Here is a 144,179-nt window from a genome sequence, read left to right as displayed (position 1 = left end):
TAATTCACAAAAGCCCATTCATTGTGCCACGACCTAGGTTCCAGACATCTGGCACAGAGACAATAAAGAAACAGTGTTTTCGAGGAAAGAGGTCCATAAGACTGCTGAATGTGCTTTCCAGATTGGAATGTACAAGAGAGACAACATAATAGCAAGTCACGCATCCTGCGGACTGTTTATTTTGAAAAGAATAATCTGCTTCTCCATCTAGAATCTATGTTTAAGCAGTGACCATGGAAACATCAGGCCAGAGGTAATTAATTTTCCATACAACGTAGACAATACTAATAAGTACATTTGGTTTAATGCATCTTTTTTTAAATGCATTTTCTCCCCATTTTCCTCCCGATTGTCCGTCTTCCGCTGCTGAGAGATACCAGACTGCATCCGAGGAGAGCGCGTCGCTGTACACGCCTCTTCCGACACGCGCACAGCCTTCCTCTCCTCTTCCGCCAATCAGGGTCCTTACACAGCGTATGAAGACCCACCCACCCACACATAGTCCGGTCCCCACCCTGCAGATACGGCGGCAATTTGTATCTGCTGCAGGCACTGCCAATTATGAGCCCTAGACGGCGCACAGCCGACCGGTGGTGCTGGTGTGCAAGCGGAATATCCCGCTGCTCCACCTGAGCACCCGGTATAATGCATCCGGTGTAATGGGTGGCATTGTGCAAAGCTATGCTAAAAAAAAAAAAAAAAGCGTAACGTCATCTAATGCCATCTAATGCAATGCATTGCAGGACCTTAGCCACCCCCCCCACCCAATCATGTCTGTACGTAGACGTCAGACTGGCCGGTAGACTGGCTCTGGGGATTCGAATCATGGATCCCAGTGGTTTTGGGCTAGCATGATTTATCTCTGTGGAGCCTACATACATACACACACACACACACACACACACACACACACGTTCTCCTATAGGGCAACTCAGTGTCTCCATTTAACCGGACTGAATGTTTTTGGACTGTAGGAGGAAACCGGAGCTCCTGGAGGAAACCCACGCAGACCTGGGGAGAACATGCAAACTCCACACAGAAAGGACCCAGACCGCCCTGCCTGGGGATCGAACCCAGGACCTTGTTGCTGTGAGGCGACAGTGCTACCCATTTAGCCACTGGCCGGAAGCACTGCTGGGGATTCGAACCCTGGATCACAGTGTTAGAGGGCTAGAGTGATTTATCGCTGTGCCATGTGTTTGTCATTATTATTATTATTATTATTATTATTATTATTAATTGAATTTATTTCCATGTGTTTTACAGCTTTATCCTGGACTGGGATGGGCCCGGCTTCCCTAGAATCATTAAGTGCAATGCAGTAACACAACCAGAACAGGATACCAAACCATTGCGAGACCTTGGCCATCCCGCCACCCAATCATGTCTGTATGTAGACGTCAGACTGAAAGGTAGAACCGCTGGGGATTCGAACCCTGGATCCCAGTGGTAGAGGGCTAGAGTGATTTATCACTGTGCCATATGTTTGTCATTATTATTATTATTATTATTAATTGAATTTATTTCCATGTTTTCCACAGCTTTATCCTGGACTGGGATGGGCCCGGCTTCCCTAGAATCATTGAACGCAATGTAGTAACACATCCAGGACAGGATACCAATCCATTGCCAGACCTTGGCCATCCCGCCACCCAATCATGTCTGTACTGCTGGGGATTCGAACCCTGGATCCCAGTGGTAGAGGGCTAGAGTGATTTATCATTATTTGTCATTATTATTATAATTAGGAGAAGAGATGTGGTATTGTATAAGGAAATCAAGAGTGTCAGAGAAATGTGTAAGGGCGGTGCAAGATATGAACGATGACATTGTGACAGCAGTGAGATGTGCAGTAGGAATGATGGACGGATTTAACTGGAAGTAGGACTGCATCAAGGATCAGCTCCGAGCCCTTTCTTGTTTGCAATCGTCATGGACAGGCGGATGAACATCCACGACATGATAAACACGAGTTTAGGCAGGAGTCTCCACGGAATATGATGTTCACGGATGACGTTGTGATTTGTAGCGAGACGAGGCAGCAGGTTGAGTTTAGCCTCGAGAGATAGTGAGAACCGGAGAGAGAAGGAATGAAAGTCAGCGGGGGTAAACCGAGGTCACATGTGCGTGAACGAATGGAAAGGTTAAGTTGCAAAGAGTTGAGGTGATGAAAGTGGACAAGTTTAAATACTCGGGGTCGGGTGTACACAGAAATAGAGAGTGTGGTGGAGAGGTGAAGCGGAGAGTGCATGGCATAGTGTGGCAGGAGTGATTTGTTATGGAAGGGTATCTGCCAGAGTAAAAGGGAACGTTTACAAGACAGTAGTGAGACCTGCTACGTTGTATGGCTTGGAGGGATGTCGTGACACTGACTTAAAGACAGGAGGGGGTAGAAGCTGGAGGTGGCAGAGATGAGGAAGCTTCCAAATTCTAATTGGGAATGAAACAATGAACAGGATTATGAAAGAGTTTGTTAAAGGTACAGTGAGATTGAGATGGTTTTGGCATGTGCAGAGGAGAGATGAGAGTTATATTGGGAGAAGGGTTCTGAGGACGAAGCCGACAGGCAGAAGAAGGAGAGCACGGCAAAAGAGGACATTTATAAATGCAGTGAGGAAGGACACACAGGTCGTTGTGGTGACAGAGGAGAACGCTCAGGACATGGAGACAAATGATCCGCTGTGACGACCCCTAATGGGAACAGTCGAAGGAAGAAGGTGAGAGCTAGGGTTTCATTTCTGGACAGCAGCTTAATTTACTGTGAACTGTTCAGTCATGTCCCTCATGTTCTCCCAATCGCACAAGCCAGCAGAGGATTTTAACAAAAAGCCATATATATATATTCCACACTCACTGTCCATTTTATCAGCTCCACTTACCATATAGAAGCACTTTGTAGTTCTACAATTACTGACTGTAGTCCATCTGTTTCTCTGCATGCTTTGTTAGCCCCCTTTCATGCTGTTCTTCAATGGTCAGGACCTCCACAGGACCACCACAGAGCAGGTATTATTTGGGTGGTGGATCATTCTGAGCACTGCAGTGACACTGACATGGTGGTGGTGTGTTAGTGTGTGTTGTGCTGGTATGAGTGGTTCAGACACAGCAGCGCTGCTGGAGTTTTTACACACCTGTCACTGCTGGACTGAGAATAGTCCACCAACCAAAAACATCCAGCCAACAGCGTCCCGTAGGCATCGTCCTGTGACCACTGATGAAGGTCTAAAAGATGACCGACTCAAACAGCAGCAATAGATGAGCGATCGTCTCTGACTTTACATCTACAAGGTGGACCAACTAGGTAGGAGTGTCTAATAGAGTGGACAGTGAGTGGACACGGTATTTAAAAACTCCAGCAGCGCTGCTGTGTGATCCACTCATACCAGCACAACACACACTAACACACCACCACCATGTCAGTGTCACTGCAGTGCTGATAATGATCCACCTCCTAAATAATACCTGCTATGTGGTGGTCCTGTGGGGGGTCCTGACCATTGAAGAACAAGGTGAAAGCAGGCTAAAAAGTATGTAGAGAAACAGATGGACTACATTCAGCAATTGTAGAAATTGCTTCTATATGGTAAGTGGAGCTGATAAAATGGACAGTGAGTGTAGAAACAAGGAGGTGGTTTTAATGTTATAGCTGATCAGTGTATATATATATATACTCTACCAGATGTGCCACTGTGCAACCAGTTACTTTGATGTGTTTATTTAATTATTTAGTTATTATAATTCATAATATTAATGCACATTGATTTTTTGAGTAATTAAAACAATTTTTTGTCAAACAAATAATATAAATATATAATTAAAATATAAAAAGCTAATTAAGAAGTAATTAATTAATTAAAAGAAAAATGTTTCAATCACTCAAAAAAATCAATGTGCATTAAAAGGACTTCTACATAAATAATAATAATTAAATAAAAAAATTACTGATAAAATAAGCACTACAAAAAAAATTATAAAAAAATAAATAAATAATAAAAAACTACACCTCAAATAGCGAGTGTTCTGCAGTGAGTAAATAAACACATTAAAGCAGGAGGTCGCACAGTGGCACATCTGGTAGAGTTGGTGCTGCACAACCACAGGGGTTGTTGACCTGGATTCATGAATTTTTGTTCTTCCCCACCACCAATATTTTTACCTTGTAACTACATTAAGAAAATGCTGTGTGTATCGTGTCTAGATGAGAATACTGTATATGGAGCACATCAATGGGTGTGCCAGCTGTTTTAAGCCCCACATGTATTGCGCTATATAAGGAGTATGAAGCTAAACCGATTTAATTTATTATTTACATTTAAAGCATTTGACACATTTAACCCCACATTTACTACACTGCACTTGTGTATAGTATGTGAGTGTAAAACTATACTTATTTACTTTTAATATTTACAGTTCAAGCATTTATCAGACACTTGTATCCAAAGTGACTTATAGTTTAGACTGAATACAATGCAATACCTAACAATGGGCAACCCGGACACATGTGGCCACTTTTGGATGCAAGTGCTATTAGATACAATTCATACCTGTCTAATTCAGACATATTTTGAACTCAGGGTCAATCCACACAATACATTTCTTAGTGTAAGGAGCACAAAAACAAGACACCTGACTAATAAAGATAGTGCTACCCACCGAGACTTTATAGTTGGCACAATGCAGTCAGAAAGGTAACATTCTCCTGGCATTGGCCAACCCCACACTAGGCCATTAGGGGCGGCACGGTGGCTCGGTGGGTAGCACTGTCGCCTCACAGCAAGAAGGTCCTGGCTTCGATCCCCAGACGGGGCGGTCCGGGTCCTTTCGGTGTGGAGTTTGCATGTTCTCCCCGCGTCTGCGTGGGTTCCCCCCGGGAGCTCCGGTTTCCTCCCACAGTCCAAAAACATGCAGTCAGGTTAATGGGAGACACTGAATTGCCCTATAGGTGAATGGGTGTGTGCCTTGTGCCCATTGAAAAGCTGGGATAGGCTCCAGCACCTGGTTGATTGGATGAGCGGTTAGGAGAGTGAGTGAGTGAGAAAGTAGGTGTACTGTACTAATTATGTCATCAATATTAAAACCTGGTGATTAAGCAAAAATAGAAGCCACTCAACTTGATCTCGATTCTCATTAAAAAGCTCATTAATTATTTAAGCAGTGGAGAAATATGTGGAGAATATATCTTTACATGTTCTGTAAAATGTCTTTATTTTTGCTGTATAACCAAGCAAAACTGTTTATTTAATTCCACCCCAGCCAGAGTCTCAGTAGATTCTGTGCCGCCCAGGAAAAACTAGATACACCCTGGACACAGAACCAATCCACTGCAGTGCATGCAAAGCAATCTTTGAACCTCATGAATTTTACATGGCTGTCCATACTATTATAGATTCCCACCTTGCTGTACAGTTATCAGGGGAAATCTGGTTGCAGCCATCATTCGGCTTATTTCATACATACTGTATGAAATGGGGGCAGTTGCAGCCTAGTGGTTAAGGTACTGGACTAATAATCAAATGGTTGCTGGTTCAATCCCCACCTCTGCCAGGTTGCTGTTGGGCCCTTGAGAAAGACCCTTAACCCTCAATTGCTCAGACTGTATACTGTCACACTACTGTACGTCGCTTTGGATAAAGGCATCTCCTAAATGCTGAAAATGTAAATGTAAGTCCTAGATCGTATTACATGTTCTCTTTCGTAGGGGTCTAGTTTGTCCTTTTTAACAGTTAAGCATCTTTGCATGTTAAACCTGAGCTAAGCTTAGGACACGCCTCCTAATCATTAAATTCAGATGTTTTAATCAGTGCCATTGCCACAGGTGTGAAACATCAAGCACCCAGCCATGCAAGTCTGCCTACATTTGTGAGAGAATTGGTTGTTCTGAAGAGCTCTGTGAATTTGCGTGTGCTATTGTAACAAGCAACAAGTCAGTTTGTGAAATTTCTTCCTTTCTTGATATTCCACGTTCAACTGTGAGGGGTATTATTGAAAAGTGGAGGCATTTAGGAACCACAGCAAGTCAGCCACAAAGTGGCAGACGACATAAAGTGGCATCTAGTGCTGTGGGGCATGAAGCACAGTCACTAACGCTCTGCTGATTCATTACGAGTTCCAAACCCACTGTGGCGTTAACATGTGCAAGGGGCTTCATGGCATGGGATTCCCAACCACAATGCCAAGAGTAGGATGGAGTGGTCTAAAGCACGTGGCAGTCTAATGGCCAGATAGATTGTTTGTTGTTTATTAGGATTTTAACGTCACGTCTTACACTTTGGTTACATTCATGACAGAAACGATAGTTACTCATCATTACATCGAACACAGTCATGGACAATTTAGCGTCTCCAATTCACCTCACTTGCATGTCTTCGGGCTGTATGAGGCAACCGGAGCACCCGGAGGAAACCCATGCAGACACGGGGAGAACATGCAAACTCAATACAGAAAGGACCCGGACCGCCCCGCCTGGGGATCGAACCCAGGACCTTCTTGCTGTGAGGCGACAGTGCTACCCACCAAGCCACCGTGCCGCCCCCTAATGGCCTAGTCTGGTGTTGGGGGTTGGCCAATGCCAGGAGAATGTTACCTTTCTGATTGCATTTGGTGAAGGAGGGATAATGCAATATTTTGGACAATTGTGTGCTTTTAACTTCATGAGAACAGTTCAGGGAAGGCCATTTTCCGTTCCAGCTGTGCCCCAGTGCATAAAGCAATGTCCATTGGGTGAGTTTGGTGTGGAAGACCTCGACAGGCCTACTCAGAACCCTGACCTTAACCCCCTGCTGAACTCTTTGGGAAATGTCTGCCCTGCAAAGTCATGTAGAAAGACTGGAAGCTGTTATAGCTGCAAATGGCGAACCAACTCCAACTCCATATAAATGCCTATGGATTTAGAATTCCATGTCATAATAGCTCCTGTAGGTGTAATATATAGGTGTCCCAATACTTTCGTCCATATATTTTGTCTAAAAATGTACGGAACCTTGGTCTCTCACAGCTCATGTTTCTGACCTGACCTGATCACATCGATTCTTCCTCTACAACAGCACATTCAGATTCAGCGCTGTGAAAGCCAATCAGATATTTGTCCAGTCTCCGGTCTCTTCGAGGCCGGACTACTGCAACTCCCCGCCGGCATGTCCTCCCATGTCTGCAATCAGAGCTCTGCAGCTAATTTAAAATGCAGCCGCATGCCTGGTGTTCAGTCAACCCAAGCACTGCCACATCATCCCACTGCTGCGCTCTCTTCACTGGCTTTCTGTAGCAGCCTGGGTTCAATTTAAAACAATAACGCTCGCCTACAAAAGCAAAAACAGACCAGTCTCAACTTACTTTAGAGCACTTATTAAACACTCTTTGTGTGTCATGCTTTCTTTAAGCGACAATTTTGGCTTGTCTAGATCTTGACAAGCCAAAATTGTAACTCAAATCTTAAAAAAATTAATGCTATGAATGAGTACATGAATGAGTCCTTCTGTTCTGACTATACAACTTTGTATTCAAACAGGGTCTCCAGTAGATCTGCTAGAGTGAGGTAAATGTAGATCTGCTACACTAAAATGTTTACTGAGTATCAGATTAGTAATCAGTATCAGATTTGCTTGGGTGGCGCTACAGTAAACTATGCTAGCCTATTATCTCTGAACAATTCCAAGGGCCTTAAAGCAAACAAGGGCTCCAAACTTGTTGCATGTTATTCTCATAATGATATTCTACTGTACAATTACTGACTGTAGTCCATCTGTTTCTCTGCATGCTTTGTTACCCCCTTTCATTCTGTTCTTCAATGGTCAGGACCAGAGCCGTAGATAGAGAGAGTTGCGACACTCCTTGATCTCGCCGCTACGCGGTCACGTGGTTCATGTCACCCTCCAATAGTTCCAAACAAACCCGGCGCTGTCATGTTCTCATATCGGACCGGCAGCAGTGAATGAAATATTAAACGCTAAATAATAAACATTTGTACAATTTCTGGGTATTTTCACCTGCCTTTACATTTACTGCATCTGCATTAATGTCGGTTTGGTATATAAAGTGGAAGATTGATGTTTATAATGACTTGTTAATAGGTCGTTCTTGTTAACACACAGTACATTATATTAGCATACATATACATTACATCATGCCATATCATTAAGTAGTAGAGACAATATACAGTACAGAGATTAAAGAGTTTTTTATGTTTAGTTTTTTTACATAAACTCTCTTCAGGATTCATAATAATAATAATCATTTTGGTTAAACACTGAGCCATGTGGCTGGATTCATAAGGTTTACCTGCACTGAATGAACAGATTCATAAACACACAAGCGTACCTTTATAGTGCTGGTACATGAAATAGCTTCATTCAGCTATTAATCATTAATTCCTTCATGTAATACATTAATGAATTCATTATGAATATGCACAAGTAAATTTTGTCTAATGTAAGTGGTGAAGGTACACAAACCATGCAGCTGAGTTAAAGTAGAGATATCCAAGGTAAAATATTACTCCAGTAAAAGTAGTAGTAAAAGTAAAAATACTCTTTACCTCCACTAAAGTACTAAACTAAATTTACCTTCAAATGTAAAAAAAAAAAAAGTATGAAAGTAAAAGTAGCACGATTTATTATGGTTCTAATGTTTTTTGATCATTTCTGTAACAAGACTCTTGATTAATCAACTCATTTTAGGTGAAAAGACTCTAGTGGCATTAATTTAGCTTAACTGACTGAGCTAAATTGGGTTATAACTATTAATTAGGATAAACATGTATCATTTAGTGCTGAGCAAATGCTAAACAATAACAGTATTAAGTATATTAATGACATCAAATTCATTATTTTTTTAAAACAAAGCAACATACAGCTAGAAATGCTTGATAAGTAGTGGAAATGAATGGGGCTCTATGGGATGTTTGGAACTATACAGAGCTCCACAACCCGAAAGCTGCGCAGAAAAATGTCCCACCCCCATTACAGCGGTTCCCTATGGGAGTGTCGCCACTGTGTTCTCTCTACCGCTCTGGTCAGGACCACCACAGAGCAGGTATTATTTAGGTGGTGGATCATTCTCAGCACTGCAGTGACACTGACATGGTGGCGGTGTGTTAGTGTGTGTTGTGCTGGTATGACACAGACACAGCAGCGCTGCTGGAGTTTTTAAATACCGTGTCCACTCACTGTCCACTCTATTAGACACCCCTACCTAGTTGGTCCACCTCGTAGATGTAAAGTCGGAGACGATCGCTCATCTATTGCTGCCGTTTGAGTCGGTCGTCTTCTAGACCTTCATCAGTGGTCACAGGACGCTGCCCACGGAGCACTGTCGGCTGGATGTTTTCGGTTGGTGGACTATTCTCAGTCCAGCAGGGACAGCACTGCTGTGTCTTATCCACTCATACCAGCACAACACACACTAACACACCACCACCATGTCAGTGTCACTGCAGTGCAGGTTTAATGTCAAACACAGTCACAGACAATTTTGTATCTCCAGTTCACCTCACTTGCATGCAGTTGGACTTTGGGAAGAAACTGGAGCACAGACACGGGGAGAACATGCAAACTCCAGACAGAAATGGGCGGACCCGGACCTCTCCATCTGGGAACTGAACCCAGGACCTTCTTGCTGGGAGGCATCAGTGCTAAATTAAATGTACATTTAGAATCACAGACATTAACATGGAGTTGCCAAACTTTTCAGCTATAACAGTCTTCACCATGCTGGTAAGACCACAACATTGTTGGATGTGTTTGTGAAAATTCAGTCTAAAGAGTATTTTAGAGGCCAGGCAGTAATGTTCTATTCTTTTCAATGCAGAGTAAACATCTTTGGTGTGTGTAATGATAGACTACTTTTGACTATTTTATTTCATTTATGTTTATTTTTTGTCCCTTGTAACCTGCAAACTCTATTTTACAGTGAACAGTAAATGTACCCAGGGTTTACCCCAGTATTTCTAGCCTTACAATACACTACATAAAGTGAAAAGGTTTCTTCTCAGTAATGATGAAACATTTTGCAAGAATACTATTGCCAGAGTAAAAAGTCATGGTGAATCTTACCAGCTATGCTTTCCCCCCAGAAAATAATTATAATGTTGACTTGGATAAAGTCAAGAGTCTTCTAGGCCTCCGTGGTTACCAGATTTAAACATCAATCAGCCTGACTTCTTTGAAGTAGATCTACAAATTCTTTCTTCCTCTAAGAACTGGAAGATTTTGCTTTGTACCCAGGAGCACAGTCATGCAGTTTATATTGTCGATAAATGTTATTATTTCATCCAAACCCTGTGTTAGACAAGTAATAGTTTTGAGACCACTGACCAGTCAACATTACAAATTCACTAAAACCTTTTGTGCATTTTCTATTTCCCACTTGCTTATGAAAGCCATTTATTTATTTATTTATAAATTTGACTTAAAATATAGCAGGGCGGCATGGTGGCTCAGTGGGTAGCATTATCGCCTCACAGCAAGAAGTTCCTGGGTTCCTTTCTGTGTGGAGTTTGATAGTTCGATCATTTTGTGTATTTTAAACAAAAAGTAACATTCCTGTATCATGCCCACCTGCGATGCCATTATGCGTCTGGAACGTGCATGTCTTAAATGGCTGCCAGTTCCTTTAATCAGCACTTCACAGGCAGTTTCTGTGCCTTATTTAGACTTAATACCAATATTCTATCAACTATCACCAATCGAAATATTAATCTTCTGTAGCTGCTTGGGTTCGATCCCCAGGTGGGGCGGTCCGGGTCCTTTCTGTGTGGAGTTTGCATGTTCTCCTTGTGTCTGCGTGCGTTACTTCCAGGAGCTCCGGTTTCCTTTCCACGGTCCAAAGACATGCAAGTGAGGTGAATTGGAGATACTAAATCATCTGTGACTGTGTTTGACATTAAAAAACTTGTGTAACTACCTGTTCTGTCTTGAATCTAACTAAGATGAAAAAAAAAGGAAAAAAAAAAAAACCTTGATCTAGAAAAAAAGTTGGAAGAGACCCCTGATTTAAAAACTAAAAAAAGAAGTTGAAAATAAAAGCAAAACCCTAATCTAGAAAAAGAAATGGGGGGGGGGGGGGGGGGAGCTGATCTAGCAAACAAATTGGAAGGAAAAAAACCCTGATTTACAAAAAAAGAAAAGCGTGTGTGGGGTGTGGGGTGTGGGGTGTGGGGGGGGGGGGGGGGGGGGGGGGGGGGGTTTACCTGCTCTACAAAAAAAGTTAGGGGGAAATCCGATCTAGAAAAACTGACCTAGAAAATAAAGTGTGTGTGTGTGTGGGGGGTTGATCTAGAAAAAAATTGGATCTAGAAAATGTTTGTGGGGGAGGAACCTTGATCTAGAAAATAAAGTTGGGGGAACCCCGATTCAGAAAAAAAAAAAACCTTGATCTACAAAAAATTGTGGGAGGGACCTTAATTTAGAAAAAAGTGTGGGGGGGGATCCTGATCAAGAAAAAAGGTGGGGGGGGGGGCCTAATCTAGAAAAATGTTTGTGGGGGGGCCCTAATCTAGAAAAATGTTTGGGGGGGGGGGGGGGAAACAAAACCTGATTTAGAAAAAAAAAGTTCTAAAAGAAGTTGGGGGGCTGATCCAAGGAAGACCTGCTCTAGAAAATAGCGGGGGGATCTGATCTAAAGGGAAAATACAATCTAGAAAAAGACCCGATCTAGAAAAAGAAAAAAAGTGAAAAACTATTGGGGGGAAAAAAAACTGATCTAGAAAAAAAAAAAAAGGTTTGGGTTCTGTGTCTTTACCAAATCCATATGCTGAGTAACTGTAACAAGCTGCCTTTAAAATACTGTAGTTTAGTCCATTGCTAGTGATTGGTGATGAGTTTATTTCACAACTGAATACTGACATGCTGGGGGGGTTGTTGGTGCTTTTGTTGCATAAATGTGGCGTGATTAGTTAAATATTGGTAGACTGTTTGTAATTAATGGCATATGTTTAGACATGTAAGCCATCTACACAGATGATCTTATTTGCTGTGTTTTCTTACCCCTACCATCTGCTGCTAATTCATTCATATGGAAGAAGAAATAATGTACAAGGAATCTGAGCTGCATCCAACAAAGCCAACCAGCAAAATAAACTAGTCCGTCTCACAAAAAAGCTGAGATATCTGTGTGATAACACGTAGTCGGACCTAGTGTCGTTAAATTGGTGAAAAATGCAGGAGTGTCCAGAACGGAAGGAAGAGGGTGTACCAGTGCAGTCTGGAATATACATCAGGCACATCAGTCACCACCGGTAGTCACAATTCCTGCAGGAATTGTATTTTACAAAAACACTGTGTGTTACTGGTGGATTTTAAACACTGTGTGTGTGTTCCACTTTGCATTGTACAAGTCTCTGTACTTTTGTACCTTTGTGAGGGCCTGTCATAAATCTCAATGCATAGGCGTGTGCAGATGGTCAACAGATTACCCTTGTTTATTGATGTAAGCCCAAGTCCAAGCCTACAAGGAAGTGTCCACATCAACATCCATTTTATCAGCTCCACTTACCATATACTGTAGAAGCACTTTGTAGTTCTACAATTATTGACTGTAGTCCATCTGTTTCTCTACATACCTTTTTAACCTGCTTTCATGCTGTTCTTCAATGGTCAGGACCCCTACAGGACCACCACAGAGCAGGTATTATTTAGGTGGTGGATCATTCTCAGCACTGCAGTGACAATGACATGGTGGTGGTGGTGTGTTAGTGTGTGTAGTGCTGGTTTTTAAATACCGTGTCCACTCACTGTCCACTCTACTAGACACTCCTACCTAGTTGGTCCACCTTGTAGATGTAAAGTCAGAGACGATCGCTCATCTATTGCTGCTGTTCGAGTTGGTCATCTTCTAACCTTTCATCAGTGGTCACAGGACGCTGCCCACGGGGCGCTGTTGGCTGGATATATTTTTGGTTGGTGGACTATTCTCAGTCCAGCAGTGACAGTGAAATGTTTTAAAACTCCAGCAGCGCTGCTGTGTCTGATCCACTCATACCAGCACAACACACACTAACACACCACCACTATGTCAGTGTCACTGCAGTGCTGAGAATGACCCACCACCCAAATAATACCTGCTCTGTAGTGGTCCTGGCCAATTAATCATTAATTCATTTAGAATAGGTTATACTCTACAGAAATGCAATAAAATGTGTAATAACTACACTTATTATTTGTTATTTGTTTGCTATCAGCACCTACTGGTAAGCACTTAAATAGATCGATATGTATTGGTTGGTTCATTAGGAAGTATTGCAAAACTTACATAAATAGAGACTGGTAGTTTGGCGTGTAGAGCTGGGTTCGATTCCTAGGTGGAACGTTGTTCTCCCCGTGTCTGTGGTTTTCCTCCAGGAGCTCCGGTTCCCTCACCACAGTCCAAAGATGTGCAAGTGAGGCGACCTGGAGATACAAAATTGTCCATGACCGTGTTAGACATTAAACTTGAACTGATAAATCTTGGGTGATGAGTAACTACAGTACTGTCATGAATGTAACCAAAGTGTAAAACATGACATTACAATCCTAATAAATAAAATATAGCATTTTGCATTAAATAAACGCATTTTAACAGACATTCGTTATGAAAAAGAACTTGTACACGAACACCCCCTTGTGGAGGCTTTACTTTACACCTCGTAAACCACAGTGAGGCCAGATTACCAGCATTTTTATTAATTAAGGATAAAGCAGCTACAGTTTGTAGTTTAATAGGATTTTAACATCATGTTTTACACTCTTTGGTCACATTCATGACAGAAACGGTAAATGCTTTACTGTCCCAACTTTTTTTGGAACGTGTTGCAGGCCTGAAATGCAGGAATGGATGTTTATTAATAAATGAAATGATGTCAAGCAGACAAAACATGAAATATCTCAATACATGGTTCATCCTGTCTGCAATGAAATAAAAGTCAAAGTAAGTGTAAGAAACTGTGTGTTTGTATTATGTATTGTTTGCATTTTCCATACTGTCCCAATTTTTTCTGATCTGGGGTTGTATTATTGTATTATTTGTGTTATTATTAGTGTATAAGTGTCAAAAACAACCCCATTCTTTTACATAAGTCTAAAATATATACAGTTCTACGGGACCATGGAACACATTAACATGTTTTCAATACATCCTCATGGGAAAAAATACCTTCAATACCTTTTAAACTCAACGCCACTCCAAGAACCGACTAACATCCTGTTTTAAGGTACCGCCGAGAGCCGCTCAGGTGGCGTGGCGGTAAAGACACACGCTGCAACCCGAGCTGGGATCTCGAATACATCGTATCGAATCTCAGCTCTGCTTTGCCGGCTGAGGCTGAGCGGTCACATGAACAACGATTGGCCTGTTGTTCAGATGGAAGGGACTAAGCCGGATGGGGTCTCTCTCTGTCAGAATGGTGAAATTACGACCTCTGCTGGCTGATATGAGGAAAGAGTGCTCCTAGGGTGTGTCTCTCCGTACACAACGCTAGGTGGCACAACACTCGTGGGTGATAAGATGCATACGGCCTGCCGCCCACGTGTCGGAGGGGGCGTGGGTTAGCTTCGATCTCCTCGGTCAGAGCAGGGATCGGCATAGGCGGAGAGGAAGCGCGATGCAATCGGGCAATTGGACGCGCTAAAGGGGGAGAAAAAGGAAAGTTTCTCACACTCATGACAATACCAGTTAAATAAAACTTGACCTTTCACATTGATGTTGTGATGGTTGTGGTGAAACATTCAAGTCCTTAAAGCTCAGATTAAAAACCTGAGACGTAGTGCACCTACAGATTCCAGCTTAGCCTCCCTCTCAACTATAATGATCCAAACAGGAGAAGCTATTTTTGCTCACCCTGTATTTATGGGAAACCTGCTTGCCAAAAACTCAATCTTTCCTAGTCATTCAATTACCACTAATGAGCACAATCAGGCTGATTAAATCAGTTTGAAATTATACTGAGTATTTCAGCTGACTTATGTCATATGTCATACATGCAAAGTGACAACGTTGTTTTATTTCAAAGCAGTTCTTTCCATCTCCAGGCTATGATTTGGTTCTCTATTTGAAATTACATCATAGAGACGTTTCTTATTTTAGCTCAAAGGACACAAAGCAGCCCTACAGAAATTCAAATCCAGATCCCTAATGAGCTCGGAAAGAGCAACAGTAGCACTGGAACAGTTTCTGAGGTGGCATGAAAAGGACCATGATTCGAAAGGGGAAGCTGTTCTCTAGTCGCCAACCGCCATGGAATTAAAATTATATATTAAAACCACCTCCTGGTTTCTACACACTTGCTCCACTTACCATATAAAAGCACTTTGTAGTTCTACAATTACTGACTGTAGTCCATCTGTTTCTCTACATACCTTTTTAGCCTGCTTTCACCTTGTTCTTCAATGGTCAGGACCACCACAGAGCAGGTATTATTTAGGTAATGGATCATTCTCAGCACTGCAGTGACACTGACATGGTGCTGGTATGAGTGGATCAGTTTTTAAATATCGTGTCCACTCACCGTCCACTCTACTGGACACTCCTACCTAGTTGGTCCATCTATTGCTGCTGTTTGAGTTGGTCATCTGCTAGACCTTCATCAGTGGTCACAGGACGCTGCCTACAGAGCGCTGTTGGCCGGATGTTTTTGGTTGGTGGACTATTCTCAGTCCAGCAGTGACAGTGAGGTGTTTAAAAACTCCAGCAGCGCTGCTATGTCTGAACCACTCATACCAGCACAACACACACTAACACACCACCACCGTGTCAGTGTCACTGCAGTGCTGAGAATGATCCACCACCTAAATAATACCTGCTCTGTAGTGGTCCTGGGAGAGTCCTGACCATTGAAGAACAGCATGAAAGGGGGCTAACACAAAAGCATGCAGAGAAACAGATGGACTACAGTCAGTAATTGTAGAACTACAAAGTTCTTCTATATGGTAAGTGGAGCTGATCAAATGGACAATGAAAATACCTCGAAACTCAACGCCACTTCCAGAAACAATTGACGTCGAGTCTCAAGGTACCACTGTATATGAAATTTACATTTATCCAAAGGTTATCCAATTATGACCGAAGACTATTTAAACAGTGACAACTTGGTGGTGGTGAGACTTGAACCTTCTGATTACTAGTGCAGAACTTTAACCACTGAGACACCACTGCCCTAAGTGCTATCTCAGCGGATCTCAGCCATTCCAATAATAAACACAGTCAGTCCAAACCAATAACACACACAGTCGTACTTTTCAAGCTGTGTTGAATTATTCAATGTCCAGTCTGAGTCATTTTTTGCTTGTGGCTACCGGTCAGACTTGAGAAATATATATAGATACACACTGATCAGCCATAACATTAAAACCACCTCCTTGTTTCTACACTCACTGTCCATTTTATCAGCTCCACTTAACATATGGAAGCACTTTGTAGTTCTACAATTGCTAACTGAATTTGCCATTTGAATAATGCCATCTGTTTCTCTGCATACTTTGTTAGCCCTCTTTCATGCTGTTCTTCAATGGTCAGGACCACCACAGAGCAGGTATTATTTAGGTGGTGGGTCATTCTCAGCACTGCAATGACACTGACATGGTGGTGGTGTGTTAGTGTGTGTTGTGCTGGTTTGAGTGGATAACACACAGCGGCGCTGATGGAGTTTGGCGGAGTGTGGTGGTCCTGTGGGGTCCTGACCATTGAAGAACAGAGTGAAAGCAGGCTAAAAAAAGAATGAAGAGAAACAAATGGACTACAGTCAGTAATTGCAGAACTACAAAGTGCTTCCATATGTTAAGTGGAGCTGATAAAACGGACAGAAGAAACAAGGAGGTGGTTTTAATTTTATAGCTGATCGGTGTGTATACAGTGGGGGAAATAAGTATTTGATCCCCTACCAACCAGCAAGAATTCTGACCCCCACAGACCATTGACATTGAGATCATTGACAAGCTCCTCCCGTGTAATTCTGGACTGACCTCACCTTTCTCAGAATCATTCTTACCCCACCAGGTGAGATCTTGCATGGAGCTCCAGAGCGAGGGTGATTGATTGTGATCTTGTATTTCTTCCATTTTCGAATGATCGCACTAACAGTGGTCTCTTTCTCACCAAGCTTCTTGCTGATGGTCTTGTAGCCCATTCCAGCCTTGTGCAGGTCTACAATCTTGTCCCTGACGTCCTTTGATAGCTCTTTGGTCTTGCCCATGGTGGTCGAGAGATTTGAACGGAAGAAACTGATTCTGTGACAGGAGTCTTTTATACAGGGACAGGACTAATTTGTGTGCCTCATGGGCACATAACCAGTCTGTGGGGGTCAGAATTCTTGCTGGTTGGTAGGGGATCAAATACTTATTTCCCTTAATTAAATACAAATTAATTTATAACTTTTATTTAATGTTTTTTTCTGGATTTTTTGTTGATATTCTGTCTCTCTCTGTTAAAATAAACCTTCCATAAAAATTATAGACTGTTCAAGTCTTTGTAAGGGGGTAAACTTACAAAATCAGCAGGGGATCAAATACTTATTTCCCCCACTGTATATGATGTGTGTATATTTCACCTTGTAGTAAGGCTATGAATTTTTCACCAGAGCTGCCGTGGCCGGTACACTTTGGGTTTCATAAAATATGTATCCTTCACCGGCGCTTATTGGCACGCTGTGTGAGATTCACACAGTGTGTTCAGAAAATGTTGTTATCCTTTCTCTGGCTTTCTGAGAACTGCTTGATAGAGTAGGTGGTGGCCATGATTCATTGTGTTTCTACTGATGTATCTGTGCTTTGAATTTAGAGACAAATTTGCTGTGTTTTACACTTCGGCTGCCTGTTCACCAGGCAACGTGATAAATGTAATGCAGGTTTATTGCTGAGTCAGACTACTGAACGCTGAATATAACCAGAGAATGAAAGTGTTGAGTGCATGAAAAATGCAAGGTGCTTTACTCCATTAGTGCAGTGATAGTGAATTTGTAGTCAGGTCATGAACTCAAGGAGTCTGTATATTTATTAGTCTCTGTTTGATCTTGTTTTCAGGTCATCTTGGATCTTTACTGGGGCTGAGATCAGGGCTCTGTGCAGACCACTGTGGCAGCAGTTTGGGAAAGGCCTATTCCTGTTTCAGTATGCACAAAGTGAGTTCTGAAAAGACATAGTCTGACCTACACAGAGCCTGAGCTCAACCGCACTGACCACCTTTGGGATTAATTGGGATTCTAGTCCAAGATTAGTGCCTGGCCTCAAATGCTCTTTGACTTCCCGATCACAAATTTCCAGTGACACCCAAAATCTTTTGGAAAACTTCTTAAAAGAGAGTATATATATATATATACACTGATCAGCCATAACATTAAAACCACATTCTTGTTTCTACACTCACTGTCCATGTTATCAGCTCCACTTACCATATAGAAGCACTTTGTAGTTCTACAATTACCGACTCTCCCAGGACCACCACAGCAGCATTGCTGTGTCTGATCCACTCATACTAGCACAACACACACTAACACACCACCACAATGTCAGTGTCACTGCAGTGCTGAGAATGATCCACCACCTAAATAATACCTGCTTTATTGAATAACAGCATGAAAGGGGGTTAACAAAGCATGCAGAGAAACAGATGGACTACATTCAGTAATTGTAGAACTACAAAGTACTTCTATATGGTAAGTGGAGCTGATGAATGCACAAATGCCACTTAAAACTTTACTGTGCAAAAAAGGAAGCCTTATGTTAATCACGTCCAGAAGCGGCATCGACTTGTCTGGGCTCGGAGGCATCTATGATGGACCATCACACAGTGGAAACGTGTATTCTGATGTCAGATGAATCAGCATTCCAGGTCTTTTTTTGGAAAAAATGGACGCCGTGTGCTCTGGACCAAAGACGAAAAGGACCATCCAGACTGTTATCATGAACAAGTCCAAAAGCCAGGGTCTGTCATGGTATGGGGTGTGTCAGTGCCCTTGGCAAAGGTCATTAAGACTTCTGTGATGGCAGCATTAATGCAGAAAAGTACATTGAGATCTTAGAGCAACATGTGCTGCCTTCAAGGCGTCATCTTTTCCAGGGACGTCCATGCATTTTTCAATAAGACGATGCAAAACCACATGCTGCACACTTTACAAAGGCATGGCTGTGGAAGAAGAGGGTACGGGTACTGGACTGGCCTACCTGCAGTCCTGACCTGTCCCCAATAGAGAATGTGTGGAGAATTTTGAAACGAAAAAGATGAATAACGACTCCGTACTGTTGCACATGTTAAGACGTGTTTGCAGGTAGAATGGGACAAAATAAAAGCTGAAACACTAAATCACTTGGTCTCCTCGGTGCCAAAACGTCTTTTAAGTGTGGTGAAAAGGAATGGCAACATTACAAAGTGGTAAATGCTTTACTGTCCCAACTTTTTTGGAATGTATTACAGGCCTGAAATGCAGGAATGAATGTTTATTAACAAATGAAATGAAGTTGACCAGATAAAACATGGAATATCTCAGGTTCATCCTGTCTGCAATCAAATGAAATTATAGAATGAGTCTAAAAGGGTGTGTGCAGACTTTCTCGGCTTGACTGTAAAAAGAAAAGCCTATTTTCCTTGCATCTTGCTTTCTTGCTATTTTCCCTGAAAGCAAAGCTTTGTGGGTAAGAAAGTATAAACTAATCTTTAACCGTATAGACACAGCAGAAAGTGACTGTAGCGAAGAAACCTCTTTTTATTATATATTTTGTCTATTTATCTCCGATGCTGTAACTGAAGAGGCAGCAGTTCTTAGATTATGCTCTTCTGGAACAGATAGCTTGTGCTCTCTAATATCGATCTTATGATGTTGTGATTATGGAGCCATTTGGAATCCTTTCTTCCTGCCTTTCTGAGCTTTTACTGTTAAAGAAAACGAGGTGGTAATAAATTAAAAAGCTCAGGATGAGACCTGAAGTCTGAGACCTGAAGTCTGAGATCTGAGCCCTCGTTGTTTTTATGGCGCTTCAACCTGACAAGACAAGTCATCAGTTTTCATCACTACGGGGGGCCCACATCTATGATGTCATTCACATCACCGTATTATTATGGATTGTTTTTGCAGGTTTTGCTTTTTTTCCCTCAGAGGAAGCAGTAGGAGGCTAATGTGCATGTCCATTAGCATGGCTTTGTTGTTTCTTCAGACTAAAAGGAAAACATCTCTAGATGAAAAGTTGAAGCCAGGGATGTCATACTTCACTCATAACATGCATTACTTGCTATTAAATTATTCATGGAACAGCAGACTTGTGCTTTCATCCTCATCTGAAAAACGTTTGTGAAAAGTGTCCTTGCAGTTTTGAAGTTCCAGAGGACTTGTGGTGTTATACTAGGCTGGATTGGTATGATATAAAGATATGCCCGTAGGGCCTTAGTAAATTTCACGGACCTTGTTTTTCAAAAATTCCTGTGTGATTGTAAATTCCACATTTTATGGCAGTTATTAAATAACACTCATAAATTAAATGACCGAATAAATTGAAGAATTTTGAATGTGAACATTCAACAACGGTGTGAGGCTCAATCTCAAAGATGTTCAAAGAATCGGTTGGGAGTTTTCCGAGTCATGTTTTGAGCTGCTTTAGACTTCCACATCTTGGACATTTTGACTAACCGATTACTAACTGAATTGCCGTAGGATTGCTATTGTAACAGATTTTTCTGTGGTCTAGTGTGCTGACAGTGTTTGATGTATGTGTTTACACATTGAGTACTCCATAATCAATGGGAAAGTGTGCTTCTCTACACACGTGATCATCTCTGTTTAGTGCACCTCAAAAGAACAAGCCAGTAAAGTGTTATGCTCCCGATAGTTTGTCTATGTACAGAGTATTTCTTTCGCCATAAACTCAGCAAACTCTAAAGACGCTTACACAAAGTAACCAGTAAACGTGAGAAACTTGAATGCTATACGAATGAAAATGTTACATTGCTAAGCACAAACCGTAAGGTTTGAATTAAACAGCAAATTGCATATTACACAGGAAAAGGCTCATTTCACGGTCCATGAATTAGGTAGGACTGTTGTGGAGAAACTTAATGTAACGGGCCTATGGATCACAGAATCATGCCCATCTGCCCTGCCACTAATATTTAATGCAGATGACTGACTGTGGCTTCGTCTCTGATCCGACAGTCTATGTGACACATTAGCGATACTGTGCTGCAGCTGGGAGAGCCGGTTCAAATACCTGTATCGTTGGGCTTGGGGCGTGTTGCTAATGTCTTTGTGTGGTGAGCACATGGCCACCTGAGTTTTTCAAAATTTTCTGGGAACAGCATAGGTTTATTTCCCTGTAAGGCAAATGCCCCCTTTCTTTGCTGGAAAGATGTATAGATGTATGAAAATTTGCTGCAACAAGATGCTCCCACCATCTAGTAATGGACAATTTTGTATCTCCAATTCACCTCATTTGTATGTCTTTGGTCTGTGGGAGGAAACCAAAGCCCCTGGAGGAAAGCCGTGCATACACGGGGAGAACATGCAAACCCCACACAGAAAGGACCCGGGCTGCCCCACCTAGGAATCGAACTCGGGACCTTCTTGCTGTGAGGCGATAGTGCTAGCAACTTAGCCACTGTGCCACCTGATTGGGTTTAAAAAGGAGTATTAACAAATGGCTCGGTTGTTTATGAGCGAGGGTGGGCCTGAGTCGATTCCAACAGTTTAAGAACAATGTTTTTAAACCCGAGATGACAGGGAATTTTGGGATAATACCTTTTATCTACAGCTTTCATAGCATCATTAAAAGATTTAGAAAAGTAAGTCAAACCTCAATTTTTCAGACGGGACTGCATTCAGATCTGACATGCTTCTGTAATTAATGTAAGCGTGTGGATTCATGTGGTTTTGGGAAACCCTCCTCAGTACACACAGTTTGTTGCTGCATAAACAAATGCAAGTTAAGACTCCGCTATACAAAGCCATACATCAACAACATCCAGAAATGCAGCGGAATTCTCTGCGTTTATTCATTAGCTCACAAGTTTAATGTCGAACACAGTCATGGACAATTTCGTGGCTCCAATTCACCTCAGTGGCATGTCTTGGACTGTGGGAGGAAACCAAAGGTCCTGGAGAAAACTCATGCAAACTCTACACAGTAAGGACCCGGACCGATCCACCTGAGGATCGAACCCAGGACCATCTTGCTGTGAGGCGACAGTGCTACCCACAGAGCCACCGTGCCGCCCCCAAACTGTTATAAAGAGTTGACTTTTTTCACTTCAAGTTTTATCATCTAACAAAATGCATTAAAAATTATAGATTTCTCTGGCGCAACGGCACCAGTGCAGAGATTCTGAACTCCTCGGTTCAAAACTCGACATTGCCACCGGTCGGCTGGGCGCCACACATAAGAAGGTGTGTTAATGCCAATAGCATGGGTGTGAAGGCACCAGTAATGCTAAGGGGTACATACACATTTTGGAGGGCATCCTTGCTTCTTCAAGCAGGACAATGCCAAGTCACAGTTTGCATGTTTTAAAGGAGTGCAGATGCTAAACTGGCCTCCCTACAGTCCAGACCCATCTCCCAGTGAAAGCTTGTGGAGCATTATGAAGTGCAATATACAGCACTATGGATCCTGGACTGTTTAGGACCTAAATTGTTATATAACTCTGTTACTTTAATATTCTATAAACTTTTTAGTCTTATTTTGCCTGTCTCAACATTTTTGGAGTGTGTTGCAGGCTTCAAATTCTAAATGTATCAGGTATCAGGTAAACAAAGATTCAAGTGAATTAACCAGAGATCAGAGTTTCACTGCGTTTTGCAAAACGTCCCAAGTTGTCTTGAAACTAATGTGAGGAGGAATGCTATGCCTTTTGTGGTCAAATTGAACCTTGATAATAATAGGAATTTCCAACAACTCAGTTAAGAAACCAGTTCTGGAATATTCTGGAATGGGATTCTCAATCTTCAGATGTAAATCCTCATAGAATATCATTGCTGGGACTTAAAGAAAGCAGCAGATGAATCAAACCTGTCCATATGTCTAGTGCAAGTAAGGTGAGGCTTATAACCAGAAGGATACTATCCCCATGGTCAGGCAGGGGTCAAGGTGGGTCAGTAATGATGAGAGATGTTTCTCTGCTACAGGAACAAGTCTGAGGACGAATGCTATGCCTTTTGTGGTCAAACTAAACCTTGGTATAGCTGGATGTCAGTGATTCCAAGAACACTTCCAAGTCAACTAAAGAAATCAGTCCTGGAATTTTCTGGAATGGGTTTCTCAATCTCCAGATGTAAATCCTCATTGAAGATCTTTGCTGGGAAAGCAGTTGCAGCACTAAAGCTGTCACAAAAGCTGAGAGAATAGATAATCTATTTGCATAAAAGAGCAATATGTATAGGAAGAACTTAAACGCTGAACATTCCTAGACACACCATTGGGAGTATTGTCTGGAACTTCCTTGTCTGGAACTTATGGAGCAGGATACCTGACTGGCTGTGAGAGAAAGGACTTGTATTTCTGTATTTCATATATGATGACCTGATGAAAGGTAGAACAAATGTCAATGGCCCTTCAAGATCACTTAATCATGGGAAATTTTGATAGGTTCTGGGACACGGTTTTATAGAGTGATGAATCAAACCCGTCCATATGTCCAGTGCAAGTAAGGTGAGGGTTATCACCAGAAGGATACTATACCCGTGGCCAGGCATGGGTCAAGGTGCTACAGGAACTAGTCTGAGGCAGAGATGTTCACAAGTCACAAAATACGAGTCCGAGTCGAGTCACGAGTCTTTAGGCTAGAGTCCGAGTCAAGTCACGAGTCTTCATACATTGGAAATGTAGCGTAGAAATAAACAAATAATATGTACGTTCAAATAAAAAACAGCAACAAATTAGCAACTGTATTTTGCCGTTTTACTTAGTGCCTTTACTTTCCTAGTTACCAGTTAAAAGCTTAAACTGATACAGCAAAAAACACATCAAAAAAATCATAACCACTGCTTACCTTAGCTTATGTTCTTTCAGATGCTATTAAAGTTATAATCGTGTGTCCCATTAGGAATATAATCCATTATTTTGTAAATGTGCTTAAAATTAAAAACCTCCAAACTTTTCTCGGTTGTGAAGTAAAAAACGAACTTGTTAAAAAGCAAACTGAATAAATGCAAATAACAGCATTTCTTACTTGGTAGCCTAGTGGGTAGAGCTTTGGGCTATCAACCGGAAGATTGGCGGTTCAAATCCAGGCTCTGCTATGCAGCCACTGTTGGGTCCTTGAGCAAGACCCTTAACCCTATGTGCTTCAGGGGCACTGTAAGTTGGCTGACCCCAGCTTCCAAACAAGCTGGGATATGCGAAGAAAGAATTTCATTGTACTGTACAACTGTATAAGTATATATGACAAATAAAGTCTATCTTCTTCTTCTTCTAAAAATTAAAATCAGAAGGTCTGATTGGTTCTGAAAGCGGTTCCTACAATCATTGGCGCCAATTCAGTAGAAGCGTTTCATTCACATTATCTGTTACTACATATTCCACCATTTGAAGTGAGATTCCTATTCAAACGAGGGAGTAGGGAGCAACGCTTCATCACTATGCCGGAAGCTGGCTGAAACATTTAGCCATTGCGTGCATTGCGGGTTAAGACGGCCGGAGCGTTATTAGAGATATGTAATTGTCACACGTAACTAATGTTGCTGACTTGTTTTCCACAAGTCATTTTTTGCGAGTCACGAGTCGAGTCTGAAGTCGCTGTGGTTGCGAGTCCCCATATCTGGTCTGAAAAGGAATGATATGCCTTTGGTGGTCAAACTAAACCTTATTAATAGACTGATCATCGATCCCGAACACACTTCCAAGTCAACTAAAGAAATGAGTCCTGGAATATTCTGGAATGGGTTTCTCAATCTCCAGATGTAAATCCTCATAGAATATCATTGCTGGGACTTAAAAAAAAGTAGTTCCCAGCGAAGCATGGACGCTATTAAACCTCAATAAGCTAGAAGCCTATAAGATTCCACTATAGAGGTGTCAGAAGCTTGTTAGAACTCAGCAAAATTGCTTATTAAAAGCTATTAAAGCTAAAAGGATGTTCCACCAAGTACTGAGGCTGGAGGTTAAATAATAGAACTGGATGCTTTCATCTAAACTCAGAATACTGGCAAGTAATCTATATCTATATCATATTGCAACAGTGGTGTAAAAAGGTAATTGGCTTATTTAAGATTGCCTCTATTCTCACATTTGTCTTAATTTTGGTTCAATTTGGATGCAATACGTCCCTAAAAAACATCTGAAGAACTAATCAAGTCTATACCTTAAGCTAAGGTCGGTAGATAGAACTACACCATATAAACATGTCTAAGCTAAATAGAATTTATGGTAGGGGAGCAATAAAAATCACTGCTGAACATAAACTAAGGGTCTTCACATAGACGCATTTTACATCATCCTACATGCTCCCGAGAAGGACACTGATCAGCCATAACATTAAAACCACCTCCTTGTTTCTACACACACTGTCCATTTTATCAGCTCCACTTACCATATAGAAGCACTTGGTAGTTCTACAATTACTACAATTATGATTGGATCAGACACAGCAGCATTGATGGAGTTTTTAAACACCTCAGTGTCACTGCTGGACTGAGAATAGTCCACCAACCAAAAATTCTAGCCAACAGCACCCTGTGGGCAGCGTCCTGTGACCACTGATGAAGGTCTAGAAGATGACCAACTCAAACAGCAGCAATAGATGAGCGATCGTCTCTGACTTTACATCTACGAGGTGGACCAACTAGGTAGGGGTGTCAGACAGTGAGTGGACACGGTATTTAAAAACTCCAGCAGCGCTGCTGTGTCTGATCCAATCATACCAGCACAACACACACTAACACACTACCACCACCATGTCAGTGTCACTGCAGTGCTGAGAATCATCCACCACCTAAATAATACCTGTTCTGTAGTGGTCCTGTGGGAGAGTCCTGACCACCAAGAGTATCAGGCTGCTCTTGCCGTCTGTGACAAAGACCAGCTCACCTGCTGGGTCCAGGACTGTGCGAGTGGATCCCCTTCCACACCAGTTGGCACTTTCCTGCTCATACCGGTGGTTTTATGGGTGAATCCAACTCGGGAAACAGGGACGTCACAACAAGCTGAGACGCTGTCTACTAAAAATTGGCCAAATACTAAATAAACGTAATAATTTCTAATACAAACATACAAACTGCAGAATCCTGGCCGCACACAAAGCTGTGAGATCAATTTCAATCGGCTACAGATGGTTGGCACCTAGATGTATTTTTATAATCAAGTACAGTCTCCCTCTGTATTACATTTATAATACTTGACATACCTTTACTCCATCGTGCTCAAGGTTGCGGTTTCTTGTCTTGTCCTGCCAAGAATACTTCCTGAGATCTGGAGGACTCCAGACAGACTTGGCGTTTCAGTCTAACTCAACAAAGGGTCTGTCCAACCCGTTCAATCGGAGATACATCTGGACGCATTTGTCTTTCCTATATTTTCCGGTATGGCTAGTCAAATGAGGTGAAGGATGCTCCCAAACATGACTTACAGATTCAGAGTCAGGATTTTTGGCAAGCTTGGGAAATATGGGTAAAAAAAGACAATGAGAATCTTATTGGGGCTTGATCAAAGCTTCAAAGTGGTTTTAAAAACTGCATATATACTGTATACTGATCAGCCATTAAAACCAGTTAGTAGTTCTACAAGTACTGACTGTAGCCCATCTATTTCTCTACATACCTTTTTAGCCTGCTTTTACCCTGTTCTTTAATGGTCAGGACCACTACAGAACAGGTAATATTTAGGTGGTGAATCATTCTCAGCCCTGCAGTGACACTGACATGGTGGTGGTGGTGTATTAGTGTGTGTTGTGCTGGTATGAGTGGATCAGACACAGCAGCGCTGCTGGAGTTTTTAAATACCGTGTCCACTCACTGTCCACTCTATTAGACACCCCTACCTAGTTGGTCCACCTTGTAGATGTAAAGTCAGAGACGATCACTCATCTATTGCTGCTGTCTGTTTGAGTTGGTCATTTTCTAGACCTTCATCAGTGGTCACAGGAGGCTGCCCACGGGGCGCTGTTGGCTGGGTTATTTTTGGTTGGTGGTCTATTCTCAGTCCAGCAGTAACAGTGATGTGTTTAAAAACTCCATCAGCTTTGCTGTGTCTGATCCACTCATACCAGCACAACACACACTAACACACCACCACCATGTCAGTGTCACTGCAGTGCTGAGAATGATCCACCACCTAAATAACACCTGCTCTGTGGTGGTCCTGGGAGAGTCCTGACCATTGAAGAACAGCATGAAAGGGGGCTAACAAAGCATTCAGAGAAACAGATAGACTACAGTCAGTAATTGTAGAACTACAAAGTGCTTCTATATGGTAAGTGGAGCTGATAAAATGGACAATTTGAGTAGAAACAAGAAGGTGGTTTTAATGTTATGGCTGTTTTTCAAAAAGATTTTGGGTGACACAGCAGCACTGCTGGAGTTTTTAAACACCTCACTGTCACTGCTGGACTGAGAATAGTCCACCAACCAAAAACATCCAGCCAACAGCGCCCCGTGGGCAGCGTCCTCTGATGAAGGTCTAGAAGACGACCAACTCAAACAGCAGCAATAGATGAGCGATCGTCTCTGACTTTACATCTACAAGGTGGACCAACTAGGTAGGAGCGTCTAATAGAGTGGACAGTGGACACGGTATTTAAAAACTCCAGCAGCGCTGCTGTGTCTGATCCACTCATACCAGCACAACACACACTAACACACCACCACCATGTCAGTGTCACTGCAGTGCTGAGAATGATCCACCACCTAAATAATACCTGCTCTGTGGGGGTCCCGACCATTAAAGAACAGGGTGAAATCTCCCCTTACCATATTCATTCATTTTCATTTTCAGCATTTAGCAGACGCTTTTATCCAAAGCGACTTACACAAGGAGCGGAACACGATGAGCAATTGAGGGTTAAGGGCCTTGCTCAGGGACCCAACAGTGGCAATTTGGTGGTGGCGGGGCTTGAACCAGCAACCTTCTGTTTACTAGTCTAGTACCTTAACCACTGAGCTATCACTGGCCCTCCATATAGAAGCACTTTGTAGTTCTACAATTACTGACTGTAGTCTATCTGTTTCTCTACATACCTTTTTAGCCTGCTTTCACCCTGTTTTTCAATGGTCAGGACCCCCCACAGGACCACCACAGAGTAGGTATTATTGGCTGGATATTTTTGGTTGGTGGACTATTCTCGGTCCAGCAGTGACAATGAGGTGTTTAAAAACTCCAGCAGCGCTGCTGTGTCTGATCTCTGCAGTGCTGAGAATGATCCACCACCTAAATAATACCTACTCTGTAGTGGTCCTGGGAGAGTCCTGACCATTGAAGAACAGCATGAAAGGGGGCTAACAAAGCATGCAGAGAATCAGATGTACTACAGTCAGTAATTGTAGAACTACAAAGTGCTTCTATATGGTAAGTTGAGCTGATAAAATGGACAAAGTACTGGAGTGCTGCCTTATAACCCTTTTTATTTAACATCTTGACTCTATTGATTCTAGACAATAGAAGTAGACAACAGTGTACAGTTTCAGAACTCTAAGACATGTGGCACAGAACAACAATTTTCTCTTCACAATGTACAACAACTTGGGAAATTTACAGTATATTCTGTATAGAACCTTTCCGAGGCATAAATGCACTCCCGTCTAGCCCCATATTTCATCCCCAAAACATCCTTTGTTGCTGTGGTGCATATGACAGGTTTAACTTCCTCTGCCCGGCTGAGGCCCTTCATCTCCGACGCCGTGATTTCGCCTAGCCGGATTCGGTCTTGGCTGGAATAAAAAAACGATATGACCGACTTCGTAGAACCAGCACAAGCTCCAAACGTAGCCTTTTGTTGTCGTAGACGTCTGCAGCCGGCCGTTCCCTGGAGGAACTTGTTTAATGGGTCAGGTAATTGACCTCCCAACAGTGTGCCAAAACTCATTTTCCCAGTCCTTAATGTTTTCTGTTCAGACTGGCTCACAGTCGAGCGTCCTCTTTCTCCATTTCATTAACCTCAGGGTGAGGGGGGGATGTAAATGAGGTTTTGCGAAACCAGTAAGAGAGCAAAACTTTGCTGGTTCAACTGGATGAACTGAAGAAATGGCTCAAACTTATCATGAACTACTTTTAAAATCCATATTTGAGACCCATTTCTGTAGGCACAATAAAAAATAAATCATCTATTAAAAGTAGAAGTTTTATTAGAAGTTCCCAGCAAACTTAAGAACCCTAAAGTTGGTTCTGCAGGATGTGGATCTTCGGTTCAACTCTGTGTGAGTTAGTCTTGGCTAATCAGCTGTATGGCTGATTACTATTTGGACTGTATCCAGAGACCGGGCCAGCTGCAAGCCTATGATGGACCTGTGATAATAACAGTGCGGCCGTCCACTGTGGCCGCCACAGCTGTGAACATTCCTACTTCTGTTTTAGCAATGTGGACGCTACCTTTATTACTCTGCGTATATGTTTCCATAATCACATTAGTTCTTTAATTAGCCTATGATAGTGAAAGCCACCACCCATGTTGTAGCCGGTAATTATTCATTCATTTATTTACTGGATGTTTTACCACAACTTTATTCTATTCAGGGTCACAGTGGGTACAACTTACTGTCTAATAGAGTGGACAGTGTGTGGACACGGTATTTAAGCTGTGTCTGATCCACTCATACCAGCACAACACACACTAACACACCACCACCATGTCAGTGTCACTGCAGTGCTGAGAATCATCCACCACCTAAATAATACCTGCTCTGTTGTGGTCCTGTGGGGGTCCTGACCACTGAAAAACAGGGTGCAAGCAGGTTAAAAAAGCATGCAGAGAAACAGATGGACTACAGTCAGTAATTGTAGAACTACAAAGTGCTTCTATATGGTAAAGGAAGCTGATAAAATGGACAGTGAGTGTAGAAACAAGGAGGTGGTTTTAATGTCATGGCTCATCAGTGTATACATGTCTATATAGCGTCCAAAAATACAATACCTGCACAGCTTACACAGTGTAAAGTCAAAACGCCTGTGAAATGTCAACCGTACTGTCCTGAGGTTAACAACGAATCTATCAAAACTGACATCTCGCTCTAATAACACCGGTTACACTCCAGTTCCCCTCTGGCAATCTCTTGGAGAAGAGTCAGAAATGCGTCACCCAAGGAGTTGTTGTCTAACTGCAGTAAATTCTCTCTGACAGGATTTTAATAACTTCGAGTCTGACCTCGTGCTGCGAAGGTACCACTTATTGTGGGTCACTGCTCGTCTTCTGAGAATTGATGGATGTGGACCGAGTCCAGGCTGCAGCTCGATAAATTGTTCAGAGGCTTTGAATTGAAATGTTCGAATTAGAGGGTCGGTATGTAAAAATCAATAAATAATAAATAATAGAAGCGTATAAATAGTGTCAAAAGCAAAATGATTGTACTGTAGCTGTAATTAATAATACAGTACAGTATTTTACAGATGTCATCCCCTATTAAATGATTGTTTATTCTCAGAACTATTTAAAAATTATACACACTTTATAAAAAAAATAAATAAGATTCGATCTTGGATAAACTGTATAGCCAGAAGTATGTGGACACTCCTCTTAATTATGGAGTTCAGGTGTTTCCAGCACACTCCTTGCACCAGTTTGATCAGAGGATCTCCAGTTTGTCAACAAATGCATGAGAAAATGATTGAAATGTGTTAAAACAATGTACCTCCAAAAAAAACTGGAAAGGATTTGCATATTTCTCCCTCTACAGTGCATAATATCATTAAACGATTAAAGGAATCAGGAGGAATTTCAGTGTGTAAAGGCCAAGGGTGCAAGCTTAAGCTGATCTTCGATCCCTCCGACGACACTGCATCAAGAACCGCCACTCAACAATAGCTGATATAACCACATGGGTGAGGGATTACTTTGGCAAACCTTTGTCAAGCACTACAATACAGAGTTACATGCACAAATGCCACTTAAATCTCACTTTACTGTGCAAGAAAGAAGCCTTATGTTAACCATGTCCAGAAGTGGCGTTGACTTCTCTGGGCTCGGAGGCATCTAGGATGGACCATCACACAGTGGAAACGTGTATTGTGGTCAAACGAATTAGCATTCCAGGACGCCGTGTGCTCCGGACCAAAGACGAAAAGGACCATCCAGACTGTTATCAGGAACAAGTCCAAAAGACAGGGTCTGTCATGGTATGGGGTGTGTCAGTGCCCTCGGCAAAGGTCATTTACACGTCTGTGATGGCAGCATTAATGCAGAAAAGTACATTGAGATCTTAGAGCAACATGCACTGCCTTCAAGGCGTCATCTTTTCCAAGGACGTCCATGCATTTTTCAACAAGACAATGCAAAACCACATGCTGCACACATTACAAAGTCACGGCTGTGGAAGAAGAGGGTACGGGTACTGGACTGGCCTGCCTGCAGTCCTGACCTGTCCCCAATAGAGAATGTGTGGAGAATTTTGAAACGGAAAATACGACAACGACGACCCCGTACTGTTGCACATGTTAAGACGTGTTTGCAGGAAGAATGGGACAAAATTAAAGCTGAAACACTAAATTGCTCTTTACTGTCATGACTTTTTCTGATTTGGGATTGTAAATAATCTGCCTTATGAACTCGATATCTTATTAAAATCTCTACTTAGGCAGCTGCAGCTCAGTAGGTTTTCAGACAGACCCACTGTATCCACTCTGCCGCCCTTAAATTCTAGCTGATAAGTATTATATTAGTTTATATCATCTTGCACTGTTATGAAACGTACAGAGAACCATTCAGACCCACTTGAGAAACGATCAACCACAGTTTAATCGTTGGGCTTAATTCAAAATAGAGCTATCCATGTTCAAAATGATTCCTATGGGAATGTGCTTACCTGTAACAAGAGACTGAATCTAAACAATAAATGATGCACCTGCTACCTCTTTATCCACTTAAACAGTATAAGAAGCAACAAAGTGCCCGTTGGCGTAGCCTGAACTAGAAAATTGAGGAAACTAATAACATGGTCTAAATCTCATTTCCATCTATATTGCATTGGCATCACGGCGCTATGCAGAGATGCCGAAGGTGTTCACCGCTACACCGGAGGAAGAGCTCAGAGGCAAAATGTGGAAATGAGCCAAGAGGGGGGCTTTTTTATTGAGGTCAGATCAGGGTATGCGCAAAATAGGTGCTTCGCATCCTTTGCTAATGTGTGGATGCAAGGATGGGCGAATGGATGCACCTGTGGCATGCAGTGATTCAATCATATCTAATCCAGAGAACAAAACCACACACAGGATGCGGATAGATTTTCCAAGTGACCCAAGTGATAATTGAGAAAGCCTGGTGGGGCAGTCTTTCTGATGCTGATTCATCTGACCACAATACACGTTTCGACTGTCTGATGGTCCATCCTAGAAGCCTCAGAGCCCAGAGAACTTGACGCCGCTTCTGGACATGGTTAACATGAGGCTTCTTTCATTTGTGGACAAACTGGAGATCCTCTGATCATCTTTGCTCATCAGAGACTCAGCCTTTCCTGGATGCTACTTTTGTACCAAACCATGATTACAATCACCTGTTGACATCACCTGTTTGGAATCACATCATTATTAGGTTTTTCACCTCATTACTAGCCCTAAATTGGCCCTGTCCCAACTTTTTTGGAATGTGTTGCAGGCCTGAAATGCAGGAATGGATGTTTATTAACAAATGAAATGAAGTTGAGCAGACAAAACATAAATATCTTGGGTTCAAACTGTCTGCAATCAAATAAAAGTCAAAGTAAATGTAAGGAACACTGCATTTTATTTTATTTGCATTTTCCATACTGTCCCAACTTTTTCTGATTTGGGGGTGTACAACATAAAACATAGTAATAAGGATAAAAAAATTGTTGTTTATTTATTTGATTAGGATTTTAACGTCATGTTTTATACACTTTTATTACAATCATGGCAGAGCAGGCAGGTAATAACTGGTTACCCAAGATTCATCAGTTCGAGTTTTTAATATCGAACACAGTCATGGACAATTTTGTATCTCCAATTCACCTCACTTGCACGTCTTTGGACTGTGGGAGGAAAGCGGAGCGCCCGGTGGAAACCCACAGACACGAGGAGAACATCCAAACTCCACACAGAAAGGACCGTCCCAGAAAGGGCACCCAGGTGGCGCAGTGGGATATTCCACAAGTGCACCAGCGCTGAGATTCTGAACTCCCGAGTTCGAACCTCAGCTCTGCTACCGGTCGGCTGGGCGCCCTCTAGCGGGCATCATTGACAGTGCCTGCAGCAAACAAAATTGGCCATTTAAAGTCTGCCGGGAGGGATAAAGACTGGACTAATGTGGGTGGGGTCTTCGATGCTGTGTAAGGAATCTGGTTAGCAGCCCGAGGCGCCTGTACAGGAAGTGGAGGAGCGCGGAGATCAGTGCATGCGTATACTGGCCTCTTACATGAAGTAACCCTAAACCAGGGGTGTCAAACTCACGGCCCGCGGACCAGATCCGGCCTGCCACGTCATTTTCTGTGGCCCGCGAGAGCTTAAACGACTATACGATAGTTGTGATGGTTCGAGTCGTTACAGAGACGCACTTATAATTTAATGGGAGTCCTGCGCCTTTAAATTCAACTGTTGACATCGTAGTCATGGCAACTAACTTTGACCTTGCTGAGTAGCCATGTCACTTTTACTGCAAAAGAACGCAGGGTAGCGTAGTCAGTAACGTAAACAATAATAAATAAATACAGATAATTATCTTGCAGCATAATACCCAAGCATTGTCTAAGTAGTGGCGTTTATATTCTCAGTTGTTAGTAAATGTTTAGTGAGTATATCACAGCGCTTTAGTTACAAATTTACCGTAATTAAATACAATTGTTACTGTTACTATAGCAATTAGTATCTTTACACAAAATGCTAACTCGTTAGCCCTATTTTACGTTTGGTTAAATCTCATATTGTACCAGATGTAACACTTGACTACAGCTGTGTGCTTGTACTGTATTAAGTTCTTTATTGTTTTTATTGTTTGTATTTTTACTTCATTCTGGTGCACACAGTGTATCACACAGCTGGGAAGCAAATAAACCGACTGTATTCTTAAGGGAGCTGTCTGTCTGTCTGTCTAGCTGAGAAAGGGGGATAAACTATTAGTGAGGGCAGAATGATTGTCTTAAAAATACACTGTAAAATCCTAAACAAACTGCATCTTTCAAAATGCATGCTGATTTTGTGACCTGAAAAGTGCCAGTAGATGATGTTACACATATTTACACATGATCCTAAAATGTACAAGAAGATAATTAAGAAAATTAAGCAGAAGGAGGAAATTAAATTAAAGTGAAAACAAGTTTGTGCTTCAGGAAGAAAAACCGGTGTGTCTCTTGTGTTATGAGGCCGTGTCTGTGGTAAAGTAGGACAATATAAATGCAGAATTCAGCCTCCAAGAAAAACAGCAGACTGCAATCACAGCAGGATACATTACAATTGGCCTTTGGAGGGCCACAATAATGCTGATGTGGCCCTCGGTGAAAATGAGTTTGACACCCCTGCCCTAAACCCTAACCCTAAACCCTAACCTTAACCTAAACCCTAACCCAAACCCTAACCCTGTACTGCGCACACGTCGGAGGGGGCGTGAGGCAGGTGAATCAAACCCAGGACCTTCTTGCTGTGAGGTGAGTGCTACCCACTGAGCCACTGTACCACTCTAAGAATTTGTTGTGTGTATATGTGTGACATGGTCACCCACTGTGCCTCACCTGGTGGCAGGTGTGTGTGTATATGTGTGTGACATGGTCACCCACTGTCCCTCACCTGGTGGCAGGTGTGTGTGTATGTGTGTGTGAGACATGGTCACCCACTCTCTCACCTGGTGGCAGATGTGTGTGTGTGTGTGACATGGTCACCCACTGTCCCTCACCTGGTGGCAGATGTTTGTTGTGTGTGTGTATGTGTGTGACATGGTCACCCACTGTCCCTCACCTGGTGGCAGGCGTGTGTGTGTGTGTGACATGGTCACCCACTGTCCCTCACCTGGCCTGGTGGCAGGTGTGTGTGCTCCGCCAGTAAGTGGGGCGGTTTGTCGGGGTCTGGGAGGGAGTTCAATCTGGGATAGAATTGCGTGTGTGTGTTTGTGTGACGCAAGTTTCAGACAGAAACACTATTAAGCCGGATTCGCTTTACTGCCATTAATTAGGCCTATAAAAGTGTGCAGGCAGCAGGGAGCACGGTTTAACATGCGTTTAACATCTCTGTGACCTTCAGATCAAACAGCTTTGTTTCCGTAAAGGTCCCTCAGATGCCTGTTCGCTGACTCGCAGACACTTTTCTTAAAATGACCCATGACATCACCTAAAACAAGCTTTTAATATGAATGTTACATTTGTTCTTCCATCCATTCCTGCACCGAGGAGACCAAGTGATTTAGTGTTTCAGCTTTAATGTTGTCTCATTCTTCCTGCAAACGTCTTAAAATGTGCAACAGTATGTACTTTTCTGCATTAATGCTGCCATCACAGAAGTGTAAATGACCTTTGCCAAGGGCACTGACACAGCCCCATACCATGACAGACCCTGGCTTTTGGACTTGTTCCTGATAACAATGAATGGCTGAATGGCCCTGTTTGTCTTTGGTCCGGAGCACACGGCGTCCATTTTTTCCAAAAAAAGACCTGGAATGCTGATTCATCTGACCACAATACACGTTTCCACTGTGTGATGGTCCATCCTAGGTGCCTCCGAGCCCAGAGAAGTCGACGCCGCTTCTGGACATGGTTAACATAAGGCTTCTTTTTTGCACAGTAAAGTTTTAAGTGGCATTTGTGCATGTAACTCTGTATTGTAGTGCTTGACAAAGGTTTGCTAAAGTAATCCCTCACCCATGTGGTTATATCAGCTATTGTTGAGTGGCGTTTCTTGATGCAGTGCCGTCTGAGGGATCGAAGATCACGGGCGTTCAGTTTAAGCTTGCGCCCTTGGCCTTTATGCACTGAAATTCCTCCTGATTCCTTGAATGGTTACATGATATTATGCACTGTAGAGGGAGAAATATGCAAATCCCTTTTAATCTTTCTTTGAGGTTCATTGTTTTTAAACATTTCAATCATTTTCTCACACATTTGTTGACAAACTGGAGATCCTCTGATCATTTTCCACACTGTCCCAACTTTTACTGATCTGAGGTTGTACATGAGAAATAGTTCTGTGTATTTAATGGCCTCCCCAGTCACCGGATCTGAATCAAATACAGAACAGAAGTTATGTGGAATTAAAGTGCATTTGACAACTATTTCCACAAAGAATAAAGACTGTAGCAACAGAACAGAAAGTTCTGTGTGGTGCTTAAGGAAATGATGATGAATAGTGTAGTGGAGCCCGTTCTCTCCTCTTGCACAGAAGTGGAGCGCTCTCGTCATTAATCACATTTTCAAGAGTGGAGAGGCTTTTAAACATTAAAGTGGGACGTGTTTGGGCTAGCCTGCTAATAGAGAAAGAGCTACATAAATCAAATAAACAGCTAACACAAGCTAGGCTATAATCATGCAATTACATTTAATCTGTTTGCCCTGTTCACACAAGTGTCTTCCATTTGGCACTTTCATTATGTACCATAGTATATACAGTTATAGGTAATAATCAACCAGTGAATAAAAAGAAGGATGTATAACTTTATGACTTTCTAATTTCTGCTGTGGCAGATTTAGCTTGAGTTGAATGAAGTTACATGAAGGTTGCTGGTTTTTTTTACCCTACTAGTTAATAGTTTAACCCCTTCGAAAAGGGGTAAAAACGTTAGCTAAACCGTAACTTTGGGCAAAACTTAGAAACTAGCTAATGTTAGCATTCAATTATTTTCAAACTTGTGCAGCTGCAAACTTAATGACGACGCATCTGATAATGGCATACTGAAATGATTGGTATGGATTGGAATGCGGGCTGAGAGTCGAGCGTTTAGACCAAACGTCAGTGTCTGAACCTGTGAATGCTCCTCTGATGGAATGGCCTCTGGATTCATGTGGAAAGCTCTTTAAGAAAAGCGGACACTGTTATAGCTGCAATTTAAGGGGAAAAGTAATCTGATAATCTGATAATAATAATAATAACAGTGATGTAAATAATAATAATAATAACAGTGATGTAAATAATAATAATAACAGTGATGTAAATGATAATAATAATAACAGTGATGTAAATAATAATAATAATAATAATAACAGTGATGTAAATAATAATAACAGTGATGTAAATAATAATAATAATAGTAATAACAGTGATGTAAATAATAATAACAGTGATGTAAATAATAATAATAATAATAATAATAACAGTGATGTAAATAATAATAATAATAATAACTGATGTAAATAATAATAATAACAGATGTAAATAATAATAATAATAACAGTGATGTAAATAATAATAATAATAACAGTAATGTAAATAATAATAATAATAATAATAACTGATGTAAATAATAATAATAATAATAACAGTGATGTAAATAATAATAATAATAATAACAGTGATGTAAATAATAATAACAGTGATGTAAATAATAATAATAATAACAGTGATGTAAATAATAATAATAATAACTGATGTAAATAATAATAATAACAGTGATGTAAATAATAATAATAATAATAACAGTGATGTAAATAATAATAATAATAATAACAGTGATGTAAATAATAATAATAATAACAGTGATGTAAATAATAATAATAATAACAGTGATGTAAATAATAATAAAATTAATAATAATAATAACAGTGATGTACATAATAATAATAATAACTGATGTAAATAATAATAATAATAACAAATGTTAATAACAACAACAATAATAATAATAATAAAAGTAATGTTAATAATAATAATAATAATAATGTCAGAAAGTCTGATTGGTTCAGAAATGGTTTTTCAACCATTAGCACCAATTCTATAAGGGCTAGTAATAAGGTGATTCCAAACAGGTGATGTCAACTGTCACAATGAGCTCCTGTGTGCCACGCCCCCCTCTCCGTGAGCACACACTCACTCCTGCCATGCCTCACTCCTGATTGGTCCCCCTGAGCAATCAGCCTCAGCTGATTTTAATCAGGGACCATTTAAAAGGAGAGCTGAGGAACAGGCTGGCAGAGGTTATTTGGGTTTGGTTTTGTTTGGACAGTTTGTCTGTTTTGGCTTGGCTGGTTCGACTCTGATGGTTCGACTCTGATGGTTCGACTCTGATGGTTCGACTCTGATGGTTCGACTCTGATGGTTCGACTCTGATGGTTCTTGTTCTTGTTCGTTCTTGTTCTTTCACCTTTGTTTAGTTTGTTAATCTTATTAGCCTTAGTAGCTTTGTTTAGTTTATGTTCTTAGTTTGTGTTTAGCTCATGTTCCTAGTCTGTGTGTATCTTATGTTCCTAGTTCTTGTTATAGTTTAGTCTAGATTAGTCTTGTTTATTCTTGTTTAGTTATGTTTAAACCTTGTTTAGCTGTGTTTAGTTGTGTTTAGACCTGTTTTAGCTGTGTTTAGTCTTTGTTTAGTTAGTTTAGCTTTAAGCCTAGTTTAGCCTATTTACGTTTGTCCCATCTTTTTGTTATTAATAAACCTTTAGTTTCGTGTACATCTCTGCGTGTGTGTCCGCCCCCTTTGTCTTGTCTTAATCTCAGCTTTTGCCCCCGCGCGACACAACAGGTAATTGTAATATTTATTAGTTAGGTCATCATCATGCACTTTCAGTTTGAACTAATTTCCAATAATTACGTATAATTATGGAGGGTCTGAGTGGGTCAATCACACACAGTCAAACCAATCAAGTGCTGATTATCTCAGTAGTAGGGACTAAGTGCGGTGGGTCTTATTCACTGCTGTAGCGATTGACTCTGCAGAAAGTTACAATCAGCATCCGCTGACCCCGCTCTGTCATTTTACGTGGCTAACACTTCGTGGCTGAGTTGCTATAGTTCCCAGTCGCTTCCGCTTTGTTATAATAGCACTGACAGTCGACTGTGGAATATTTAGTAGGGAGGAAATTTCACGACTGGACTTGTTGCACAGGTGGCATCCTATCACGGTACCACGCTGGAATTCACTGAGCTCCTGAGAGCGACCCGTTCTTTCACAAATGTTTGTAGAAGCAGTCTGCATGTCTAGGTGCTTGCTTTTATACACCTGTGGCCATGGAAGTGATTGGAACACCTGAAGTCAATGATTTGGATGGGTGAGTGAATACTTTTGCCAATATAGTGTATATACAGTATATAATTGTCACACGTAACTAATGTTAACACATGCTGACGCTAGAGACTCTTGTTGTTCATGAAGAATTTTTTTGCGAGTCATGAGTCGAGTCAGAGTCGTTTGAAATGAGTCCTGTGTGTCGCTGTGTGTGCGACTTACGTGCGAGACCCCATCTCTGCCCTGAGTAGGATAAAGCAGTGGTAAAACCGACAGTAAATGAATGTCTGCATGACAGCTGAAACATATTCATCACAGCAGTAACAATTCATTTAAAGGTGATTAATAATTTGCTCATTCTAATCCAAATCACAGCTTTCTGGCCATATACTGTATGTACAGTTAAGGTCAAAATTATTAGCCCCCCCCTATGAAATCAAATAAAACCCTTATTCTTCCAATGACATGGGCCATAACCTAAAGTGTTTATAGTTTGTGTGCATCCACAAGAACAAAGACAACATCTGCATAAGGTCAAATGAACATTTTTTTTGGTTTGCTGAACTGAAACAAGAAAAAAGCAAAAAATGCAATGGTCAAAATTATTAGCCCTCTGACAACTAATAGTCAATAGTGTAGCCTTTCTGATCCAAAACTGACAACAACCTCTTCTGGTAGTTTCTAACTAAGTTGGCACATGTCTCCTGAGAGATTTTAGCCCATTCTTCCTGGGCAATTATTCAAGATCATGCAAATTGCTTGGTCTCCAAGCATGGACCCGAACCTTGAGCTTCCTCCACAGATTCTAGATAGAATTGAGATCAGGGCTCTGAGAGGGCCACTCCAGAACCTTGTTTTGATGTCTTTCAAAACGTTTTTGACTAACTATGATGTATGCTTCGGATCATTGTCTTGTTGGAAGACCCAGTGATGACCTAACCCTAGACTGGCAGCAGATGTCAGATGATGTTATTCTTCAAAATATCCACATAATTCTCTTTTTCATGGTCCCACGCACCCGAACAAGGTTTCCTGTCCCTGAAGCAGCAAAACAGCCCCACATCATTATGCTTCCACCAGCATGCTTCACTGTGGGGACAGTATTTTTAGGGTTTAAGGCCTCGCCCTTCCTATGCCAAACAAAAGCAGCATCCATATGCCCAGGGGCACACCAAAGCCTGACTAAACTTTGCCAGAGACAATCTGAAACATAAGCGTGAGTTTTGGAAGTCTGTTCTTTGGTCTGATGAAACCAAACTTGAGCTGTTTGGTCATATGGGTGCTGCTTTTGTTTGGCATAGGAAGGGCGAGGCCTTAAACCCTAAAAATACTGTCCCCACAGTGAAGCATGCTGGTGGAAGCATAATGATGTGGGGCTGTTTTGCTGCTTCAGGGACAGGAAACCTTGTTCGGGTTCATGGGACCATGAAAAAGAGAATTATGTGGATATTTTGAAGAATAACATCATCTGACATCTGCTGCCAGTCTAGGGTTAGGTCATCACTGGGTCTTCCAACAAGACAATGATCCGAAGCATACATCATAGTTAGTCAAAAACGTTTTGAAAGACATCAAAACAAGGTTCTGGAGTGGCCCTCTCAGAGCCCTGATCTCAATTCTATCTAGAATCTGTGGAGGAAGCTCAAGGTTCGGGTCCATGCTTGGAGACCAAGCAATTTGCATGATCTTGAATAATTGCCCAGGAAGAATGGGCTAAAATCTCTCAGGAGACATGTGCCAACTTAGTTAGAAACTACCAGAAGAAGGTTGTTGTCAGTTTTGGATCAGAAAGGCTACACTATTGACTATTAGTTGTCAGAGGGCTAATAATTTTGACCATTGCATTTTTTGCTTTTTTCTTGTTTCAGTTCAGCAAACCAAAAAAAATGTTCATTTGACCTTATGCAGATGTTGTCTTTGTTCTTGTGGATGCACACAAACTATAAACACTTTAGGTTATGGCCCCTTTCATTGGAAGGATAAGGGTTTTATTTGATTTCATAGGGGGGGCTAATAATTTTGACCTTAACTGTATATACTGTATATATACCTGTATGTATATATATATATATATATAAATAAAACAAGAAGTCACATACACACACTGTACTTAATTAAAATAGACAGCAATGTTTTTGTTATTTATTATTAATGAATAATAGTTACATTTACATTTGTGAAATATTAGCAGCACCTATTTACACCATTTTTCAAATATTAAATAAAAACAATAACAATGTTACCAGTATCCCTACAGTCAAATTAGTAGGTGTCAAGACACTGATAATTTAAGCTTTGGCTCTGCTGGGTGTAAATAAATTAGAAGGTTATAACTTCCATTCCACAAGTCCATTTCCCTCAAAAAAGACATCCATAATGGCATGACCTCTATCTAGCGAGCCCTGACTTCAAACCTGATGTCTGATATCAGACATCAGCTCCTCTATCTGGTAAACCTGCTTTTCTCAGGAGCCGTGATGCCAGGCTTGCTCTATGCCAGTTTTCTGCTGCTGTATGTCATCAGAACCCTTTACCCAATCTCAGGGAACCCAGTTGGCATTGTAGCAGTGGATGGATGAGCCCAGGAGGAGACTCTCATATAGTGGCACCTAGTTCTCAATTCTGCACTATCCCTTTCCTATCCGCTTTCTCCACTGCGAGCTGCGGATGTTTTTTTTTGTTATTTTGGCCACCAGAGACCTCTCTCTACAGAGCCCCGAGTTCAACCCTGAACTGGAACTTTGATCATGAGCTACAGTAGATCTTACTATCTGACATCAGACATTAGCCAGTTTTCTGCTGCTGTATGTCACCAGAACCCTTTACCCAATTTCAGGGAACCCAGTTGGCATTGTAGCAGTGGATGGATAACCCTGGATGAGCGAACTGCCCCAGAGGTCATGTAAAGACCCATTTTCTGGAGCGGATGGTACTGGGTTTATTGCTCATGTTTCGTCATCCCCGGCTTGCATTTAGGGTTCAGTTGGGTTGTTGCAGACGGCAGGAGGAGACTCTCATATAGTGACACATAGTTCTCAGTTCTGCACTATTCCTTTTCTATCCCCATTCTCTGACGCGGGCTGCAGATGTTTTGTGTTTTATTTGTTACTCTGTTACTGTTATTTTGGCCACCAGTGACCATATTTTAACCTAGTATATTTCTAGAAAAAAAGAAGAAAAACAGAATAAACACAACAAAAATAACAAAAGAAGACAAATGAATAAAATGTTTTTAGAAATTAGTTACGTTCATTTAATCCATTCATTAACAAGGAGGTGTCCAAACTTTTCTTGTTTGGGGGCCATATAGAGTAAAAAAAATATGCAAACACGGGCCACAGACTCTTGTAATAAAACAAATAAAAATATAACAGACTTACCTGATTACTATCAGTTACACTTCCTTTTTTTATATGAGTGCCTTATCTATCATCGACAGTGTAGTGTAAACTAAGATTGCGCCACATTTCACTTACCAGTTTATAATCCTAATGGGAAGATTATTACACTTCTTTAAATTAAACATACCCACTTTCCTCTGAACTCAGTGAAAAATGATTCATTGAAACGTTCTGCATTCGCTGCCTAGTTTTGGTTTCTTTGGAGCCGCATGTTTTTTTTTTTTTTTTTTATTATTTTTTTTTTCCCACTTTCCCCCCCCCAATTTTTATCCCTATTCTAGTCATGTCCAATTACCCTGATTGTGTCCTCTATACTGATTCGACCCTTTTGCCGCTGACTGAGGACGCCCCTCCGGCACGCAATCAGTACAGCCTGCATTTTTCACCTGCACGAGCCGAGTTCATACACTGAGAGACACTGCGCACGGAGGGTCACACCCCGCTCAATGCTATTCCTCAGTCCTGTGCAGGCGCCGTCAGTCAACCAGCAGGGGCCGCAGTCGTACCAGTTATGAGGACCTATGCTCCGACTCTACGCCTAAGCCCCTGAACAACAGCCAGCTCAGTTCATACTGCCGCCCAACCCAGTCGGAAAGGCAGAGCTGAGTTTCGATACGATGTATCTAGAAACCCGACTCTGGTGCGTCTAGCGTACTTTACCGCTGCGCCACCTGAGCGGCGCTTGGAGCCGCCATGTTTATCCACAGGCTCAGGAACTATAATGTAGGTGTTCATTTTTTGAGTTGGGGGAAAGAAGATGGGGAGCGTTTTAGATTTGTTTTATACGAAAGCGACACCCAGAGTTCAAACAGTTTAAGCAGTTTTTTTTAAAACGTTCTGCAAATGGCCCTTGGGCCATAGTTTGGACATCCCTGATGTATATGGTACCCAATAAAGAAAGCAACATGAATATGCCAGTAAGATAAAGACATAAACATAGGAAATGTAATAACCTCTAATACAACCAATGTTACTTGTGTTATTATTAGTGTCATTTTTAACTTGTGCAAATAAGCATTGCATAAAATACAGAATTAAACCACACCCAAGGGGATCATTCATTAAAGTACCACACAACAATTCACCCCAATCTAAGGCAGTTAAAAAAGTGTAAACAAGCCCTAACTAAACCTCTCACCCCACGACACCTTTCAGGCTTAAACAAACTGACCAATCGGAGCTCGTAGGAAAATCAAACGGAACTAATAGTCCCTGCAGCCGACACAGACTTGCTCGTCATGACAGGCACCGTCGACGATCCCGCCCCTTCCAGGACCTCTCCACCGATCAGACCCCGACTGCCCAGGTTAAGGATGGAGTCAGCGATGATACGAGCCGTCTTCTTTTGATAGCCACCCGATGTCACCATGAGAATGGGTATCCCTCTCTTCCGTGCTGCATTGAAGACGATCTCGTCCCGCTTCACGATGCCCTGAGAGCGGAGAGACAACTGGCATAATAACAGGGTAAACAAAACGACTATATGTTTGTGGACACCTGAAACCCATCAAAAATCAATATCAAATAAGCCCCAAATTATTTATCCTTGTTGACTGAATTGTAGAGTTGGCACTTTGGTACTCTACTGCCACATCTTATTGGCAAACCCACATTCGTCCATCAGACTTCCAAAAAATGTCTTAATGAGCCCGTCCCAACTTTTTTGTTCTATTTTATTTATGCATTTTCTCCCTTTTTCTACCAATTTAGTGCAGCCATTTAGTCTTCTGCTTTTTGAGACCCCGATCGTGTCTGAGGAGGGTGTATTCACCCGACACACACTCCATCCACTCAGTCCACCCACATTTGTCGTACACCAATCTCCACGTTCCTCCACGTCTGTACATGTACCGCAGGCTGCTAACCAGGGTCCTTGCACAGCGTCAAAACCCAACTATTTTTTTAATCTGGTCTTTTCCCACCCAGCAGACTAGGGGGAAATTTTGTCTGCTGCAGGCACCCAAGGGACGCCCAGTAGAGATCAGATGCTGTTGCTAGCGGACTATCATGTTACTACCAATATACTGATGTAAAAATTACATATACAACCCCAAATCAGAAAAAGTTGGGACAGTAGGGAAAATGCAAATCAAATAAAAATGCAGTGTTCCTTACATTTACTTACAGTTTGAACCTAAGATATTTCACGTTTTATCTGCTCAACTTCATTTCATTTATTAATAAACATCCATTTCTGCATTTCAGGCCTGCAACACATTCCAAAAAAAGTTAGGACTGGGGCAATTTAGGGCTAGTAATGAGGTGAAAAAACTAAATAATGATGTGATTCCAAACAGGTGAACGGTCTCTGATGAGCAAAGATGATCAGAGGATCTCCAGTTTGTCAACAAATGTGTGAGAAAATTATTGAAATGTTTAAAACAATGAACCTCAAAGAAAGATTGGAAGGGATTTGCATATTTCTCCCTCTACAGTGCATAATATCATTAAAACATTCAAGGATTCGGGAGGAATTTTAGTGCGTAAAGGCCAAGGGTGCAATCTTAACCTGAACGCCCGTGATCTTCCATCCCTCAGATGGCGCTGCATCAAGAACCGTCACTAAACAATAGCTGGTATAACCACATGGGTGAGGGATTACTTTGGCAAACCTTTATCAAGCACTACAATACAGAGTTACATGCACAAATGCCACTTAAATCTTTACTGCACAAAAAAGAAGTCTTGTGTTAACCATGTCCAGAAGCGGAGTCGACTTCTCGGGGCTCTGAGGCATCTACGATGGACCATCACACAGTGGAAACGTGTATTGTGGTCAGATGAATCAGCATGCCAGGGTCTGTCATGGTATGGGGCTGTGTCAGTGCCCTTTGGCAAAGGTCACCTGGACACCTGACCTTGCTTGTCATACTTGTTTTCCCTGCCATTCCATAACAGGATTATTATGATTATTATGAAGTTTCCGCCCATTGTAGCAGAACAGTCACCAATAACAATAATAATTATATGTGCCTATTTAGTTTTAAAGCATACGAGGTTGGGCACTGATGTTAGAAGATAAGGCCTAGCTCACAACCGACATACCAACTGATCCCAGAGGAGCAACTAGAAGGCATATACTTACTTTCTTAGCACTGTCCAAATACTTTTGGCCATAATTCATACATCATCATACATATAAATGCATAGCTGCTAAAGCTTTGTTATTTTCTGTACCTGTGGGGAAATGGCCAGGCCTCCAAGAGGATCCCCATCCAAAATGTCTGTGCCTGCGTTGTAGACGATTATATCAGGTCTGATCTCATTTAACGCACCCTCGCAGTGGAGCTCCACCAGTTGAAGATACTCCATGTCCTCCGTGCCCCAGTCCAGCTCTATTTTTCTTTTAATCGCTCCTATAGACACAATGTTCCGATAATTAATTATATCGTTCATTTATATATTTACCACTGTTTTATATCATTAAGGGTTGCAGTGGGTACTATTCACCAAGTGAAAGGTAGGAAACATCCCAAACGGGTCGCCAGTCCATCACACACACCTAAGGGCAATCCTCCAATACGAGCACCTTCAATAAACCTACCTGCATGTCTTTGGACTGTGGAGCGACAGGGCTAACCAATGAGCATCCATGCCGCCCTTACCATATCGTATCACCCTATTCTTCAATGGTCAGGACCCCCACAGGACCACTACAGAGCAGGTATTATTTTGGTGGTGGATCATTCTCAGCACTGCAGTGACACTGACATGGTGGTGGTGTGTTAGTGTGTTGTGCTGGTATGAGTGGATCAGACACAGCAATGCTGATGGAGTTTTTAAACACCTCACTGTCACTGCTGGACTGAGAATAGTCCACCAAGCAAAAATATCCAGCCAACAGTGCCCCATGGGCAGCGTCCTGTGACCACTGATGAAGGTCTAGAAGATGACCAACTCAAACAGCAGCAATAGATGAGCGATCGTCTCTGACTTTACATCTACAAGGTGGACCAACTAGGTAGGAGTGTCTAATTGAGTGGACAGTGAGTGGACACGGTATTTAAAAACTCCAGGAGCGCTGCTGTGTCTGATCCACTCATACCAGCACAACACACACTAACACACCACCACCATGTCAGTGTCACTGCAGTGCTGAGAATCATCATCCATCATCTAAATAATACCTGCTCTGTAGTGGTCCTGTGAGGATCCTGACCATTGAAGAACAGGGTGAATGCAGGGATCTCGAATACATCGTATCGAATCGCAGCTCTGCCTGCCGGCTAAGGCCTGACATTCTGAGCCTGTTGTTTATATGGGCGGGTTAAGCCAGACTGGGTCTCTCTCATGATTGGTGCAATCACGACCTCTGCTGGCAGATTGTTGGCGCCTGCACAGAGACGAGAAAAGAGTGCTCTCAGGGTGTGTCTCTCTGTACACAACGCTGAGCTGCACTGCACGGCTGCTGCCCACGTGTCAGAGGGGGCATGGGTTAGCTTCGCTCTCCTCAATCAGAGCAAGGATCGGCTTTGGTGGAGAGGAGGCATGACGCAATCGGGCAATTGGATGCGCTAAAGGGGGGAAAGGGGAGAAAATGCATAAAGAAAACAGAGAAACAGATGGACTTAATTAGTAAATTATTAATAACAAACTGGGTAAAATGTCACACAGTCAAATTCTGTCTGATTTTCCTCATTCAAATAATGATTATAAACTCTCTTTAATTGGCAGCCCAAAAAAGACAACGCTCTTCCAGACACTTTAAGACCTAATTAGTCTCTTCTTCCTTCAACTACTGATGAAGACATGAGAGAGAAATGAAACAGTTTCTAAAAATCACTCTGTTTGAACATGGCTAAATGTCAGCGAATACAAATGTCTCAAAGAGAAAGCAGAAGACGAAAAACAAAGAGAAAATTAACCTAGCGCACGTTATCTATAAAACCCAGCTGCACTTTTTAATGAATTCACATGATTGACAGACTTATTAATATAATAGAGCTATTGTTCAGCAACTAAAACTCAGAAGGTTGAAAAAGAAATTAGTTAACGCGCTAGATTTTAATATACACTGACCAGGAATAACATTATGACCACTGACAGGTGAAGTGAATAACACTGATTATCTCTTCATCACGGCACCTGTTAGTAGGTGGGATATATTAGGCAGCAAGTGAACATTTTATCCTCAAAGGATTATCATTATTATTATTGTTATATTATTATTATTGTTATTACCATTATTATTATTATCATTACTATTATTATTGTTATTATTATCATTATTATTATTATCATTATTATTATTATTATTACTATTATTATTATTATCATTTTTATTATTATTGGTATTATTATTCTTATTGTTATTACCATTATTATTATCATTATCATTACTATTATTATTACTATTAATATTATTATCATTATTATTATTGTTATTATTACTATTATTATTATCATTATTATTATTGTTATTATTATTATTATTGTTATTATCATTATTATTATTATCATTACTATTACTATTATTATTATTACTATTATTATTACTATTACTATTATTATTCCTCTGGCATCCTTCCGTCTTCGGGAGACGATGGTGTAGCATCCGTTGCGGGTAAATTTATTTGCACCTTCTAGAGTGGCTGTACAAGCCAACCCTTGAGTGGCAGTCCCGGCTACAGTTGCCGCAGACAAATTGAGTCGCACGCTGTGGTTGAGATTGCCGCGCCTTCCTTCTGGCTTTCTTGTCAGCAAGATGCTTGAACCTACCTGTCCTCCTCTGCTTTCTGAGTACCCTGTCTAACAGCAAGTCGCCAGGCTGTACGGTCTTCAGCGCTGGATTCCCACGAACTAGGGTTGATGCCGCATAATTTCATGTCCCTCTTGCAGACATCTTTAAATCGCAGTCGGGGGGCGTCCAGTCAGCCGTGAACCCTCAGCCAGCTCACCATACAGAAGATCTTTGGGGATTCGACCTGGATCCATTCTTCTAACGTGGCCAAGCCAACGGAGACGCTTCTCACAGAGGATGGCAAACATGCTGCTCGTGTTGGCACGAGCAGCATGTTTACCAAAAAGTGTGGGCGCAAGGACACAACCTTGTTTCACTCTGCTGCTAACTGGAAAAGCGTCAGACGTTGCACCGTTGAAGCAGACTGTGCTGTGCATGTCCTCATGGAATGTAACAGTGTGGTCCGATCCAACAGACGACCTACTGTAGCTCAAATTGCTGATGAAGTTAATGCTGGTTCAAAGGTGAGCAATGGAAGAAGGTGGCCTGGTCTGATGAATCACGTTTTCTTTTACATCACGTGGATGGCCGGGTGCGTGTGCGTCGCTTACCTGGGGAACACATGGCACCAGGATGCATTATGGGAAGAAGGCAAGCCGGCGGAGGCAGTGTGATGCTTTGGGCAACGTTCTTCTTCAGTAGTTTGAAAAGTCCACTCCGGCTAACCAGGTCAAACGCCTTGGTCAAATCTATGAAGGCAATGAAGAGGGGCATCTGCTGCATCTGACATTTCTCCTGAAGCTGGCGTAGTGAGAATATCATGTCTATGGTTGACCGGCCAGCTCGGAAGCCACACTGAGACTCTGGGTAGACTCGGGACGCTAGGACCTGCAGGCGTGTCAGGACAACCCGTGCAAACACCTTTCCAATGACGCTCAGTAGGGATATGCCCCGATAGCTGTTGCAATCGCTGCGGTCCCCTTTGTTTTTATATACTGTGACGATGTTTGCGTCTCGCATGTCATGCGGGATATATCCCTGTTCCCAACACAAGCAGAGGAGTTCGTGCAGGGGCTGTAGTAGTGCAGGTTTCCCGCTTTTCAAGATTTCTGCTGGGATGCCATCGCTCCCTGGAGCCTTCTCGCAGGCGAGGCGGTCTATGGCTGTTCTGAGCTCTTCCATGGTTGGCATTGTGTCTAGCTCCTCCATGGCTGTCAGGTCTGGGATGACATCCAGAGCGGTGTTCGTGACAACATTCTGGGTTGCGTACAACTCGTGGTAATGCTCCACCCAGCGCTGCAGTTTCTTCCCCTGGTCAGTAATGACCTCTCCTGTCTTGGACTTGAGTGGGGCAGTCTTGGTGATACAGGGACTTCTTGCTTTCTTGATGCCTTCGTACATCGCTCTTGCATCCCCAGTATCGGCAGCTGCCTGTATACTGCTGCAGAGGTTCAGCCAGTAGGTGTTTGCGCAGTGGCGGGCAGTCTGCTGGGCGTTTTTTCTAGCAACCCTGAGGGCTTCCAATGTGCTGGGGTTTGGCGCAGCCTTGTATGCCAGGAGAGCTTTCCTCTTCGCATTGGTTACAGGTTCCATATCCTCCCAGTGGGCTTCGTACCAGTCGGCACTTTTCTGCTCCTTCTTACCATAGGTGTTAATCGCTGAGTTGTACACAGCTTCACGGATGTGAGACCATTTGGAGTCAATAGTACCATGCGGTGGCTTCTTTGCGAGGGCTTCTTGCAGCATACTGACGTACCGCTCAGATTTTTCTGGATTGTTTGCACAGCAGGTGTTAATGCGAGGGCGACCTTTCTTCTTGGAATGGTGCAGTTTCTTTGGCGATACACGCACCTGGCTGGCCACAAGGGAGTGGTCGGTGTTGCAATCAGCACTGTGATAACTGTGGGTGAGGAGAACGCTTGCAAGGTCCGCACGCCTGGTGATGACTAAATCTAACTGGTGCCAATTATTATTATTATTATTATTATTACTATTATTATTATTATTATTACTATTATTATTATTATCATTATTAATGTTATTATTATCATTATTATTTTTATAATTACTATTACTATTATACGGGTGGGATATACTAGGCAGCAAGTGAACATTTTATCCTCAAAGCTTTTGTGGGGTGTTCCCGATCTGCAGTGGTCAGTATCTATCAAAAGTGGTCCAAGCAAGAAACAGTGGTAAACCGGCGACAGGGTCATGTGGTCCGTGTGGTCCGATCCAACAGACGACCTACTGTAGCTCAAATTGCTGATGAAGTTAATGCTGGTTCTGATAGAAAGGTGTCAGAATACACAGTGCATCTCAGTTTGTTGCTGCAGACCAGTCAGGGTGCCCATGCTGACCCCTGTCCACTGCCAAAATCACCAACAATGGGCACGTGTGCATCTAAACTGGACCACTGAGCAATGGAAGAAGGTGGCCTGGTCTGATGAATCACGTTTTCTTTTACATCACGTGGATGGCCGGGTGCGTGTGCGTTGCTTACCTGGGGAACACATGGCACCAGGATGCATTATGGGAAGAAGGCAAGCCGGCGGAGGCAGTGTGATGCTTTGGGCAACGTTCTGCTGGGAAACCTTGGGTCCTGCCATCCATGTGGATGTTACTTTGACACGTACCACCTACCTAAGCATTGTTGCAGACCATGTGCATCCTTTCATGGAAACGGTATTTCCTGATGGCTGTGGCCTCTTTCAGCAGGATAATGCGCCCTGCCACAAAGCAGAAATGCTTCAGGAACGGTTTGAGGAGCACAACAACGAGTTTGAGGTGTTGACTTGGCCTCCAAATTCCCCAGATCTCAATCCAATCGAGCGTCTGTGGGATGTGCTGGACAAACAAGTCCAATCCATGGAGGCCCCACCTCACAACTTACAGGAGTTAAAGGATCTGCTGCTGACATCTTGGTGCCAGATACAGTACCACAGCACCTCAGTACCTTCAGGGGTCTAGTGGAGTCCATGCCTTGAGGGATCAGGGCTGTTTTGGGAGCAAAAGGGGGACCAACGCAATATTAGGAGAGTGGTCATTATGTTATGTCTGATCTGTGTATCAAATAAGGTTTTAATTCCTTTTTTAGGTCAGATATCCTCCTTTTCTTTTATAAGAACAAATTATCAGATCATTTGATATTAATTGTAACAGTTCATAAAGGAACTAATTACCACAGTAAAATACATTAGATATAGTCACAACTGCAGTATTTCGATTATGAATGTGAACGTTAAATGAGCTACATCATGCCTCTCCTGCACAACACCGCCCCCTTCAGGAGAGTAAATACTCTGCTTCATTCTTAAATACAGTATAAGGTTTATGATTTCACTCTTAATATGTATGTAAATACAGACAAAAAAAGCCTCAATAATTTGCATAAATGTTATTCTTCCTAACGCAGCAGTACAGTTATAATTAGATAGATCTCTTTGTGTGATGTGATTTCAATATTAAAGCTTTAAACGCTTACTTTTGGCATATCCGTCTCCAGGGTAGATGTGGCGATTATATACATCCATTATGTAAACCCGTCTGTCTTCTAAAAAATCTCTCTCATGGCCGTTTCCCTAAAGAACAACAGAAAAGAACATTTTTTATTCAATTTATTTATACACACTGTACATACCTAACATTAATAAGTTAACATTGATAATATTTTACACTGGGTAATCGTATTGGTAATGGTACTGGATAAAAAAGCATCTGATCATCTGGGATGCCTTCACTCATTGGGAAGGATTTTCACAAGGTTTTGGAGTGTCTGTGGGAATTTGTACTTGTCAAAAAGGGGTCAGGCACTGAGTATTTAGCAGATGCTTTTATTCAAAGCGACTTATAATTATGACTAAACACAATTCAAGCAACTGAGGGTTAAGAGCCTTGCTCAGGGACCCAACAATGGCAACTTGGTGGTGGTGGGGCTCAAACCTGCAATTTAAGATGACTAGTCCAGTACCTTAACCGCTGAGCTACCTCTGCTTCAACATTCCAATTTCTTTAAAACCAGATTGGTTTTTAATTAAGTTGAGGTCAGGACTCAATTGGAATTGCCTTTATATACCATGCTTTGCACACACAAGGACACAGTCATGTTGGAATAGAAGGGGTCCTTTCCCAAACTGTTGGTACAAAGTTACCAGCATAAACGGTTATAAAATAGGCAACAAATCAAGTCAGGTCTAACTGACTACTGCTAAAATGACTCAAGAGTTGTTTGGTAAACACCAGGATGAAGCTATGCACTATTGCGTCTCTTCATTTATTTATTAAAGAGCTGTAAGATTTGTTTACCAAGTTCCCATCTGCCAGATGCTTTAGAAGCATTCAGTCGAGGACAAATAGATTAAGGAATGGATTTTATCTGCAGGCTGGTGGGTTACCTAATGCACAACCGGTCAGTACCTTTCCATTATCGTCAAGACACTTCAGTCACTGATATACCACACTAATTATTATTAATAGCATCTTTTAATTACAGACACACTTAAAATACGCTACCAGTCACATCATTAGTATTCATTTCAGTCCTCTGTATGTGTATCACACTGCATTGACTGTTTGGTACTTATAGTTCCAGAAAAAAAAATAAAGTAGTGGTATTAGTATTATGCTTATTATTATTTTTATTATTATTACTATCATTATCATCATTATTATTATTATTATTAATATTATTATTATTAATTATTATTATTATTATCATCATTATCATCATTATTATTTTTATTATTTATTATATTATTATTATTATTATCATTATTATTTTATCATTATTATTATTATCATTACCATTATTATTATTATTATTGTTATTATTATTATTGTTATTATTATGTTATCATTATTATAATTATTGCTATTACTGTTATCATCATTATTATTATTATTATTACCATTATTATTATTATTATTATTATCATTATTATTATTATCATCATTATTATTATTATCATTATTATTATTATTATCATTATTATTATCATTACTATTATTATCATTATTATTTATTATTACTATTGTTATCATTACTATTCTTATCATTATTATTATCATTACTATTATTATTATTATCATTATTATTATTATTACTATTATTATCATTATTATTTTTATTATTACTATTATTATGATTACTATTATTATTACTATGATTATTATTACTATTATTATTACTATTATTATTATTATCATTATTATTATCATTACTACTATTATTATTATTATTAACATTATTATTATTACTATTATAATTATTATTATTATTATTATTATCATTACTATTATTATTATTATCATTATCATTATTATATAATCATTATTATTACTACTATTATTATTATTATTATTATTATCATTACTATTATCAACCAATTCCAAAAAGTTTTTTTTTGGTTTTTTTACTTTTCATTTTAAATATTTTTTGACATTTAAGTTTGCAGAAAAAAACACCTGTTTTAATACTTGCCAAAGCTAAAAAATAAATAAAAGGAAAATTATAACAGGTGATGCTATCTTGATTGAGCATAAAAAGAGCATTAACAACATTCTCAGACACATGAAGATTTGACTTTAATAAAAACTGTCACTGATTTCTTTGGGCTCAGGCTTATCTGAGATGAACTGAAGCGAAGTGAAAACGTGTGCTGTGTCCCAAATTTTTGGAATGTGTTCCAGCTGTAACATTTTGAAAGAGCATATGTAAACAAACACACAAAAAAGCTGATTAGATATTTAATAGATATTTCATATCCTGTCTTTGCATGGCTAAACAGCTTGAAAAAGGATTTGCAAAGTCAGAGCTGTTTGTTTTAATTAGATTTTCCTCATTGTTCCAACTTTTAACTGTATGAACATTTTCATTTATATAATAACACTCGTCATACACTGACCTGTTCACACTCAGTGTTTATTTCCTATTAATTACATTAAATATAAATAATATAATAATATAAATATTATAACATTAAAACCACCTCCTTGTTTCTACACTCACTGTCCATTTTATCAGCTCCACTTACCATATAGAAGCACTTTGTAGTTCTACAATTACTGAATGTAGTTCATCTGTTTCTCTACATACTTTGTTAGCCCCATTTCACCCTGTTCTTCAATGGTCAGGACCTCCACAGGACCACCACAGAGCAGGTATTATTTAGGTGGTGGATCATTCTCAGCACTGCAGTGACACTGACATGGTGGTGGTGTGTTAGTGTGTGTTGTGCTGGTTTGAGTGGATCAGACACATCAATGCTGAGGGAGTTTTTAAACACCTCACTGTCACTGCTGGACTGAGAATAAACCACTAACCAAAAATATCCAGCCAACAGCGCCCCGTGGGCAGCGCCCTGTGACCACTGATGAAGGTCTAGAAGATGACCAACTCAAACAGTAGCAATAGATGAGCGATCGTCTCTGACTTTACATCTAGGAGTGTCTAATAGAGTGGACAGCGAGTGGACACGATATTTAAAAACTCCAGCAGCGCTGCTGTGTCTGATCCACTCATACCAGCACAACACACACTAACACACCACCACCATGTCAGTGTCACTGCAGTGCTGAGAATGATCCACCACCTAAATAATACCTGCTCTGTAGTGCTCCTGTGGGGGTCCTGACCATTGAAGAACAGGGTGAAAGCAGGCACAAAGTATGTAGAGAAACAGATGGACTACAGTCAGTAATTGTAGAACTACAAAGTGCTTCTATATGGTAAGAAACAAGGACGATTCTAATGTTTTGGCTGATCAGTGTACAATTCAGCCTTTTGTAACGTTTTGTGTCGTATTGTGTTAATTCTGTCGTGTTTTGCATCCAGCCGTCAATATTTAAAGCCCGATAGAGACCGTTGGCTAATTATGCGAACAAAACACACACGGAATCTTATTCTGTACAAGCACTGTCTGTGCGGTGAAGCGGTAAAACCCTATTCAGCTCTCGAAGGCGGGAAAATCCGCTCGTAAAGCACGTCTAATCACCCACATCGACGGCGCAACCGAGTGATCGTCAAACAACCAAAGGTCATCAAGAATAAATGAATGGGACCATGAAGGCAGCCTCGTTACATTTCAATGCACTATTCTGTGATATTTTAATGAGGCACACATGCCCCCTTTCTAATTTTAGCATAGAGTCCTACTGGAATATTGAGCAAGCTGAGAGGAAAAAGTAATTGCCCCCTTAAACCTAATAAATGGTTGTGTCACCCTTGGCGGTAACTACAATCAAACGTCTGCGATAACTCTGGCCCACTCCTCTTTGAAATACTGCTTTCATTTGGGTTTCCAAGCGCATTTAAGGTCTTACCACCCCTTTCACCTTCTCCATGTTTTATTACATTACACACTCATTTTATAATAGATTGAAATTGTTTATTTAGGGGTTACATATCTGTACACACCCTTAGCCTAATACTTGGTTGATGCACCTTTGGCAGCAATTACAGCTTCAAGTCGACTTAGGAAAGAAGCTACGAGCTCGGCACACTTGTTTCTGGACATTGTTGCCCATTCCTCTTGGCATATCCTTGCAAGCTTCGTCAGGTTGGATGGGGAGCATCAATACACAGCCATTCTCAACTCCTTCCACAGATGTTCCATTGGATTCGGGTCTGGGCTCTGGCTGGGCCACTCAAGGACATTCACAGACTTTTTCTGAAGACACTTCTTTGTTCTCTTGGCTGTGTGCTTCGGGTCATTGTCATGTTGGAAGGTAAACCTTCGCCCCAGTCTGAGGTCCAGAGCGCTCTGGAGCAGGACTAGTCACCCCGATCCCACTGCTGAAAAACATCCCCACATCATGATGCTGCCACCACCATGCTTTACTGTAGGGATGGCATTAGCCAGGTGATGAGCGGTGCCTGGTTTCCTCCAGATGTGACGCTTGGTATTCAGGCCAAAGAGTTCAATTTTGGTTTTATCAGACCAGAGAATCTTGTTTCTCATTGTTTGAGAGTCCTCTAGGTGCCTTTTGGCAAACTCCAAGCGTGCTATCGGGTGCCTTTTACTAAGGAGTAGCTTCCATCTGGCCACTCTACCATAAAAGCGTGATTTGTGGAGTGCTGCCTGGATGGTTGATCATCTGATGGGTTCTCCCATCTCCACAAGGATACGCTGGAGCTCTGTCAGAGTGACCCTCGGGTTCCTGCTCACCTCTCTGGCCAAGGAACGTCTTTCCCCGATCGCTCAGTTTGGCCGAGCGGCCAGGTCTAGGAGGATTTTTGGTGGTTCCAAACTTCTTCCATTTATGAATGATGGTGGCCACTGTGCTCTTTGGGACCTGTAAAGCTGCAGCAATTGTTCTGTACCCTTCTCCAGATCTGTGCCTTAACATAATCCTGTTTTTGAGGTCTGCAGATGATTCCTTTGACCCCATGGCTTGGAGTTTGCTCTGATATGCTCTGTCACCTGTGGGACCTCATATAGGCAGGTGTTGGCAATCACCAATCATGTCTAATCAATTGAATTGACCACAGGTGGACTCCAATTAAATTGTAGAAACATCTCAAGCAGTATCAGTGAAAACAAAATGGACCTCAGCTCACTTTTGGGTGTCATATCAAAGGGTGTGCACACTTGTGTACATATGATATTTTACATTTTGATTTTTAATAATCAAAACAGTCTGTAATGTAATAAAACGTGGAGAAGGTGAAAGGGGTGTGCAGACTCTCCCGGCTTGACTGTAATATCCCAAAATCTCAGCAGTCGTCTACACATTTTTGGCAAACGTGAGATGATCTTTTGTGTTCTTTTGGTCAGTAGTGGTTTGTGCCTTGCAACTTTCCCAGGATAAAGGACCATTTTCAGCACATCTCTAAAGTGGTAATGACACAATGCGTTGTACTTGAATAAGTGAGGCAAGTGCACCAGTGTTGCTAATAACTGGGGCAAAATAAGAGTGAAGGGTTTATAGAAGATACACCATTCAAAAAACCCCCACAATAAACAGGAGAACTGGTAACAAGTAAATGTATCACGATTGGGTATAAAAAGAGAATACACCAAGTGTTCCATCTTTGCAAGCTCATATGAATCGTTTTGCACCAACTTCATGAGAGATTTGCCAATCCATTAAAAAAAATTCCCCATATGTGTGTAGGGCAAGGCCAGAAACCACTTTCAAACATGTGTGACCTTCGAACCCACAGGCGGCACTGCATAAAAAAACCATCATAGCCACACATGCTTGGGAGTACTTCGCACTATCGCGGTCGTTTAACACAGTCTACCTCCTCGTCAAGGAATGCAACCTGCCGCACTATAACACATCATGAACCCACATATGGTCAATTTGTTCTTGGCTCTTTTTCCCCCTTTAAATTACTTTTACTCGAAGCAGTCCACATCAAGAAACAATTGTAATGGCAGTGTGATGGCAGATCTATAAAGGGGTCCAATGTGAGGACACACAGATAATAAAAACCATAAGGATAGCGTTTAGGCCAGTAACACTTTCTCCAGACAGAAATAAAGCAATAGTGGGAACAATCCTATCTTTTCCAATAGGTTTTACCTGCAACCAGAGCCGTAGATAGAGAGAGTTGCGACACTCCTTGATCTCGCCGCTACGCGGTCACGTGGTTCATGTAACCCTCAATAGTTCCAAACAAACCCGGCGCTGTCATGTTCTCAAATGGGACAGGCAGCAGTAAATGAAATATTAAACGGCAAATAATAAACATTTGTACAATTTCTGGGTATTTTCAACTGCGTTTACATTTACTGCATCTGCTTTAATGTCAATTTGGTATATAAAGTGGAAGATTGATGTTTATAATGACTTGTTAATAGGTCGTTCTTGTTAACACACAGTACATTATAATAGCATACATTACATAATGCGATATCATTAAGTAGTAGAGACAATATACAGTATAGACATTAAAGTTTTTTATGTTTTGTTTTTTGCATAAACTAATCTCCCTTCACTTTCCTGAGGATTCATAATAATAATCATTTTGGCTAAACACTAAGTCATGTGCTGGATTCATAAGGTTTACCTGCACTGAATGAACAGATTGATAAACACATTACCGTACCAAAAACATTATAGTGCAGGTACATGAAAAAGCATTCATTCATCTCTTATTTCATGAGTGATTAATAATTGATTCCTACATGTAATACATTAATGAATTCATTATGAATATGCACTAGTTCATTTTGTCTAATGTAAGTGGTGGACAAGGTACACAAACCATTTAGTTGAGTTAAAGTAGAGATATCCAAGGTAACATATTACTCCAGTAAAAGTAGTAGTAAAAGTAAAAATACTCTTTACCTCCACTAAAGTACTAAACTAAATTTACCTTCAAATGTACTTAAGTATGAAAGTAAAAGTATAATGATTTATTGTGGTTCTAATGTTTTATGATCATTTCTGTAACAAGACTCTTGATTAATCAACTCATTTTAGGTGAAAAGACTCGTGTGTCATTAATTAAGCTTAACTGACTAAGCTAAATTGGGTTATACCTATTAATTAAGATAAACATGTAACATTTAGTGCTGAGCAAATGCTAAACAATAACAGTATTAAGTATATTAATGACATTAAATTCATAATTTTTTTAAAACAAAGCAACATACAGCTAAAAATGTTTGATAAGTAGTGGAAATGAATGGGGCTCTATGGGTTGTTTGGAACTATACAGAGCTCCACAACCCGGAAGCTGCGCAGAAAAAATGTCCCGCCCCCTTTCCAACGGTTCCCTATGGGAGTGTCGCCACTCTGTTCTCTCTACCGCTCTGCCTGCAACATCATAAAATTTAACAAAGATAAGGAGGGGCAGTGCAAATTTGTGAATTCTGCTACTACTGTCTGCTTTTATTTTGGGTCTGTACCTAATTTAGGGGGAGACTTCTTGTAACAAGGCTCTCATCTGCTTAATGAAGTTGACTGTAAGTCACGTTAAGGTGAAAGATACAGATAATACACTGATCAGCCATAACATTAAAACCACCTCCTTGTTTCTACACTCACTGTCCATTTTATCAGCTCCACTTACCGTTTGGAAGCACTTTCTAGTTCTACAATTACTGACTGTAGTCCATTATTTAGTATTATTTAGGTGGTGGATCATTCTCAGCACTGCAGTGACACTGACATGGTGGTGGTGTGTTAGTGTGTGTTGTGCTGGTATGAGTGGATCAGACACAGCAGCGCTGCTGGAGTTTTTCAACACCTCACTGTCACTGCTGGACTGAGAATAAACCACTAACCAAAAATATCCAGCCAACAGCGCCCCGTGGGCAGCGCCCTGTGACCACTGATGAAGGTCTAGAAGATGACCGACTCAAACAGCAGCAATAGATGAGCGATCGTCTCTGACTTTACGTCTAGGTAGGAGTGTCTGATAGAGTGGACAGTGAGTGGACACGGTATTTTAAAAACTCCATTTATACCAGCACACCATCACCATCTAACACACCATCACCATGTCAGTGTCACTGCTGTGCTGAGAATGATCCACCACCTAAATAATACCTGCTCTGTGGTCCTGTGGGGGTCCTGACCATTGAAGAACAGCATGAAAGCAGTCTAAAAAAGTATGTTGAGAAACAGATGGACTACAGTCAGTAATTGTAGAACTACAAAGTTCTCCTATATGGTAAGTGGAGCTGATAAAATGGACAGTGAATGTAACAATAAGGAGGTGGTTTTCATCCAAGATTCACCAGCTCCTCTGTCTGACAAACCTGCTCTTCTCTTAAACCTTGGTGCCGGGCTGCATGATCTGATCTGGTTTTCTGCTGGTGTGTGATACCAGCATTCTGTATATTTCGGGGAACTCTCGATGGAACCACCCTTGGGAGAGCAGATTGCACCAGAGGCGCCAAGATGTCCCTTTTACGGAGCAGACCCCATCCATAAATGTGCAGGATGCAACAGTTGGTGGGATCGATGTGCCACTCATGCACTGAGGAACCGGCATGTTCTAAAGGTTCCCTGTGTTTCTATTTTTCTAAGAACTGAGTTGACATCTCTTCTCAGTTCTGCACTATCCCTGTTCTATCCACTTTCTCTGTTGCGGGCTGCAGAAGCTTTCATCTCTCAGTATTGATGACCAGCATCTCCTTTCACATGTGTGTACACAACTGCTCTAGTGGTAGCCTAGTTGGAAGAGCATTGGGCTATCAATCGAAAGGTTGAGGGTTCGAATTCTGGCTCTGCCATGCAGCCACTGTTGGGCTCTTGGACAAAGCCCTTAAACCACATGGCTCCAGGGGTGCTGTACAATGGCTGACCCTGCGCTCTGACCCAAGCTTCCAAACTGTACATCCGTATATGTATATATGACAAATAGAGGCATTCTTCCTGGCTCAGTAGGCTCTCACAGCTCCATTAAAAGCGCAGACCACTAATTATCAGTCTGTAATTATTTTAATTAATGAGAATTGCTTTGCATCTAATTACAACCAAACCTAGGTCTGGATCCAGGCCTGATCCACTATTCGGTGACCTAGTGGAATTCTGAAGTGAAGCAGTCACTGTTAGCCGGAATCCTCTTGAGCCATCTGTCAATCATTCTTCAAATGCTTTGCAGGCCCAAGAAAATAGACTGGTTTACCACACACATGTTAGGACTAATCCCATACTAAATCCAACACAATCCAGGACAGGCTGTCAGGATAATAATGCATTTATAAGCCCCGAGCTTGAAGGTTTCATTACAAGGTTGATATATTGCATGTGCAAGAGTAGTTTCCATAGGAACCCACACTACACTGGGTAAAGATGTTCAGGGTCTGTTCTGGCAGCAACACAGAATTCAAATATTCAATCCCTCATATACTGTACAAACCCCATTTCTGGAAAATGGAATATGTTCTAATATATATTGCAATCATTTTATTAGATTAGTTGTATTTAAAGTTTAAGGGTCCCTTTATGCAAACTAAAATTAATACAGTATTTTGTATATGTATATGTCACAATGGATGTCAGCTCCTCATCTAAAACTCAATCTCAGCAAGACACTGTTACTGTAACTGTTACTTATTCCTGGAGATCAATCTCCAACCCTGGACCTAGTCATCTCTCTTGATGACTCCCAGATCAGACCATCTGATAATGTAAGAAGCCTTGGTGGTGTCCTGGATAACCAGCTGGCCTTCTCTTCTCTTCTCCTCCTCTACAACATCTGAAAGATTCGGCCATTGTTCTCCATGGAAGCTACTCAGATTCTGGTCCAGTCACTTGTAATCTCTCGGCTGGACTACTGCAACTCCCTGCTGGCAGGTGCTCCTGTTCCATGTCTACTATTAAACCCTTGCAGCTCATTCAAAATGCAGCTGCCCGTCTGGTTTTTAACCGACCTAAACACTGCCACATCACCCCACTGCTGCGTTCTCTTCACGGGCTTCCTGTAGCTGCACGCATTCAGTTTAAAACACTAATGCTCGCATACAAAGCAAAAAAGGACTAGCCCCAAGCTACCTTCGAGGTCTAATCAAACCCCGCTCTGTACCACGCAACCTCCGAGCCACTAGTCTCACTCGACTTGATCCTCCACCCAGAACTCAAGGAAGACAAGCATCAAGGATCTTCTCTGTACTTGCACCCAAGTGGTGGAACGAACTTCCCCTGTCTGTCCGAACATCTGAGTGTCTTGTTGTCTTTTTATTAGACAATTAAAAACCCACCTCTTTACTAAACACTTAAGCTGACAGATTTGTGTTCTTGGACTGTTGTTACTTAAACAACGATGTTCACTACGGAAGCACTTCTGTAAGTCGCTCTGGATAGGAGCGTCTGCTAAATGCCGAAAATGTAAATATATATTATTCATGGTTGTTTTTCAATTCCATTCATTTACTTGTAGTCTTTTTATCACTCACACAAGTGGAACTAGCTTATAAAATGATACCGTTCTGATGAAAATTCAAATGAAGATTGGATTAACTGTACCATTATAAAAGCCATTTAATTTTTATTTGAATAAAATTAGATGTCACACCACAGGACAACATTTTCATTACAACACTTAATTTACTGTAATTATTATTGTAGGAGTCTTGTGCATTTTAAAACCTTATAAACAGTTCCGGGTGGTAATGATTTATCTTATAAATGATTACATTTTATACTTAATTTTTATTCCTGTTACGCCACAGGAGATTGAGCATGGAAGAAAACACATCTTAATAAATATAATAAATTAATATTGTACAACCCTAAATCATTTACTTTTATTTGATTGCAGACAGTTTGAACCCAAGATATTTCATGTTTTATCTGCTCAACTTTATTTCATTTATTAATGAACATCCATTCCTGCATTTCAGGCCTGCAACACATTCCAAAAAAAGTTGGGACGGGGGCAATTTAGGGCTAGTAATGAGGTGAAAAAACTAAATAATGATGTGATTCCAAACAGGTGATTGAAATCATGGTTTGGTACAAAAGCAGCATCCAGGAAAGGCGTTGAGTAAAGATGATCAGAGGATCTCCAGTTTGTCAACAAAGAAAGATTGGAAGGGATTTGCATATTTCTCCCTCTACAGTGCATAATATCATTAAACCATTCAAGGAATCAGGAGGAATTTCAGTGCGTAAAGGCCAAGGGTGCGAGCTTAAGCTGAACGCCCGTGATCTTCGATCCCTCAGACGGCACTGCATCAAGAACCGCCACTCAACAATAGCTGATATAACCACATGGGTGAGGGATTACTTTGGCAAACCTTTATCAAGGACTACAATACAGAGTTACATGCACAAATACCACTTAAAACTTTACTGTGCAAAAAAGAAGCCTTATGTTAATCATGTCCAGAAACGGCGTTGACTTCTCTGGGCTTGGAGGCATCTAGGTTGGACCATCACACAGTGGAAAAGTGTATTGTGGTCAGATGAATCAGCATTCCAGGACGCCGTGTGCTCCGGACCCAAGGGACTTTGTCCCTTTCGTCTTTTTCAGGGACGTCCATGAAGAAGAGGGTACGGGTACTGGACTGGCTTGCCTGCAGTTCTGACCTGTCCCCAATAGTGTAGATAGAATGTGTGGAGAATTTTGAAACGACGACCCCTTACTGTTGCACATCTTAAGACGTGTTACTACTTCTTGTTTGTTTTTATGCCAGCTTTCCTTTTCTCTGTCTTCATCCCAGCTTCTAATGCGAGCTGAGAAAGCACTTTTAGACCTGTTCATGTGCATAAATGCATATTCGGACGCTTGCGCTCCAAGCACCGCTTCATGAATTATTTACTCAGAGTCTGAATTGATCCACCCTTCGCTGTCGATAAGCAAAGGACCATAATTATAATGAAGCCATGATTCAAACTGCTTATGGCACTTTTGTGTGCAGAGGCCAAAACGAAGAACACTCTGTAACTATTGTTTAGGCTAAATCTTAAGCATGGTATTAAATGTCATGTGACTCATTACAAAGGCAGGGGGCTTAGTAAAACACTTATACTGAGTGTCCAATCGTCGTCTATGGTCTGTATTTACCTGAGCATGTTACAGTGGCTTGCAAAAGTATTCATACCCCTTGAACTTTTCCATATTTTGTCACATTACAACCACAAACATAAATATATTTCACTGGAATTTAATGTGAAAGACCAACACAAAGTGGTATACAATTGTGAAGTGGAACGAAAGTTATACATGATTCAAAACATTTTTTACAAATAAAAAACTGAAAAGTGCGGTGTGCAAAAGTATCCAGCCCCCCTGAGTCAATACTTTGTGGAACCACCTTTTGCTGCAATTACAGCTGCAAGTCTTTTAGGGTATGTCTCCACCAGCTTTGCACATCTAGTGACTGACATTTTTGCCCATTCTTCTTTGCAAAACAGCTCAAGCTCAGTCAGATTAGATGGAAAGCGTTTGTGAACAGCAGTTTTCAGATCTTGCCACAAATTCTCGATTGGGTTTAGGTCTGGACTTTGACTGGGCCATTCTAACACATGAATATGTTTTGTTTTAAACCATTCCATTGTAGCCCTGGCTTTATGTTTAGGGTCGTTGTCCTGCTGGAAGGTGAACCTCCGCCCCAGTCTCAAGTCTTTTGCAGACTCCAACAGGTTTTCTTCCAAGATTGCCCTGTATTTGGCTCCATCCATCTTCCCATCAACTTTGACCAACTTCCCTGTCCCTGCTGAAGAGAAGCAGCCCCAGTGCATGATGCTGCCACCACCATATTTGACAGTGGGGATGGTGTGTTCAGAGTGATGTGCAGTGTTAATTCTCCGCCACACATAGCGTTTTGCATTTAGGCCAAAAAGTTCAATTTTGGTCTCATCTGACCAAAGCACCTTGTTCCACATGTTTGCTGTGTCCCCAACATGGCTTCTGGCAAACTGCAAACGGGACTTTTTATGGTTTTCTTTTAACAATGGCTTTCTTCTTGCCACTCTTCCATAAAGACCACATTTGTGCAGTGCACGACTAATAGTTGTCCTGTGGACAGATTCCCCCACCTGAGCTGTGGATCTCTGCATTTCGTCCAGAGTCACCATGGGCCTCTTGGCTGCATCTCTGATCAGTGCTCTCCTTGTTCGGCCTGTAAGTTTAGGTGGACAGCCTTGTCTTGGTAGGTTTACAGTTGTGCCATACTCTTTCCATTTCCGGATAATGGATTGAACAGTCCGTGAGATGTTCAAAGCTTGGGAAATCTTTTTATAGCCTAAGCCTGCTTTAAACTTCTCCACAACCTTATTCCTGACCTGTCTGGTGTGTTCTTTGGACTTCATAATGCTGTTTACTCCCCAATATTCTCTTAACCAACCTCTGAGGCCGTCACGGAGCAGCTGTATTTGTACTGAGATTAGATTACACACAGGTGGACTCTTTTCAGTCATTAGCAGCCATCAGGCAACTTCTGAATGCAATTGGTTGCACTCAGAGAAAAGGGGGCTGGATACTTTTGCACACCACACTTTTCAGTTTTTTATTTGTAAAAAATGTTTTGAATCATGTATAATTTTCCTTCCACTTCACAATTGTATACCACTTTGTGTTGGTCTTTCACATTAAATTCCAGTGAAATATATTTATGTTTGTGGTTGTAATGTGACAAAATATGGAAAAGTTCAAGGGGTATGAATACTTTTGCAAGCCACTGTATTGTAGCACATAAATAAAGATTACTCGCTCTTTACAACGTGCCATTATTACAAATATTGTGATTACAACTGCTTAGCAATATTCTCCTCTATTAAACCTCTATTCTACAGGTCTAAATATTGCAATTAAATCTATAGTTAACCACAGAATCCGTCTCAACATGTTCTGTTCCCCCTCTGAATGTTAAACAACCCCAACACCCCTAACCATTAACTTGGTTCTGCTTGTTCCCTTTTCTCCCGGCAATTATAAGCTTGGACATAGGCTCACATTCTCAGGTACACATCTCCTCTATAGGTGTCCTCTACAGGACTGTCTGTGTGTGAGTTTCTTTCTGTGTGGACTCTGGTTTTGCAGGGCTCTTTCCCTCAGACACTGGAGTAGAAGATCAGAGCACCAAGATCTCTTTAAGATTTCTTGCTATTCTACACTGCCTGGCCAAAAAAAAAAGGTCACACACTCTAATATTTGGTTGGTGTATTGATGATGGGAGATTTGGACCACTGCGCAAAGTCTTCTCCAGCACATCCCAAAGATTCTCAATGGGGTTGAGGTCTGGACACTGTGGTGGCCAATCCATGTGTGAAAATGATGTCTCATGCTCCCTGAAGCACTCTTTCACAATTTGAGCCCGATGAATCCTGGCATTGTCATCTTGGAATATGCCCGTGCCATCAGGGAAGAAAAAAATCCATTGATGGAATAACCTGGTGGTTCAGTATATTCAGGTAGTCAGCTGACCTCATTCTTTGGGCACATAACGTTGCTGAACCTAGACCTGACCGACTGCAGCAACCCCAGATCATAGCACTGACCTCACTGGCTTGCATGGTAGGCACTAGGCATGATGGGTGCATCACTTCAGCCTCCTCTCTTCTTACCCTGATGCGCCCATCACTCTGGAACAGGGTAAATCTGGACTCATCAGACCACATGACCTTCTTCCATTGTTCCATAGTCCAATCTTTATGCTCCCTAGCAAATTGAAGCAGTTTTTGCCGGTTAGCCTCACTGACAAGTGGTTTTCTTAAGGCTACACAGCTGTTTAGTCCCAATCCCTTGAGTTCCCTTCGCATTGTGCGTGTGGAAATGCTCTTACTTTCACTATTAAACATCCCTGAGTTCTACTGTAGTTTTTCTACCATTTGATTTCACCAAACGTTTAGTGATCGCCGATCCCGATCATTCAAGATTTTTTTCCGACCACATTCCTTCCTCTAAGATGATGTTTCCCCACTGTCCTTCTACTTTTTAATAATGCGTTGGACAGTTCTTAACCCGATTTTAGTAGTTTCAGCTTCTCCTTAGATGTTTTCTCTGCTTGATGCATGCCAATAATTTGACCCTTCTGAAACAGATGAACATCTTTTCCACAACCACAGGATGTGTCCTTTAACATGGTTGTTTAACAAATGAGAAGCTACTCACTGCATCAGTTAGGCTTAAATAACTTGTTGCCAGCTGAAACAATCACCCATGCAGTAATTATCCAATGGGAGGCTCATACCTATTTGCTTAGTTAATTAATGTATTATAAAGTATACTAATATGGCCAAAATGTGTGGACACCTGATATGCATATCCATAACTATTGCGATAATACGGGGTTTGTTAAACCTTTACTATTGTAACAGCATTCAATTCTCCTAAAAGGCTTTTTTTTATTTTGTTGCATTTTCTCCCCTTTTACTCCCTTTTAGTGCGTCCAATTGCCCGCATTATTGCCCTCTCCACCAATGCCGATCCCTGCTCTGATCGAGGAGAACGGAGCTAACACCCACGCCCACTCCGACATGTGGGCAGCAGTCGTATGCATCTCGTCCTACACATTGACGAGTGCAATGCAGATCAGCACTGTGCACGGAGAGACACACCCTGACAGCACTCTTTTCCCATCTCTGTGCATACGCCGTTAATGGGAGAGCTAAGGGTAATTGTACAATACTTATATTCTGTAAAAACCATGAAAGTGTCATAATCTTGGCCGCTCAGGTGGCGCAGCGGTAAAGACACGCGCTGCAACCAGGGATGGATCTCGAAAGTGCGTCGTTTCGAATCCAGCTCTGCCTTCACCGGTCGAGGCTGGGCGGCTATATGAACAGCGATTGGCCTGTTGTTCAGGTGGGGGGGGCGGGATTTGAGACCGGAGGGGATGCTCTCTCAGGACTGGGGCGGTTGCGCCCTCTGCTGGCTGGTTGGTGGCGCCTGCATGGAGACGGGAGGGGGTGCGGCGGAGTGTGTGATCCTCCGTGCACAGTGCTCTGCCACGCTGCACTCGTCAAGTGTGGGTGATAAGACGGTCGATTGGCTGTGCACGTGTCGGAGGTGCACGGTGTCCCAATCAGGAGCAGGGACCGGCATTAGTGAGAGGATGATTGACGGGATTAAATAGGACGCACTAAATTATATAAAAATAAAAAATAAAAAAAAGTGTCATAATCTTAAAATACACCATGATACTTTGGTGGATTTGCGCTTGAGGCCAGTCTTGCACATGGAGAGTCATGCGCAGATCTCTGCGTTCAAACTCATAAAGTGGAATATCCAGGTGCATTACCTGAGCACCAAACAATCATGAATTTTCAGTGGTAACACTCATATCCGTCTCTGCCTCTCTCTCACCTTCATTTGTCCTGGGCTCTAGGGTAAAGCGCTTACATACCAGAAATCCTCAGATAACATACGCAAGTCTCACGAGGGCTTAATTACTCTTCTGTGACTGCAGGTGACTTGTGATATGACAGAATTTAAATTACCAACAAAGCTGAAGGCTGCAAGCCGAGGATTATAATAAATTTACCGAGTTATGACTGAAACAAACACAGTGAAGCTGGGAAATACAATCTGTATGATTCAGGCAAATAACCCAGGAGAGATCACAGTGATTGCTCGGTATGAACATTAATGAATCAGGTGCTGATGCTAAAAAATCTTCTCTAGAGCTGATATTGTGTTCAAGATCTGAGTCAGCAGACACAACAAATTACAAACAGGTGCATAGAATCAAACGTAGAGTCTTGCAATATCTATAGAAGAACACTGGCAGTGGAATGGGTCTTCTGATGAGCATAGTGACATTTACAGTCAAGCCGGAAAGTCTGCACACCCCCTTGACCTTCTCCACGTTTTATTACATTACAGACTCATTCTATAACAGATTGAGTTCTTTTTTTGGCACAAATTCTAAATTAGACATTTGTGCTAAAAAATGTACAATATCATATGTACACAAGTGTACACACCCTTTGATATGACACCCAAAAGTGAGCTGAGGTGCATTTTGTTTGCACTGATACTGCTCGAGATGTTTCTACAATTTAACTGGAGTCCACCTGTGCTAAATTCAATTGATTGGACGTGATTGGGGATTGCCAACACCTGCCTGTATAAGGTCCCAGAGGTGAGGCATATCAGAGCAAACTCCAAGCCATGGGGTCAAAGGAATCCTCTGCAGACCTCAGAAACAGGATTGTGTCAAGGCATAGATCTGGAGAAGGGTACAGAACAATTGAGAGCACAGTGGGCACCATCATTCGTAAATAGAGAAGTCTGGAACCACCAAAAATCTTCCTAGACCTGGCCGCCCGGCCAAACTGAGCGATCAGGGAAGACGAGCAGGAAGCCGAGGGTCACTCTGACAGAGCTCCAGCGTATCCTTGTGGAGATTGAAGAACCGATCAGAAGATCAACCATCCAGGCAGCACTCCACAAATCACGCCTTTATGGTAGAGTGGCCAGACGGAAGCCACTCCTTAGTAAGAGGCACCCGATAGCACGCTTGGATTACTCTCAAACCATGAGCAACAAGATTCTCTGGTCTGATGAAAACAAAATTTAACTTTGCGGCCTGAATACCAAGCGTCAAGTCTGGAGGAAACCAGGCACCGCTCATCACCTGGCTAATGCCATCCCTACAGTGAAGCATGGCGGTGGCAGCATCATGATGTGGGGATGTTTTTCAGAAGCAGGAGCGGGGCGACTAGTCCTGATAAAGGGGAAAGATAAATGCAGCTAAGTACACCCATATCCTTGAAGAAAACCTGCTCCAGAGCGCTCTGGACCTCAGACTGGGGCGAAGGTTTACCTTCCGACATGACAATGACCCAAAGCACACAGCCAAAAGAACAAAAGAGTGGCTTCGGAGAAAGTCTGTGAATGTCCTTGAGTGGCCCAGCCAGAGCCCAGACCCGAATCCAATGGAACATCTGTGGAAGGAGTTGAGAATGGCTGTGTACCGACGCTCCCCATCCAACTTGACGGAGCTTGCAAGGATATGCCAAGAGGAATGGGCAAAAATGTCCAGAAACAAGTGTGCCAAGCTTGTAGCTTCTTTCCCAAGACGCCTTGAAGCTGTAATTGCTGCCAAAGGTGCATCAACCAAGGACTAGGCTAAGGGTGTGTACAGATAACCCCTAAATAAAAAAAATTGTGTGTAGATGATGAGTCTGTAACGTAATAAAACATGGAGAAGGTGAAAGGGGGGTGCAGACTTTCCGGCTTGACTGTAAAGAAATCTTATTATGGGGTTGTCTTGGCCTCTTAGTCTTGGTAAAGGAGATCCGTATTGCTAAAGCCTAACTGTAACATTCATGGAGATTGAGAGCATTCAAATGTGTCAATTGCGTTTATCGTAGCCAATTTGTCTTCCGCTGGAGGGTATATTTGCCTGACACACGCCCCTTCTTATTTGACCATACCCCTCGTCTCTCGCATGTAGAGTCACACACCGATCTCCGCGTTCCTCCACTACTGTACTGTACGGTTGTTTATCACCCAGCAGACTAGTGGGCAATTTTTGTCTGCTGCAATTTTTTTTTGTCTAATATACAGATGCAGACAGAAAATCATAGTCGTCATTATACAGTAATTACCCTGCAATTACCATAATGGCACAGTGAAAACTTTATTAAAGCGTCTGCATTAAAAAATAATGAACCTCAAATGAGGTGTAAAAAGACTAAAATAAACTAGGTAGTAAGATTTGTGGTATAAACTGGATTTAAACTGGATACAGATGGACTTAGGGAGTATATTATTACTGACTGTAGCCATTTGTTGCTTTGTATGCTCCCTGCTTCCCATTTACCAATTAAAATGGTGTTTCTTAGAACTACCACTCTACAAAGAAACCCCAACAACTATCTGACAGAAAAAAATAATAAATCCTAGCGCTTATTATTTGTAGTTCTACAATTACTGACTGTAGTCCATACGTTTCTCTACATACTTTTTTACCCTGCATTAACCCTGTTCTTCAATGGTCAGGACCCCCACAGAGCAGGTATTATTTAGGTGGTGGATCATTCTCAGCACTGCAGTGACACTGACAAGGTGGTGGTGTGTTAGTGTGTGTTGTACTGACATGAGTGGATCAGACACAGCAGCGCTGCTGGAGTTTTTAAATACAGCGCTGCTGTGTCTGATCCACTCACTGTCCACTCTATTAGACACTCCTACCTAGTTGGTCCACCTTGTAGACGTAAAGTCAGAGACGATCGCTCAAGTACAGCATGAAAGGGGGCTAACAAAGCATGCGAAGAAACATATGGACTACAGTCAGTCATTGTAGAACTACAAAGTGCTTTTATATGGTAAGTGGAGCTGATAAAATGGACAGAGTGAAATTTGTAGAAAGCAACACACAGGCAGTACACAGCTCCATTGATTTCAGTTCTAAACAAGGTATTGTCTTGTCCACCGTGTCAAATACTTTGCAGCTTCTTAGAAAATGACTGCTGCTCACCTGATGGGCATCCAGATCAATGATCGTAGCCCTGGAGACTCCCTCCACTCGCTCGAACAGAAACTGCAGAGACAAAACATACACAGGGGTCAGAATGTTACAGTTTAACAAGCACACAAATGGAGTTTGTGGGCAGAAGAATGGGGGCAAGACTGGAAAAAAAACATCGATGTCAGGAATATTGGATAAATGGTAGAAACAAAGCACTAAATGTACTATCTGTACTGGTATTCATCTGAGCGAACATCAGCTTCACACAAGGCAAAACATCGCCTTTGTCAAAGCTGGAGAAAGACAGCAACCTGAGCCCAGGTCCTCAACTGGGATGTTAGCCTTAGCTCGTGACTGACAGAAGGAGGTCGACCTAGGAAAGCAGTTGAGGTTCCACAACACATCGCAAGGACGTCACTCAGGCCAGATTTGGTCTCATCATCAGAATCTTCTAAGCAGGTGGTGTTGGTGGAGCTCACTGTACCCTGGGAAGACCGTATGGAGAAGGCAAAATATCTGGAGCTCACGGAGGACTGTAAAAGGAATGGGTGGCTGTGGAGCCAAAGGGGTGATCCATGGCCTAGCTTGCTACTTGGACACAAGTCGGGGGCTGATCAACCCCGACTGGGTCGCACAGATGAGGGTGTCTGATGATCTAAGACCCGAAACACCCTATGACCCTGGGTTCATCACTGAAGATGTGTCCAAGTTGCACCACACAGTGTTTTCAGAACATTCAGAACATATATTTATTTTAGTTAGTTATCACTGGTAAGTGCTTTATCCTAGTCAAGGGTGGTGCTGGAGCCTTTCCAGTAAGCACTGGCCTTAACCCTTTGATGCACAAGCTAAGCAAACCCCTTCTAATGCACAACATGGGTCAAAAATGACCCATATTCATCCATTCAAGAATATTTTCATATGCACATTTGTCAGTTATTTATGTATTTGCTGTCTTAGCTAATAAAAGCTATCTATACTAGAATATGTAAACAGCTAGCAAGCAAATAGTATTGGACATATTCAAGATTCAAGAGCCTAATCTTTGGTTGTCTTTCAAAAGATCAGTAAATATGTTTTTGACTACAAACACTTACAAATGTCAGTAGTTTCTGTCAAATTTCATAGTAAATACATAAGTAAATACATTTTTGACCCATGTTGTGCATTAGGAGGGTAGTGATACAAAAATGATTTTTATTAAAAAAGTAAAAAATATAAAACTGAAATAAGGATTTGTGATGATCAAAAACAAGTTAATTGAAGAGTTCATGGAAGCTTGAATGACGAAATTAATTTATTGCAAAGATATAGAAAATAAAAACTCAGTTGGGTCACTTTTGACCCAGGTTGTGCATCAAAGGGTTATTAAGGCAGTACTACACCATTAAAAGAGGTCAATTCATCCCAGGGTATCATTTACTAACTCACATTCAGAGACAATTTAGAGAAGCCTGTTTATATAGAGGAAATCCAGGCAGACACTGAAAGAACCTGCCCAACTGTACACACATCAGAAAATCACTTTAAATAAACCCCTGCAAATGATTTGAGTTTTGCTGTTTTACCCATTACTAAATCTATAAAATCTATAAAATTTATTTTAAAACTACTATTTGTAACTTTGAGGCAACAGTTTTGGATCCTGCTCTGTTCCACAGACCTGTACTGTGCCTATGTGAACAAAGTGAGGTCCACAATGATGTAATTTGACAAGATTGGTTTTGGGAAACTCCACTGGTCTGCACAGAACCCTGACTTCAACCCTATGCAAATTAATTTGGCTATTTAGTGTGTCCCTAAATGTACTTACTACAACCCCAAATCAGAAAAAGATGGGGCAGCATGGAAAACGCTAATAATAAAAAACAGAGTTTTTGACCCTGGAATGACTCTGACCACAATACACGTTTCCATTGTGTGATGGTCCATCCTAGATGCCTCCGAGCCCAGAGAAGTCGACGCCGCTTCTGGACGTGGTTAACATAAGGCTTATTTTTTGCACTTTAAAGTTGTAAGTGGCATTTACGCATGTAAACTACTACTGTATTGTAGTGCTTGACAAAGGTTTGCCAAAGTAATCCCTCACCCATGTGGTTATATCAGCTATTGTCAATCAATCAAAAGGTTGAGTTTGAATCATAGCTCTGCTATGCAGCCACTGTTGGACCATTGAACAAGGCCCTTAACCCTCTAGGCTCCCGGGGCGCTGTGCATGACTGACCCTGTGCTCTGACCCCAGTTTCTAAACATACTGTAATACTGTACACACGTATATGTATATATGTCACAATACAGGCATTCTATATGTGAGATGCTGATGTAAAATGATAGAATTTTACTCAGTAGTGGCTCTTTAAATCTATACTTAATACAAAAATATGTACACCCTTATTTAAAATGACAAAAATGATGGTAAAAAGATTTTGGTTGCATAATTCATCTTTACTTAGTACTAAACATGAGGGTTGAAAGCTCACACCGGATGCTAATCTATGTTTCAATCACTAAATCCAATTAAATCAAGTTTTCAGATCAGAAATACTGTCGTCATACCTTGATAGCTAGTGTGATGTCTGCGTAAGCACAGAAGCCCCCTCCCTTGTCGCTGGAGCAGTGGTGAAAACCCCCTCCTGAGACAGAAAGACATGTGACCACATGGTGTTAGCCATGCACAGCCCCTCAGAGGATTCCATTACAAACAGTACCACAAGGTACATGGCTAAAACATATGGCGCAGGAAAAATAACACAGGAAATAAACACTATGTCACCTGGGTAAGACATACTCTATAGCTATTTGAATATCTAGAAGCATCACAAGTCTGACAGGTACTGATGGGTAATGTAGACGACATTATTGTTGACTAGAGATATAATCAGTAAATCATCGAGATTGACCCGGTAATGACATGTTTGTTGCCAGCATGAGTAAACAGATGTGTACAGATGTGTTCTTGGCATTTCGAAAAATACATTTCTACAGTATTACGCCAAAAGTATGTAGACACCCGTCAATTACTGATGTCAAGTGTTTCATCCATGTCTATCGCTGGCAGGTGTGTCAAATCAGCTATATAAAATAAATGAACATTGCATGGCAACACTAAAAAAACAAGAGGTACACCGATCAGGCATAACATTATGACCACCTTCCTAATATTGTGTTGGTCCCCCTTTTGCTGCCAAAACAGCCCTGACCCGTCGAGGCATGGACTCCACTAGACCCCCGAAAGTGTGCTGTGCTACGTGGCACCAAGATGTCAGCAGCAGATCCTTTAACTCCTCTAAGTTGTGAGGTGGGGCCTCAATGGATCGGACAGATGCTCGATTGGATTGAGATCTGGGGAATTTGGAGGCAAAGTAAACACCATAGTGCATCCTGGTGCCATGTGTTCCCCAGACCAGGCCACCTTCTTCCATTGCTCCGTGGTCCAGTTCCGATGCTCACGTGCCCATTGTTGGCGCTTTCGGCGGTGGACAGGGGTCAGCATGCAGCCCCATACGCAACAAACTGTGATGCTCTGTGTATTCTGACACCTTTCTATCAGAACCGGCATTAACTTCTTCAGCAATTAGAGCTACAGTAGCTCGTCTTCGCTCCCCACGTGCATCAATGAGCCTCGGCCGCTCATGACCCTGTCGCCGGTTTACCACTGTTCCTTCCTTGGAACACTTTCGATAGATACTGACCACTGCAGACCGGGAACACCCCACAAGAGCTGTAGGTTTGGAGATGCTCTGACCCAGTCGTCTAGCCATCACAACTTGGTCCTTGTCAAACTTGCTCAAGTCCTTACGCTCGCCCATTTTTCCTGCTTCTAACACATCAAGTTTAAGGACAAAATCTTCACCTGCTGCTTAATAAATACTACCACTAACAGGTGCCGTGATGATGAGATAATCAGTGTTATTCACTTCATCCATTGCTGTACAATGTAACAGAGAAAATACAAAGAAAAAAACATAACTTACCTACATTTATTGCCCATCCTCTGTCCATGGCAAGCTTTCCAGCCTAAAAAAATCAGTAAAACAAAACTGCATGAAACAAAACAACCATCACATCGAAATGACCTGTGTGAAAGATCTGAATTGTTTAGTTTTCTTAATGCATATTTCAATAGTTTTGCATGTACTATGTGTTCTGATGCAATCTTAGCACGGGCTCTGAAACACTGGGTGTTATTATGTTTAAGGACTGGGGGATTTGGCAGTCATGATGAAAAATGCACAAATTCTTTTCTGTGTCGGAGGCGTAAATAAAATTGTATTACAGCGTCATAGATTACACCCTGAGTTCTGATATTACGACATCTACATGAAATAACCATCGCATGCATACATGTATATCTCCTGTATTTTCTGTTTGTATCTTAATGGAAATAAATTAAAAAAGTCATTAAAACTTTGCTAAAACAAACAAAAAAAGCTATATACACGATTAGGTATAACATTATGACCACCTTCCTAATATTGAATGGTCATTAAAACCATCTCTTTGTTTCTACACTCACTGTCCATTTTATCAGCTTCACTTGCCATATAGAAGCACATTGTAGTTCTACAATTACTGACTTTAGTCCATCTGTTTCTCCGCATGCTTTGTTAGCCCCCTTTCACCCTGTTCTTCAATGGTCAGGACCCCCACAGGACCACTACAGAGCAGGTATTATTTAGGTGGTGGATCATTCTCAGGTGGTGGTGTGTTAGTGTGTGTTGTGCTGGTATGAGTGGATCAGACACAGCAGCGCACTTTATTAGACACTCCTACCTAGTTGGTCCACCTTGTATATGTAAAGTCAGAGACGATCGCTCATCTATTGCTGCTGTTTGAGTCGGTCATCTTCTAGACCTTCATCAGTGGTCACAGGACGCTGCCCACGGGGTGCTGTTGGCTGGATATTTTTGGTTGGTGGACTGTTCTCAGTCCAGCAGTGACAGTGAGGTGTTTAAAAACTCCACTCATACCAGCACAACACACACTAACACACCACCACCATGTCAGCGTCACTGCAGCGCTGAGAATGATCCACCATCTAAATAATACCTGCTCTGTAGTGGTCCTGTGGGGGTCCTGACCATTGAAGAACAGCATGAAAGGGGGCTAACAAAGCATGCAGAGAAACAGATGGACTACAGTCAGTAATTGTAGAACTACAAAGTGCTTCTATATGGTAAGTGGAGCTGATAAAATGGACGGTGAGTGTAGAAACAAGGAGGTGGTTTTAATGTTATGGCTGATCGGTGTATAGCATATACAGTGTATCACAAAAGTGAGTACACCCCTCACATTTCTGCAGATATTTAAGTATATCTTTTCATGGGACAACACTGACAAAATGACACTTTGACACAATGAAAAGTAGTCTGTGTGCAGCTTATATAACAGTGTAAATTTATTCTTCCCTCAAAATAACTCAATATACAGCCATTAATGTCTAAACCACCGGCAACAAAAGTGAGTACACCCCTTAGTGAAAGTTCCTGAAGTGTCAATATTTTGTGTGGCCACCATTATTTCCCAGAACTGCCTTAACTCTCCTGGGCATGGAGTTTACCAGAGCTTCACAGGTTGCCACTGGAATGCTTTTCCACTCCTCCATGACGACATCACGGAGCTGGTGGATATTCGAGACTTTGCGCTCCTCCACCTTCCGCTTGAGGATGCCCCAAAGATGTTCTATTGGGTTTAGGTCTGGAGACATGCTTGGCCAGTCCATCACCTTTACCCTCAGCCTCTTCAATAAAGCAGTGGTCATCTTAGAGGTGTGTTTGGGGTCATTATCATGCTGGAACACTGCCCTGTGACCCAGTTTCCGGAGGGAGGGGATCATGCTCTGCTTCAGTATTTCACAGTACATATTGGAGTTCATGTGTCCCCCAATGAAATGTAACTCCCCAACACCTGCTGCACTCATGCAGCCCCAGACCATGGCATTCCCACCACCATGCTTGACTGTAGGCATGACACACTTATCTTTGTACTCCTCACCTGATTGCCGCCACACATGCTTGAGACCATCTGAACCAAACAAATTAATCTTGGTCTCATCAGACCATAGGACATGGTTCCAGTAATCCATGTCCTTTGTTGACATGTCTTCAGCAAACTGTTTGCGGGCTTTCTTGTGTAGAGACTTCAGAAGAGGCTTCCTTCTGGGGTGACAGCCATGCAGACCAATTTGATGTAGTGTGCGGCGTATGGTCTGAGCACTGACAGGCTGACCCCCCACCTTTTCAATCTCTGCAGCAATGCTGACAGCACTCCTGCGCCTATCTTTCAAAGACAGCAGTTGGATGTGACGCTGAGCACGTGCACTCAGCTTCTTTGGACGACCAACGTGAGGTCTGTTCTGAGTGGACCCTGCTCTTTTAAAACGCTGGATGATCTTGGCCACTGTGCTGCAGCTCAGTTTCAGGGTGTTGGCAATCTTCTTGTAGCCTTGGCCATCTTCATGTAGCGCAACAATTCGTCTTTTAAGATCCTCAGAGAGTTCTTTGCCATGAGGTGCCATGTTGGAACTTTCAGTGACCAGTATGAGAGAGTGTGAAGCTCTCACTACTAAATTGAACACACCTGCTCCCTATGCACACCTGAGACCTAGTAACACTTACAAATCACATGACATTTTGGAGGGAAAATGACAAGCAGTGCTCAATTTGGACATTTAGGGGTGTAGTCTCTTAGGGGTGTACTCACTTTTGTTGCCGGTGGTTTAGACATTAATGGCTGTATATTGAGTTATTTTGAGGGAAGAATAAATTTACACTGTTATATAAGCTGCACACAGACTACTTTTCATTGTGTCAAAGTGTCATTTTGTCAGTGTTGTCCCATGAAAAGATATACTTAAATATCTGCAGAAATGTGAGGGGTGTACTCACTTTTGTGATACACTGTATGTGGCAGTTCAAGTGGTACATATTGGATGTCAAAGCCTTTATGTACTCTGGCATTAACGAGTCTCGGCTGCCCAGCAACCAGTCAGCAGTCAGCGGTTTATTTATTTTGTAAAATAATAAAATTATTGTTCATGGTTTTAGGATAGGAGGTGCAACAAACTCAGTCAGGTGTTCAAATAATTTTTAACATACACCGACCATGCATATCATTATGACCACTGACAGTGAAGTGAATAACACTGATTATCTCTTCATCACGGCACCTGTTAGTAGGTGGGATATATTAGGCAGCAAGTGAACATTTTATCCTCAAAGTTGATGTGTTAGAAGCAGGAAAAATGGGCGAGCGTAAAGATTTGAGCGAGTTTGACAAGGGCCAAATTGTGATGTCTAGACAACTGGGTCAGAGCATCTCCAAAACTGCAGTCTGCAGTGGTCAGTATCTATCAAAAGTGGTCCAAGGAAGGCTCATTGATGCACATGGGAGCGAAGGCTGGCCCGTGTGGTCCGATCCAACAGACGAGCTACTGTAGCTCAAATTGCTGAAGAAGTTAATGCTTGGGTTAGGGTTTAGGGTTAGGGTTAGGGTTCTGATAGAAAGGTGTCAGAATACACAGCGTATCACAGTTTGTTGCGTATTGGGGTGCATAGCCACAGACCGGTCAGTTAGGAAGGTGGTCATAATGTTATTAAAAGAGAATTATGTATTATTATGTAATAAGTGACCCACCAGTACCAGTTCGTGGCCCGGTGGGTGGGGACCACTGGTCTAGGCCATGTCTTGAGGTAGCTTGGCTTGGTTTTGTTACTCGCAGTTACTTGCAGGAAATCCATCATGCTCATCCTGCCTTTGGCTAACAACCTTTTAGTAATAACTTGCTCTAGTGTTGAAGAATCCAATTTAAAGATCAATACATATTATTATAAATGATAATGCAAGACAATTACTCCTGTTCATCCAATAAAACATCCTAATATAACATAATGAAAAAATATGGATATGATGGTTGAGCTGTGACTACAAAAAGTAGGGCTGCACAGTAAACAAACCAATATAACCAAAGGCCTGTCTTAATATACACTGATCAGCCATAACATTAAAACCACCTCCTTGTTTCTACACTCACTGTCCATTTTATCTGCCCCACTTACCATATAGAAGCACCTTGTAGTTCTACAATTACTGACTGCATGCTTTGTTACCCCCTTTTCATGATGTTCTTCAATGGTCAGGACCCCTACAGAGTAGGTATCATTTGGGTGGTGGATCATTCTCAGCACTGCAGTGACACTGACATGGTGGTTGTGTGTTAGTGTGAGTTGTGTTGGTACGAGTTTTTAAACACCTCAGTGTCACTGCTGGACTGAGAACAGTCCACCATCCAAAAATGTCCAGCCAACAGCGTCCTGTCACCACTGATGAAGGTCTAGAAGATGACCAACTTAAACAGCAGCAATAGATGAGCGATTGTCTCTGACTTTACATCTACAAGGTGGACCAACTGGGTAGGAGTGTCTAATAGAGCGGACAGCGAGTGGACACGGTATCTGATCCACTCATACTAGCACAACACACACTAACACACCACCACCATGTCAGTGTCACTGCAGTGCTGAGAATGATCCACCACCTAAATAATACCTGCTCTGTGGTGGTCCTGACCATTGAAGAACAGCATGAAAGCAGGTTAAAAAAAGTATGTAGAGAAACAGATGGACTACAAAGTGCTTCTATATGGTAAGTGGAGCTGATCAAATGGACAGTGAGTGTAGAAACAAGGAGATGGTTTTAATGTTATGGCTGATCAGTGTATGGTTATGGTATTATGGTCTGAGTTTGGGTCACTAGATCTCAGCACGTTATCAAACACATCTGGGATGCCAATAGAAAGCAATGTGGAACACAGAACTCCACCACCTCGGAATACAACAGAATTGTGGTCCATGCCCCGTATTTCTGCAGTCCCACGCTCACGTGGCGGATCTACCAAGTATTACACTGGTGTACCAGTTTTTCTGGCACTTCAGTGTAGATTTTAATATCGATTCTGATCGATGCAACACAGTTTAAAGTTTTCATGCTGGTTTAAAGCACTAATCCATAAATGAGCGCTCGCGAGAAAAGCCCATCCAATCAATGGCGGCATGCTAACGCCACACGTCTGCGAGGCAGCCGCAGCAGGAAAGAGGGCGAATTGCCTTCGCCCAGACACATTTAATACAGTTACATTGAAAAATGGGGAGTACACACACAGACAGCCTTATCGAGCGTACCCCCTGGGACCCGGCACATGGTTTTGCATAATGGAAAAGTTATCAGGGAGGAGTTGGCACCATGAAGCACATTATTTTTTTGGCTTATCTCACTTTCTTTCTCCTTGCATATCACTCATTAAAAAGCTTACACTTTTTCATACTATCCTCCCACCCCTGTCTTTCCAATGTTTTGCCAAACAGGGCTCTACACACCAATATTTATTACATTTGATAAAGTAGGTAACAAATTGCCTTAATTAATCAGTTACTTAATAGCCTAAATTACACTGTGTAATATAACTCTCAAAACACTAGGATTTATTTCTATTTATGCTCCCCCTCCCACCCATTCTTCCCAATCTAGTCATATCCAACTAGCCGATCCTAACTCATCTCTACTGCTGCAAACCTTCACATCTGACCGAGGAGAGTCGCAACCCTCACTGACACGTGTGCAGTAAGAACTCATCCTATAGGGATCCGCTTCGCACACGGACGGATAGCCCTTTTCGACTGACGCGGAACTGGCTCTGTTCTGGTTCCGGTGATTTAGAACCGACGCGATGTCAGCACGAACCGTGATGTGGGAGTGTCAGGTTGTAGTGGTTAGGGTGCATTCACATGAGAAGAGGTAAATCCGCCTCAATTTGCCTTACGCTGCTCGTGCGTGGCGCATGAGGCAGGTAATTCTGCCTGTCTAGTAAGGTGTAGTAGGGTCTAGTAAAGTCTAGTAAGGTCTACTAAGGTCTAGTAAGCTCTTGTAAGGTCTAGTAAGGTCTAGTAGGGTGTAGTAGGGTCTAGTAAAGTCTAGTAAGGTCTAGTAAGGTGTAGTAAGGTGTAGTAGGGTCTAGTAAAGTCTAGTAAGGTCTACTAAGGTCTAGTATGGTCTAGTAGGGTCAGTAAGGTCTAGTTGGGTCTAGTAATGTCTAGTAAGGTCTACTAAGGTCTAGTATGGTCTAGTAGGGTCAGTAAGGTCTAGTAAGGTCTAGTAAGGTCTAGTAAAGTCTAGTAAGGTCTACTAGGGTCTAGTAAGGTTTCGTAGGGTCTAGTAAGGTCTAGTAGAGTCTAGTAAGGTCTAGTATGGTCTAGTAAGATAAGGTCTACTAGGGTCTAGTAAGGTCTTGTATGGTCTAGTAAGGTCTAGTAAGGTCAGGTCTACTAGAATCTAGTAAGGTCTAGTAGGGTCTAGTAGGGTCTAGTATGGTCTAGTAGGGTCTAGTGTGGTTTAGTAGGGTTTAGTATTGTCTAGTAGGGTCTATTAAGGTCTAGTAGGGTCTATTAAGGTCTAGTAGGGTCTAGTAAGGTCTTGTGCACAGTCCCTTCTTATTCGTCCACACATTTGGTGAATTGGTACATGAGGTCAGAATTCACGTGTGGAAAGCCACACCCTGATCTCCAAGCTACTCTACTTTTTCGGTCTGGTCTTTTCCCCACACGGCAGACTCAATGGCCAATTATTTGTCTGCTTCAGGCATTGCAAATTATGCCTGCTAGTGGGCGCCCAGATGACTGGTATCAGTGTTGAGTTTTTGTGTGCTAATGGACTATCCCGTGCCATGGTACCGTGACGTGGTACACTTTGACAATGTTTTACCACACCGTAAAAAGACCATTTGAGCAAAACACCTCTCATGTGAATGCACTAGAAAAAGCAACAATGGTGACAAACACCAGGAATGGAGTCACCTTCAACGTCTTCTTATCACCAATAGTTGATCAATGCTTTTGCACAGAAACAAACATCTGTAACAGCTGCACAAATGCACAGATAATCTACGCGCTCTGTCAACTTGTTACTACTGTTTACTTCCAGTGCGCAATGCCCATCGTTGATGACGCATCCTTGGCTCTCAAAAACTGATGGAAACGGAACCAGATCAAGAACCAGAGTTATTTTGGTCGAAAAGGGCTAGAAGAGTCACGCACTGATCCTCATTATCCCCCATCTTATTGAGCAGGCACCACAATTGCAGGAGTTAAGAAGAAACCTTGTTCAGCCATTGTCCCGCCCCTTACACACTCACAGCCAATTGTGTGTCTGTGTAAGCGCTTGGAGACTTTACAGCCAACTTTATGGACACAAATTCCCACAAACACCCTTTAAAATCCTCCAGAAACCCCTCTCAGGACAGTTTTAGGTGCAACAGGATGAGTGGATAAGATAACTCAACTCCACAACATGTGGAATGTCCAACATGCTCATATATTCCTGAATAATCCAAATAATCTGTAAAGAAATAATTAATAAACAGATTATCACAATATTTGCAACCTTATAGCCTATCTTTTAATTTGTCCCTACCCAGAGTTCTCTTGTTCCACCAGCATACTTTTCTCACTCTTTTATTTAAAATTTCAATCATTTTGGGCCAAATTGAAAGACACTGCTTGCATAGACTGCCTGATGTGTTAAATTTTTGAAAAGCCGTAAAGCCGCCATTCCGAACATGAGTCAGGAATCAAGCCGAATCATTTTAATAGAACTATCAATCACTGACACATTTCATAGCTCCCCACAGCCCTCATTCTCTCACATTTAACTACGTAGGGGTTTCACACGAGGCTTACAGTGTCGAGCAGCTAGACTGTACCTGTGCTTGTCAGAGTGCCAACAAAAACCCAGATCGAATAAAGACCACAGGCTTCCTACCAGCGCTTTCGACCAGGGCATATACTCATTCGCTGCACTGCTGGGACTCTAGGGATGCCGAGAGCAAGTGTAAAGGTACAGCCTGCCAAGATCACCCCAGTGGGGTTTTACTGGAGGTTTTCCAGCAGAATACACAGACACAGGACTGTAAATAGATTATGTAGATGATTTAATATTTGCACACAGACTCTCTACAGACACCGTCCCTGAGCTGAAGCATCTAATATGCAATATAGGGCTAAAGGGATGCAAACACCTGGTCATAGCACATTATGGAGGATAAGAAATGACAAATATAAATAAATAAATGCACAAATTAATAGTTTAAAAAAATTAATAAATACATTTACACAATTTTTGACAATTTTTGATTTATTTCTACATTTCCATACATCAATGTCTATTTGGTTTATTTCTGTATTTCTTTTATTTATTTATTTATTTCTACATTTCTACACTTCTACAGAAATATAGACAGAAATAAATAAAGAAATACTGAAAATAATAGTTGAAATAAAGATATAAATAAATGTAGAAATAATAAATAAATAAATACAGAAATAAATAAATTTGTAATGACAGAAATACAAACTAATGTAGAAATAACAAATAAATAAATAAAGAAATTCAGAAAATAAAAGTTGAAACACAGATATAAATAAATGTTAAAATACTAAATAAATAAATATAAAAATAAATAAATGTGTAATAACAGAAATACATAAACTAATGTAGAAATAACAAATAAATAAATGCAAAAATAAATAAATAAATGAAGAAATACAGAAAATAATAGTTGAAATACAGATATAAATAAATGTGTAATGACAGAAATACATAAACTAATGTAGAAATAAATAAATAAATAAATGAAGAAATACAGAAAATAATAGTTGAAATACAAATATAAATATATATAGAAATAATAAATAAATAAACATAGAAATAAGTAAATGTATAAATGCAGAAATAAATAAACTAATGTAAAAACAACAAATAAATTAGTTTAGAAATGCAAAAATAAAAAAATAAAAGTAGAAATATAGTAATACATTAATAAATGTATGAATAAAAAAATAAATGTAGAAATACTGTAATACATCAATAAATGTATGAATAAATACATAAATGCATAAATTAATAAATGAATATATAAATAAATGAAAAAATATATAAATAATGAAAAATGAGACAATGAGATACATTTAGAAATACATAAAAATACATGTAAAAATACAGAAACAAATAAATAGAAATGTAGAAATATATAAATAAATAATGTAGAAATACTGAAATAAATAACTGATGAAATGTGCAACTACAGAAATAAATTAATAAACAAATGTAGAAAATTTTTAAATACATAAATGTAGAAATACAGAATAAATGTAGTAATAAATAAATACATGTACAAAATAATAAAAACAAAAAAACAATTAATTTTATTAAAAAAAATAAAAAATTTTTTATTTATATTTGTCTTTTTTTGTCCTTCGTAGCTCATCACAAAACCATGTGCATTAATACATAGCTGGTTTATACTCTTTGCAGCTATAAAAGAACAAGATTCTGTACTATGTCTGTACTTGTACCTATTTAGTCTAAAGGGTTCCGGTTACTCGAGTTCCTTTACACCATTTGTCAAACTGTGTTTGTGGAAGTTGCTTTGTGCACAGAACAGCAGACACCTATGTTACTGTCCATATACTGGATTTCTAGCCAGTTCAGTCTAAAGCAGGTCTTACATGGGCATACATGGGACATTTTGGACAATGCAGGGGTACAAGGACTACCCCCAATTTTATTAAGGTTGCAAAAGTGTCTAATTATTTATTTTTAAAGAACCAGTCCATGTCAAGTCTTGAGTCACGGATCAAATAAACACCAAATACATCATCATTTGACTCTCGGCTCAAACCAGAGTGGGGAAAAGTAATTTGGAAAGGGATTAGTAGTGCCTCTTTCCTATAGCCCACCATACACCTATACACAGCCTTCTTCTCAGAGCCCTGCCACTCACTGTAGCACCCAGACAATCCCGGTGGTCAATTAGCAGTGCATGTCGACCAGCACGGGGGGCTTGACAGGTGGCGTAATTACACCCTCCATCTGAGAGATGGAAGGAGCGGTATGGAGCGCGCTCATCACAAGCTCCCACCATCCGGATCAGTCTCTCTGGACGCAGGTGCACCACCAACACCATCTGGTGTAACTACATGCCAACCAACTGAAATGTAGTACAAAAACCCAGACTGATGCAAGAACTATTGAGAAAAGTTTGTGAACCCTTTTGAGAGCACAGTTGTCCTAATTATTCAATAAATATACTTGGATCACATCACTCAATACTAATAAACACACATGCTGTTTAAAATAACACTAATCATTTAATACACAAACTGGCACGGTGTGTTGTAAAGGGGCTTTGCCCAATAATGCCCCACTAATCCTTACGATTGTGTACAAATACTATTATTTAATAAGCCACTAGTCACTTTAAACCTAAAACTTTATTTAATTTAGTACTATTAGTTCTACCCATCTACCTACTTATCCACCCTGCCGTACCATACCCTACCCACCTAACTACCTACACTATCCTACCCACCTAACCCTACCCACCTACTGTATGAGACTGTATAAGACAGTTGCGGCCTAGTGGTTAAAGTACTGGACCAATAATCCAAAGGTTGCTGGTTCAAGCTCCAACACTGCCAGGTTGCCACTATTGGGCCCTTGAGCAAGGCCCTTGATTGCTTAGACAATATACTGTCACACTACTGTAAGTCGCTTCGGATAATGTAAATGTACCCACTCATGTACCTAATGTACCTAAATGTACCTACTTATCCACCCTGCCATACCATACTCTACCTGCCTGCCTATCTATCTACCTACCCTATCCTACCCATCTAGCCCTACCCACCTACCTACTTACCTTCCCTACCGTACCATACTCTACCTGCTTACCTGCTTACCTACTCTACCATACTCTACCTGCTTACCTACTTACCTACCCTATCTTACACATCTAGCCCTACCCACCTACCTACTTACCTTCCCTACCCTACCCTACCCTACCATACTCTACCTACTTACCTACCCTACCATACTCTACCTGCCTGCCTATCTACCTACCCTATCCTACCCATCTAGCCCTACCCACCTACCTACCTACTTACCATCCCTACCCTACCATACCCTATCCTACCCATCAAAATGAACAGTACACACATGCAACAATGGTTCCTTTTTTTTTATTTTTTTTTTTTTTATTAAAGATACTTAAACCCCCTAAACGGGCGGCACGGTGGCTCGGTTGGTAGCGCTGTCGCCTGACAGCAAGAAGGTCCTGGGTTCGATCCCCAGGCGGTGGGTTTCCTCCGGTAGCTCCTGTTTCATCCAACAGTCCAGGTTAATTGGAGACACTGAATTGCCCTATAGGGAAATAGGTGTGTGTATGTGTATAGGCTGTTACTGTGTGCCTTGCGTCCATTGAAAAGCTGGGACAGGCTCCAGCTGCGTGACCCTAATTGGATAAGCAGTTAAGAATGTGAGTGAGTGAACCCCCTAAACCCCAGGTCAATGCCACTTAACAGTATGCAGCCTCTGAGATCCACAGACCGGCAGACTCTTCCACACTCGGCTAGCTTATTAGCAGTTCCTAAAATTCTCTTTTTCCGTTTCGCAGCCCTGACAGGCTCTACTCCGCCGCTTATCTGCAGTGCCAAAAAAAGGGCGAGTGGTGAGTCAGTTCCTCAACTAATTTCAATAAAAGCTGTTAGACTTAATGTATCCGCGTAACAAGGGAATACTGCTGATATTGAAAAGCTCGCAAATTGCCCATTTCACCCCAGGTTACGTTTCCGTCTGCAAATGAGATGCTCGAAATGGGTCTTCGCCTCCTTTTCCGACACACTCGCTTTCCAAATAAAAGCCAGAATCGTGCCCCACAGAGCTCTCGGCTGCATGTGTAAACTGCTCACCTAACCGCTTATGATACACTAAATAAAACGCAGAGGCAGTAAAAGCAAACCGGGAGAATGATAAACATTTATGAAGGAAATGCTAGGACTCCGCTACCACTATAAAAAACCTATTTTGAATTAAACACCAGGTACAGACGCTTAAATAACATGCTTTAATAAAAAATTTTATTCATGATAAAAATAGGACAGGACCCAGTGAAAATGGTGCAGCTGGATATTCCGCTAGCACACCAGCGCTGGGATTGTCAGCTCTGGCGCCCCCTAGCAGGCACAATCGAAAGTGCCAGCAGCAGACAAAATTGGCCACTAGTCTGCTGTGTGCGAAAAGGCACCTGTACAGAAGTGGACGAATGTGGAGATCAGTGTGTGACTCTCCATGCACAAGACTGGCCTCATGCACAAATCCATCAAAGTACACATATATACACCGATCAACCACCTCCTTGTTTCTACACTCACTGTCCATTTTATCAGCTCCACTTACCATATAGAAGCACTTTGTAGTTCTACAATTACTGACTGTAGTCCATCTGTTTCTCTGCATACTTTTTAGCCTGCTTTCACCCTGTTCTTTAATAGTCAGGACCCCCACAGGACCACTACAGAGCAGGTATTATTTAGGTGGTGGATCATTCTCAGCACTGCAGTGACACTGACATGGTGGTGGTGTGTTAGTGTGTGTTGTGCTGGTATGAGTGGATCAGACACAGCAGCGCTACTGGAGTTTTCAAATACCGTATCCACTCAGTGTCCACTCTATTAGACACTCCTACCTAGTTGGTCCACCTTGCAGATGTAAAGTCAGAGAGGTTCGCTCATCTATTGCTGCTGTTTGAGTTGGTCATTAGTGGTTACAGGACGCTGCCCACGGGGCGCTGTTGGCTAGATGTTTTTGTTTGGTGGACTATTCTCAGTCCAGCAGTGACAGTGAGGTGTTTAAAAACTCCACTCATACCAGCACAACACACACTAACACACCACATGGTTGGCTGGATGGATGGACGGACAGACGGATGGATACTTTAGGATTCCTAAGGATGTCAAAGCCCTGTAGCATTATACATAGAAAACATTTCCAAAATTATGTGGACACCTGGCCATTAGCTCGTTGGACATCCTATTTGAAAACCATGTGCATCAACAATATGGACTTAACCACCCTTTGCAGCTAAAACAGCCTCCACTCTTCAGGGAATGTTCTCCACAACGTTGTGTGTGTGTTTAAATTTGTGCCCATTTAGTAAGCAAATAAAAAGGTCTGAATCACAGTCAACTTTCTAATTCATCTCAAATGTTTCCAATGGGGTTAAGGTCACTAAAGTTTCTCCACTTGAACTCACAAATCATATGTTTTATACACTGACTTTTCTTTGTGAACAGGGGTACAGTTCGGAAACAGGGCCTTCCCCAAATTGGTTATAGAAAACTGGAAGCATGTTATACATGTAATGGAATTTATAAGACCGTTAGCAAAGCGAATGGCTAAAACAGCTAAATTCTAATTGGCTATATAGTTTACATAAATAAATGTATTTAATAGAAGACAAATGTTACGACCAAGCAGGCCAGATGGCACCACTGGGACTCAAACTATAACTCTGAGACACTTAGTGAGGGTGGGCACCACCTGACCGCTGCCCCTTGCTCCTCTAAAACAGTATAAGACGGTATAAGAAGAAGATAGACTTTATCTGTCATATATACATATACAGGTGTACAGTACAGTGAAATTCTTTCTTCGCATATCCCAGCTTGTTTGGAAGCTGGGGTCAGAGCGCAAGGTCAGCCATCGTACGGCGCCCCTGGAGCAGACAGGGTTAAGGGCCTTGCTCAAGGACCCAACAGTGGCTGCATAGCAGAGCCTGGATTTGAACCGCCAATCTTCCGGTTGATAGCCCAAAGCTCTACCCGATAGGTTACCACTGTCCCTATTAATATTTATCAATTCTGCAATAAGTCTTGCTGCCCACTCATACATGTATAATTGTCTCTAGATCAGTAAATAATATAGTTTATAGATTACTGATGGATTAAAGTGGTGAATGCGAGACTTACCATGATAGTTCCACCAGTCTGGGTGCGCAGCGGTCTCAGCACTTTCCTCTGCACCAAGAAGTTAGGCAGAAAAATAAGAGGAGGAATTTCAGTGATGGTGGCAACAACCAGAGACCACTGGGGACAGATAAAAACACACACACGTTGTTATGATGGAACCCAGGTGTTGATTATATTGGGGATTTCTGTCATAAACTGATATATTCGGTCTGATGAGAAAATGCAGTGAACAACAATAAACAAGAAGCAAGAATGCGCTAGAGGATCAAATCCAAGCATAACACAGACTGTACTGTTAATTCTAACATCGTGGGTCTAGTTTGCCAAAAGCATTGATGTGTCCAAGTCATAGCTTGATATTAACAGTGTAAATTTAGCCAAATATGGGTAAACTATGGGATTAGAAGTAGCTCCGATCATTTACCAGCTACATTGTTGTCTAACCTCACAGCTCAACACAAATATGCTTGTTGAAGACCTTAGTTCAAAAATTAGGGCGTTAAAATGGAGTTAGATGACCAGATGGCACAGCGAGATATTCCGCTAGCACATCAGCGCTGGGATTCTGAACTCCTCGAGTTCAAATCTCAGCTCTGCTACCAGTCGACACAACTGGCAGTGCCTGCAGCAGACAAATTTGGCCACTAGTCTGCCGGATGGGAAAAGACCAGACTTAAGAAGGGGTGTAAACACTGTGTAAAAACCCTGGTTAGTAGCCCGAGGCATGTGGAGATAGGTGCGTGACTCTCCATGTGCAAGACTGGCCTCACGTCGGTGGACTGCACACATCAGACGGAGCACGTGTCAGGCAAATATACCCTTTGCTTGGGTCCATATAAGGATGTTAAACAGACATGCTGGGACGTTACATCCTTGTCAGACTCACTTTCTTACCCTGAACCATGCTGATGTGTGATTGGCTGTTCTAACAGCAGCATCTATAATTGGTCCTGCAGTGACATGTCAAATACCTTGTGAAATCAAAGAAGCTTAAATATATGGCCTGGTTCCATTCTCTTTTATTAAAACTTAAGGATGATGCCGCTCAGGTGGCATCGTATCGAATCTCAGCTCTGCCATCCGCCTGGGCTGGGCGGCTACACGAACAACGATTGGCTGGGACAACCCGGACCAGGGTTCCTCATAACCGGTGCAATTACGACCCCTGCTGGCTGATTGATGGCACCAATGCAGAGTTGGGGGAATAATGCTGATCAGGGTGTGGCTCTCCCATACACGAGGCTGATCCACATATGAACGCCTCGTGCAGGTAAAAAGATGCAGTCGGTACTGCACATGTGTCGGAGGGGGCGTGTGTCAGTTGTGAAGTTCCTCAGTCAGCAGAGGAGGGTTGTATCGTAGAGGTGAAGCGTAACGCAATCAGGGTAACTGGATACAAACTCAAGGGTGACATTTGTTTATCAAGTTCCAGCAATGTATGTACCAGTACAATTAGAGTTGGTTGTACCCAAATGAAAAAGCACCCATTGGCAAGAGCAGGTTAGTTAGATGTAGTATAGTTCAGTACAGTTCAACATATCTGGTAGTCTAGCTTACCTTTAAAAAATTATACACTGCCTGGCCAAAAAAAAGGTCACACGCTCTAATATTTGGTTGGACCGCCTTTAGCTTTGATTACGGCACGCATTCGCTGTGGCATCGTTTCCACAAGCTTCTGCAATGTCACAACATTTATTTCTGTCCAGAGTTGCATTAATTTTTCCCCAAGATCTTGTATTGATAATGAATCCTGGCATTGTCATCTTGGAATATGCCCGTGCCATCAGGGAAGAAAAAATCCATTGATGGAATAACCTGGTGGTTCAGTATATTCAGGTAGTCAGCTGACCTCATTCTGTGGGCACATGACGTCGCTGAACCTAGACCTGACCGACTGCAGCGACCCCAGATCATAGCACTGCCCCCACAGGCTTGTGCGGTAGGCACTAGGCATGATGGGTGCATCACTTCAGCCGCCTCTCTTCTCACCCTGATGCGCCCATCACTCTGGAACAGGGTAAATCTGGACTCATCAGACCACATGACCTTCTTCCATTGCTCCAGAGTCCAATCTTTATGCTCCCTAGCAAATTGAAGCCGTTTTTGCCGGTTAGCCTCACTGACAAGTGGATTCCTTAAGGCTACACAGCTGTTTAGTCCCAATCCCTTGAGTTCCCTTCACATTGTGCGTGTGGAAATGCTCTTACTTTCACTATTAAACATCTCCCTGAGTTCTACTGTAGTTTTTCTACCATTTGATTTCACCAAACGTTTAACTGATCGCCGATCACGATCATTCAAGATTTTTTTTCGACCACATTCCTTCCTCGAAGATGATGTTTCCCCACCGTCCTTCTACTTTTTAATAATGCGTTGGACAGTTCTTAACCCAATTTGAGTAGTTTCAGCTAAATCTCCTTAGATGTTTTCTCTGCTTGATGCATGCCAATAATTTGACCCTTCTGAAACAGATGAACATTTTTTCCACGACCACAGGATGTGTCTTTCCACATGGTTGTTTAACAAATGAGAAGCTACTCACTGCATCAGTTAGGGTTAAATAACTTGTTGCCAGCTGAAACATAATCACCCATGCAGTAATTATCCAAAGGGAGGCTTTTACCTATTTGCTTAGATAAATCCAGGTGGTGACCTTTTTTTTGGCCAGGCAGTGTATATAAGTTAAGGACCCATTCAGATTTGATTAGGAATGTGTTTAATTTACTTTATCTCATGATTAAAACACAATGCATTTGGCAAACGTACCCACTCTCAGGTATATTCAGGTTCCAAACCAATCCGCCTTATATTAACGTCAAATCATCATTGACAATGATCACAAGCCACTAAATTATATTAGACAGTACAGAACAGTAGGAAAGAAAATAGATGTGGCCACAGTGGATCTGATATACCTCTCTTGAGCCCTCCAAGATATCGTTCTGCATGCAGAAAGAAAATAAATACACATTTAAAAAAAGTCTGGACACTGGGAACAGAATCTAGTTTAGTAATATGAGCCCAATGCTATGCTGTTGGTGATGTATATGTTGGGAGCACGGAGAGCATATGGAATCATGGTAGTTTACGTCAGTTGTTTTCAACTAGGGGAATCCCTAGGAGGCCTCAGTGAGCCTAGAGGGGGTCCCGTTAGATTTGAGTTAAAATGAGTAAAAAATAATCACACGCGATGGAACAAGAACATCACAGAACGGACACATTTGATTCGTCCACCTCAAAATGCAAAGGTCCATAATGATAGATGCAGATCCTGCTGAAGCAGACCCAGGTAAGGAAGTTCCTACCAGCAGTTCATCAGAAGTAAACCAGTGACATCAACCCAATTTAAAGGATGCTTAGAACAATACTGTAGCAAAAAAAAACCTATAAAAATAAAATAAAAGGACTATATACAATATACTTTCTATATACTATACTGTATATGTATAGTATATAGAAAATATACAGTATGTGGACAATGAAAAAATGATTTATAACTCCTTGTTTCTACACTCACTGTTTATTTTATCAGCTTCACTTACCATATAGAAGCACTTTGTAGTTCTACAATTACTGACTGTAGTCCATCTGTTTCTCTGCATGCTTTGTTAGCCTGCTTTCACCCTGTTCTTCATTGGTAAGGACCTCCACAGGACCACCACAGAGTAGGTATTATTTAGGTGGTGGATCATTCTCAGCACTGCAGTGACACTGACATGGCGGTGGTGTGTTAGTGTGTGTTGTTTTGGTATGAGTGGATCAGACACAGCAATGCTGCTGGAGTTTTTAAACACCTCACTGTCACTGCTGGACTGAGAATAGTCCACCAACCAAAAATATATCCAGCCAACAGCGCCCCGTGGGCAGCGTCCTGTGACCACTGATGAAGGTCTAGAAGATGACCGACTCAAACAGCAGCAATAGATGAGCGACAAGGTGAACCAACTAGGTAGGAGTGTCTAATAGAGTCGACAGTGAGTGGACACGGTGTTTAAAAACTCCAGCAGCACTGCTGTGTCTGATCCACTCATACCAGCACAACACACACTGACACACCACCACCATGTCAGTGTCAGTGCAGTGCTGAGAATGATCCACCACCCAAATAATACCTGCTCTTTTGGGGAAAAATGAATATAGAGAAACAGATGGACTACAGTCAGTAATTGTAGAACTACAAAGTGCTTCTATATGGTAAGTGGAGCTAATAAAATGGACAGTGAGTGTAGAAATAAGGAGGTGGTTTTAATGTTATGGCTGATCAGTGTGTATGTATAGTATATAGGGAGTATGAATGATACAGCAAATATAAACAAGAAAAAAGGAATTATGGAGTATGAAGTTGCAGGATATTTTGTTAATACTAACATGTCACAAATATTAAACCCCCACATAATAATGCTGATCTGAAAAGCTACTGAATGATCTAAAGTTTGGTTACAAGATATGTAAACCATTTTGGATGTGGTTTTTAAAGATTACAACTTCATGGTCACTCCACAGCACATGCTATATTTGTCCAAGTTCAATAGTAAGGGTCAACTACAACACACCAGAAAGAATTTGGATAGGCCTGAGACATTGTATTGGAGCGACCAAACTGAAACTGTTTGGCCATGTGTATGAGCAGTTTGGCTTATGACCAAAAGAATACAATCCCCACTATCACAATCAAGCTAGCAAGTGGTTTAGTGATTGGGGATGACTTTCTTCTGCAGAATTCTGTGGTAAAATTGAACCTTGGTGATTATTGGACAGTGATCCCAAGCACTTCCAAGTCAACAAAGCTTGATTAGGGAATCAATTCTGCAATATCCTGGAGTGGCCTTCTTAGTGTCCAGATTTAAATCCCTGAGAAGATCTTTGATGAGTTTTAAAGAAAGCAGTTGCAGCATGAATGCCATCAAACCTCAATGAGCTAAAGGATTGATGTGCATCAGATTAATGTCCCTACCTTTTAAACTTGGCAGGGGTACATATTTCTATCTGAGATCTCTCTGTACTGTGCCCCACTACCAAGCTAAAGAATTACTTGGGACAAGTTCCTCTAAGCTGAGCAGTTTCATGACTGATTTTTATGGAGAAATAGCTAGAACATTGACACATCTGGTTTATATGATAGTCTAAGAATCAGAGAGCTGTACCTTGAGTTTGCTCAAGTAGCGTTTGGTGTGAACCACTAGCAGATCCTCCTCACTGGCCTCTCTGGCTGGGACTATGGTCTCATCCGTGATAAACTGTTCTTCTGTGTGGGACCCAGAAATGGAAATTTGCTTAAAAATATATTAGTTAATATAGACCGACCAGGCATAACATTACGACCACTGACAGGTGAAGTGAATAACACTGATTATCTCATCATCACGGCACCTGTAAGTAGGTGGGATATATTAGGCAGCAAGTGAACATGATTTGAGCGAGTTTGACAAGGGCCGAATTGTGATGGCTAGACGACTGGGTCAGAGCATCTCCAAAACTGCAGCTCTTGTGGGGTGTTCCCGGTCTGCAGTGGTCAGTATCTATGAAAAGTGGACCAAGGAAGGAACAGTGGTAAGCCGGCGACAGAGGCGCCCAAAAGAAGCGAAGGCTGGCCCGCGTGGTCCGATCCAACAGACGAGCTACTGTAGCTCAAATGCATCACAGTTTGTTACATATGGGGCAGACCAGTCAGTTAGAAATGTGGTCATAATGTTATGCCTGATCAGTGTACATTTCTGTACAAAACATCAGGGTGTCAGTGTGGTATAAAGTTAATAAGTCTGTACTTTTTTTATAAACTTTTGTACTAAAGACCAGTTATTTTTAAGTCTAAGTTTCCAGACCCCACTGGTTGTTATAAGCAGCACGGTGGCCTGCTCTTAATTTAAGAGCAGGGCACTGGTTCGATTCCCAGGTAGAGCGCTCTACTTTCTGTGTGGAGTTTGCATGTTTTCCCTGTGTTTGCATGGGCTTCCTCTCACAGTCCAAAGACATGCAGTCAGGTTCACTGGAGCTACCAAAACTGCCCTAGGTGTGTATGTGTGTTTGCCCTGTGATGGACTGGCAACCTGTCCGTGGTGTTTCCTACCTACTGCCCAGTAAATAATACGCACAGACGATGAATGAGTGAATGATTGTTACAGCCTTGTTTCTACACTCACTGTCCATGTTATCAGCTAACATAGTTCTACAATTACTGCCTGTAGTCTATCTGTTTCTCTGCATGCTTTGTTAGCCTGCTTTCACCCTGTTCTTCAATGGTCAGGACTCTCCCAGGACCACTACAGAGCAGGTATTATTTGGGTGGTTGATGATTTTCAGCACTGCAGTGACACTGACATGGTGGTGGTGTTTTAGTGTGTGTTGTGCTGGTATGAGTGGATAAGACACAGACCTCACTGTCACTGCTGGACTCAGAATAATCCACCAACCAAAAATATCCAGCCAACAGCGCCCCATGGGTAGCGTCCTGTGACCACTGATGAAGGTCTAGAAGACGACCGACTCAAACAGCAGCAATAGATGAGCGATCGTCTCTGACTTTACATCTACAAGGTGGACCAACTAGGTAGGAGTGTCTAATAGAGTGGACAGTGAGTGGACACTGTATTTAAAAAACTCCAGGAGCAATGCTGTATCTGATCCACTCATACCAGCACAACACACACTGACACACCACCACCATGTCAGTGTCACTGCAGTGCTGAGAATGATCCACCACCTAAATAATACCTGCTCTGTGGTGGTCCTGTGGGGGTCCTGACCATTGAAGAACAGGGTGAAAGAAAGCTAAAAAGGTATGTAGAGAAATAGATGGACTACAGTCAGTAATTGTAGAACTACAAAGTATTTAAAGGACATCTAAACTCTACACAGAAAGGACCCAGATTGCTCCACATGGCAATCGAACCCAAGACCTTGCTTTAAAGCGACAGTGCTACCCAATATGAAATGAGAGCATCTCAGTATGTGATGTGTGATGTAATATAACAAAGTTAGGTGATTGTTTACCTTTTAAAAAGCCAATGACTTTCCCCCATTTGCCAGCATCAAATGGGTGGAGTTTCTCCAGACCCATAAAGGTGATGTTGTACTGTGGTGAGTAGACGATCGGCAGGCATGTCGCAGGGACCTGCACATACAGCTCCGTCTGGTGTGAGCTAGAAATATATATATACAGACAAACAAGGTCACATGACATAACATTACAGGCTTCATACAGGTGACTAAATTCTGATTTTTTTAAATTATATTATATAAAACAGAACAAATAATTATCACTACAAATCCGAGTAAGTACATTTTCCCACCAATTTTCCTCCCAATCTAGTCGTATCCAATCATCCTATTGCATTACACTTCCTTTCTACCGATGTTGAACTTCACCCTGGCTGAGGAGAGCGAGACTAAGACACGCCCCCTCCGACACGTGTGCAGTAGCCGACTGCATCTTTTCACCTGCACGAGGGGAGTTCATATGTGGATCAGCTTTGCGTACGGAGAGCCACACCCTGATCCCATTACCCACCCGACCAGCAGAGGTCGTAACTGCATCAGTTATGAGGTCCCTTCCAGCACCCTGCCCGTAAACAACGGCCAATCGTTGTTCATGTAGCCGCCCAGCTGAGTTTTGAACTGACGCAACCCATGCGACTGCATTTTTTCACCTGCACGAGGCGAGTTCATAAGTTGATCAGCTTTGCAGCTTTGTGTACGGAGAGCCACACCCTGATCCCATTACCCACCCGACCAGCAGAGGTCGTAACTGCATCAGTTATGAGGTCCCTTCCAGCACCCTTTTTCACCTGCATGAGGCGAGTTCATATGTGGATCAGCTTTGCAGCTTTGTGTACGGAGAGCCACACCCTAATCCCATTACCCCCCCCCCCCCCCGACCAGCAGAGGTCGTAACTGCATCAGTTATGAGGTCCCTTCCAGCACCCTGCCCGTAAACAACAGCCAATCAATGTTCATGTAGCCGCCCAGCTGAGTTTTGAACTGACGCAACCCACGCAACTGCATTTTTTCACCTGCACGAGGCGAGTTCATATGTGGATCAGCTTTGCAGCTTTGTGTACGGAGAGCCACATCCTGATTCCATTACCCCCCCCCGACCAGCAGAGGTCGTAACTGCGTAAGCTATGAGGTCCCTTCCAGCACCCTTTTTCACCTGCATGAGGCGAGTTCATATGTGGATCAGCTTTGCAGCTTTGCGTACAGAGAGCCACACCCTGATTCCATTACCCCCCCTCCCAACCAGCAGATGTCATAACTGCATCAGTTATGAGGTCCCTTCCAGCACCCTGCCCGTAAACAACAGCCAATCAATGTTCATGTAGCCGCCCAGCTGAGTTTTGAACTGACGCAACCCACGCAATTGCATTTTTTCACCTGCACGAGGCGAGTTCATATGTGGATCAGCTTTGCAGCTTTGTGTACGGAGAGCCACACCCTGATTCCATTACCCACCCGACCAGCAGAGGTCGTAACTGCATCAGTTATGAGGTCCCTTCCAGCACCCTGCCCGTAAACAACAGCCAATCGTTGTTCATGTAACCCACGCAAATGCAAGCAAGCTGTAGCCTAGTGGTTAAGGTACTGGACTAGTAATCAGAAGGTCGCTGGTTCAAGCCCCACCGCTGCCACTGGTGGAGCAAGGCTCCTGAGCAAAGACGTTAACCCTCAATTGCTCAGACTGTATACTGTATAATGTAGGTCGCTTTGGATAAAGGTGTCTGCTAAATGCAGAAAATGTAAATGCTGTCTAGACCTTCAATTATTTATTTTGTGTTTCAACTAATAAAAATTATTGCTTTTGTATAAACAGTCATGGCCAAAAATATTGACACCCCTCTACTTTGTTCAGAAAATGCACCACTTCCAAAAAGCTATTGTAATTACGTAGCTTTTTATTTCATTATAAATGTTGATTACAAATGTTAATTATTAAAGAATTGCATAAATGGACTGGACAAAATTATTGACACCCTCAGCTTAATAATTGGGAACACAATCTTTGGAGCTCTATGGACTTTTGGACCACTCTACATTTATCAAGTGTTCCAGATCTCTCAGATTTAAAGGGTGTCTTCTGTCCTCCAACTGCTCTTTTAAGATCCCCCCACAAGTATTCGATGGACTCACAGCTGGCCACATTAGAACCGCCCATTCCTGGGTACTTTGGGTCACTGTCCACATGACGTTCTTTGACGCTTGTTGTCTGTTTCAGCATTTGGGTCCCCCTTGATCTACCTCCTTGATCTCATTCCCTTACATCCCCTTGCATAGTGCAAGCTGACACTGTGTCTGAGGTTGATTTAAGTTCTTCATCCACCATTCGAATGGCACCTTTGCTTTTCCTCTTCCCTCTATGTCCCGGGAGGTCAGCTACAGTACCATGGGCTGTAAACTTCCTAATGACATTTTGCACTGTGGGCACAGGATCATTAAGTTCCCTGGAGATGGATCTAAGATTGTTCATGCTGTTTCTGCTTGGACGATTACGAGCTCTTCTTTCTTTTCTTCGTGCACAGTGTGGTACAGACAAACAAACTGACTGCAGTTTCTGTATGAAGAGGAAATTATAGTTCTGAATATACTGCATACCTTTTCTTTCCTTCTGGACTTTCTTGATTTGACATGTTGAACACAGCATGCCAGATTTCAGCTTGAAGTAGGTCTAGGGACAAAAAGAAAAAAAAAAAATCATACTGTAAGTGCAGCAATTCAAGCTAATCTGTACAATACATTTAACTAAAATGAATAAGAAAGTGCTTCTATATGGCATTGTAAAAGCACATTTGTCAGTTTCTCAAAAAAATAAAATAGCAGCTAGGTATAAACAAGGTTTAAAGTAACTATAAAAGCAAATGTATTGCATTTTTGTTTTAATTACAATATATTTCATTTCTTTATATTTTCAGTTATTTTAATGCCAGTTTGGACAGCTAAAAAGTAACTGTTGTGACATAATTATGATGACAACAGGTGGGTACTGGGCCATTATCAGCACTGCAATGACATTAACATAGCAATTTAATGCTAGTGTGTTTAGTTCTCGTATATCAGGTGCAGCAGTGTTGTTGGGACTTTTATTCATTCATTCAACTGTTCAACAACTTGATCTGAGTGGCTCGCCAAGCACTCACAGACAAAAATATCTGACATGCTAAATATCTGGGCCTGTCAGCGCCTCAAAATCATGTAGTGTGAAAGGTGTTGCGATCAGGTTCTGATTGTTGTGAACGCAAGATACAGAAGGGAAATCCTGGGGGAGGAGATGTAAATGTGTGGGGCAGGGGCATAATATACAGTAGTTTCTATCAGAATACATCAACATACACAAGCTTTACAGTATTTGTGACTTATTGTCCAAACTATAACACCAACGTTGCATTGTAAAAAGAAATTTAGTTGACTTTCAACTCATTCCACAGAACAGAACAGAACAGAACAGAACAGAACAATCCCTGCTGGCCACGTAGCTAAAATTAACTTTTTCACTTAGATTTCATTGCTCGCTTCTTATTGGCGTGCATTTTTGGACATGGTATCATTAAACCCCTTGTCAATTGACACAGGGATTTGCTCACCAAAAGCAACATGTTAGAATGGCAACTTAACAAAAACACATACAATTTAGACAATTATTTACATTTAATTACATTTTTGTAGCAGGTGGTGCAGTGCATCCTGAGGTAACCCAGAATAACTGCACTCCCCAGCTCTTACTGGAGTGGCGCATAGCATTCTGGTATACCCACTCTTGGTAGATTTTAGAAAGCTATTTGCTCACAACACTAATAAAATGTATTAGGGAAGGACCTGGATGTCTTGCACAACTCTCAGTGAAAATGAAATCTAAATAATTGCATAAATTGTTAAATAGTTGTGATTTTAACATTACAGAGTGTATATGTGTGATGTGGTGTGGTGTAAAGGTGACGGTACGCGTGTGTTTACTGGTTTTGGAGCTAAGCTTAGTATTCAATGTCTATTTACTGTAGTTAGTAGACTCCTGCTCCACCAGGTCAATAAAAGAACATAAAATGATTCCTTTGAACTCGAGTCGACACCACAGTAATTACTGTGTAAAAATACATATACATATAGTTTTATATCATTAAATATAAAAACTATATTCATTAAAGGTTACACATAATATCACTAACTTTATGTTCTTTTTATGTTGGGAAGAAAAGCCACTAAACAAAGAACCATTCGGTTCCCAAAAGAACCGACTCAAACTTATATGACTCTGTGTAAAATAATACATACACATATAGTTTTATTTAGTTAAAGTTGTTTAATTAAACAAAATTCATTAAAGTTCACACATAATATCACTAACTTTAGATTAGGCTGGGAAGAAAACGATAATGCCACTAAACAAAGAACTATTCGGTTCCCAAAAGAACCGACTCAAATTTATATGACTCACAAAAAAAAAAAATCAAAAACACAGATGGTCTTTGGATTGTGGGAGGAAATCGGAGCTGCTGGAGGAAACCCACACAGAAACGGGGAGAACATGCAAACTCCACACAGAAAGAACCTGGACTGCTCCACTCAAACTTATATGACTTAATAAAAGAACATAAAATGATTCCTTTGAACTCGAGTCGACACCATAATAATTACTGTGTAAAATAATACATACACATATAGTTTTATTTAGTTAAAGTTATTTAATTCAACAAAATTCATTAAAGTTCACACATAATATCACTAACTTTAGATTAGGTTGGGGAGAAAACGACAACGCTACTAAACAAAGAACCATTCGGTTCCCAAATGAACCGACTTAAACTTATATGACTCAATCAAAGAACATAAAATGATTCCTTTGAACTCGAGTCGACACCACAATAATTACTGTGTAAAAAATACATATACATATAGTTGTATTTAATTAAAGTTATTTAATTAAACAAAATTCATTAAAGTTCACACATAATATCACTAACTTTAGATTAGGTTGGGCAGAAAACGACAACGCTACTAAACAAAGAACCATTCGGTTCCCAAATGAACCGACTCAAACTTATACGACTCACTAAAAAGAGTCAAAAACGCAGATTAGCGCCAGCGCCTGAATTGTGAAGTACAGTACTACATTTCCTACAATTCTTCTCTATTCCTGCGCATGCGCTGCAGAAATTTCAGAGACGCAACATCCAATGTGTTTATAAACATTGCTATTCGAGTTTACAGACGCACTCAGTCGGAATAAATCACACTGTGGTATTTAATGCATCATTGTTATAACCGAATCAGTGATCATTGAGTCTATTTAATGCTGAAAATCGCTGTGAATGTAAGGCACGACTCACCTGCTGGGCATTTTATACTTCTCTTACTTCTAGGCTCATTTTATCCCGTCGTCTAGAAGACATGCAGGAATCTAAATGTCCTGTTTATTCTTCTTTTATGTAAAGAAATGTTTTAAACTACGATCACTCCCACCACCAGTCTCTGCTACTTTAAACACCGCTTGTTTTTCCTGCTTTCAGTTTCCCGACGCTGCACGCGCGCACCCTCCTTGTGACGTCATAAGATCTTAACAAGGCAGCGTCTAAAATATTTACTCATCTCACTGATACTTAAAAATATTCTACACAATATACACACACACACACCCACCACTTTATTATGCACACCTGGTTCATTCATTAATTTGTATGTAAGTTGTGGGTATACATGTACTGACTGTAGCTCATTGATTGCTTTGTACACTTTGTTATCCCGCTGTTCGCCATTTATCAATCCAAAGGGACCCCCATATGACCCCCTCTGACCAGATATCAGCTGGGTGCTGGGCTATTATAAGCACTGCGATGACATTAACATAGCAATTTAATGCTACTGTGTTTAGTTCTCGTATATCAGGTGCAGCAGTGTTGTTGGGACTTGTATTCACTCACTCATTCATTCATTCATTCATTGTCTGTTGTACCACCTTTTTTTATCCAATTCAAGGTCACCATGGGTACAATTCACCCGGGCAAAAGCCAGGAAACATGCCAGACAGGTTGCAAGTCCATCACAGGGCAAACAGACCCAAACACTCATACCCAGCTTTAGTCAGCCTGACTGCACGTCTTTGGACTGTGGGAGGAAACCGAAGCACACAGAGGAAACCCACACGCACACAGGGTAAACATGCAAACTCCACACAGACAGGACCTGGACTGCTCCACTTGGGAATCAAACCCAGGACCTTCTTGCTGTGAGGTGACGGTGCTACCCACGAGCCATGGTGCTGCCTGTTGGGACTTTTTAATACTGTTTAAACTTTTCACTCTTTATTAGAAACGCAATAAGTGTTGAGTTTGAGAATAGGGCTTTTTTGATCAGAGAGTGCTGTTGGCTTTGTATTTTTGCTTGGAGCACTATTCTCCTCCCATCTTTGACACATGCGTTTAAATCCCAGCAACACCACTACAACTTATACACTCATACTCAAGGACGGATTAAGGATAGTCTGGGCCCCTGGGCATCCTTTTGGCGCATCCTAATCCTGAGTTCATTCTTAATACAAGCCAGTTTGGAGAATGAACGCTCCCCTTCACAATTTGTGATAGGCACAGTCAAAAAAAGTCTAAGTGCTATGTAGACATTTGGAAAGGTTGACTGTAAATTCAAATTTATCATGGTTTTGAGCATTTTACTAGGACATTTTTCTTTTTCTGTTATGAATGATTTGTATTGTATCAATTCATCTGCCAGGCTCATGTTCAGATCTCACTGTTGGACATATTGACAGGCATGAAAAGAACATCAAATAGCTCAGTTAAGTGTGTGTATGCATTCAAACTGCTTGAAATTGCTTGTCTTAAATTTAAATAATTGCAAAATTGCTAAATTAATTTGTGTCTCTGCGCTTAAGAGAAATTGAACATAATAATTTTGAAACAATACAAATTCAGAAACATTAAGTAAGGGCCTGAATCGCATATTTGCAACAAAACGTCTGTTATGAAATATGGTAGCTTGCCTGGCAATTTGTAGGTCCCTAGAAAGTCAAGGAGCCATGGTAAACGACTTCTATGGAAGTCAAGGGCCCCATAGCAGGGGCCCTCGTGATCAAGGGCCCTCTAATGGTATGCCCTGCTCTTCTCTAGGGCCCCCTGGTAGGGGCTCTCATAACCAGGACCCTCAAAAAATATGCCCCCCTCTTTCCTAGGACCCCTAATAGCCAGAAGTCGAAGTCAGAGCAGTGCCACAACGCCTAATCCATTTTCATAAGGGGCCCAAAAGCATGGCTAGGGCCCAAAAGCATGGCTAGGGGCCCCAAAAGCATGGCTAGGGCCCCCAAGAGGCCCTGCGGTCAAAGTCCCTAATAGTCAGAGGATCCTTAAAATGGAGGGCCCTCGGAAATAAAAATATATTGTATCATAAATATTGATAGGCATCGCAAAATGTTTTGGGCCAGGGCCCCCCCGGGGCCCTCTGACCTCAAGGGCCCATGGGCGCTGGCCCCACTGGCCCGGTCAGTAATCCAGCCATGCTCATACTAGTACAAAACATATTACCATGCTAATACCATTTTAGTATCATTACAGTGCTGAGCATGGTCCACCACCTAAATAACATATGGTCAGTGGTGGTCTTTTTTTTTTATTAATAAATGGGGGTTGGGGGTTAACAGTAATGGTGTACAGAGCAACAAACGTGCAGTAAACACAACGTGAATGTTAATGTCGGGGCTGGTCCGCTACAAGTGACACAAGACAGAGGACATTGGAGAAAGCTGACCCATCTATGCAGCCAACCATTGCAAAGTGACGACGGCATAGTAATGTTACATAAAAGTGCCATCACTATCAAAATCACTATACGTATGTGATCATTAGCATGCGACAGGCTGTTATATACCTGACAGCAATTGTTATGACAGCATGTGACATGTAGGACTAATAATCATATGATTGCCAGTTCAAGCCCCACCATGGCGAAGTTGCAATAATCATAAGTCACTTTGGATAGAAGTGTCTGATAAATGGCACAAATGCAAATGGCGTGACATGTATGACATGTTAGTGTCACGACCAAGGGTTTATTTTGTATATATTTTGTATGAATGTCACTGCATCTTTCATGCATTCATATACTGTACACATTTGTATGCATCACAGTAGTTTGCATTTTAGGGGCATGGTGCATTTAAAATCCCACATGACAAAAATAAAGTGTAATCAGATGATGAACTGAAAAATGAAAGGTGTTGTTTTCTTATGTGTGACAAGTTTGCTGTTGTGAGACAATGCTGCAATCAACAGTCCAGAGAGAAAGCAGGAAATGTACTACGTAATTGACTGGAATGCTCATTCAAGTGGCTCTTTCATGCAATGAGAAAGCACGGATCAGGCAGACCCTGTCATTATAGCCTCCTTTTGCAGTCAGCAACTTCTTCTTATAGTTCTGTACATTGAAGTCGATGAGAATCAAAGTGTGTTGGTCATTAACGTCTATTCAGGTTAAATCTGGACTTTTACTTTACTGTAATTTTGCTTCACTTTGTCTGCTAGTTTTGCAGAGCTTTTATTGAGCTGCAAAATGTACAGTATGTTGATGGTAGCTTACGTCTTTCTAAAATCCCAATATGCATTCCTCCATCAATGGTTTGTTTGTTTTTATAGGATTTTAACGTCATGTTTTACACTTTGGTTACATTCATGACAGGAAAGGTAGTTACTCATTACACAAGATTCATCAGTTCACAAGTTTATATCAAACACAGTTTAGTGTCTCCAATTCACCTCACTTGTTTGTCTTTGGACTGTGGTAGGAAATCCAGCACCTGGGGAGAACAAGCAAACTCCACACAGAAAGGACCCGGACCACCCCACCTGGAGATCGAACCCAGGACCTTCTTGCTGTGAGGCGACAGTGCTACCCACTAAGTCACCGTGCCGCCCCCATCAATGGTACCTTCACACTTAAGCAAGTCAGCTATACCATTCTCCACACATTCTCTATTGGGGACAGGTCAGGACTGCAGGCAGGCCAGTCCAGTACCCGTACCCTTCTTCCACAGCCATGCCTTTGTAATGTGTGCAGCATGTGGTTTTGCATCGTCTTGTTGAAAAATGCATGGACGTCCCTGGAAAAGATGACGTCTTGAAGGCAGAACATGTTGCTCTAAGATCTCAATGTACTTTTCTGCATTAATGCTGCCATCACAGAAGTAACACAGCCTCATACCATGACAGACCCTGGCTTTTGGACTTGTTGCTGATAACAGTCTTTTCGTCTTTGGTCCGGCGCACACGGCGTCCACGATACACGTTTCTACTGTGTGATGGTCCATCCTAGATGCCTCCGAACCCAGAGAAGTTGACGCCGCTTCTGGACATGGTTAACATAAGGCTTCTTTTTTTGCACAGTGAAGTTTTAAGTGCCATTTGTACATGTAACTCTGTATTGTAGTGCTTGACCACGGTTCAGTCAAATATACCTCCTCATCCACGATCGAGGTCCCCAGCAGCGGAAGACTAATAGCCAAAATGACCATTTTATTCCACTAAGAGCTAGTCTTACTCCAGAGTTACTTTAAGTTGCAGTAAACTGTTTAGACGCTTCTGTTATGTGTTCCACATTTAAAAACGTGTATTTAAGGTTGAAAACAGGAGCTGTGTATATAATAGATCCAGCATGTGATCTGAAAACATCTGTTGCTTGCCGCTCGTGCCTTGTCATGTTTCTGAAATCACGCTGGAAAGAAACCCACACCTGCTCGCCGATGCCCAGTTAATCAGTTTCCATGACAACAGTCAAAGAGCAATGACAGCGGCGGCGTTGTGATGTTGTAAGGCGCGGCACTGCGGATCTGACATGGATGAGGCGTTCTAAGGAGCTATTTTCATTTACTCATTTATTCTGGTCAGTGTCACAGTGGGTCCGGTGTCAGAATGGTCAGAATACTTTTCACATGGTGGGGATGGAACCCTGGTCGCCATGACCCGTGTTGCTGTGCAGCACCTACTTTTACATCCGATACATTCTGTACATACTCACTCACTGTCTTAACCAATCAGGATCGCGGGGGGAGGGGAGTGCTGGAGCCTGTCCTAGCTTCTCAATGGGCGCAAGGCACACAGTAACACCCAGGACGGGGCGCCAGTCCATCGCAGGGCACACACACACATACACACACCCATTCACCTACAAGGTAATATGCATGTTTTTGGACTGTGGGAGGAAACCCACGAAGACACGGGAGAACATGCAAACTCCCCCTCCCCGGGGATCGAACCCAGGACCTTCTTGCTGTGAGGTGACAGTGCTACCCACCGAGCCACCCCCATTTTGTACATATTACATACAGTATTATGATCAGCGTCATGATGAATTAAAAGCCTCACAGGCAGGACACACTTGCTCATTTGTTACTAGGGTCAAAATCTAGTTGCCAAATTCACCTACTGGTATGTTTAAAGCAAGCATTAACACTATTTGCTGCAACAAATGCTATGCAGTTCACAAGTACTGAGTACAATTGGCTATCCATAGACTGATATCTTTTATCTACAGTATTCAGGGGCACGGTGGGTCTGAAACGCCCCGGACAGGGCCGTGGAGAGCAGGTAGTGTTCCGCTTTCTGTAGGTCCATCTAAGATGAGTTCAGGCCCAGAAAACTCAGCTTTGTTAAAGCACAGCATTGACTTGTGGCTTTCTTTTTGTGTAATAAAATATCAGGTTGCATTTCTTAATACCGCGGCGGACTGTGTTAAGTGACAATGGTTTTCCAAAGTACTTGCAAGCTCACATTGCTATATTCATCACTATAGCTTGATGGTTTCTCATGCAATGGTGTCTGTGGCCTCAAAGGTCATGCAAATTCCACTGGCCTTGCCGTAAACATACTAAGAATTATTAGATATACTAATAAACTTATCAAAAAGGTCAGCTCCATAATTGGGTTAGTAGGTGGGATATATTAGGCAGCAAGTGAACATTTTATCCTCAAAGTGGATGTGTTAGAAGCAGGAAAAAGGATCTGAGTGAGTTTGACAAGGGCCAAATTGTGATGGCTAGACGACTGGGTCAGAGCATCTCCAATACTGCAGCTCTTGTGGGGTGTTCCCGGTCTGCAGTGGTCAGAATCTATCAAAAGTGCTCCAAGGAGCCGCTCAGGTGGCGCAGCAGTAAAGTAAATACATCGTATCAAATCTCAGCTCTGCTTTTCCGACTGGGCTGGGCAGCAGCATGAACAACGATTGGTTGTTGTTCATAGGGTTAGAGGGTAAAAAGTCGGATCATATCCTAATAACTGGTGCGACTGCGGCCCCTGCTGGCTGACTGATGGCGCCTGCGCAGGGCTGAGGAATAATGCTGATGGGGGTGTGGCCGTCAGTGTACGAACTCGACTCGTGCAGGTGAAAAATGTATGTCCGTTGAGAGGCACCCTCCGCAGTGAAGGGTCGAATCAGTATAGAGGACGCAATCAGGGTAATTGGACACGACTAGACTGGGGGATAAAAATTGGGGGGGAGAGTGCTCCAAGGAAGAAACAGTGGTAAACCGGCGGCCAAGGCTCATTGATGCACCAGGATGCACTATGGGAAGAAGGCAAGCCGGCGGAGGCAGTGTGATGCTTTGGGCAATGTTCTGCTGGGAAACCTTGGGTCCTGCAACCCATGTGGATGTTACTTTGACACGTACCACCTACCTAAGCATTGTTGCAGACCATGTACACCCTTCCATGGAAACAATATTCCCTGATGGCTGTGGCCTCTTTCAGCAGAATAATGCGCCCTGCCACAATGGTTTGAGGACCAAAACAACGAGTTTGAGGTGTTGACTCGGCCTCTAAATTCCCCAGATCTCAATCCGATCGAGCATCTGTGGGATGTGCTGGACAAACAAGTCCGAACCATGGAGGCCCCAGCTCACAACTTACAGGAGTTAAAGGATCTGCTGCACTGAATTGTTGTTGTGTTTAAAGTCAAGAATCGGGCTGAATCTTAAACAAGAGTAATATTAAAGTTATCTTTGAGATGTCAGGACATTAAGGTTGATTAGCAATTTGTTGAACGGGGGACAAATTACTTGATCAATTGCAGGAAGCAATCTGCAAGCCATTAATCGCTGGAATTAGTCCCGCAGGAACAGTTTTAAGGCCTTGAGAGTGCGAAAAAAATGATCCCAGTGATAATATTACTTTGTTATTTACAGCCTTTATATTGTAGCATCATGATAACAGTTTTAGCTTTAAATAGATTATACAAGGTTTATTAATAGCCGTTATTTGCCATGGATTTACAGCCTATTTTATTATAATCGTTTGCAAGGGAGGCAGAAAACTGTCCAAGCGTAGCCCAGCTGCTTTCTCAAAGGCTCAACAGGGGTTTGTTGGAAGTACTTCAGATTCACTAGTCATGGCCGTAGCTGCAAAGTTAGGACAGTGGCAGCCTAGTGGGTAGAGCTTTGGGCTATCAACTGGAAGATTGGCGGTTCAAATCCAGGCTCTGCTATGCAGCCACTGTTGGGTCCTTGAGCAAGGCCCTTAACCCTGTCTGCTCCAGGGGCGCCGTACGCCGTACGATCTGACCCCAGCTTCCAAACAAGCTGGGATATGCGAAGAAAGAATTTCATTGTACTGTACAACTGTATATGTATATATGACAGATAAAGTATATCTCTTGATCTCTCGCTAAGTTACGAATGCTCCTTAATTAAAAATAGTAATGTATATTTATTAGGGCTGTCGTTAATCGCGTAAAATTTTTTATCGTGATAAAAAAAATTAATTGAGATTACAATTTTTAATCTAACTATTTTTATTTGGCTGTTTGTGCCACGTAAATATGTGTCTCTGTGGTAATTAACTGTATTTCAGATGAATTAGGATATAAACTGTACACGGAACTTTACGAACACTGCTGTTAAACAGATCACAATAAGCAGGCAGGTCCGCGATCGGGTTTTATACGGCCCGCATCTTCTGTCTTAAATTGTTCAAACAGAAAAAAGTAATCAATTATCGTCGCTGTCCGATGAAAAACTACTTTTAGACGGTTTTCACTTTTTTTACGTGTTGATGAAAAGATGAATGAAATCACGCAATCTTTGTAACGAGTACAGTGTATCACAAAAGTGAGTACACCCCTCACATTTCTGCAGATATTTCAGTATATCTTTTCATGGGACAACACTGACAAAATGACACTTTGACACAATGAAAAGTAGTCTGTGTGCAGCTTATATAACAGTGTAAATTTATTCTTCCCTCAAAATAACTCAATATACAGCCATTAATGTCTAAACCACCGGCAACAAAAGTGAGTACACCCCTTAGTGAAAGTTCCTGAAGTGTCAATATTTTGTGTGGCCACCATTATTTCCCAGAACTGCCTTAACTCTTCTGGGCATGGAGTTTACCCGAGCTTCACAGGTTGCCACTGGAATGCTTTTCCACTCCTCCATGACGACATCACGGAGCTGGCGGATATTCGAGACTTTGCGCTCCTCCACCTTCCGCTTGAGGATGCCCCAAAGATGTTCTATTGGGTTTAGGTCTGGAGACATGCTTGGCCAGTCCATCACCTTTACCCTCAGCCTCTTCAATAAAGCAGTGGTCGTCTTAGAGGTGTGTTTGGGGTCATTATCATGCTGGAACACTGCCCTGCGACCCAGTTTCTGGAGGAAGGGGATCATGCTCTGCTTCAGTATTTCACAGTACATATTGGAGTTCATGCGTCCCTCAATGAAATGTAACTCCCCAACACCTGCTGCACTCATGCAGCCCCAGACCATGGCATTCCCACCACCATGCTTGACTGTAGGCATGACACACTTATCTTTGTACTCCTCACCTGATTGCCGCCACACATGCTTGAGAACATCTGAACCAAACAAATTAATCTTGGTCTCATCAGACCATAGGACATGGTTCCAGTAATCCATGTCCTTTGTTGACATGTCTTCAGCAAACTGTTTGCGGGCTTTCTTGTGTAGAGACTTCAGAAGAGGCTTCCTTCTGGGGTGACAGCCATGCAGACCAATTTGATGTAGTGTGCGGCGTATGGTCTGAGCACTGACAGGCTGACCCCCCACCTTTTCAATCTCTGCAGCAATGCTGACAGCACTCCTGCGCCTATCTTTCAAAGACAGCAGTTGAATGTGACGCTGAGCACGTGCACTCAGCTTCTTTGGACGACCAACGCGAGGTCTGTTCTGAGTGGACCCTGCTCTTTTAAAACGCTGGATGATCTTGGCCACTGTGCTGCAGCTCAGTTTCAGGGTGTTGGCAATCTTCTTGTAGCCTTGGCCATCTTCATGTAGCGCAACAATTCGTCTTTTAAGATCCTCAGAGAGTTCTTTGCCATGAGGTGCCATGTGGGAACTTTCAGTGACCAGTATGAGAGAGTGTGAGAGCTGTACTACTAAATTGAACACACCTGCTCCCTATGCACACCTGAGACCTAGTAACACTAACAAATCACATAACATTTTGGAGGGAAAATGACAAGCAGTGCTCAGTTTGGACATTTAGGGGTGTAGTCTCTTAGTGGTGTACTGACTTTTGTTGCCGGTGGTTTAGACATTAATGGCTGTATATTGAGTTATTTTGAGGGAAGAATAAATTTACACTGTTATATAAGCTGCACACAGACTACTTTTCATTGTGTCAAAGTGTCATTTTGTCAGTGTTGTCCCATGAAAAGATATACTTAAATATCTGCAGAAATGTGAGGGGTGTACTCACTTTTGTGATACACTGTATTTCCATTGGCTGCTAGACCTGTCCATCAAACCCGCGTAGCTCCGCCTCCTCCACCTCCGGTCTCTACAGTTTATTCAGGTTATTCAATCACATGGTTATAAACATGATTTATATTTGTGATGTTTGTAGTTTTTTAAAAACACATTTTATCTGATATTTATATGGACCAAGCGTTTACATGGACTGTATTAATTAACACTTTTTTATAGCTATATAACTTATAGATAATGTCTGGTAACTTGACTGTTTCAGGTATTTATAGGTGTTTAAATGGTAATTTAGAACAGTATTTCCCAGTCATGTTTCTGCACATTACAGTATTAAAAGGTTTTCTTAATAGATCTATGAAATAATCATATCTGTGTTTTGATGCTTTATTGATGCCTAATATTAGATCAAAATATTTTGAAAAGCATGATTTCTGAGTTAGCCAGAAAATTTAAGCAAAATGTCAAGGATTGTTTGATATGAATTTCTTTTTTTTCTTTTGTCTTATTGTTATGTATACCAGGAAATACTCCAAAAGTAGCCATGCATATTTTATTGTTTAAAATAATGTCATCAGGGACTGCTGGCCCTCAGGCACTTTCACATTATCAAATCTGGCCCTCCTCCATCGGTTTGTATGGTTGGTGCACCTGTTTTTCAGTGTCAGGGTTATGAACAGGAAAAGATCCTCACTTTTGTCAGATAATGTGCTTTCTAAAATGAATTTAGATTTAATAATTTTATCATATTTTATGAATGTTTTTATTGGTAAACATGTTCGTGCATTAAAAAGGTGCAGAACTGTTTAAATTTTGCTTAATTATTAGTATGCGATTAATTGAGATTAATCGCGATTAATCTCGATTAATCACATACTAATAATTAAGCAAAATTTAAACAGAGAGATTGAGATTAATCGTGATTAATTTTGTTCTTTAATCGCGATTAATCTCGATTAAATATTTTAATCGCGTGACAGCCTTAATATTTATATATTATAAAAGTTCTAGGTGAGCAAATTTCCACAAGCTTGCTACTGAACAGAAAGTCTATTTTTCGTGTGTTATTGTTATTGTCATTGTAAATTCTGTAAATTTTAAAATTTTGATATTTTGTACATTCTAGTTTTTCTTCTTTAAATATTGTTTAAAACACTTGAGAGTATGACACCTTAATTTCGTTATACCTGGTATAATGACAATAAAGATATTCTGATATTCCGATAATTCTAAACCATCATCTAAGGTTGGTGTTTATGGCAACAATGCAAATAATACAAACCAAGATGACCATCTTTAAACTTTTAAGGATTAGGTCTTTATGTTCTATAATAGACTATTTAAATTTCACATTAAATATATTGAGCAAGTCTCATCTGGCAAGGGACGGCACATTAGTTAAGTGGGTAGCACTGTCGCCTCACAGCAAGAAGGTCCTGGGTTCGATCCCCAGGTGGGGGCGGTCCGGGTCCTTTCTGTGTGGAGTTTGCATGTTCGTCCCGTGTCCACGTGGGTTTCCTCCGGGTGCTCCGGTTTCCTCCAACAGTCCAAAGACGTGCAAGTGAGGTGAATTGAAGATACTAAATTGTCCATGACTGTGTTTGGTATAACCTTGTGAACTGATAAACCTTGTGTAATGAGTAACCACCGTTCTTGTCATGAATGTAACCCAAAAATCCAAATAAACAAACAAACAAACTCATCATGCAAAAAGAAAACTCAGCATTTTATAGTAAAGACAATGTACCAGGCAACACAGTGGCTGGCAAAATCCGAAAACGAATGATTATACGCCTTTATTTGAATACATTAGCTTGATTGATTAGTTCTTTGGCCTTTTCTGAATGCAGATTTAATACAGTACACGTTTTGGCTCTACTCATGTGATCAACAATGGATATTTCTCAAAGAAAGACAATCTTTCATTCATGCTCGGACACAAGTACAGAAAATACAAAGATACAAAATACAACCCCAAATCAGAAAAAAAGTTTGGACAGTATGGAAAATGCAAATAAAAGAGTTCCTTACCCCCCCCCCCCCCCCCCCCCCATTTTTATCCCCCAGTCTAGTCGTGTCCAATTACCCTGCGTGCGTCCTCTATACTGATTCGACCCTTCGACCCTGACTGAGGACGCCTCTCAACTGACATATGCCCCCTCCGGTACGCACAGTCAGTACAGACTGCATTTTTCACATGCACGAGTCGAGTTCATACACCGACGGGCACTGTGTACGGAGGGCCACACCCCCATCAGCATTATTCCTCAGCCCTGTGCAGGCGCCATCAGTCAGCCAGCAGGGGCCGCAGTCGCACCAGTTATGAGGACCTATGATCCGACTTTCTTACCCTCTAACCCTGAACAACAGCCAATCATTGTTCATGCAGCCGCCCAGCCCAGTCGGAAAGGCAGAGCTGAGATTCGATACGATGTATTCGAGACCCCAACTCTGGTGCGCTAGCGTACTTTACCGCTGCGCCACCTGAGTGGCTTCCTTACATTTACTTTGACTTTTATTTGATTGCAGACAGCATGAACCTGAGATATTTCATGTTTTGTCTGCTCAACTTCATTTCATTTGTTAATAAACATCCATTCCTGGAGGTCATCTTTTCCAGGGACGTCCAATGCAAAACCACATGCTGCACACATTACAAAGACATGTCTGCGAAAGAAGAGGGTACGGGTACTGGACTGGCCTGCCTGCAGTCCTGACCTGTCCCCAATAGAGAACGACCCCGTACTGTTGCACATCTTAAGACGTGTTTGCAGGAAGAATGGGACAAAATAAAAGATGAAACACTAAATCACTTGGTCTCCTTGGTGCCAAAACGTCTTTTAAGTGTGGTGAAAAGGAATGGCAACATTACAAAGTGGTAAATGCTTTACTGTCCCAACTTTTTGGAATGTGTTGCAGGGCTGAAATGCAGGAATGGATGTTTATTAATAAATCAAATGAAGTTGAGCAGATAAAACATGAGATGAAATATCTTGGGTTCGAACTGTCTGCAATGAAAATAAAAGTCAAAGTAAATGTAAGAAACTCTGTGTTTTTTATTATTTGCATTATTTTTGCAATGCATTGTTGGTATTATGGTTCGGCGTGGACAATAATGTCACAAATACTGTAAAGCTTGTGTGTGTCGATGTATTCTGATAGAAACTATATTATGACCCCGCCCCACACATTTACAACTCCTCCCTGGGTTTCGCATCACTACGTATCCTGTGTTCTCATTGGCTGGAGCTTGACACCGCACTCACTGCCAGTCACAACCTGATCGCAACACTTTTCACCCTACAGGATTTTGAGTAGCTGACATCCAGATATTTAGCTCGAGTCCGAGTCGCACGTAAGTCGCACACACAGCGACTTCAGGCTCGTTTCAAACGACTCGGACTCGACTCGCGACTCGCATAAAATGACTTGTGTACAACCAAAGTCAGCAACATTAGTTACGTGTGACAATTATATATATATATTTATATGATCCGACATCATTCTGATCATGTAATTTTCTGCTATCTATTAACGCCATCTTAACCCACAACGCACGCAATGGGTAAATGTTCCAGCCAGCTTCCGGTATAGTGATGAAGCGTCGCTCCCTACTTAAAATGGTGGAATACCCTACGTAGTGCACTTCACAGTAACAGATAATGTGAATGGAACGCGCCTACAGAATTGGCGCTAATGATGGTAAGAACCGCTTTCTGAACCAATCAGACCTTCTGATTTAAATTGTTAGTAAGAAATGCTGTTATTTGCATTTATTCAGTTTGCGTCACACAGATGATTGTCGATGAAACGCTTGATTGGCTTTCTAACAAGTTAATGTTTTACTTCACAACCGGGAAAAGTTTGGAGGTTTTTAATTACAAGCACATTTACAAAATAATGGATTATATTCCTAATGGGACACATGGTTATAAATGTAATAGCATCTGAAAGAACATAAGCTAAGGTAAGCAGTATTATGGATTTTTTGTTGTGTTTGGGATTTGGCCGCTGTGCCGTAATTTGCAATGAAAACAAAACGTAGCAGTTTAAGCTTTTAACTGGTACCTAGGAAAGTAAAGGCACAAAGTAAAACGGCAAAATACAGTCGCTAATCTCTTGTTGTTTTTATCTGAACTTACATATTATTTGTTTATTTCTACGCTACATTTCCAATATATGTTTTGTGTATATCATATTGACTCGTGACTTGACTCGGACTCTAAACTAAAGACTCGTGACTCGACTCGTACTCGTATTTTGTGACTAGGCTCAAGTCTGTTTGTTCATTTACTTTAAGGCTGCAGTTTATGAACTGAACTGAACAGAATTACTCCTGGTGAGTAAATAAAAAATGTGAAAATGCCTCTGTGGTTAATTAGATTAATCTCAGACTAAGAATACTCGTCTAACCTTTAAAGCAAATTTATTTCAAAAAAAATATTTTCACAAAAATCACATTAGTTAATTATTGGTGTCTCAAATTAAAACTCTGACCTTTAGAGAAATCAGGAAACTATTATGATATGGATCAAAGCACATCTTAATAATATGCAACGCAAAAAACACCTCCATAGGAGAATAGAAAACAGTAAAATGTGCTAAACGTACACCAAACAACAAAGAAAGTAAGCAAACCCTTGGCCAAACACTAAGCTAACAGTGCTAAATTTAGGCTATTTAAGCTATTCTTTATTTGTCATATATACATATACACTTGTGCTGTACAATAACATTCTTGTTCTGTATATCTTAGCTCATTTGGAAGCTGGGGTCAGAGAGCGGGGTCAGCCAATGTACCGTGCCGCTGGGGCCAAGTCACAAAATATGAGTCCGAGTCAAGCCACGAGTCTTTAGGCTAGAGTCCGATTCAAGTCACGAGTCAATATAATATACACAAAACATATATTGGAAATGTAGCGTAGAAATAAACAATATTATCTAAGTTCAGATCAAAAACAACAACAGTTTAGTAACTGTATTTTGCCATTTTACTTAGTACCTTTGCTTTCCTAGTCATTGTGCAAATGAACGTAATTTCCGTAACAAGAAGGTACCAGTTAAAAGCTTAAACTGATGAGTTTTGTTTTCATTGATTAACAAAAATCATAACCACTGCTTACCTGAGCTTATGTTCTTCCAAATGCTATTAAATTTAGAACCATGTGAACATAATCCGTTATTTTGTAAATGTGCTTATAATTAAAAACCTCCAAACTTTTCCCGGTTGTGAAGTAATACACGAACTCGTTAGAAAGCCAATCAAGCGTTTCGTCGACACATCATCTGTGTGCCGCAAACTGAATAAATGCATATAACAGCATTTCTTACTAAAAATTAAAATCAGAAGGTCTGATTGGTTCAGAAAACGGTCTTTCAATCATTAGCGCCAATTCTGTAGGAGCGTTCAGTTCACCTAAGTTGTTCCTGTGAAGTGCAGTCTGGGCCAAGAGGGTTAAAGGTCTTGCTCATGCTTTCGATCCACTGTCACCACTGTTCTAAAGGCTAAGCTAAACCCTATGCTTGCAAGGAACCGGCTTTAAGGAGCAAAGACCACCAACAGTGCAAGAACACATAGCAGAGGTGTACTGTGAGACAATAGTCTCTCCATGAGGTTGGTGTTTGCCCTGTGATGGTCTGGCGACCTGTCTGGAGTGTTTCCTGCCTTTCGTCCAGTAAATTATGACCACCTCCTTGTTTCTACACACACTGTCTATTTTATCAGCTCCACTTACCATATAGGAGCACTTTGTAGTTCTACAATTACTGACTGTAGTCCATCTGTTTCTCTAAGTACCTTTTTCACCCTGTTCTTCAATGGTCAGGACTCTCCCAGGACCACCACAGAGCAGGTATTATTTAGGTGGTGGATCATTCTCAGCACTGCAGTGACAATGACATGGTGGTGGTGTGTTAGTGTGTGTTGTACTGGTATGAGTGGATCAGACAAAGCAGCGCTGCTGGAGTTTTTAAATACCGTGTCCACTCACTGTCCACTCTGTTAGACACTCCTACCTAGTTGGTCCACCTTGTAGATGTAAAGTCAGAGACGATCGCTCATCTATTGCTGCTGTTTGAGTCGGTCATCTTGTAGACCTTCATCAGTTGTCACAGGACGCTGCCCACGGGGCGCTGTTGGCTGGATATATTTAGTTGGTGGACTATTCTCAGTCTAGCAGTGACAGTTAGGTGTTAAAAAATCCACTCATACCAGCACAACACACACTAACACACCACCACCATGTCAGTGTCACTGCAGTGCTGAGAATGATCCACTACCTAAATCATACCTACTCTCTGTAGGTAGAGTAACAGATGGAATACAGTCAGTAATTGTAGAACTACAAAGTGCTTCAACATAGTAAGTGGAGCTGATAAAATGAACAGTGTCATAATGTCATGCTCGATCGGTAAATAAGTAAACACGCCTTATAAATCAGTATTTAAGTACCAAGATCTGGCAACCTGTCCCAACGTTACCAGATCTTGACTCAGAGCCGAAACGCAACAGCTGGACGAATTCCAAGATTTCGTCCAATCATCGTTGTCCTCCTGTCTCTTCCCATCTGTACCAGTCCCCAAACTCAACTGCCTTCTGTTGTTACAGAGTGACACATAACCCTCAGCCTGCTCAAACAATGGGTGCATACAAAAAAGATGCCCACAGTCACAGATCACCACGGACAATGCCATCTGCCATAGAAAACTTTATTAAACACTTGAAGCTTAAACGAACTTGTTTACCTGTGTATTATTTTACTGTATTTATCTTTTTTCCTATAGGATTTAAATCTCGGGACTGAGAAGGCCACTCCGGAATATTCCAGCACTGACCTGATTCCTCGTTCCTGATAGGCAGTTCCTGCAGGAGAAAAACATCCTCACACACTTCTGGTCAGGTGACCCTTGCGCCCTATGGCGGCCCAGCATACTGGTCTTGGAGACCAGTAAGAATATAAAACACAATGCACCAGCAGCACGCTGTTTAGCAAAGCCGGAATTTAAAACTCATCGTGGCTGTAATACATCCACACTTCATGCCAGTCCTAATGCATGGCAGGTGAGCATAATACTGCAATGCGTGCCCCCTGTCGCTCTATATATAACAAGGTGGACTTGTTACATCTACTAAGACTGAAATGAAACTGGGCTTGCATTTAGATGCAGTACATGTGTCATAAATCTGTAAAATATGGTGGTGGTAGCATCAGTAGCAAATAGCTCTTAAAAAAAATAAGTGCATTCACCTGCCAGAAGGTTTAAACTGAAAAGTTTCACAAAGTTGCACACTGCCAAGGAAACACTGTAGTGGTTTAATCTGAACCAAATTGATGCCCTCAAGTGACCCAATCTAACCGGCCCTAATTATTGGCTACAGTAAATACCCTGTATAGGTGTAAGTTAGAGTAAATGAATTAGCGTTAGTGTATTAGTGTTTGATGTCTTGTAAGTGAGGAATGTCCTGTCCAGGGTGAGTTTGTGCCTTGCATTAAACAATCCCGAGACCCCAGACTGACCCCAGTGTTCAATGGGTGCAAGGCACACAGTAACACCCTGGACGAGGTGCCAGTCCATCTCAGGGCAGACACACATACACACACCCATTTACCTATAGGGCAATCCAGTGTCTCCATATAACCTGCCTGCATGTTTTTGGACTGTGGGAGGAATTCCACACAGACACGGGGAGAACATGCAAACTCCACACAGAAAGGACCCGGACCGCCCCGGCTGAGGATCGAACCCAGGACCTTCTTGCTGTGAGGCGACCCAAACATGCTGGAAATAATAATAATAATAATACGTTTGAATTTATATAGTGTATAATTATATAGAATTATACAGCGGTAAAACTCGCTAGCACATCGGAGGTTGTGGGTTCGAATCTCAAGCTCTGCTACCAACAGACTGTGCGTCTACACTGGCAGTGAACGGCTCATCTGTTGGGTTGGATTGCTGACTGGGATTTCTCAAAACTACTGCAGTTACGATCTCTGCTGGCTGATCGATGGCGCCTGCACTATGAGACGGGGAATAATGGGGATCAGTGCGTGACTCTCGGTATGCAATCGGCTATTGAACACGTGCCGGAGGGGGTGTGTGTTAGTCACGGATCTCCTCGGTCGGGACTGGAAGTCAGCAGCAGTAGAGAATAAGCGAAATGCGATCAGGTCATTGGATACATTTAGGAGGGTCTGGTATTAGGGACAGTGAGAAACCTGCCACCAGTGGTGCTAAGTGAGCGAGATATGCCGACGCCAGACCAGGACGGACTTTTACTTTATTGTTTGTTGTACGTGAGCACTCTTGCTGCAGAGTTTTGGATGTACCGTAGTTTGTTAATGAAGTGGATTGGTGCCTACTGCCTACCTAGGCTGCCTAAGTAGAGAGGCAAACTCACTACTTAGGCAGTCAGTTTTCGCTTACTAACCTAACACAGCTAGCTGAGGTGGCACAACCCGCTAGCACGCCAGCTAACATCTTCCTCCGTGTATCAAAAACGACTAAAGTGTCACTGTCAAGCCTCTCTCTATTTCCTCGACTGCTCCCTTTAGGGGTCGGATGCCCTTCCTGACACAACCCTCCCTATTTATCCGGGCTTGGGACCGGCACTACAGTGCACTGGTTTATGCATCCTAGTGGCTAGGTACCTACAGGTCAACTAAGTGTATCTAATTAGCCTGGCCGCATGTTTTGGACTTTGGGAGGAAACCGGAGCACCTGGATGAAACCCACGCAGATACAGGGAGAACTTGCTGTAAGGCGACAATGCTACCCACTAAACCACTTGTGAACCTTTATTGGAAGCATCAGCTCCTTCATTGTTATTCAGTCAGATTATAGTTTCAAAATAAGGCACCTCACTAGGCAGCATTTTAAAGTATCCAAGAATTCACACAGCCTTCTTCTCAGGAGTGTGTAGGATGACCTAAAATGCATCTATATAGAGAGCTCACTAGGTTTTCAGACAGACCCTACAGTTCTTGCTTTCTGCTCAGTGATTCTGTAATAAGCTCCTGGACCTGAGTGTAATTTAGAGTAGCCAATTTTCTGTTCTCATGTTTATGGGAGGTAGAAGGAAAACAAAGTACCCAATATGTGGAGAGACCCAGGTCTCGACAGATAGATAGATAGACAGACAGACAGACAGACAGACAGACAGACAGATAGATGCTTTGTTTATACTGAAGGAAACTATTTAGTTGATAATTTAATAATTTAAGTTTTAAATCATTTAAATAACTACGTTTTAAATAATTAAAAAAGTTTTTAAATAATTTAAAATGACTTAATAATTTCAGTTATTATTAATATTTTTATTTATTAATTTATTTATCACATTTATTTATTTAATTATTATTTTTATTTATTAAGTTATTAAACTATTAAGATAGATAGACAGACAGACAAATGCTTTATTTATCCCAAAGCAATGATTAAGATAATAACCTAATAATTTATTACATTTTTAATTCTTGTTATTTATTAATGTTTTAATTAATTATTTATTTATTTATTGATCATATTTATTAATTTAAGTATTCATTTTATTTATTAAGTTATTAAATTATTAAGATAGACAGACAGACAGACAGACAGATACAGTAGATGCTTTATTTATCTCAAAGCAATTATTAAGTTAATAATTAAAAACATAATTAATTATGAAGTTATTAAGTTATTTTTAATGGTTTTTTTTATAAATTAATTAATTATATAAATTTTATTCTTTTTTTGATTTTTTAAGTTATTAAATTATTATGGGGTGTCCCAATACCTTGTCCATACATTGCACTGGTAATTTATTTACTGCATTATTTTAAAGTAAAGTATTGTCACTAGACAACAAATCTACCTCATTACCTCATTTGTTTTTCAGCAAACTGCATCTGTCATCATTTTGCAAAGCATCTGCGCCCATATAAACTCAAGAAGATGCAGCTAGAAGGAACCCAGTCTCCCATAGCAACCCAAAAGCTTTCAACCCAACAAAACAAACACATCATACCGCGGTGAAAAGCAGCCAGTATTTTGACAACGTGACACACAAAGCACGCTCCAGGAACAGCATGTGATAGAAACATAGCAGATCCACCAGCCGTATGGTAAACATCTAACAACACACCACCCCACCATGTGGCACTTACACACCGTGAGATCGTGGTTTAGTATTCGACAAAAACGGACAAAAATTGGATTTAATTTGGCTAATGAGCGCTAGATCATGAGCTGAATATGAGCAATACACTTACAACCACTTCAGATTCAGGTGTGTGATTATATCAGAGACCTTATTAATGTCACCACACATATTCGGAGACCTGGTGGCTCTAGTTCAGATCAACAGAAAACAATATATTAATATTAAGAAGCTTATTAGAAACAAGGACTAGGCGCACCCACAAGTGCTGACACCTCGAACCCTCTCAGCTCTGCTATAAGCCAGCGAGGTACTTACACAGACACACGATTGCCTCTGCATTGCTTAAATTCAGCTCATGATCTAGTGCTCATAAGCCAAATGAACTCCAATTTTTTTAGTTCTTGTTTATTAAAGGTTATGTAACAGTGCTGTAGGGGCGGGAAAATGGCACAACGGCTGCAATTACGGCCTCTGCTGGCGGATCTCTGGCGTCTGGACAATGAATTGGGGAACGGTTGGGATCGGTGCCTGACCTTCCAAGCATAAACACAGATCCCTGTATGAACCTGTCTTGTGCAGATGAAAAGATTGGTCAGTACTGCACACGTGTCAAAGGGGGCATGTGTAGGTGAATTATGGACAGACAGTGGACAGACAGACAGACACTGACTGTGTCAGACACAGCAGCGCTGCTAGAGTTTTTAAACACCTCACTGTCCCTGCTGGACTGAGAATAGTCCACCAACCAAAAACATCCAGCCAACAGCGCCCCGTGGGCAGCGTCCTGTGACCACTGATGATGGTCTACAAGATGACTGACTCAAACAGCAGCAATAGATGAGCGATCGTCTCTGACTTTACATCTACAAGGTAGGAGTGTCTAATAGAGTGGACAGTGAGTGGACACGGTATTTAAAAACTCCAGCAGCGCTGCTGTGTCTGATCCACTCATACCAGCACAACACACACTAACACACCACCACCATGTCAGTGTCACTGCAGTGCTGAGAATGATCCACCACCTAAATAATACCTGCTCTGTAGTGGTCCTGTGGGGTCCTGACCATTGAAGAACAGCATGAAAGCATGCCGAGAAACAGATGGACTACAGTCAGTAATTGTAGAACTACAAAGTGCTTCTACATGGTAAATGGAGCTGATAAAATAGACAGTGAGTGTAGAAACAAGGAGGTGGTTTTAATGTTATGGCTGATCAGTGTATATTTGTTGGCTGTTATACGATCCTCCAAAACAACAATTAGACCTCAAGGTTTCCACCAGATGGCTGCTCATATTATTATGGATCACCCACTGTGCTTAACAGTTGACAGCAGACGTTGTTGGTTGAGGGCATCCTGTAAGTTTTGCCAGTGTAGAGTTTTACTTCCTTTCTTTTCAAAATGTCCTAGTAATTCTGTGAGTCTATGATACTGCTCCTGCCGGATGTGACGGGTCTGGAGTGATTGCACCAAGAATGACAAGAACTCACTACAGACTTTATTGAAAACTAGACCGAATAACAACTCTTATTTATTTATTTATTTATTTATTTATTTATTTATTTATTTATTTATTTATTTATTTATTTATTTATTTATTTATTTATTTATTTATTTATAATTATTTATTTATTTATTTACTGCCAGTTATAACTTTTAGTTCATTTAATTCTGTGTTTGTATGATTTGTGTAAATCCTACTTATTTAAAGTATCCTCCAGACCACCCAAGAAGGACGGGCCCTGCTGAGTCTGGTTCCTCTCAAGGTTTCTTCCTGTAATTTTCAGGGAGTTTTTCCTTGCCACAGTCGCCCTCGGCTTGCTCAACAGGGGTTTTTTCTATCTGTTGGTCCTGGATTTTGTAAAGTTGCTTTGAGACAATGTCTATTGTAAAAAGCGCTATATAAATAAAGTTGACTTGACTTGACTATGATGATAGTCATACAGCCAAGATTGCCAGTTCATCACTGACCCATCTTCATGCTTGACCGTGGGGAGTGAATGGGTAAATACAGTAAGTGTGTGTTGCCACCCTGTTCATGGTGTATTTCTGTGTTAGCTCCAGGCTAAATAGCACCAGGCGTGTGACGGCATTCAGGTCTTGCCTGCATATATCAATAGGTGTCGGTATCACAGGCTGCCTAGGTGATTGATACCATAAATAAAACCAGTGCATAGGACTGTAACTAATGTTTGTGCGCAGAAGCTTCTAAAAGTGTGCAATTAGCTGAGGAATCGGCTCTGAACGCAATCACCGCTCTCCTCTGCGTCCCGCCGATCGATTTGTCTCGGGAGCCGACCTCGCGCCTAGCTCTTCACGCCAGCGCGTTATTACAACAAACTAATCTTTCATCACACAGACTGCTGTCTCACAAGCACCGGACAAGCGTAATCTATCAACCACCAAAACAATTTACTCCCCAGCACTGCTCCAGCGATGAGAGCGGGTATGGCGTGTCCAGCATGAGCGGTACTGGCCAGAATCAGAACAACAGCTGTTCATTTCAGGCTCCTGTGCACAACTATGGCCACTGGCATTTTTCAAAAATCAGAATAGATTTGTATTGATTTTTTTTTTAGCTCCTTTTATTCTCAGTTAGACTCCTCAGATATGTGACTGATGGGTCATCTAGTGGGTTATTTGCCTGGGCTTAACCTCTTCTTTTTACTTATTTATTGTTTTGTACTTTTGCCACCACTAGCTGGCAGACAAAAGCATCCACTAATGGGGACAACAGGTCTAAGTTTAGCAGAATGAACTATAAGGCATAACAAAGGGTCTCAAGACGTGAGCCAGGTTAACTGTTTCGGAGTCAACAGTGGTGCATTGTGGGTCCTATACACCTGGTTTTGGTCCTGAAAGGCGTTGCATGTTCTTATAGTGTCTGCATTGTTTGATATGGTACTCCAAGAACATACAGAAGGTGGATTAGCTGCTCTTTATTGCTCTAGGTGTAAGTATGTAAGTCAAGTCAAGTCAAGACATGAGCCTGGTAACTGCTCGGATGCAATAGTGGTGCATTGTGGGTCCTAGAGACCTGGTTTTGGTCCTGAAAGGCCTTGCCTTTATGATACTCCAAGAACATACAGAAGGTGGATTAGCTGCTCTTTATTGCTCTAGGTGTAAGTATGTAAGTAAGTGAATGCGCAAGTGCGTGTGTTGAACTGGGGTACAATTTGTTCACTTTCTTGCTTGATATAACAGTCCGGGGTCTCTGTTGTCATTCATTGCACTACATAATGCACAACACATTATAATAGGAGGCAGATCTGGACTACAGGCAGGCCAGTCTAGCACTTGCACTCTCTTACTTCACATAGTAAAGTCTAAATTGTAGAATTACTAAGTCCATTCCATAATGCACCACATATTGTAATAGTAGGCAGATCTGGACTACAGGCAGGCCAGTCTAGCACCTGCGCTCTTCTACTTCACATAGCAAAGTCTTAAATTGTAGAATTACTAAGTCCATTCCATAATGCACCACATATTGTAATAGGAGGCAGATCTGGACTGCAGGCAAGCCAGTCTAGCACCTGCGCTCTTCTACTTCACATAGCAAAGTCTCTTATTTTAATAAGAGAGATATCTGGACAACAGACAGGTCAGTCTAGCACTTGCACTCTCTTCACATGTAGAATTATTAATCATGTGCCATAATGCACATATTCAATCACATATAATCACATATTCAAATAGCAGACAGATCTGGACTACAGGCAGACCAGTCTAGCACCTTCACTCTCCTACTTCACATAGTAAAGTCTTAAATTGTGGAATTACTAAGTCCATTCCATAATGCACCACATATTGTAATAGGAGGCAGATCTGGACTGCAGGCAAGCCAGTCTAGCACCTGCACTCCCTTACTTCACATAGTAACACAAGTCGTATATAGTAAAGTATATAGGGCAGTGATAGCTCAGTGGTTAAGGTACTGGACTAGTAAACAGAAGGTTGCCGGTTCAAGCCCTGTCACCACCAAGTTGCCACTGTTGGGCCCCTGAGCAAGGCCCTTAACCCTCAATTGCTCATCATGTTCAGCTCATTGTGTAAGTCGCTTTGGATAAAAGCGTCTGCTAAATGCTGAAAATGTAAGTGTAAGTAATATAGCTTCTATTAGAGTACATGGGCACACACACAAGCTTTACAGTATTTGTGACCTTATTGTTCACACCAAACCACAACATTGCAAAAATATTCATATATCTCCAACTCGCTCTGCAGAACAGACAATCCCTACTGGCCACATAGCCAAATCCAAATTAATTTGTTATCCTCTTTGCTTTTTCGCTACATATCAGCGCACAAACAACTCTGATAGTTCGCTTCTTGCTGACGACCATTTTTGGAAGATAAAAACTTGTCTCATACATGGTATCATTAAACCCCTTGTCACTCCTCGCGTAACTCACAAAACGTAGTTTGGGAGACCAGAAAGACTCGTCTGCAATTCCTGCTGGTGGTAGATCGTGTAGTGTGACCCCCTATCGCTGATCAATCATGTAGTGCGACTCCAGATTACAAGAGATCAAGTCGTGTACTGTGACAGCATTACATCTCATCCTCAATGCAGACCCATCAGATTTTCAACCGCACCGTCCCGACCGTAGCACTGCGTGAACCGCCACTCTTCGCCCGGCAGAGCCGAATTAATAGGCCGCATAGAAAAGGCTACGCAGGAGAATCACTGTACGAGCTGACAAAGCTTTTGACACGCGGCTCCCCTCCGATACATCCACATTCCAAATTGATTCCATCGCTTTGTTTTCAGCCGTCTGACAGCTCATCTCAGAGCTAATGTGTTTCACAGAGCCGGGGAGAGAAACCCGGGCGGCGTGGGGCCATCAGCTCATTGGACACATTAACTTAACAAAGCACTAACGAAAGAAAAGATTAATGGCAGCATGTTGTACGCTGAACATGAGAACAAAATGAACATCAGAATTTAACTATTTAACTTCATTTCATTTGTTAAAATACATCCATTCCTGCAATTCAGACCTGCAACACATTTCAAAAAAGTTGGGACGGGGGTTAACAGTTGAGATTAGAAGGGATTTGCATATTCCTCCCTCTACAGTACATAATATCATTAAACGATTCAAGGAATTGGGAAGAATTTGTGCGTAAAGGTCAAGGGCGCAAGCTTAAGCTGAACGCCCATGATCTTCGATCCCTCAGACGGCACTGCATCAAGAACCGCCGCTCAACAATAGCTGATATAACCACATGGGTGAGGGATTACTTTGTCAAACCTTTGTCAAGCACTACAATACAGAGTTACATGCACAAATGCCACTTAAAACTTTACTCTGCAAAAAAGAAGCCTTATGTCAACCATGTCCAGAAGCGGAGTCGACTTCTCTGGGCTCGGAGGCATCTAGGATGGACCATCACACAGTGGAAACGTGTATTGTGGTCAGATGAATGCTCCGGACCAAAGACGAAAAGGACCATCCAGACTGTTATCAGTGACAAGTCCAAAAGCCATGGTCTGTCATGGTATGGGGCTGTGTCAGTGCTCTTGGCAAAGGTCATTTACACTTCTGTGATGGCAGCATTAATGCAGAAAAGTACATTGAGACGTCATCTTTTCCATCGTCCATGTTTTGTTCAACAAGACGATGCAAAACCACATGCTGCACATATTACAAAGGCATGGCTGCGGAAGAAGAGGGTACGGGTACTGGACTGGCCTGCCTGCAGTCCTGACTTGTCCCCAATAGAGAATGTGTGGAGAATTTTGCATAAAGTTAAAATTTGCTCACATTTTTTTGCATCTCTGACTCACAACCCATTGCCGCCAGTATGAACGTCTCATTTGTTAGAAGTTAAAAGCTCACCAATCACCGAAGGTTGCACTGTTCCCTGTTACCTCTAGAACATTTGTTTTGTTGCATCACATCGCTGCAGGTGTAAACACAAGGTTAATTTACCAGCTAGTGGAACCATGTCCTTCTGATTCAAAGCTTCTGTCACTGGTCTCTACTACAGAATTAAACAAGGTTCTATACTGGAAGCAAAGCAGCAGGTCTTCATTTTTTCAGACCCTAATTTTAATTAGATTCCATCTCAGCCCTTGACACTCTTCTTAATCGCATACCAAGGGAACATTATTAAAAGTATTAGAGTCATCAGTGGTGTTGTACTTAAATTTAAACATTTCATCCAGGCTTTGTGGTTGACACCTCAATCATGAAACAATCACTGAACGATTACAGAGGTTATTAAGCTCTGCTTCTGGTCATCTTAGTCTTTCAAATGACATTAATTTTGTCTTGTTTTGTATCTTGGCTTGATACGACGATGGAAACTGTAATGTTTTAATACACCATATAGCCCAAAGTATGTAGACACCTGGCTATAAGCGTGTTGGACGTCCTATTCCAAAATCATGGCCTTAAATGTGAAGTTGGACCACATTTATGTACCTGTCTTATTTTCAGGAAAGGCTATTGTGCCTATTTAGCTGGCTCGCAATCAACGTTAGAAGGCTTTGAACCCAGAGCTCTGTACAGGTCATCTGAGTTCATTTACACCAAAGGTATTAGACTATTTTTGTAACGACTCTTTGCACAGTGGCACATCTTAAACCAGGTAAGGGCCTTCCTCAAACTGCTGGATGGAATTCATTTAATAAAATGGTTTTATACACTTTTACCAATGACTGTGGCTAAAGCTTTTGCTCAAAAAGTTTATAAATGTCGGAATATATATAAATTTATGGATTTTGTAATTTTGTAATTGCATTTCAGCCCTGCAACACATTCCAAAAAATGTTGGGACAGTAAAGCATTTACCACTTTGTAATGTTGCTATTCCTTTTCACCACACTTAAAAGACGTTTTGGCACCGAGGAGACCAAGTGATTTAGTGTTTCAGCTTTTATTTTGTACCATTCTTCCTGCAAACACGTTTTAAGATGTGCAGCAGTACGGGGTCGTCGTTGTTGCATTTTTCCTTTCAAAATTCTCCACACATTCTCTATTGTGGACAGGTCAGGACTGCAGGCAGGTCAGTCCAGTACCCGTACCCTCTTCTTCCGCAGCCGTGCCTTTGTAATGTGTGCAGCATGTGGTTTTGCATTGTCTTGTTGAAAAATGCATGGACGTCCCTGGAAAAGATGACGTTTTGAAGGCAGCACATGTTGCTCTAAGATCTCAATGTACTTTTCTGCATCAATGCTGCCATCACAGAAGTGTAAATTACATTCGCCAAGGGCACTGACACACCCCATACCATGACAGACCCTGGCTTTTGGACTTGTCACTGATAACAGTCTGGATGGTCCTTTTTGTCTTTGGTCCGGAGCACACGGTGTCCTTTTTTTTTTTTTCAAAAAAGACCTGAAATGCTGATTCATCTGACCAAAATACACATTTCCACTGTGTGATGGTCCATCCTAGATGCCCCCTGAGCCCAGAGAAGTCGACGCCGCTTCTGGACATGGTTAGCATAAGGCTTCGTTTTTGCACAGTAAAGTTTTAAGTGGCATTTGTGCATGTAACTCTGTATTGTAGTGCTTGACAAAGGTTTGCCAAAGTAATCCATCACCCATGTGGTTATATCAGCTATTGTTGAGTGGAGGTTCTTGATGCAGCGCCGTCTGAGGGATGGAAGATCACGGGCTTTCAGCTTATGCTTGCACCCTTGGCCTTAAGGCACTGAAATTCTTCCTGATTCCTTGAATCGTTTAATGATATTATGCACTGTAGAGGGAGAAATATCTTTCTTTGAGGTTCATTGTTTTTAAACATTTCAATCATTTTCTCACACATTTGTTGACAAACTGGAGATCCTAGACCTAGGATGAACTGACAAGGAAACTGCAAACTGAGGGAACTGTATATACTCGTAACCAATTGAGACATAAGGAACAACGGGGGGTGATTATATCAAGGACGAATTAGAGACGAGGTGAAAACAATGTGGGGTGTGATACAAAAACAAACACACAGACACAAAAGGCTTAACCTCAGTAAATCAGCTTACAAATTGATCTACTGGGTGTAATACTGGTATTTTTTCTACATGCACTGTGTAAATGAATGTAGGAAACATGTTTGTGTTTCTCCGTGGCACAATTCGTTCATCAGACTATTGTATTAACATGTGTACTCTGTTCTTTCGAACCCCAGTAATAAGCATTTCGTGAAATGTTAATAGGTAGTTTGGTTCGTCCGTCTCTAACAGCTCAGGGAATTGAGGACGGTGTCTGATGGTCTGATGGAAATCTAAATAAGGACTACTCTAGGTTGTAAACAAATATGGCCGGACTAATAGAGATAGAACATGCGTACTGTGAGGTATGATTTCCCATGACACTCTGCTTTCTCATTTCTAGAGGTGTTTTTCAATGCATGTCCTCGAGCTTTGTTTCATTACAGTTTCTCTTTATAAAAAAAAGTATTCCAAAGCGTCTCCTGATTATTGAGTTTGGGTTGCTAATTTTCCAGCATGACTGTGCACTTTTTTCAAAAGTAAAACAGGGCACAACGTGATAGATACCCCAATCAGCCATAACATTAAAACCACCACCTTGTTTCTACACTCACTGTCCATTTTATCAGCTCCACTTACCATATAGAAGCACTTTGTAGTTCTACAATTACTCTGCATGCTTTATTAGCCCTTTTTCATGCTGTTCTTTAATAGCCAGGACCCCCACAGGACCACTACAGAGCAGGTATTATTTAGGTGGTGGATCAATCTCAGCACTGCAGTGACACTAACATGGTGGTGGTGTGTTAGTGTGTGTTGTGCTGGTATGAGTGGATCAGACACAGCAGCGCTGCTGGAGTTTTTAAACACCTCACTGTCATTGCTGGACTGAGAATAGTTCACCAACCTGAAATATATCCAGCCAACAGCGCCCCGTGGGCAGCGTCCTGTGACCACTGATGAAGGTCTAGAAGATGACAGCAATCAATCATGCAATAGATGAGCGATCGTCTCCGACTTTACATGTACAAGGTGGACCGACTAGGTAGAAGTGTCTAATAGAGTGGACAGTGACTCCAGCAGTGCTGCTGTGTCTGATCCATTATACCAGCACAACACACACTAACACACCACCACCATGTCACTGTCACTGCAGTGCTGAGATTGATCCACCACCTAAATAATACCTGCTCTGTGGTGGTTCCTCGGGGGGTTCTGACCATTGAAGAACATTATATAGAGAAACAGATGGACTACAGTCAGTAATTGCAGAACTACAAAGTGCTTCTATATGGTAAGTGGAGCTGATAAAACTGTAGAAACAAGGAGGTAGTTTTAATGTTATGTCTGATCAGTGTACATCCTGGACGCTTTGCATTGCGCTCGGTGATGTAAGGCTTGGATGCAGCTGCTCGGCCATGGAAACCCATTCCATGAAGCTCTCTACACACTGTTCTAGAGCTAATCTGAAGGCCACATGAAGTTTGTAGGTCTGTAGCACATACCAGCACAACACACACTCACATTGTAGGTTAGAATGTGCCTCGTGTTTATTGTAGTTATTGTATTTACACTGTGTGCATGGGTCTTATTTGCACTCGTGTTCTGTGTTGCATCCTGGTCCTGGAGGAACCTTCTTTGGTCTCAATATGTATCCGTATGTAGCTGAATTGACAATAAAGCCTCTCATGAACTCTGGAACATGAAACTAGTGGGATGTTGCAGGTCCAGGAGTTTAATGAGAGGACATTAAACACCTGGTGAACATCATGGAAAGCTAGAGGTCATAAAACCGAGCCATGTCTGATTGTAATATTCTAATTTACCCCACTTTTACTGGCCTGGTTCAGTCTCTAACCATGAAAAATGGTCAAATCATTACATGATCAGATGTGCTCTGCTGAGACCTGTTCTACCACCCACCACTCATTCCATTTAAAAACATCAGTTCCAGTCATACAAATGCTTAAATTCTGAATGGGCACAAATTCCCACAGACATAATTCATATCCTTGTGAGATTATTAACATTTTCTGTGTTTAGCAGACACTTTTATCCAAAGGAACTTACAGTACTGTGACAGTGTACTGTCTAAGCAATTAAGGGCCCAACAGTGGCAATCTGGCAGTGATGGGGCTTGAACCAGAGACCTTTTGATTACTAATCCAATATATTATTCACTAGGCTAGAACGGCCTGTGTCTATAGCTTTAAGACCTTACACTATACTGCACATTACTGCATACTGCACACTATACAGCACATTATTGCATACTGCACACTATACAGCACATTATTGCATACTGCACACTATACACTATACAGCACATTATTGCATACTGCACACTATACACTATACAGCACATTATTGCATACTGCACACTATACAGCACATTATTGCATACTGCACACTATACACTATACAGCACATTATTGCATACTGCACACTATACACTATACAGCACATTATTGCATACTGCACACTATACACTATACAGCACATTATTGCATACTGCACACTATACACTATACAGCACATTATTGCATACTGCACACTTTAAACTATACAGCACATTATTGCATACTGCACACTATACAGCACATTATTGCATACTGAACACTATAAACTATACTGCACATTACTGCATACTACATACTATACAGCACATTACTGCACACTATACACTATACTGCACACTATACTGAACACTACTGCATACTGAACACTAAACACTATACTGAACACTACTGCATACTGCACACTATACAGCACATTATTGCATACTGCACACTATACAGCACATTATTGCATACTGAACACTATAAACTATACTGCACATTATTGCATACTACATACTATACAGCACATTACTGCACACTATACACTATACTGCACACTATACTGAACACTACTGCATACTGAACACTAAACACTATACTGAACACTACTGCATACTGAACACTATACACTATACTGCACATTATTGCATTCTGCATTCTATAAACTAAACTGCACGTTACTGCATACTGCACACTATAAAATATACTGCACACTGTAAACTATACTGCACATTACTGTATACTGCACACTATACACTATACTCCATCATTACTGCATATTGTTCACTACACAGCACATTATTGCATACTGCACACTATAAACTATACTGCACTGCACATTACTGTAAACTGTACACTATAAACTGAACTGCACATTACTGTATACTGCACAATATACACTATACTGCACATTATTGCATAGTGCACACTATAAACTAAACTGCACATTACTGCATACTGCACACTTTAAACTATACAGCACATTATTGCATACTGCACACTATACACTATACAGCACATTATTGCATACTGCACACTATAAACTATACTGCACTGCACATTACTGTAAACTGTACACTATAAACTGAACTGCACATTACTGTATACTGCACAATATACACTATACTGCACATTATTGCATAGTGCACACTATAAACTAAACTGCACATTACTGCATACTGCACACTATAAACTATACTGCACATCACTGTATACTGCACAAATATGCTATACTGCACATTACTGCTTACTGCATACTGCACACTATGCAGCACACTATACAGCACACTATACAATTTCCTCCACATTACTGCATATTGTACACTACACAGCACATTATTGCATACTGCACATTATTGCATACTGCACACTATAAACTATACTGCACATTACTGTATACTGCACATTATAAACTATACTGCAAAGTACTGCATACTGCACACTATACACTATACTGCACATTATTGCATTCTGCATTTTATAAACTAAACTGCACATTACTATATATTGCACACTGTAAACTATACTGCACATTACTGCATACTTTACACTATACTGCACATTGCTGCATACTGTAAACTATATTGCACACTATAAACTATACTGCACATTACTGTATACTGCACAATATACACTATACTACACACTATAAACTATACTGCACACCATACACTATACAGCACATTATTGCATACTGCACACTGTGAACTATACTGCACATTGCTGCATACTGCACACTGTGAACTATACTGCACATTACTGTATACTGCACACTATACACTATACTACACACTATAAACTATACTGCACACTATACACTATACTGCACATTATTGCAAACTGCACACTATATACTCTACTGCACACTATACTGCACATTATTGCAAACTGCACACTGTACACTGTACTGTACACTTCATGCTACTCAAACAGTAGTATGCATTATGCTACAGGGTACATTATTCAACAATGAGTCATGTGACAAATTATTCATTTATTTTGTAAGGCTCCTGGTAAACATCTCAGTTGGTACATCGCTCCCAGAAAACACTAGGCTCAAGGCAGGTTTACACTCTTGACAGAGCGCTTGTCCAACACAGGGCAACACACTATCACTCACCCCCTTTCACCTGGAGCTAATTTAAAGTAACAAGTGCACCTTCATGTTTTGGGAGGTCGAAACCCTAATAAGTTCTTCCCAGACAGCGGCAGAGGGGTGAGCATCAAACACAAATGTCCCCAGGGCTTGGGTGCTGTGCAGCACTCACTTTATCAGCCTAGCAGAAGTGTTTATGTTGCTTTTGGATGTTTAATATGTGCAGGATTTGATCTGAATGGGTTTCCTTGAATCGTTTAGCTTTCACCTACCTTCCAAAACATGCAGAAGATGGATTGGCTGTTCTGAATTGCTTCAGTATGTGCAAAAGTGAGTTAGGATTTTAACATCATGTTTTACACTTTGTTTACATTCATGACAGGGATTGTAATTACTCATTGTATTAAATTTATCAGTTCAAGTTTAATATCAAACACAATCATGGACAATATCACACTATACACTATACTGCACACTAATGCATACTGCACACTATACACTATACTGCACACTATACACTATACTGCACACTATACACTATACTGCACACTATAAACTATACTGCACACTAAACACTATACTGCACACTACTGCATACTGCACACTATACACTATACTGCACACTATACTGCACACTACAAACTACACTGCACATTACTGTATTCTGCACACTTTAAACTACACTGCACATCACTGTATACTGCACACTATACAGCACACTAGACACTATAAACTATACTGCGCACGATACACTATACCGCACACTAATGCATACTGCACACTATAAACTATACTGCACACTAATGCATACTGCAAACTATACTGCACACTAATGTATACTGCACACTATACACTATACTGCACACTAATGCATACTGCACTGCACATTACTGCATACTACACACTACACACTATACTGCACATACTCTAAATTGCCCATATTAGTCAGAATTGGAATGAGCTATGATCAGGCGGAGGCAGTTACAGAAGATAAGTGAATAAAATATTTGGACCCTGGACAGCACACTGATGTATTGCCAGGCAGCATGCACTTACATTTACTCATTCGCTTACTCACTGGTACCCCGAGGAAACCCACAGGTCAGAGAGAGAACATTCTAAACTCTTTATAGACAGTAACTGAACATAAGGATCAATCCAGGACTTCAGAAACTACATAATAATAATAATAATATTAATAATAATAATAATAATAAATAAATAATTATTTAAATAATCATTTATTATTATTATGAACAATAACATCAACAACCACAATAATAATAATAATAATTATTATTATTATCATTGTTATTTTATTATCATTATTGTGGTTGTTGTTGCTTTTAATAATAAAAATAATAATAATAACAGCAACTATAATAATAATGATAATGATAATAATAATTTTGTCATTATTTAATTATGATTGCTGTTATTATTATTATTATTAATATTACAATTTTTATTTACAACAGCATCAATAATAATAGTAATAATAATAATTAATATTATCATTATTACTATTATTATTATCATTATTATTATCATCATCAACAGCAACAACAACAATAATTAATAATTATGATTATAATTTTTTATTGTTATTATTATTGTTATAATTATTATTATTATAATTATTATTTTATTAATAATAATAATAATACAACATCAATAATAATAATAATAATGTTATTATTTTATTATGACTGCTATTATTATTATTTTTTTTATTTACAACAGCAAAAACAATAACAATAATAATAACAATAATAAAAATGTTTTATAATCATTAGTTATTATTATTAACAATAACATCAACAACAACAGCAACTATAATAATAATAATAATGATAATAATATTGTTATTATTTTATTATGATTGCTATCATTATTATTAATAATAATATTATTATAATTTGTATTTACAACAACAGAAACAATAAAAATAATAATACAAATTATTATTATTATCATTATTATTATCATCATCAACAACAACAATAATAGTAATCATTTGTATTATTTTATTTTTAATAAAAATACATCAATAATAATAATATTTATTATTATTATTGTTGTTTGTTTTGTTGTTGTTGTTATTATTATTATTCATGTTTATCATTACTTTCTGCATTACTGTTGGTCTTGTATATTAATTCATTACAAATTAAATTATTAATTTAAAAACAACTGACATCAACAACTTATATTAATTATATAAATAATAAAAACTAGCACCTGACATATAATTAAAAATAAGTACATCAATTTATGAGTCATTTTCTGCCAATCAAGAAACTCTTAGATGACATTGTTTATTGTTTGTTTGTTTTGTTTGCCCCCACAGAGACTCTTCTTTATTACAGTGGCGTATTGCTGCCAAGCAAGAAAATAAAATGAAATAAAGCCTTCACTATGTCAGCTGTTAAAATGTCAAGCAGATTTGGCAGGAAAATATTTGGCTCAGTCTGCCAGTAGAGAGATGAGGAAATGACACACTGATGTGTTTTCTCTACGTTAGCTTTTTTGTTATAGGACATGTTACAAAAAACATTTCATTTGTTTTATTTTAATGTTTTGTGTTTTACCACCATTTTATCCTGGATGTGGTGGGTTCAGCTTTCTATAAATCACCAGTTTGTCAACAAATGTGTGAGAAAATTACTGAGATGTTTAAAAACAATGAACCTCAAAGAAAAATGGGAAGAGATTTGCATATTTCTCCCTCTACAGTGCATAATATCATCAAACAATTCAAGGAATCGGGAGGAATTTCAGTGCATAAAGGCCAAGGGTGCAAGCTTAACCTCAGACGACACTGCATCAAGAACCGCCGCTCAACAATAGCTGATATAACCACATGGGTGAGGGATTACTTTGGCAAACCTTTGTCATGCACTACAATACAGAGTTACATGCACAAATTCCACTTATAACTTTACTGTGCAAAAAAGAAGCCTTATGTTAACCATGTCCAGAAGCGGCGTCGACTTCTCTGGGCTCTAAGGTATCTAGGATGGACCGTCACACAGTGGAAACGTGTATTGTGGTCAGATGAATCAGCATTCCAGGTCATTTTTTGGAAAATGTCTTGCTGTGCGGTGACAGTGCTTTGATTGCTCAATTGACATACAACATTCTGGGAAAAGATGATGTTTTTATGGTAGCACGTGTCTTTCTAAATTCATAATCTATTCCTTTGTGTCAACAGTACCTTCACACAAATTCAAGTCATCTATGCCGTGCCCAGATCGTTCACTGATAGCAGTCTGGATGGTCATCCACAGCTTGTTTTCCTAAAAACCTGAAACCTGAACTGACCACAGCACACTTTCCACTTTCTCTAGGTCCATTTAGAATTACTTTAGGTCCAGAGGACTTTCTACTCGTCTGCAGATTGATGAATGACCTTCTGTCTGCCTAATACAGTTCCAGGTTGCATTTGTCAATGCAACGGGGGACGGTGATAATTGACAGCGGTTTTCCTAAAGCTTTTCCCGTGAGCTTATGTGGATAGATTAATCACGGTGGCAGACAGGCGCTCAATCAGTGATGTGTGAGGCCTCAAAGGTCATTTCTAATGTTTCAAGCATCAAGTATATACTATACTAGTACTATCCTAATGGTTTAAATGACTTGTTGACACGACTCTGTGGTGTCTTCTCATATTCTTACATTGTGTGCAGTCTGAATGGAATTGCACTTGGGATTTAACCCAAATAATCTCTTGATTCCTTCCATCCACCTTGAGTTTGCTATAGATCTGCAGGAGATAGACGCCACGCCTTGAGATGAGCCTAGCTCTAATGAGGCAAACATGGAACATGAAAGCAATCAGACAGACTGCTGGTCTATTTCACATGACAGCAGGGCCACTATTACCAATCAACCCCAATCATTTATTGCTCAAAAAAAAAGCAAAGCACATGCTTCAAATCATGCTAAATGCATCGCATTGACTATGCTATTGATCTCTAGGTGTTAAAATGTTAGCACACAGTAGCATGTAATGATAAATGCATTTGCTTATGTCCGTGTGAAAACCAATTTAGGGTTCATTGCTTTCTAGGCAGAGCGAAATATGAGGAAATAGAGTTCATTTGCTAGCTTGTGGGTGTTGCAGTCAGGGGTTATGTAACATTTAAAAGCATGCATTTGGTCACTTTTATAGAGTAATTGTAGAGCAAAAACAAAAATAGTGCATAATAATGGCTTTGATTTTGAAGTAGGTTGCCCAGCATGGAGAGAGGACAGTGGTCAGTGGTACCTTGACACTCAAAGTTTAAAAAACGTTTTCAAGGTATTTTTTTCCCCCATAAGGATGTATGGGAAACCTGTTAATGCATTCTATGGTCCCGTGGAACTGCATAATGTAAAATAATGGGGTTGTTTTTGACACTTATACACTGAAAATAACACACATATAATATAAAACACTGAAATACAATTGAAAAACATTTAAATACAATAAAACCTGCACTTTAGCTTTACTTCTTTATTGTTTCCTTATGCTTCTGAATCATGGTGATGCTTGATCTTGGAATACCGTATTCCTTAGCGAGCTCAGTAAGGGCACATTCACATGAGAAGAGGCAAAACAGCTTTTGCGCTGCTGTGCTGTTATTTCCTATAGAGTGTATCGGTGCACAAAGCTTAACGTGACTGTACTAAAGACTGACCACAGTCCAAAGACATGCAAGTGAGGTGAATTGGAGATTCAAAATTGTCAATGACTGGGTGACATCATCTTGAACTGATGAATCTTGGGTAATGAGTAACTACCTGTCCAGTCATGAATGTAACCAAAGTGTGTAAAACATGACGTTAAAATCGTAAAAAAAATAATAAATAAATACTGACCTCCTTTGTATTCAGCCCATGTACCCATTCAGACTCTGTGTCTTTACATACACACAGACAGCATGAGTGTTTTCTCTTATGCAAATGCAGGAGATGGTCTGTGTGAGTTCTGCAGCAGACAGGTCTGACAGGTGTCACAAACAGGCTATTAAAAAAATAAATAATAATAATAATCCATGCAGTTATAACCACAAGCATAGTGTAAATACTAAACAAATCCCTTTGTGATAATTGTTATAATAATAATAATTATTATTATTATTATTATGTTACTATTATTATTATTATTACTATTAATTATTATTATTATTTTATTATTATTAATTATTATTATTTTATTATTATTAATTATTATTATTATCTTTATCATTATTATTATTATTATAATAATTATTATTATTATTATCATTATTATTATTATCAATAATAATATGATTTCTTATTTTATTCAAGTTTCAGTTTCCCCGGAATCACTTAGTGTAATGCAGTAAGACAGGATGCCAATTCATTGTCATTGACTGAGAATAGTCCACCAACCAAAAATATATCCAGCCAACAGCGCCCCGTGACCACTGATGAAGCTCTAGAACTCAGCAGCAGCAATAGATGAGCGATCGTCTCTGACTTTACATCTACAAGGTGGACCAACTAGGTAGGAGTGTCTAACAGAGTGGACAGTGAGCGAACACGGTATTTAAAAACTCCAGCAGCGCTGCTGTGCCTGATCCACTCATACCAGCACAACACACACTAACACACCACCACCATGGTGGTCAGTGTCACTGCAGTGCTGAGAATGACCCACCACCCGAATAATACCTGCTCTGTAGTGGTAGTGGTCCTGGGAGAGTCCTGACCATTGAAGAACGGCATGAAAGGGGGCTGAGAAAGCATGCAGAGAAACAGATGGACTACAGTTAGTAATTGTAGAACTACAAAGTGCTTCTATATGATAAATGGAGCTGATGTTTTAATGGAGGTGGTTTTAATGTTATGGCTGACAGTACTGTGACAGTTGTGTGCAACTGAGGGTTAAGGGCTTTGCTTAAGGGCCCAACAGCAGCAACCTGGCAGTGGTGGGCCTTGAACTAGTGACCTTCTGATTACTAGTCCATGATTTTGTCACCGCTAGGCTACAACTGCCTATATGTAAATTCTGTGAATTTGGTTCCAGTCGTTAGTGCTTGACAATCTAAAATGCAAATATCAATTAAATACAATAAACCACTTATAACAGGCAAAATAAAACAAAACAATCTACCTTCTGCATGTGTTTGAGAGATGGGAGGAAAGGAGTAGCTGGGAAAATGAGCTGGAATAGCTGTTTTGTCTTCTCTCCTCACGGGCAGACATCACAAGCTTAGCGACTCTTGATAACAGAGCCTGAAACACAAAATATATGGAGTTCATGATACTAATGCTGTTATCTTCTCCTGCCATTTCTCTGGGAAGAAAATAAAGAGCCAATGGCAGAACGCGTTAAAGCAGACGAGTCGATTTTTCTTCTAAGCTTTTCCCACAGTGCCAGAGGTCTGGAAGACTTCTCACTTTTAGCACTTCAAAGTAAACATGAATGGCAGACTGAGATATTTCCTTACTGGAGGTGTGACGCTTCGACGGGGCACTCTGTCAGCCTAGCGGAGCGGGAGCTTATGCTTTTCCATTCTTTATTACACTTTATTATAGTTTTTATCAAGCCAGATAGCTGGGCGTAGCTTGGAAGATGGATATAGCCTTCAGCATAATGCGGCTTGAAGAAATGTGGCATTCTTAGATTGATTGAACACACAGAATACCAGGTCTGGGGATTGGCTATGACAGGCTCATATAAAAAAACACAGAATTTCGAGTGTGTCCTTTTGTGAAGATTACATAATCTTTTGGCATGTCAGGATTCAAATGACTGAATATATATATATACTGTATATTGTTCTTCTGTTCTTCTGTTCTTCTATGGTCAGGACCCCCACAGGACCCCCACAGGACCACTACAGAGCAGGTATTATTTAGGTGGTGGATCATTCTCAGCACTGCAGTGACACTGACATGGTGGTGGTGTGTTAGTGTGTGTTGTGCTGGTATGAGTGGCTTAGACACAGCAGGGCTGCTGGACTCACTGTCACTGTTGGACTGAGAATAGTCCACCAACCAAAATTATCCAGCCAACAGCGCCCCATGGGCAGCGTCCTGTGACCACTGATGAAGGTCTAGAAGATGACCAACTCAAAAGGCAGCAATAGATGAGCGATCGTCTCTGACTTTACATCTACAAGGTGGACCAACTAGGTAGGAGTGTCTAATACAGTGGACAGTGAGTGGACACGGTACTTAAAAACTCCAGCAGCGATGCTGTGTCTGATCCACTCATACCAGCACAACACACACTAACACACCACCACCATGTCAGTTTCACTGCAGTGCTGAGAATGATCCACCACCTCAATAATACCTGCTCTGTAGTGGTCCTGTGGGAGTCCTGACTATTGAAGAACAGGGTGAAAGCAGGTTAAGTGCTTCTATATGGTAAGTGGAGCTGATAGAATGGACAGTGAGTGTAGAAACAAGGAGGTGGTTTTAATGTTATGGCTGATCAGTGTATATATATATATTTACCCCCTCCCAATGTATACTGTGATTACAGCCTTGCCAAACCATCACAGGGCATTATACACTCACGGAAACTGGACCACTCCACCTGGAAACTGAACCCAGGACGCTCTTGCTCTGAGGCGACAGTGCTACCCACCGAGCCACCGTGCCGCCTGGTTAAATATTAATGACAAAATACTAAAGCCAAGCCTTCCAATTACTGACCAACTTTATTGTACTGTACATATTTTGTAAACATAATATCTGCTCTAAATCATCCCTAAGGGCGAGTGAGCGAGTAAATGGGAGAATGTGTAATGTCGTTTAATATAGTGGAACACAATTTCAATTCGGCTCCAGGCTCAGTGTGACCCTGGTCAGGATAGAGAGATTAATTATGATAAAAATGGAAATAAAGAAAGAAAATGAGATAACACACACACATTCTTTTTCTCTCTCATACACACGGGTGGTTTAAGGTAGTCGCCAGTATTCACAAATATTTTGGAGTACACGTTCGACACGTTCCACTGTGGCACCCACTCTACGAAATGGACTAAGCAATTGTTTTATATTAAAATAGGTATTGTATTGTTATAAGTGTCCTCAGTGTTGCCAGTTCTGCGGTTTTCATGCACAATTGGGCTGCTTTTGAAAGTTGGTTGCTGCATTTAAATATTATCTGCATTCTTGTGCAAATCATACTGATGTTGACCTCTACCCCTGACCGAGGAGAGCCGTGACTAACACACGCCCCCTCCGACACGCGTGCAGTAGCCGACTGCATCTTTTCACCTGTGCGAGGCGAGTTTATCCCCCGTCTCTGTGCAGGTGCCATCAATCAGCCAGCAGAGGTCTTAAATGCATCAGTTATGAGGAATCTCCTCAAATATTATTAAAATATGATTAAATATTAATATAATATTATTAAAATATGATTAAATATTAATATAATATTATTTAAATATTAAATATTATTATACTATTATTTAAATACTATTAAATAATAATAAAATATTATTTAAATATTATTCAATATTATTAAAATATTATTTTAAGGTGCCCAGGTGGCGCAGTGAGATATTTCTCTAGCACACCAGCGCTGGGATTCTGACCTCCCCCTAGTTCGAACCTCAGTTCTTCTATGGGTCGGCCACCCTCTAGTGGGCACAATTGGTAGTGCCTGTGATTGGCCACTAAAGTCTGCTGGGTGAAAAAAGCCGGACGAATAAGTGGGCGGGGTCTCCAAGAGCTGTGCAAGGACCTTGGTTAGTAGCCCGAGGCGCCTGTACAGAAGAGGAGGAGCATGAAGATCAGTGCGTAAAACAGTGGGGGAATAACAAGTGGTCGAGGGACTGCACACTCATTGGAGGGGGCATGGGGCAGGCGAATATACCCTCCTCGGACGCGATCGGGGTCCCCAGCAGCGGAAGACTAAAAGGCTGCTTTAAAAACGGGAGAAAATGCATAAAAAATTTTTGGTGGCCATGCAACAGTGCAGCACACACACACACTTCAGCTCAATGGTGCTATGACTGATCAAAATGTAATGAGATTTCAAAGGAGCAATGATGAGAAGCTACGCCGCAGCTAACATTCACGCCTACTGGTAAAAAATTGACCGTTTTAGCACAGGGGAGCAGTGATTCTTCAATCTGCTCCATCCTATTATTATAAAACACACTGTAAGAAAGAGAGAAAGAGACTGATGGACAACAAACTCGCCTCTGGAGTCATTTCAAAGACAGATGGTTGAAATTCTTCAGAATATCAGACATGGAGGAAGGTGTAGTCGTGCTCTCTCTTACATACTGATGTCCCTACATTTAGCAGGCAGCGGGGAAGCTGGTTGTGTAAGGTGTTTAGACAATCACTACAATCCAGAGAAGCATCATCTCACAACCTAAGTTGACTTGAGTCAGACAAAAAGCAAATAATGTTTTTAAACGCTTGAATTCTTTGGATTTTGAATTAATCACTATCCATATAATAGTAAAAGAACAACACATGCTTCCTAAACTAATTACACAAACAGACATCATTTTAATGCATTAAACAAACAAAATTCACTTATTAACTAATTATTAAATACACCGATCAGCCATAACATTAAAACCACCTTCTTGTTTCTACACTCACTGTCCATTTTATCAGCTCCACTTACCATATAGAAGCACTTTGTAGTTCTAAAATTACTGACTGTAGTCCATCTGTTTCTCTGCATGCTTTGTTAGCCTAATTTCATGTTGTTCTTTAATGGTCAGGACCCCCACAGGACCACCACAGAGCAGGTATTATTTAGGTGGTGGATCATTCTCAGCACTGCAGTGACACTGACATGAGTGGATAAGACACAGCAGCGCTGCTGGAGTTTTTAAACACCTCGCCGTCACTGCTGGACTGAGAATAGTCCACCAACCAAAAATATATCCAGCCAACAGCGCCCCGTGGGCAGCGTCCTCTGACCACTGATGAAGGTCTAGAAGATGACCAACTCAAACAGCAGCAACAGATGAGCGATCGTCTCTGACTTTACATCTACGAGGTGGACCAACTAGGTAGGAGCTTCTAATAGAGTGGACAGTGAGTGGACACGGTATTTGAAAACTCCAGCAGCATTGCTGTGTCTGATCCACTCATACCAGCACAACACACACTAACACACCACCACCATGGTGGTCAGTGTCACTGCAGTGCTGAGAATGATCCACCACCTAAATAATACCTGCTCTGTAGTGGTCCTGTGGGGGTCCTGACCATTGAAGAACAGGGTGAAATTGGGCAACAAAGCATGCAGAGAAACAGATGGACTCCAGTCAGTAATTGTAGAACTACAAAGTGCTTCTATATGGTAAGTGGAGCTGATAAAATGGACAGTGAGTGTAGAAACAAGAAGGTGGTTTTAATGTTATGGCTGATCAGTGTATATATTAATAGTCCACTGTGAAAAATCTGTCCAAACAACATCAGTAAACGTCAGGTTTCAATAACATTTGGCTGCAGTGAGTGCTAATTAAAGAAACCAACACAGTCAGTCATCTGTGCCGCCATTCCTTTTGCTGGTCTACAATGGCATGGCAGGTGGGCATGATACTGCAATCAGTGACTCTTGTTGGTCCAAACGGCTGCTGCAAGGATAGACTCAATATTTTGATATTGATTTTTCCTTTTTATAATCACAACAAACGGATGGCACTGTTATATGTAAATATGATCCAACATTGAAAAATAGTAAATGTTAACCGAATATGCCATCTTTATTGCTTGTAGACATCTTAAAGTAGTTATGTATGTTAATAAAAGTTATGACTGTAGTGATTTAAAAACACGATAATGCGGTGCAGGTCCACCAGACCCGCAAACATTGGCTGAGTAACAAAACTATGAACGCCACACAAGGGTTAATGTATCTTTAGGTGATGAATAAAAAAAATCAGCACTCATAGTTGGTTGGAATCTTAAAAAACGTGTAATTTGATGAGGTAAAGAATTGAAACATTTTGAATCATTAAGTCGTAATCACCAGCACTAGAGGGTCGATAATAGACACCGCTTTTAAAACTGCAGTGCTTTGAATGCCAC

The 144,179-nt window shown here is 41.3% G+C and overlaps 1 protein-coding gene and 1 long non-coding RNA gene across 4 annotated transcripts; one reads left to right on the top strand and one right to left on the bottom strand.

Annotated features, from left to right (window-relative positions):
* Positions 1–2,164: 2,164 nt before the first annotated feature.
* LOC134302005 (uncharacterized) lies at positions 2,165–9,796 on the top strand. Its single transcript, XR_010007503.1, has 3 exons — positions 2,165–2,717; positions 7,505–7,531; positions 9,478–9,796. It is a non-coding gene; the product is annotated as an uncharacterized LOC134302005 (long non-coding RNA).
* Positions 9,797–41,278: 31,482 nt separating this feature from the next.
* hdac11 (histone deacetylase 11) lies at positions 41,279–101,412 on the bottom strand. 3 transcript variants are annotated; one of them, XM_062986866.1, is made up of 11 exons: positions 101,239–101,412; positions 98,513–98,585; positions 95,918–96,066; positions 94,072–94,172; positions 88,928–89,044; positions 75,047–75,089; positions 73,629–73,705; positions 71,082–71,144; positions 51,734–51,830; positions 45,747–45,925; positions 41,279–44,001 (listed from the first exon to the last, which is right to left on the bottom strand). In XM_062986866.1, exons 2-11 carry the CDS (start codon positions 98,545–98,547, stop codon positions 43,762–43,764), a joined length of 1,101 nt encoding a protein of 366 aa, XP_062842936.1. In that variant the 5' UTR covers positions 98,548–98,585; positions 101,239–101,412; the 3' UTR covers positions 41,279–43,761. The 3 variants fall into 3 exon arrangements, with proteins under 3 accessions (XP_062842936.1, XP_062842937.1, XP_062842938.1); XM_062986867.1 differs by having other exon boundaries at positions 88,928–88,975; XM_062986868.1 differs by lacking the exons at positions 98,513–98,585; positions 101,239–101,412 and adding an exon at positions 98,051–98,072.
* Positions 101,413–144,179: the final 42,767 nt, after the last annotated feature.

Source organism: Trichomycterus rosablanca, chromosome 24 (genome assembly GCF_030014385.1).
Source record: "Trichomycterus rosablanca isolate fTriRos1 chromosome 24, fTriRos1.hap1, whole genome shotgun sequence".
NCBI classification, from domain to species: domain Eukaryota; kingdom Metazoa; phylum Chordata; class Actinopteri; order Siluriformes; family Trichomycteridae; genus Trichomycterus; species Trichomycterus rosablanca.
This window is presented reverse-complemented; position numbering and strand designations above follow the sequence as displayed.

What these genes read in the sequence shown, in the direction of transcription:
- hdac11 (XM_062986866.1), bottom strand. Translation starts at nt 98,547, where the DNA reads ATGTCAAATCAAGAAAGTCCAGAAGGAAAGAAAAG. An exon ending in ACATCACACTAGCTATCAAG is followed by an intron (nt 71,145 to 73,628) that starts GTATGACGACAG and finishes TTGTCTCTGCAG; the next exon opens with TTTCTGTTCGAGCGAGTGGA. An exon ending in GCCTGGCCATTTCCCCACAG is followed by an intron (nt 44,002 to 45,746) that starts GTACAGAAAATA and finishes CTCCGCTCTCAG; the next exon opens with GGCATCGTGAAGCGGGACGA.